Source organism: Balaenoptera musculus, chromosome 7 (genome assembly GCF_009873245.2).
Source record: "Balaenoptera musculus isolate JJ_BM4_2016_0621 chromosome 7, mBalMus1.pri.v3, whole genome shotgun sequence".
In the NCBI taxonomy this organism is placed as follows: Eukaryota; Metazoa; Chordata; class Mammalia; order Artiodactyla; family Balaenopteridae; genus Balaenoptera; species Balaenoptera musculus.
This window is the reverse complement of record NC_045791.1, coordinates 20,224,581-20,368,759: the sequence shown is the minus strand read 5'-3', so window position 1 is coordinate 20,368,759 and position 144,179 is coordinate 20,224,581. Positions and strand designations below refer to the sequence as shown.

Below are 144,179 nucleotides of genomic sequence, written 5' to 3'. Positions count from 1 at the left end.
CAGGCAAAGCCCAGCATTCCAGGTGCTGCCACATAAAGTTAGAATTTGAAAGTTTATCAGACCCTGGTCAATGGAAGCAAATTCTGAAGAGCTGGCCTTTCCTCTACCCCAAATTATTTGGGTTATCAAAAGACTAACATCAAAGCTGATTACTAAGAGGTTCCCAGCCACGTAGGCCTCTGATTTTCTTTTCCTACTTACACACTAAGATAACGTTAGTTAAAAAACAAAATTCAAAAGCTCTTTTCACTTATATTTTTGGCTCTTCCAGTAAAACAGACTATCTAAAACTAATTAACCATCAGAGGGGTACCATTACCCCTACTATATCCTATGCTGAAACACACACTCACACACACATACATAGGCAGGATAGATTCCCAGCAAGGCATTTTTTCCCTAGAATTAACACGATTCAATTTCAGGGGTTTATTAACATGTGGTTTTTAAAATGCTTGTCTTAAAAATAAATGTGTATAAGATAGCATATTTATTTTTATATCTGAAAAATATCCCAATTAATAACCTAAAGTATCCCTAGTGGCAACAGTTGAAATAGCTTATGCTTTCACTCTACTGATTATAACAGAAGGAGAGAATATGTTAAGTGCCTAGTTATTTACACTAATCGTGGTCATAATAATATCAAAAAGTTGAATTATGATATTTTAAATACCTAATCAACTCTACCATTCTTTGGGTATATAAAGCTCTTTTCAGCAGAGAACAAGATTATTTTTTAAATTGGTTTGGAATCCTCTGAAACACTGTTCCTATTTCTCTTGAGTGTTTCCACCCATGAAACTCAAGACATAAATCTACTGCAATTTTCACAAAGAACATCTAACATATAACCGTGCATCAGAAGGAGGAGAGCCTATTCGGGAGAATATGTCTCTTTCCTCTCAGGAAAGAGAGGGGTATATCAGATCTAGTCTTCAAGCCTGCCTCTTAATTATTCTGCCTCAAGTATTTGTTCCTTATGCAAGTAAAGACTGCCTTATTTAACTCAGGATGATCATATTATGAACGCAGAAAGTAATGGCTATTCTGGTTACTTGAAAAGACCAAAGACAAGCCTTGGATGCATAATCTAATAATAGAATAAAAAATATAGTAAAGGGGAGTGCTCAGGTGGAACTTTTATCAATTTTGTGAGAAGTGGTAACATGCCGAAGCTTAATAACAATGTGCTGAAAAGGACAACATCTTAGCAAAATAAAGTGGCATCCATCCTAGTAGAATTCATCTGTTTAGTCCACAGGAAGATTTGTGAGAGCTTAAGCAATTTTCTTCTTGCCAAGAAAACTGGCTTTGCTGTCCAGCTGTTTTCCCACAGAAAAGGGCTTTTATTTTTTATCAAGATAATTTATATATATTGATATTTCATATATTACAAATTTCAAAATTATTTATTTCTCTTTTGAATCTTAATTACAGAAATACACTTCTAAAATAGTTTGAGATATAATTCACATACCATACAATTCACCCATTTAAAGTGTGCAGTTCAATGGCTTTTAGCATACTGAGTCATGCATCAATCACCGCTGTCAATTTCAGAACACATTCATTACCCCCAAAAGAAACCCCCCATCCCTTAGCCATCACCTCACAATCTTCCCATTCCCTCAAGCTCTAGGCAACCACCAGTATACTTTCTGTCTCTATAGATTTGCCTATTCTGGACATTTCATATAAATGGAATCATACAATCTGTGGTCTTTTGTGACTGGCTTCTCACACTTAGTATATATTTTTAAGGATCATCCACATTGCAGCAAGTATCAGTACTTTATTTTTTTATATATATAAATTTATTTATTTATTTTATTTTTGGCTGCGTTGGGTCTTTGTTGCTGTATGCGGGCTTTCTCTAGTTGTGGCGAGCGGGGGCTACTCTTCGTTGCAGTGCGCAGGCTTCTCATTGCGGTGGCTTCTCTTGTTGTGGAGCACGGGCTCTAGGCGCACGGGCTTCAGCGGTTGTGGCACACGGGCTCAGTAGTTCTGGTTCACAGGCTCTAGAGTGCAGGCTCGGTAGTTGTGGCGCACGGGCTTAGTTGCTCTGCGGCATGTGGAATCTTCCCGGACCAGGGCTCAAACCTGTGTCCCCTGAATTGGCAAGCAGATTCTTAACCACTGTGCCACCAGGGAAGCCCAGTAATTTATTTTTATTGGAGAATAATGTTCCATTGTATGGATATACCACATTTTATTTATCCACTCATCAGTTGATGGGCATTTGAGTTCTTTTCACTTTTGGAATATAATGACTAATGCTGCTATAAACATTCATATACAAGTTTTTATGAGGACATATGTTTCATTTCTCTTGGGTTTGTCTACAGACAGAAGTGGAATTACTAGATCATATGGTAACTCTAGGTTTAGCCATTTGAGAAACCGCCAGACTGTTCACCAAAGAAGTTGCATCATTTTATATTCCCACTAGAAGTGTATGAGAGTTCCAATTTCTCTACATCTTTGTCAATACTTTTTATTATCTTTTTTAATACAGCCATCCTAGTGGGTATGAAGTGGTATCTCATGATGGTTTTGATTTGCATTTCCCTAATGACTAATTATGTCAAACATCTTTTCATGTGTTTATTGACCATTTGTATATCTTCTTTAGAGAACTATCTATTCAGATCCTTTGCCCATTTTTATTTTTATTTTATTTTATTTTATTTTATTTTATTTATTTATTTATTTTTGGTTGCACTGGGTCTTCGTTGCTGCACGCGGACTTTCTCTAGTTGCGTTGAGCAGGGGGGCTACTCTTCGTTGCAGTGCGTGGGCTTTTCATTGTGGTGGCTTCTCTTGTTGCGGAGCATGGGTACTAGGCATGCAGGCTTCAGTAGTTGTGGCAGGCGAGCTCAGTAGTTGTGGCGCACGGACTTAGCTGCTCCATGGCATGTGGGATCCTCCCGGACCAGGGCTCGAGCCCATGTCCCCTGCACTGGCAGGCGGATTCCCAACCACTGCCCCACCAGGGAAGTCCCCCTTTGCCCATTTTTAAATTGCGTTATTTGTCTTTCTGAGTTGTAATAGATATATAATTTTAAAGGAAACTCAATATGTAAAAACACAAATTAACAACTCAATACACATATCTTGATCACCTGCTATGTGCAGCTTAGGGCAATGTCACATGTGCAGAAAGCAAGGAAAAGATGCATCAAGAAGCTTACAATTATTAAGTCGGGGGAGTGAGAAAAATCCACTAGTAAAGGAAAATCATATCAAGTTAGAAAATCAGAAAGGGTTTCATGGAAAAGTTGGTGGTTATAATGGAACTTCTAAAGTGAGAATTCTGAAAGACAGAGAAATGGGGAGGGCATTTCAGGCAGAGGGAACAGCACAAGAAGGGGCATGGGGTACTGGTGTTCAAGTCATGATAGGAGAACAGCAATCAGTTGTTTGGCTAGAGAATAGAATGAGGAAAAGGCTAGATGATGAGGCTGGGAGAGGTTAGACAGGACCACATCTTAGAGGCTTAAATACCAGGTTGAGGGGTCTGTGTTCAAATCCCTAAATCAGTGGTTCTCAACTGAGAGCAATTTTGATCCCTAGGGAATATTGACAATATGCGGAGACTTTTTTTTTAAATTTATTTATTTTAATTAATTTATTTTGGGCTGTGTTGGGTCTTCGTTGCTGCGCATGGGCTTTCTCTAGTTGCAGCGAGTGGGGGCTACTCTTCGTTGCACGGCGCAGGCTTCTTGTTGCAGTGGCTTCTCTTGTTGCGGAGCATGGGGCTCTAGGCACATGGGCTTCAGTAGTTGTGGCGTGTGGGTTCAGTAGTTGTGGCTTGCGGGCTCTAGAGGGCAGGCTCAGTAGCTGTGGTTCACGGGCTTAGTTGCTCCGCGGCATGTGGGATCTTCCTGGACCAGGGCTTGAACCCGTGTCCCCTGCATTGGCAGGCAAATTCTTAACCACCGTGCCACCAGGGAAGCCCCATGGAGACATTTTTGATTGTCCCAACTAGTGGCACTATTATTAGTGGGTAGAGGCCAGGAATGGTGGTAAACATCCTCCAATGCACTCCAGCCCCCTCCAACAAATAATTACTGGCCATAAATGTCAATAGTGCTGAGGAAAGCCCTATGATTACCTCAACTTACCACTTTGAGAGAGTTTTCATGTTGCAGCACACAGAGAATGATCCCAGCAGAGCCCAGTGACTCCCCCACCCCATCAAGTTGAGAAGATGGAGCTGAAACTATGGGGGGATCAGGATAGCCAGAGTTCCTAATACAGAAGAGCGGAGAACTACACAGAGAGAGAACTCTAGAGATAGGCAGAGGGTACCCCTTGAGAATTCAGCTAAGTACTGCTAAGCACATGCATATGAGGAAGACCCGTATGTTCAAGCCAGGGGAAAGAGCCACCTGAAAGGATTAAAGGGAACAATGCCTAGTGTTCACATAGGGTAGAGAATAGTGCCTGTTATCACCACCAAAATGCAAGACCTCATGATTCACACTACTCCCACCCAACAAGGTAAAATTCACAATGTGTGGCATCCAGTCAAAAATTACCACCCATTTAAAGAAGCAGGAAAATACAACCCATGATGAGGAGAAAAAAAAACCAATCAGTTGAAACACAGATCTTAAAATTATCAGACAATGATATTAAAACAAACATTATAACTGTATTCCATATTGCAGAAAGTTAGGTAGAGTCATGGAAGATATACATAAAAAATAAATAAAACGTCTAGAAATGAAAATTACAATGTCTGAAATGAAAATATACTGGATGGGATTAAGAGCTGAGGAATGGCAGAAGAAAAGAGTAGTCAACTTGAAGACATAGTGATAGAAGCTATAGAAAATGAAATGCAGAGAGAAAAAAATTTAAAAAGAAAGAAAGGAATGAAGGAAAGGGAACCAGTGAGCTGTAGGACAATTTCAAGGGGCATAATATACATGTAATTGGAGTCCCTCAAATGGTTTAGATATAGAAAAAATTTTTGAATAATTTACAGACAAAATTTTTCCAAATTTGATGAAAAACTATAAAATCACAGATCCAAGACTCTCAACAAACCCCAAGCATAAGAAACAAAGAAAACTATACCAAGACACATGATAATCAATTGCTCAAAACCAGTGATGAAGGAACAAATCATTTTTAAAATCAGAGAAAAAAACCACATTACACACAGAGGAACAAAGATAAGGGTGGCAGCAGATTCTTCATTAGAAGCAATGCAAATGAGAAGACAGTGAAGCAACATCTTTAATGAACTGGGAAGAAAAAAACAAAAACAAAAACCTGTCAATCTAGCATTCTATACCCAGGGAAAATATCTTTCTAAACAAAGGCAAACTTTTTAAAAAGTTAAACCTAAAAAAACTGAAAGAATTAATTACCAGTTACCCATGAAGTGGTATAGCATTATTTGAAAGTGGACTTAGATAAGTTTTAAAGAAATATTGCAAACCCTAGGGCAACCACTTAAAAAGTTATTTAAGGAAGTATAATTGATATGCTTAGAGAGGAGAAGAAATGGAATCACATTAAATGCTCAATTAAAGCAGAGAAGGCAGAAAAAGAGAAAGATAAATGGGATGGAAAAAGATATACCATGCTAATGCTAATCAAAAGAAAGTTGTAGTAACTATATTAATTTCAGACAATGCAGACTTCAGAACAAGGAAAATTTTCAGGACTAAAGAGGGGCATGACCTAATGATAAATCAGTCAATTCTCCAAGAAGATATAACAATCCTTAACATGGATACCCCTAACAACAGAGCATTGTAACACATGAGGCAAAAACTGGTAGAATTGCAAGGAGAAATAGACAAATGTGATAGTTGGAGACTTCAACACCCATCTTTCAGTAATTGACACATCCAGCAGGTAGAAGATCAGTGAGAATATAGTTGAAATAAATAGTACCATCGATCAACTGGATCTAATTAACATTTATAGAATATTTCATCTAACAGTTACCAAATACATATTCTTCTCAAGTTCACATGGAATATTCACCAAGATAGACCATATTCTGGGCCATAAAACACACCTAAATAAATTTTAAAAAGTAGAAATCATGTAAAGTGTGTTCTCAGACCACAGTGGAATTAAATTAGAACTCAGTAATAGAGAGAGATAGCTGGAAAATCTGAAAATATTTGGAAATTAAACAAGACACTTCTAAAAAGACTAATCATACCAAGTGTTTGTGATGTGTACAACTAGAACTCTTATACACTGCTAATGGGAAGGTAAAATAGTACAAGCACCTTGGGAAATAGTTTCAGTTTCTTAAAACGTTAGACATAGACCTGCCACATGACCTACCCATTCCACTCCTAAATATCTACCCAATAAAAATGAAAGCATATATTTATATAAAGACTTATACGTGAATATTTATAGCAGCTTTATTTGTAATTGTCAAAAACTGGAAACAATTCAAATATCCTTCAACAGGTGTATGCATAAATAACTGTGGTATATCCATACAATAGAATGCTCCTCAGCAATAAAGAAGAATGAACTATTGATGAATGGTACAATCTGGGTAAATCTCAAAATAATTCCTGGGTAAAAGAAGCTAGACAAAACAAGACTGCATATTGTACGGTAACTTGATGTAAAATACTAGAAAAATGCAAACTAATCTATAGCGACAGAAAGCAAATCAGTAGTTATCAGGTGATGTTGGGTAGGAGGGTGCAGGCAGAAACTTTTGGGAGTAATAAATATGGAATATGTTCATTATCTTGACTGTGGCAGTGGTTACATGGGTGTATACCTAAGTCAAAATTTATTAAATTTTATATTTAAATATGTGCAGTTTATTATATGTCAATTATACCTCAAGAAAGCTGTTTTTAAAATGTATATAATGCAAAGGTTCAGGAAAAACTGAATTCATATAATGTAATTATTTCTTTTGCCCTGAACCAGATTAAGGCATTTTCTAATCTAAGTGTCTTTTTTTTGGCTGCACCGCGCAGCACGTAGGATCTTAGATCTCCCATCAGGGATCGAACCCGCAGCCCCTGCATTGGAAGCATGGAGTTTTCTAAGTGTCTTTTACTGGTTAGTTCACCTGGCTATCACAAATCACTGAAATCTAAGAGCATAAATGATAAACCAACTTCATTGCAGCCCATCTCATTCTGTTTTGTTCCATGAATTATTCTTTCAGCAAGCAAATATGTGCTTGGCTGTGAGGGTAGCAAGGTGAGAGTATGTGGAAAGAAGAGTCTCCAAATAAATGATGATAGGTCAGGAACATTATCTTCTCATACAAAAGACAGCACACTATATTTCTACAAGAAGGTATTTTATATCTACACTTTTCCTGAGTATCTTCTTGCAAATGTCAACTGCTAGATACAGAAATCACATTATTTATGAGTGTTTCATACAGCATGTGTGGCTTAAACATACTATTTGATGAGAACAAGGATGTTCCTATCAAACCTTAATTTTGCTCTAAAAATCTGTTTAGTTATTTTGCAGCTGCTTAAAACAAGTGAGGCCTTCTAGGGCTCTAAAAAAAGCAAATGAGCAAATATTACCCATTCTCTAAGACACTATCTGAATATCATGAGGTTCACTTTGTGTAACTATGTTTTAGATTCTGGGCATGTGGACCTTTACTTGCTTTCATGGCAGACCTAAGTTCCTTTGCAGGTTTTCCCTGGAGATCTGTTGATGACCTCTTTCATTATGGGATTCTCGACCAAAGGGCAGTTTACCAAGCATTTAACTTGCTTCAGCCTGTCCCCTGTACATAACATTGACTTAATCATATTTAAGTCTACACTACTACATTGAGAAGGAAGAGAGGAAGATTAATATATTTTTATAACTACTTAGTAAATAAGGTGATGATATTAAATAAAGCTATGCTTATAAAAGTTTCTGTTCTTACAGGTAACATGAACAGCATCTCTCCAAAGAACCAGCTTCTTCGTTTCTCTCTTCCATGAGTTGGCTTTTCTTTCTTGGCACCTCTGAAATGAGTGTCCACTGAGAGGTACAATTACAGCCTTGTAGATTCTGTCTATGACAGTGAACATTCTTCACTCTGAACTTGGATTTAACGTGTTGTCGGAACCTCTCACATGGACTGTATCAGAGTGTACTCAGCATCATTAGTTCTAATTTTTCGTGCATAGATCCTTTCTCCCCAACAAAAATTATGAGTTAACTGAAGAGACTGTATCTGCCTCTTTGAGTCTCGAGATTGAACGTATCTAACACTTAGTATTGTTACTTTAAAAAAATCTTCTTCAGAGGTTACATATAAAAGGGACAATAGAATTTGAGCAGATTATATCATCTTACACCAACATGTATGGAGCACTGCCCTTGATGCCTAGTACTGTGCTAGATCTGTGGGAAATACAAGGATATGTCAGGTCATCACAGAAGCTGAATGAGGTTAGATTCAAGAGGGCTTCCCGGTGCAAGGCCAAGGGGCTTGGACAGGATAAGGAACCATTAAAGGTCTTTAAGCAGGAGTAAGACAAAATGAAAGACCGTTTTCAGGAAGAATGACCTGATAGAATGATATAGGATGAATAAATTCAGGACAAACTAGAGGCAAAAAGACTAATTTGCCTCTAGTTAAGGCAAATAGTAGGTAAGGATTGAAGTTGTTCAGCTGTGGGGTTAAGATGGACCGGAATGGAAGCAGTTCAGGGAGGAAGGACAACCATGGGCAGAAGGCTTGATAATGGAAACACAACATCCATTAGTTGAGTCTTAAGTATTTTTTCTCTGTTATTTTTATTTTTTACTTATATATCTCTCTTCTTCCAAAATAGAATTTCAGGGAGTTTACAAAACTTCATGCAGGATGACATAAAATTTAAAATAAGTTGGTCACAAAATTGGAACAAAGGAATGATTATGGTTAGAAAAAAAGATAAAGCTAAGGGTAAATTTGTTATACAAAATGCATGCTGTGAGGAGGACACAGTTTGATACTTGAATCATTGCACAAATAAAGGTAAAAAATAAAGATAGAAAAAAACACAATTTCTCAGGATAAGCCCAATAGATTCTGATACCAAGAACAGAGAAAAATTTCTCTTCGAGGTCTGTAGACAGAAGATACTATTCTTGCTCTTTGGTGAGCAATAACTGTCCTCAACAATATTCTTAGAGTAAAACCATCTAGTAATATAAGCATTGGTATAACACCATTGGAAAAAAGTCAAAATTAGTGAAAATAATGGCAGTGAGAAGCTCCAAAGCAACAGGATGTGTTTTTGGCTATTCTGTTTTAATTTGGGGGTGGATTTTTTTAAATCTCTAGATGTCATGTTCCCCAAAATATGACCTATATACCATCAATATAAACTGGGGTACTTCATAAAAATGTAGACTCCTGGACCTCCCCTAAGATGTAATGAATCACAATCTTTTGGGAAGGGGCCTCAGGAATTTAATTTTTTAAAAAACTTCCCAAGTAATTCTTTTTTTTTTTTTTTTGATAGGTAAGAAGTGGATTTATTTAGAGAGACGCACATTCCATAGACAGAATGTGGTCTGTCTCAAAAGACAAGAACAGCCTTAGAAGAAACACACTCTACAGAGCTTCCCAAGTAATTCTGATGCACACTGATGTTTGAGAACCTCTGACTAGAGCCAAGCTTTTCAATCTATGGGTAGACACGTTACAGGGTATGAATTCAGCAAGCCATGATAAATGTTTTTTAAAATGAAATACAAAGTAGAACAGACCAGAATATATCAGAGTGCCCCAAGTTGTAAGTATATGGAATTAGAGTAAGTATTCTTCAGGGTAAATTTTTGAATATACACATATTATTATATGAAATAAATATAACTTAATGTAATAAATAAGATATATGTTTGTATATGTATATAAATATATGTTACATATATATAGCACAGTGACTATTATATACATCTATGGCATCATGATATATATAATTGTCTTAGGGTCACTATGTGTTTTTTCATAAAAATACTAGTTAGAGGAATTCTTCAGACAACATTCCCTCTGGATTGTTTTCTCCACTCAGTTTTCATTAAGCTCTGAGCAGCAGTGAGTCTGAACTCGTACCCGAGAGAAGGACCCTGTAGCCAGGTAGGTGTCATGTGTCCTAAACTGTTAGCCCAGCTGGGCAGAAGTGAGTTACATCCGTGAGGAGTTGAGAAGTTAGACAAGAACTAGAAACTAAATAGAAGGCCAGAGACCTCAAGCACCTCCCTGAAGGCCAGACCAAGAGTCTCCTCAAGATATAATTGGGGTCCATCTAAAACAGAGGTAGAACGAGCAGGTCTGGGCTCCTCTCTGCAGCTGAACAGTTCTTCTCGTATCTGACCTCCTTCTCTTTCTCTTCCTAAGTACAACCTCCCCTCCTACTCAGGAGAGATCTCATCTCTGTGAATCCAGGGCCTTAAAGTTGAGGCATCGATTCCCTGCCATATTTCAAGGCCAAGCTGAAGTTCCACCTTCTCGATGGAAACGTCCCAAACCACAGTCAGGGTTCCTTTCTCTGAATTTCTACACTCATTTATTCATTATCACAATTTGTCTTTTGTGAATTCATGCATTCACTCAAAACAAATGTTTATTAACCACCTATTATGTGTCGGGTTCTGTGAGGGTAGAAAATTTACATGGCTTTGAACTCTCCACAGCCTTCAGGACAATGACTTGCATATAGTAAGTACTCAACATACATTGTTGACTAAAATGCATTTTTGCTTCCTACTTACTTTTTTCTTTTTCTTTTTCTTTCTAATAGTAAGAATAGATGCACAGAAAGAACATGAAAATTTGTAGCAAATTGAGCGGCAGGTGTGCTCACTTTTTCATACCTTTACAATACAAGGCTGCTCTTGTGTGTGCAGATATGACCTTCTTAAATCATATTTAACCAAATTAAAAACATTTATCAGGAATGTATCTGAATACATTCTAAGCATCATTTATCCTAAAAAAGCAAGTCAACTGAATTCATAATGAAATCTTTCATTTGTTTCAATTTGATCTACCTGAGATGCTTAAATGAATACATAATATACTCACTTCTCCCTAGGAATATCCTAAACCAAAAGCTAAGAATGTCTTGCTCCACAGAAAGAGAAAAACAAATATCGTATATTAACGCATATATGTGGAATCTAGAAAAATGGTACAGATGAACCTGTTTGCAAGGCACAGACGTAGAGAACAAACATACGGACACCAAGTGGGGAAAGCAGGGGGTGGGGGGTGGAGGGTGGGATGAACTGGGAGATTGGGATTGACATATATACACTAACATGTATAAAATAGATAACTAATAAGAACCTGCTGTATAGCACAGGGAACTCCACTTCACTGTACAGTAGAAACTAACACAACATTGTAAAACAACTATACCCCAATTTAAAAAAATAAATAAATAAAAATTTAAAAAAAAAAAGTGGAGCTGGAAGAACTGGATAATCTCACGGAAAAAAAAAAAGAATGACTTGCTCCTTTCTTTGTTAAACAAGCTTTAGGAGTGAAAGTATTGCCTTTATGCATTTTTAAGCAATCAAAATATCTTCATGGGATGAAAAAAATTTTTACATAATTTCTATGGTTGAATAATTTGAAACAGCTAGGAAACTGGATCCATTAAACCCACTTACAATAAAGCTTTTAAAATACACAATAATATATGATAATTGTAATTTTTGAAAATGTAGCTTTTATTATTTATTAAAAAATCTAACAAATCACCTATAACCCTGTCACCTATGAATTAGTACTTGGAAAATATCCTGCTAGGTCTGTTTTAAGAAGTCTTTAGCTTATCAGTTATCTAAGAGAAATCTTTGAATTTACTAGCCTTAAGGATGGGACTTTGTCACCCAGCCTTAGATACAGTAGTAGAATCGAATAGAAGAAAACAATGTGGAACAGGCAGTCTTTCCAAAGAAAATTCACCATACATCTTTCTTAATGAACCTATTAAAATGGGGGAGAGAAACTGTTAACAAAAGGTAACTTTATCACCGACGCAAGATATGCTATTATTGCCTTAATAACCAAATTACTCTCTGATATTACTTTCACTCGAGAATGTTATATGCTTAATAAGAAGTGCCAGGATGGGATGTGCTCAGCATTTTCACACTCATTTACTACAGTACCTCAGAGCATTATAGAATGTTCACTTGAAATGTAATTTTCCAGCTAAGTTACAGCTTTGCAAAGAGTTAGGGAAACTCAAACTCTAGATTTTGTCCTAGAGATCTTGAAGTTTTATGTTTATTATGACTATCTCACATGCCAAGGTAAAGCCAACAGTGTTAACTTACACCCAAGAGAATAGTGAAACTACAATCACTGACTGACAACTGACTTAACAACAAAAAATCTCCACAGACTTAAACGGCTGCTTTAAAGGAGACATAACTAATGTCAGTATTGGAGAGATGAAAGCAACTCGATCCCTGCGTATTCATGTCAGTATGTCAATGCATATCTATCTGACTATGATGACAATATAAAAATGGAAGAAGGTCAGGATATCTAAGCATGGCATTAAAGTCTAGACCAAATTTGATCGAAGATCAAAGATATTGTAACTACCAGTCTTAACCGCATTCTGTTAAGTTTAATTACAGTTGAACTCATAATTTATTTCTAAGATCTCCAAGACATCCTGGCTAGTACTCTGGAATTTTTTATGTAACCATACAGGGATTGAGATATTTTAAGGTTCTAAGCCTATAACAGTGTATTTGTAGATAATTATATGCTGTGGGATGTATAATATGATTCCCTGTTCTTTTGATAACACAGGCACCCGTTGAATGAGAGCCTGAGTGAAAGCAGTAATTCAAAGTTTCCTTCCTTTGTGATTTTTTGGTCTAAATCTCACCATTACTTTTTCATTGTTTGGACCTTATTGTATTAAAAGGCAGGGCAAGCCTGATAAGAGCAAAGGAAAGGCTTAACACAGTTTGGAGAAGGCAGCATGGATTTCCTCCAGAACAGGGACCCACCCTAGGGGCCTGGAACCATGGGAATTTCCTACTGAAGGATGTAGCAGTCTATAGCTTAATTTTCACCCTAAGATTAATGGGACCTGGGATATGGAACATTCTCCAGCTCTGGGTAAAATCAAATACCACAAGTTAGAAGTTCAGGTGCATTTCTCTTTTTTATGGATACCAGTATATTGTCAAAGAGACTCACAGACTACATGAAGGGAGAAAAAAAAATGTTTTTCCTGCAATTCCTATGAACTGTGAAGAATTGAAATTATATGCTTGAGGACAGCAGCAGCACAAAGCCTCAGAAGAAAAAAAAAAAAAAAACTTTTAAGCTACTTCTGAAAACTGATGAATGTCACATATTATGCTCACAGGATATCCTATCCAAAAGGATTTGCTTCTTTCAACTGTCCTGCAACTCACAGCTGTGACTGTCACATTCTTGAGGTGAAGCTATGCTCCATGTCTGCTTAAGCTTGATCTGCCTATGAAAGCTGCCAACCACAAATATGCAGGCACTAGGGCATTCTGTCCTCCCATCACTACCACAAACACTTGGGATAGTGCTTGATTTATTAAAGTGATAAGTGATTCTACTACAGCAGTGGTTCTCATCCGGGGCTGGTTTTACCTCCTCGGGGACGTTAGGCGATGTCTGGAAACATTTTTAAGGGTCACAACCTGGGGGGTTGGGGGGGGTGTTGCTATTGGCAACCAGTGAGTAAAGACCAGAGATGCTGCTAAACATCCTACAAGGCACAGAACAGCCCTTCCACACCAAAGAATTATCGTGCCCAAAGCGTCAATGGTACCTAAGTCGAGATACTCTGAACTAGAGTTTTCGTTTTCTCACAACTGCTCCATGGAGATGGACATGGATGTGGGTACATAAGGATGGTAGAGGAATGTATTTGCTCCCTTATTTCTCCATCCCTCAAAACCCTCTTCTCTACCCTTGTGTAACTGGTCACCGTTCAGCTTTCACCAAAATCTATGGCTTCTAACTGAAGACACCAAGGGTCACTTTTAGCACAAAACAAATGTTTCTCTCTTCCAGGAGCCAAATGGTCTGTGCTAACTTTTCAAGTGTCTTCAACTCTTTTGATGAATTGAGGTTCTTCTCTAGCTGGTGAAGAAAAACAACATGGATAATGGTCTCTGCAGCTGTTGGGAGGTTTGTGTGTTGTGTTTTTGTTTGTTTGGTTTTTTTTGTCTAGATTAGCTGCCCCAGCTACATTAATTCATGCACTTGACCAAGCAAAATGCCTCATTCCTAAAATAGGGTAGTCAAAGAAACCAGATCAACCTGGAAGGAAGCACGAAACTGTGGGAAAGAAGATAAGGCTGACCACCCAATCACCTCATTTTCAGAAGAATCAAAGTCTTGCACTGCCAAGGCCACCTGCTAAAGTCCAGAAAAAGAAACACTGGAAGAAGAAAGAAATGCTGATGAGGATGCAATGATATAGGCCAAACTAGAAATAGAGGTTGGGGGGGCCAAGGGAGAGCACATTCTTTTCCCATAACTATTGATACTTCATAACCATGCTCCCAAATAGAGGCATTTGCATGCCTTCTGTTAAAAGCATTAAAGGATAACCCATGTCCTCCCTTGGTTACAGAGCTCATAGCCCTATTCTAATGAAAAGGAAGATAACTCTACTTCCAGGAATGTTTGAGTCTGGAAGCAGAGTGGTCTAAATGACCAGTAAGCCCCTATCTGTTATCTATCACCCTTGATGTAGAACACGTTTTCATTCTATGTGCCTGTGTTGCAGAGAATATAGTGTGAGGGGAAAAGCCAAGCCTTTACCAAAAACCATATACTCTTTTTGGAGGAATGGACTTGAACTTATATTTAGGCCGAGTGACATAAAGGTGGGTCCTGTGCTCCAATAGGTTTTCCAGTGCCTATCACAAAGCCCACCATTAGCCATCCATCCTCCTTGCTAATTACACTCCAGCTACCTAAGGAAGTGTGGTTTTTCACACTTCGGGATTCTGTTTCCTGGCCTCTTTCCTTTTATCATGCTCTTCCTCACCATCATCCCCACTTTTGTCTTCCTTTCTTTAAGATTAGGCTCAGGTCCCATTTTTAGGGAACTTCCCTATAACCCTACTCTCACCCTTTTTCTGTGCTTCTATAATAACCAGTTAATATCAGCATCATTCTATATAGGCCATTTTCCCGTCTATTCACATTTCCAGTGGATATCAAATGTTTAGTGCGCAAATTATTCACTTGAGGAATTTGCTAAAAATACAGATTCCCTTGCTCTATGCAGAGATTTTTGAATCAGTAAGTGTGGGGTAGGCCCAGGAGACTGCATCTGTAAATAAAAACCTTCCCTAGTGATCCTGATGCTGGTGTCTACCAACAACACTGGAGAACTCAGCCATGTCTGCACTCCAAGCCCCTTGACAATGAAGCTAGAAGCCATCTTTAATTCTTCTTCATATCCCCAGCACCAATCCAGGGCCAATCCATGGCACAGGGAAAATCCATGTTTCAAAAAGTTGTTGAGAGACTTCCCTGGTGGTCCAGTGGTAAAGAATCGCCTTACAATGCAGGGGACGCGGGTTCAATCCCTGGTCAGGGAACTAAGATCCCACATACCGCAGGGCAACTAAGCCCACACACTGCAACTACTGAGCTCATGCGCCTCAACTAGAGAGACTGTGTGCCACAAACTACAGAGCCCATGCACCCTGGAACGCACGGGCCACAACTACAGAGCCCACGCACCCTGGAGCCTGCAAGCCACAACTAGAGAGAAGCCTGCGCACCTCAAGGAAGAGCCCGCGCACCACAAGGAAAGATCCCACGTGCTTCAACTAAGACCCAATGCAGCCAAAAATAAATTAAATAAATAAATAAATCCTTAAAAAAAAAAAAAACAAGTTGTTGAATAGATAAGTCCTGAAACATCTCTGGTTAAGAAAAACAAACATCAAATAAATTCTTTATATGGAGTAGTTGTGAGTGTGAGGCCAGGAAAAGAAATCAGATGAAAGGAGTAATGGAAAATCCCTGAAGTCAAATTTCCAGTTGCTCCATATTTTGCCAAGAAATATTACTGCAAGTCTCTTCTTCACTTTTAGCATCAATTCCCATTACTGAGCGTCCCTCTGCCCACAATGCCTGGTGTTACACCAGTCAGCTACCTGTGGACTTTTATATCATCTTTATACTGCATCCCACACCCTTCTAGTACTGCAGTCAGGAAGAATTTGTGCTTTATGTTAAATGCCCTCCTGTACTTTCTGATCATCCAATCTTAATCAGTAGTGCCCAACCTGAGATAGAAAGTTTTAAATCTCAATTCGAAAGAAGACAAGGAAAGGGTCTCATAATATCATACCACTTTTAGACAAAGACAAAGAATAGTCTATATTCGAATAACTAGTAAAATCAGGACAGAAATACAGATCTGGTTTGTAAAGCAAAGTTTTGTGTGTGCTCTATTTGGTATAGATGTTAGTCATACTAGGAAAGAAAAAAAAAGAAGTGTGTGTGTACATACGTGGGTGTGCAGTTAAAAATGTTTGCCAAGAATTTTCTAGTTTCATATTAGAGCAAAGTGGATTTCATTCTTTGTCCTGGTGTCTCCCATCTTGGTTCAATGGGAGTCGAAAATATTCTTCACCCAACCCTCAGGGTTAGAATTCTCTGTTACTGGAATGCTATTTTGTTTTCAGGCTGTTTTATGTTAACGGCTTGATTGCCAATATGGTGGTGTAGCAAGGATTTTCATTTTAGGAAATCTTAGTACCATATGTCAATAAATACTAAGAAAAATATTCCTTTATGTCTCCTATACACACATGCACACACACACACACACACACACACACACACTACCAACTCTGGTTTACTCCCCCCCATAACAAATCCCTTTCCAAACATTCCATCTAAAAAGCTTGCCATTTAAATACATCTAAATACACTTTTTATTTTGGAATAATCTAAGATTTATAGAAAAGTTTCAAAGAAATTCCAGAGAATTCTCATATACCCTTCATCAATTTTTCCTAACGTTAACATCTTTCATAACCTTGGTCCATTTGTCTAAACCAGGGGATGACAAACTGTAGCAGCCTGCCAGCCAAATCCAGCCTGCTGCCTGTTTTTGTAGGGCCTGCAAGCAAAGAAGAGTTTTTATATTTTTAAACGGTTGAAAAAATCAAAAGAAGAATAACATTCCGTGACACATGAAATTCAAAATTTAGTGTCCATAAATAAAATTTTATTGGAACACAGCCACGCCCATTCTTGTACATATTGTTTATAGACCTTTACCACTATTATGGCAGAGTTGAGTGGTTGCAACAGGAGACCAGAGAACCCTCAAAGCTCAAAGTTTTACTTTCTGATCTTTTACAGAAAAGTTTGCTGACTCCTGGTCAAATCTAAGAAATTAACATTGTTACATTACTATTAAATAAACCACAGACTTTTAATCACTAGTTCTTCCACTAATGTTTCACAATGCAATCCAGGATACCACACTGCATTTAGCAAACACTTTTTAATAGTGAGCGTCTATTTACCCACCAGGTGCATGATCCTACTTTGGAAAATATTCCGGCCTAACAAATGGATTTCAGCTGGCCACTGTTTGTTTTTTTTGTTTGTTTGGGATTGTCTACATGCTTTACACAATAGGCAGACAATTTAATGCAACATCTGGGCTAGGAAAGCTGTGAACTCCAAGGTGGAGGAAGAGCTATATTTGTTCACGCGGTCCATGTTTTGGGCCAAGGCAGGGTACCGACTCCGGCCCCTCAAAAAGCAGGCTCCCAGTGTTCCCCCTCGTATGGTGTGAGGCCTTCTCCCACGCAATCCCTGCCCCAGCTCCCTGTCCTTTGTTTCCTCTTCCACAAGCCTGGCCTGTGAACAGCGCGTCTCTCCCTTTCACCCGGCTGCCGGGTCTTTCAATGGGCTCCGCAGGCACCGGCGGGCGGCGTCCGGTTGCCGGGCAACCGCCAGAACGGCAGCACACGTTGCCGCCAGGGCCGAGACACATCCGCACTAGCCCGTCTGCGCCGCGAGCCTGTGGCCTGATTTCTCCTCCATTGTTGTAGCGAACACAAAAGACTACAACTCCAGTATAGTCACGGGGCCTGCATTAAATTACGCGCCAGGCCATTCTTTGGACCACAGCCTTTGTGGGCTGGGATGCGCCCCCTCCCGATGCCAGAACTCCAGGCCTGTCACTCGCAGGCTGAAGCGCTTCGCGAGCGTGGGCGAGTTTTCTCCCTCCCTCCCCTCGCCATATCCGCCCACCGACCGCCTTTGTTCCTTTCAGCTGGCGGCCAGGCTCTCGTTTGCCTTTTGGCTGGCATGACATCACTCCAGCGGCGGTCTTGGGCATTCCTCACCACTCGCTTCCTTCTCTCAAGTTAAGCGTAGCATATAAAAATCCCAGGCCTATTTGGTCCTCTTTTCTTATCTCTTTCTCAACCATCTCCCCCCGCCCCCAGCCCTCTCTCTCAAGTTTTTGAGGCTGCTGTTGCCATGGCACTCAATTTAAGAGATGAAGGGAGCTTTTCTCTGCTGTCTGCCAAACTCTCCAAACTTCAGAGGCTGAGGTCAGTGCTGAGTCCTTGGGATTTGCCAACGCTCCCCTGTGCTACAGTCTGAAGAGAGTTACGTTTAGTTCACCGCCTCTATTCCCCGATCCAAAATTCGGTGGTGAATGGGGAAGAGAAATTTTAAGTCACGCTTAGGAGCAATTGCATGTAAAAGCTGGAAGGGGTCTCCTCCAAAGGAAGAACATTCCAAGATATGAATTTATTTTTCTTCAACAGTATAAGATGGACAAAGTGCATCCCATTAGCTAGTTGGTATTAAATATACCAACTCTTACTTGCTGAGGGAGAAGTGCATGAAGGTAACGCTAACCTTTCCGGCTTTTTTTTATACTACTGTGTGAAATGCCTGTTGTTCAGCTAGGGTTCCCAAGTGTGGGTCCCTCCCACAGCACCTTCCCAGGCCAGGAGTGGACGCAGGCACTTGTCCTAAATCTCAGCACACTGGTTAATGACAGTGTGGGGATCCAGATGTACCTTGCATCTGCACCCTCCTGCCATCTTTGTGTTTCTCTCATTATTCCCACTCCCTTCCCCATAATATTTTGCTAAGACCCAGGCACAATGAAATAAGGTAAGTCATGAGAGGGATTCAACCTATACAGTTACAACTTACTTTTAATACAGAATTCATATTATGGGGGTGGAAGGGAGAGAGCAAAAGCCTGTATGTCTTTAATTTATTTTAACTTTTTCAGTTGGATCATGTCAAACTTAAGCTACCATAAGTTAATCAAGCAGGGATGATGTGCAACTATTTGTCAACTGATGTGGCACAAGCACTGACCCATCAGAACAGACGCCCTAGCAATGAGCATGGACCCCGGCCAGTAGCCTGCATGGGTATGAAGCCACTGAATGCTACTGCTGACACCCACGAGGATCACAAATCCATGCCAAGCAACTGAGTGGGGGGTGAGGGGAGTTCCAAAAGGCAAAGCATTGTCTTTCCCTCCAGTTATTTATTATTTGGTTTGAAAAAAATGAAACTAGCATACATGAAATGATACCAATTGATAGAAGACAATAAAATTAACTATTCATAGCTTGGAATTTTTCTTAGTAATAATAATAGCTAAATTTTTACAACAGCCCTATGAAGTTATTGGTACTATTATTCTCCCCACTTTACATACATGGAAATATAAAGAATTATGAGGTACTTCTTTCTCCAGAAAAAGAAGAGGGAGACACTTATTAATTGCCTGCAGTGTTTCAGGTATGGTTCCAGGCAATATAGTCATTCATACAGATGACCACACTTTAGAAACCTGGATTTAGTAGCTATGTGCAGGACAAATAGGAGGAAGAAAATGAGGCAGTCAAGGTCACTGGGTAGGAGAAGTTTGGAAGAATCTAAGTCAAAGACTGTAAGAAGGAAACCAGGGTGATGGAGTAAAGTAGCTTCAGTTACCTAGCAAATTCAGGAGAACAAATATAGGGTAAGCATGTTTTGAAGAAAAAAAGAATAGGGATGTCAGGGGTATGGAGGAGCTCTGGGAGGAGGGGCCTCAGGCCCAAGCCTCAACCACAGGCTAGAGGTGGCAGTTGTGTAACAGGGCCTTCAAGACAAGTAGATGAAGAAAAGAAAGAAGTGATGTAAGAGGCACTTGGGAAAGAATCTTAGCCACTGATTTATGTGGGGGATATGAGATGAAGGAGTAAAAAGTGATGGAGGTTTCAAATTTGCTGAAGTTTGTTATAATCAACAGCTCTCGAGTGGGTTCCAAGAGTTAACTCAGCAACTCACAGTGCTGAACTCACCTCAGAGCAGTTTATTGACAGAAAATCTGAGCGAATAAAGAAATATTAAATTGCTTTACATTGTGCAAAGCAGTCCTGGGCACAGAGTAGAAGCTAACTGAATATTTATTGATTGACTGCTTAAATAAATTGAGGAACCAGGGTATGTGCAAATCCTAAACTTTTCTTCAAATCAGTGTGCCCTTGGGACTATTTTCTTCAAATCAGTGTGCCTAGGGCCTTGGGCCCTAGAGTTTCTGCCCTTGGGACTATCTGAAGACACCAAGGCAGGGAGGTGCAAAGGAAAGGACCAGGAGACTTGGGCTCTGCCTCTAGCTTGGATGTAACACCTTAGAAAGGTCATTTAGTTCCTCTGTACTTGGTGTCCTTGCCTGTTCAACACTGAGGCTGGACTAAATAATCTAAGGTATAAACATCCAAATTTCACAAATGTATATCCACCCAAAGCATCTGAAGAAAAACAAACGAAGCATTTGGCACTGAGCAGATCTTGACCGTTTTCTCCAAAGGTAACAGAAATGCATCTCACCAAATAGTAAAGGAGATAATCATGGTATTTCTAGGCTCTTTTCCTATAAGAATCCTGGCAATTTTCACAAGTTTGGAGGGACTTTCCCATTAATTTTGATTCCCATGATTTCACACCCATGGAAATTTCCTCAGAGAAGCAGTTTCTTTGGCAGTCCCATGCTCACGATCATCTTAGTATCAATGGGAATTCTGAGATGTCAGCAGGGGAATAGGCCTCTTCTGGGCAGTGGGAAAAAGGAGCTGTCTCCTTTTATTACCAAAAATAAATACAGAAGACACAAAAGATTTTTACTACACTTGTCACATACGGTGGAGTAAGTTGAAGATGGAACTAAAGTCTCCTCCATAAAATAAAAGGCTTTGTGTGTGTTTCAAAGGCATTTTATGTTGCATAACATGGAATTAGCCCCAGCTCCAGCCCTTTGAGGTTTGCATATTTATATAAATATATTGTCTAAAACGAAGAATTTTGAATTCTTTCTTATATTTAACCCCGCCCCAGGAAATCAGAAGACACTGGGGAAAAAAAAAGCTGAAAGGAAACATTGTTTGGGGAGACCTTATCTGTAAACAATGAAGTGCCTTCAACAGTAAACAGTTCCAACAAATTGTACCAGTGGTCAAGCTCACTATGTTTAGTATTTGCTGTACTTTTACAATCTAGACTTAGCTTTGATTCATGCCTGTTTAGCCCCATGCTCTTCACAGTGTGGTCCACGGATCAGCAGCAACAGCATCACCTATGAGCTGGACAGAAATGCAGAATCTCAAGTGCCACCCAGACCGACTGCACCAGAATCTGCATTTTATCAATAACCCAGGTGATTCTTATGACCAGTGGAGAAGCACTGCTCTAGTCTACAGCACCCATCCAGTAGAAGTGATGTTTAAAAGTGGTTTGCTTATTTTGAAAGGGCAGTTTTCTGGGAAAAAAGTTGTAGAAATTATTGGCTACATCTGTCAAAAATGGCACTAGACCCTCGCTAGTGTCAGAGAACAATAAAATACAGCATGCTATCGGTAGTATAAGAAAATGACGAGAGACCTACTATCGGTGAGGCTTGCGTTTGAGGCAGTTTTAGGACTCCTCTACCCACATTCTCTTGACACAGCCTTCCTGTGACCAAATACACACTTTTGAAAGATGACTAAGGTTAAGAGTGCAATCTGGCCACAGAAAGGAGAAAAGCTCACTGACCCATGCTGGCCTCTGACCTTGACCTCATTAGCTAACCAAATGAGCTAACCAGGCATGGACATCAGAGAGCATTATGTGTTGATTAAGACAAAGCATAAGAAGAACCAGCAAAAGGTCAGTTACACAGATGTCTCTACCTTGATCACCCATATTTATTAATACTATATACACATATTTTTCCATCTTCTGGTATTTTTCCCACTGTACTGCAGATCAGGGACTTGAAGACAACAAAAGGTTCTTCTCTTTCATAGCTCTCTAGTCTTTTCCTTCAAAGCACTTAAGACAAATTTATAAATTTATTTTTGTGTTTATTCTTTTATGATAGTTTCCACCACTAAACTCCCCAAGGGCAGAGACCTTCTCTCTCTGGTTCACCCAACACTTAGCAAGATCCCTGGCACCTAGTAGAAGTTCAAGAAACATTTGTTGAGTGACTAAGTGAATGAATAGTAAATATGGATCATATCTCTAAAACCAAATCTACCTAAGCTACCCTGTAACATTCAATAAACAGTGAATATTCTATTATGCTAGGGGTTGGATATACAAATTTGCTCTGCCTTTTAGGACCTTATATTCTAGTAGAAAAAAATAGATTTATAATAACATTAATGGCTAACATTTTAGTCAGTGTTCTAAAAAATGTTATACTACTAATTTATTGATTCCAACAATTCTAGAAGGTAGATATTATGACTGTCTCCATTCTGTATACGTGTAAACTGAGGCTCAGAGTGGTTAAGTAACTTGCGCAAGGTCACACATCTAGTACAGGGTAGACCTGTATGTGAACACCGGTGGTCTATCTCCAGAAGCCATACTCTTAATTAAGTACTTGGGTAACCACCTTCTAATAAGCCATGAGAAGTGATCAGAGAGGTATGCACAGGATCTAAGGAAGAAGAGGAGGGACAACTAGTTCTAAACCCAGCCTGTGCTCTTCAAACTAATAACCAAAAGCAAGCACTTGCTGCTGATGAAGAATTTCCTGGGAAGGTCTGTGTGGCAGATGCAGCCCAGTGCTCTCCAGGGGTTGGAGTCAGCCTGAAGTCAGTCTCACCTTCCCTCAGCTTGCTCTTTTCAGCCTTGGTAGCCACAGAGATCCCAATCCAATAAAAACACATATTAACCTATACTGTGAGCTTGGTACAGGAACTGAGCAGAGGCTTCAACGGTTTAATGGATTCAGAGGAAGCCTGAACAGGATATCAATGACAACCAGATTCAGAATTTAGGACACAACAGGATAATCACTTCCCCAGGCACAATGCATGTAACTGGTTTCCCTCTTGGTCATCTCTCCATCTTTATTCTCCCTTTCTCCCCCCTCCAGAGAGGGACCTATCTCCTCCAGTCTTGACATGCATTAGCGTCTTTCAAGTGGAATCACTTCCTCTAATTCCTGATAGGTTATGAGTGTGACCTCAGGTTCCGCTTCGTGTGTTTCAAGCTGAGATACCATCAGAACTCACATTTCCCTTCCAGGGCTCCACAAATTGCTCTGGTGTGTGGATTACATAAAAATATAACTCTCAGTTCCTCGAAGTAGTTTAACAGAATTTGGAATTTAGGGGAATTTATGCACTCTGGAGCAATCTTTAAATAACGTGATTACACCAGTTAAGTTCTAAAAGGGAAGATGCCCTTTACTTCAAGTCTTCTCCGAGGTAGCTATCTATAATTAGCTCCTTGGTCACTGAACTGATAAAGCAGGTATCTTTTTTAAGGGATAAGTCATAAGAAATAAAATAAACCTTCTACTACATTAAAAGTTACTCGCTACAGTCTTTACACACTTTGCCTCTTTCTACCTTCCGCCTCTGTTTTTGGATAACTGCACCTCTCAATATGTTTTTGTTTGTTTGTTTCTCTTTTCTTATTTCTTTTATACTTAGAAGGTACCTCAGTGTTTTATTCAAAGGAAAATCTCTTCTGACAGCGATTCCACTTACTCTTTGGTGTTTGGTTGTGCTTCCCTCTTCTGCTCTTTTTTACTGGCACCTCCCAAATTCTTTTCTTTCTCTACTTCTCCCTGTCTGCATGTTTTCCCACCACCACAGTTTATCTTCTTTCTCCCCCTTACATGCCTGGATGGTACAAAATCGACAGGACAAGCTGAGGGTGTTTTTCTACGTATTGTTACATCTATCCATATTCTTTCCTCTCTGTGGATATGTTATCACAGAACTTTGTCATTCCTTGGAAAACACAGCCAACGGCTTGCAACTCAGCATGAACCATCTCCATAATCCCCATTGTTTTCAAAAATATAGCCATATCCATTTACAGCCATATCAAATGGAACTGATGGCCAGCGTGAAGGCCAGAGAGTGGTGAGTGTGCTCTCCTCACTCTTCGGCACCCCTCCCTGCAGTGGCCTGGATGAAGGGGGCCTATCAAATGAGGGCACACTGAGTGGGAATGGCTGCAGGGTGGCGCAGCAGTGGTAAATGTTCGTATTAGAAACTTCTCTTTCTCTCATTTGCTCTGCATGGCCTGTCAGCAGAACCTGACAGCTTTAAACCCGGCGTGAATAAGTAACCACTTATCTGTGATTTTCCAGCCTTGTCTACTTTCTGTGTACCTGAAACATTTTTTCTCTCCCTGATTTCAAACAAGCAGTATTTTCAAGGCACAAAAATTGAATATGTAAACCCAATGAAATTTGGTAGAAATATCAGTGTAGTCATACAGTGTTTCACTATTAACCTTCTGCGGCATGACATGGTTCGAATATTTTTAATACTTGGATAAGTATTCAATTTAACTTCCTAATTTTAACATTCTTAAAATAATTTCTTCCTAAATCTAGCTTTTAGCTAATGCTTGCTAATAAGAGTAATCCTAAACTGCCTGGAGTTTTCATTACCTTCCTAACCAACAGCGCTATCACCGTGGTTTAACTCTTCAGCCCACCAAAGGCATAAACAAGAATATCCAGCAATTCTACTTTCATTGTGAAACACCAATTTCATTTACATCCAAAGAAAGTATGGATGAAATAAGTCCAGCTGAGTGGCTGGCCGGAGGTGGTGTAGTTCTGACTAATACATCAAGTTTTCTGCTAGTAATATTTCTAAATCTATTACCTTATTAATATAAAATATAATTGATAATCTCCTATGTGTGCTGTAACAATAGAATTCAAGTTGGAAGCATGTTTCTATCGTAGGTCTTCTGCACTGTCACTGTCTCTTTCAACAAAATGCCCACATCCGACGTGTGATGTTGAAATGCTAAGTGATTTGTAATTCCTAATAATAACTTTCATTTTGTTAATTCCTTTCTGCCCTTTAGCATCCTTCAAAGCTTTAATGATCCATATAATTAAATTATAACTCAGAATAAGAACTTTCTAGAAATATAATATATAATACTAGAAATACAGGTTTTGTTTAAAATCAGAGCAATGTAATTGGAAGACAAAAGGTTAGATTTGATTGAAATCAGGGGAGCCTGGGCCTGAAACAAGAAGTGCTTCTGATAAAGAAGTGAGTTGAAGATGTGTGAGAGGACAGAGAACCACACCCCAGGGGCCAAGGTCAAGATTAATTCACTTTCTAACCAAGACAGACGAGAATCATTGCACAGGAGCCCACGGAGATGAGGGCCATGCATCAAACCCTGATACCTATGGATCTCAAATGCTACAAATGGCCACTGAAAACTCATCAATTTCGTTTCAGAGGGGGCGGTCTTAATGAACAGGGAGCGGGGCTCACACAATCTCATAGTTCAGACTTGGGGGACTTTCTGTCCAGAGAGTAAATGGTGTCAGACAGACCTACAAGGGACCTACAAGGGAAAAGACCTACAAGGGAAAAGAAAAAATAAAACTGGGTTTCATCATCATAATATGTGTGGCTATTCTGTCATCTGGAAAGAAATAACAGCACAACTGCACAACTAACGCATTTGGATGAGGTTCTGCTGTCCTGGGAGGAAAGGGAATGTCTGACTGAAAAGCGTGGCGAGTTTCAATCTGGATTCACCACTTTCATATTTTAGAAAAGGTAAAAAAGGTGAACGTACGAAGTGAATGTGAGCAGGCGTGTGTGTGTGTGCACGTGCATGCACCCAACCTCACAGTTGAATATGTTGTGAGGCTTCTTATTTGCTAGACAAAGCAAATCAGCCATGCTGTTCCAGGTGGTCAGAGGACAAAGAGCTCACCACCCCCCCACCCCCCTACAGGCGAGGAGAAAATGTCTCCTAGCCATTACAGTGCAGGAGGCACTTGAGAGGATGATTAGCCTGGTCAGGTCCATTCTAGCATAGCATTTTAGTAGAGCACAGCTGTTAGAATTTCTGGACTAGTGCCTCAATGTCTTCTCCCCAGACACTTAATTTAAGAACCCTACCAGAGATCAGGATCTCTAGATATTTAGTGCTATCCACAGATCAAAGTATTTGGCCACGTAACAGCTCTAGCTCCATCTAGCAGTTTCCACAACAACTCAGCTCTGACCCATTATCTGCAATGCCAAGAACTCATCTGATCTTGGAATTGTGAAGAAGTAGTCAAAGTTCAGATTAGACAGAGACTGCCCTTTGGGTTTCTCTTTCTACCCCTTAGAGACTTTTACTGTATCTTTCTTATATCCCGTTAATCACACTCTTTTGAAATTATAACAGTTCATAGCTCTACAGCACTTTCAAAATATGAGGGAGGAGGTTCTCCTGGACAACTTTGCCAAATGTGGAGAGTCCACACAGAGGGGTAAGTAGCAATTTACAAAGTACCAGCTCGCTTTGGGTTGCTTCATGCTCCCTTTGACCAGCTGCATTTAAGCCATGTGAGGCTCCCTCTCTTAGACTCGAAGCCCAGTCTGAATCATTCTGTTCTGTTCTGATAATGGCAGTGCTGCCCACATAATTGGTCTTCCAAGATGACATATATTGGACTATCTAAGAATTACTGAAAGCCAGTTCACTGAAATTCCAGTCCTGTCTGGAACCCAACCAGGGTTGGAAGCCTCCGGCATCCCAACCTTGTTAGGGCCTTTGCCATACCTCCTAGATTTTCTCCCCTCCCCTCAGGAGGCAGACATTCAAAAACAAGTGCTGGGAAACAGCCGAGACAGAGGTATGCATGTGCCTGAAGGAGCTTGGAAAAGAAGAAAAATTTCTCTGTGAAGCAGGATGCCAGTAAAGAGCTTGCACTGTGTTTGGAATGCCAACTGAACAGGGTCCTCGGGAGAGGGATTTTTAAAATAACGTTTGTATTTATGCAACCACCATGTGATACTTAAAGTTAGTAGGGAAATGCCAAATGAAAGGCAAATATGCCATACATTCCATATACTCCAATTAAATATTCCCACTGTAACTTGTTTGTCCTATATTTTATACACAGGAATTTAGGACAATATAACCCCTTCCTTTAAAAACAAGCAGTTTTCCCTTCTGGCCACCACACCGTAATACAATTGTAACCCTGGCGTGTGGGATGGGCCCCGTGCAGCCTGCAGCCTCCCCTTCCTCACGGCTCTGGGAGCTTCCTCCGCACACCGTGCGTGCTCTAAGAGTTTGCTTCGACTTTGCCTGTTTATAGCACTGCGGGAGGAAGAAACAAAGCAATTGTGAAGCTTGTTAAGAGGCAGTTCATAGGATATTAAAGGTGACCTTGCCACTTCCAGTTCTATTTATTCCACTTCCTTCCAAACCGGGCAAATCCTTCCTTTCAGGGCAAGAGCACTGCTCTGTGGATGCAGTCTGTGGGAACTGAGAAAAGTTCAAGCCCTCAGAGGTTATTCATTACCCAAGTCTGGAAATATAGTATTTCCCATTTGCTCACATGTTAGGTCTGTAAATCACTGTTACTTGGCAGAGGCAGAGGACCTTTGTTTGGTGAAAGGTAGTTTTTGTTGTTGTTTACTGATAAAAATAATTCAGTGAGGCTTAATTTTGCCACACTAGGAAGTTAAAAAAAAAGAGTAATGGTCCCCCCCAAAACTATAAATACATACATATACACATGCATGGATTCATACATACCTATACGGTAGAATCCATACTACATGGATTCTCCATATTTATAAGAATTTTTTGGGACTTCACTGGTGGCGCAGTGGTTAAGACTCTGTGCTCCCACTGCAGGGGTCCAGGGTTTGATCCCTGGTCAGGGAGCTAGATTCCACACGCATGCCACAACTAAGAGTTCGCATGCCACAACTAAGAGTTTGCATGCCACAACTAAGAAGCCGGTGAGCCACAACTAAGTAGCCCGCCTGCTGCAACTAAGGAGCCCACCTGCCGCAACTAAGACCTGGTGCAACCAAATAAATAAATAAAATAATTTTTTTAAATAGATTTTTTTTATAAAAGAATTTCTTTTGTGACCTTGGCTGTAGCATAACCTGCTATCACCCAAATACTAATCACCCAAGTACCTAACCCTTGACACAAAGGGAACCACAGTTCACAGTTTGGTGTCAGCTGACTGCAGTGGTGTTTCGGGTTGTAGTTTGTTGCATTCTTCAGGAAGTAAAGGCATTTCCTGAAGGCCCACAAAAGCCAGCAGGTGTATTGGTAAGTATTAATACAATATAACATGTAGGTATGGGTTGTACCAGGAGGGGACAGAAAATGCCTTAGCAAGACTTAATTTTGACTATTTTGAACAGTAGTTCAGCTGCTCAGCTTATTAACTTCCTCACTGACAGTGTCAAGGCATTTTCACCATCAACATGAATGGCATTTATGCTATCTACTGAGTCTGGGAATGTATAAATAAATGTGCATCACTAAAACTCAAATTCCTTTTTCTCCCACTGAAAATATTTTATTTTTATTTTGTCCCTCAATTATCTGGATAATCCTCATCGCTTCATTTTGTTGCAAATGTGCTGTCTTTAAGACCTGCTGATTAAAACAGATGTTATTGGGGATGGTAAAGGAACTGATAACTGATCAGAAGTGCTTACTTTCCTTTGCAAAGGTCTTCATCGATTCCCCTTCCTCCACTAAATGGGGGGCAGGGGGGGTATGTGTGAGGATGGGTGGAAGATTGCAGTTTGCTTCATCATCCTTGACTACCCTCTCAGACCTCTCCTTTCAGTCCTGGTCTTTACTATTCTCATCGACGTGGCTCAGATGGAAGACATCAGCCCCCTGCCACACAAAAGGGAGGCACCAAAGAGCATCTTTTGCACTTGCCAAGTTCATCCCATGCCTGTGGAGATCATTAGAATCAGCTCCAAGTGCACTTCTGCATTCACTCACTCACTCAGTCATTCATTCAACAACCATACCCACCATGCTTTATAACTATGGGGGATATAAATCTGAAGAAGATTGGCCGCTGTCCTTAAGCTGTTCGAAATCTAATGGGGAAAATAAAATTTATATTCAGATCATTCTAATACAGGACAGAGGGTAAGAAGGGCCGCCTATAGCAAGATAACCAAATTGCCATGAGGGTACAGAGAAGGGAATAAATCCTCCGTCTGAGTGATGTAGGAGAACATCATTGTAACATCACGTAAGGCGGCTTACAAAACTGAGTCTTCAACATGTGAGACCTCAGAGATTAAGGAAAGGTCCTCAGACCTTTCAGCGTGAAAGGCATGAGTAATGGCAGGGAGGCAAGAAAGTATTCAGGGTCAGTTTGGGGCACAAAAAGCAAGTGGCCCTGTTTGGCAGGTGTACAGAATATCGGAAGACGAGGAAATGAAGGGAAAGGGATTGACCTTGGGGAGACCAACTTACACTCAGGAAGATTTTTTCCATACCATGGTTTCTAGGTTTCCAGGTGAGTGGACCACCACTATTTCCTTCCTAATATAGTGCAATATCGTTTATATATATTACCCTGTTTAGGGGCATTTCTTTCTTTACTGGTTCTTTCCAATAGTAAACAAAGCACTGAGGAATATTGTGGTACATGAGTATTCACACATATCTGTACTGTTTCCTTAGAATATATTCCTAGAAGTACTGATGAGCTGTAGCACATGGACTGTCCTCCAGCTATGATGAACCAAGAAGTACTTCACAGGCAGAAGGAAGAAGCCTGTTATTGCCATCCTCCTCAACACTTGGGAGCCATTTAAAATCTTTATCGATTTGATAAGCCAAAAACAGTTATTGTATTACTGTTCAAATTTTCATCTTTTTAATCACTAATGAGGCTAAATATTTTTACCAAATATTAGTGGCCACATAGCCAACATATAAAATCCTTTAAATTGGATTTTATTAGTAAGACGTGAACTAAAAAGAATGCATCAGATTCATTTTCATTTTGCTTCCTAAAATGAGATTGTAAAACTTATTGATCTCGAAACTACACTGCCTGGAAAATAAGGGAGGGCGCCCTGATTTTCACATTGATTGCATCTACCCTCATCTTCTGTCTTCATCTGACTGTGAACAGCTGGCCTTTGAAAATTGGCCATGAAATAATGCATTGCACCACGGCCCCAGTTGTACGCCTTATCTTAGGCTCTTTGAACCTTGACCTCCTTTGCTTCCAGCTCTTTGAAGCCTCATTCAAATTTATTCTCCTCTAAAGGCATGTATCATATTTTGCTTCAAATAGGTACTTATCTTTCCCTTCTACTAGGTTATAAGCTTCCTTGAGAGCAAGTTACTTTGTCATATTCAGGTTCTCCCACAATGCCTAAAATCTGCCTCCACTATTTTCAAATGGAAATAAATGTAACAGCTTAAAAAGTATTTCCTTTTCTTGAAAACAATTTTCTTTTGTCGTCATTGGGATCTCTTATTCTTGGAAAAACTCCTCCACACACACAAAAAATCTCAAAAAAGATATAGCCAAATTAAATAGCACAATGAATTAAACAATGCCTTTAATACGTAAGTAACACCTGAGGAGGATATTTTCTCCTTTCTAGAAACTTTCCCCTTTGTGGGTCAGCTGTAACTGAATCACTGAATTATTTTGTATTCCAGTGGATGTAAGCACATACATATTTTTAAGGTACTTATCTTTTGATTCACAAATAAATTTGGATTATTTTACATATTTAAGGAATATTGAATTAGTTTCTAAACAATGTATGTTTTATTTTTCCACTGAAAAGATTCCCCTCTGTTGAGCACAGGGTTTCTGAAAGGGAATCTTAATAGCATACTTAGCAAAGGAATAGTTGCCAGCTGACCAGCTATTGATTTAATGTTCCATCATTTCCATGGTTCAATCACGCCTACCATGGTGAATCAGATGGAGCATCCTCAATGAACCAGTAAATGAGCAATTTCCCCCACCAAAGGGGTATGTTTCCTGGGTGGCAAAGGCATACATAACTTATCACAAACAATGTGAGGCTCCACTGCAGCACTGATTTACCTTGGATCATCCAGCCTTCTGTTTTCGGTAATGGTTTATTCTTCTAATTGGCACTCGCCACACACCAGTTTTTTGTTTAAATGTTTGGGTATGTGATCTATCTCTGCTTGAGGTCAGGGACCATTTCTCTGACACTTTATCATTTTCTATGGTATATACAGGGTGGTCAATAAATATATGTCAAAAGAGAATCACATGTGAACACAGAATGGAGACAGAGTTTGCTACATGCCTGTGGTTCTCAACCCTGGATTTCCATCACGGTAACCTCGGGATCTTTTTCAAAAACACCCAGGCCCCATGCCAGAGCTGTGGATTCATTTGGTCTGAGGTAGGCTCTGATCATCCTACCCAGACCCTATGTTTTAGAGTTTTCACAGGTAATTGTAATGGACAGCTAGGGCTGAGAATCACTGCTATAAGCCACTGTGATACAAGAAGGCAGGCAGGCAGGCAGATCGGCAAGAGGTCTAATCCGTAGGACCATTTTGTTTTCTCTCAGAGCAGTGCTTCTCAAAGCCTGGTCTCAGGATGGCAGCATCAGCATCATCCTGCAACCTGTTAGAAATGCAAATTCTCAGTTCCTCCCCAGACCTAGAGAATCAGAAACTCTGTGAGTGAGGTCCAGCCCTCCAGGTGAATCTGATGCCTGTTTGGGAACCACCACAATAGAGAAATATGTTGAACTAAAAATGACAATGTTGTGAATGTCTTAGGGAAATTGACTTCAAGAATATTCAACTCAAAGCTTCAGGTTATGCTTTATGAAACAACTCTCTGGTTGATAGTTCATCTTAGTATTATTTTCGACACATGTGAAAAACACTCTGTAAGACCTGACAGTGGAAATGACTGCAGATGACATTGCTTACAGAGAAACACTTGGCCTGAAGGAGGGAAGCAACCACATCTCAACCAGCTCCTGTCCCACTGCTCTATGCTTTGTGGTGGCCCTCAATGCTTGGGCAAGAGATCTGTTACTCAACTTCAGTTTCCACTCATTGTAAAATCAAAGGCAGAAGGAAATTCAAACCACGGGCCCAACTTTCTAACCAGGTTTGCAGAGCTCCTCAAGAAGCCAGGGTCAGAAGTAGGTGTTCATTTGCTCCCAGACTTGGGATGTGAATGTAGAATGAGAACGTCCTCAACCTGTCTTCCGAAATGTGCTTCCCCATGTGCTTCCTCAAGGGCTCCACAATGGATATGACTCAGCCTCGGAGGGGGAGCGGCCCGAGGGGTAGTGGCAGTTGGTGATGGCTAAGGGAAGTGACAAAGGGAAACTTGGGGGTGAGTGGCAACAGCAGAAGTGGTGACTGGCAGCACATGATGTGGTGAGGGGTGATGCCTTGACTGTCACACCCCACCGTGGCAGGCACCATCTTTGCCACACCTTTATCTGGGATCCATTAAAGGGATAGGCAGATTTGGTTTACTGGTTTCAAAATGATTACAGGCCTGACATAAAATAAGATTGGTAATTTGGACCTGTGAGCAGATTTCTCCAAGTACAATCCTTGTGCTGCCCACACTGAAATCACTGGGAGGCACTTGCTGAAGTTGTAGCTTCCTGGACCCCACCCCGAACCTACTGAGTCAGCATTTCTGAGGGTAGGAGGTCCAGAAACCTTCACATTAAACAAGTCTCTCAGGTGGCTCTGATACAGGAGGTCCTCAAGAGCTGACTTTCACAAAGCTGCCCGAACATAATTTTGTTGACTTGAAATTTGAAGTTACTTAACATTCAATGATGACTCTATGCAAGGAACTACAGAAGATACAGAAATGTCTTAAGGTACAGTCCCTTACAAAGAGGAATTAACCACAAGAGTAGTAGTGGTAATAGTGGTAGCAGTAGCAGTGGCAGTAGTAGTGATAGATAAACAAATACACATTAAATTGTAACAGGGTAGAATGAGGTAGGGAAAGTGCCAAGGAAGACCTGTGAGCATTCAAATTAGAAAGATTAAAACTCAGAGTTCAGGAAAGGCTTTCGGAAGGAGGTGGCATTTCAGATTTGAATAACTTTTTTTCCTAAAATAGGAATACATGTCTAACGGTAGGTTGTGTTAACTTGTAGACATCTGAGATCATTCTCGGGAAAATGGGGAGGATTTCAACAGGAAGGGGAAAGATAGGGATTCCAGGAAAGGGAACAGCATAAGCAGTGCTGTGCATTGACCAATATTTTTGCCTTCTCTGAATTTGCTCCTAATAAGAATCCTCAAGGGCCTTAGAGTTAAGAAGCTGTGTTCCCTTTCAGGCTAGCTGATGCTAATTTACATTTATTGTGTCCAGTGATTTTTTTGGTAATTTTTTCTGGTTCCATAATGTGTATAAAATTGGGGTATCAAATAATTAGACAAATAATGATAAAGCATAATGCTGATTTAAGGGAAGAGTATAGCTGTCTGCAGTTCACTTTAAAATGCATCAAAAAAATAAGGTAGGATGATAGAGGGATGGATAGATGAAGAGATACATGATAAACAAGCTTAATAAAATGGTAACAGTAGAATCTAGGTAACGGGTATACGGGTATTCCCGTAAAAATTCTTCCAACTTGGCTGTGTGTTTGAAATTTTTCATAACAAAACTTGGGGCGGAGGGGTTGGGGTGGGGATGTTCTGCTTCCACAGGTCATGTGACCTTGAGCAAGTTTCTACTTCACTGTCTTGGCTTCACTTTGCTCAGCTATCAAGGGGGTCGAACTAGTTAATCTCCAAGTTCTCTTCTGGTTCCCAAATTCTCTCATTCCCTCTGCCTTTCTGGCAGGGAATAGAAGAGTTACTACCACAGAGAGGCAGTCATCTAACCTACCATAACTCAGCTCAACTGATAAAGGTAGTTAATCTTCCTCCTAGCATGGCAGGGCTGACCTAACTCAGACCCAGACAGAGTTACACCGCTGTCTGTGGTTCTAGAGCAGGTGCCGAGAGAGTCGGACCTTGAAATGTGTTTTGAAACCGACCACCTGTTACTGTGATTGTGTGGCTGTTTTCCTGGCTTATGGGATTTTACTTCAGCTGTTGTTCTCAGGCGAGAGTTTATTTCCTCTAGGAATCACCTCGTTCACTGGCCCTAAACTTAGCATTTGTGCGCAGGGATCTTCCGGAGGCTGATTCAACTCTGCAACACTGAGTATTCTGGCAAAAGTCCTGAAGTCACTCGCAGACTTGAGTAACAGATTTCTCAGCTGGAGATGGGGGCGGGGGGCGCGGAGGTGTTGAAAGAATTCTCTTTCAAGTCTTTTGTCACAGATAATCATATTTTTGAATTTTGCTTCGGGGAGAAGGACTGAAAGGATCAGATTTATAGTAGCTCCTGACTTTTTTTTTCCCTGCTAACAGACGGCATTGTGCTGAGTCAGCACTTCCCTGGCCTTCATTGCTTCGCCGAAAATTCTTATGCCTATAAAATTTTACTGCAAGTTAAAAACTTGTCAGATGAAGATTCGATTGTTCTCTGACAAACTGAAGGGAATGATACAGTTTTGGAACTAGAATGGACTTTAGTGATTAACTAGTCCAACCCTTCATTTTAGAACTGAGGCACGTGAAGCTCCGTGACATTATTATAAAGAGACTTGCTCAAGGTCATAAATCTTGTTAAGGACTGAGCTAGAAATCTACTTATATTACAGAGTATAGTCTATAAAGGAAAAATAACAATAACAACAAAAAAGCTTAAAAAGCCGTGCTTATAAATATTAAGTTATTTTCTTTAAAAAAAAAAAAAAAGGTCATGGTGTTCTAGTTTCCTATCGCTGCCTAACAAACCACCACAAAACTGAGTGGCTTCAAAGAACAATGTACTATTATCTGTCATGGTTCCGTGAGAGAGAACAACGCTTGGCTCCTCTAGGCAGTTCCCACTTGGGGTGTTCGGTGCTGTTGCCATCAGATGGTGGCCGGGGCCGGATACCTAAGAAGGTGTCTTTACTCACACGTCTGGTACCTGAACTGAGATGGCAGGGAAAGCTGGGGCTGGTCAAACATCTCTTTCTCTCCATGAGGATAGGCTGGGCTTCTCACAACCTGGTGGTTCCAGGGAGTCAGATCTCTTACATGGCAGCTGGCTTCCCTCCCTGAACAAACATTTCAGGTGGACATTGTGAGGCTTCTTATGAACCAACTTCTGCTACATGTTATTGGCTACATAGGACCAGCCTAGATACATGGGAGGTGGATTATAAAAGGGCATGAATACCAGGAGGCAGGGCTCACTGGGGACCATCTTTGGAGACTACCTACCACACATGATATCACCACTACTCTTCAGAGATAAATGTTTTAATATTTTGCAAACAAAGAGTGAGAAGTTATTCTAAAACCTATGGCTTATGCTAGGGTAACTCTAGGGACCACATGGGATAGGTAGAAGAACACAGAGTTTGGAGTTAGAAAAGCCTGAATTCAACGCCAAGCACTACCATCTACTAACTGAGACCTCAAGCAAGTTATTTAATTGCTTAGAGACTTGAGTTTCAACATGTACATAATTAGAATAACATTTACTTCAAAGTATTATCTTTAAAAACTAGATAAATAATGGGTGTTAAAAGCTCTTTACACATAATAGTTGCTCAATACATTTTAGTTCCTCTTACCCTCAGCCATGTTTGGAATCCAGAAATCTAGCCAGGTATTCATTGAATATATGTTTGTTTGTCTGACTGACCAGGTTCTGTGCCACAAGGTGGTGATTCAAATGTTAATAAGACATGTTCCCTTCCTTCAAGGAGCTCATGCTTTGATGAGGGAGAAGAAAGTATAAGCATGCACACAACCTAGTGAGAGGGGTACTACAATGAAGGCAGACTACATGCTAGTTTGGGAGCACAAAGGAGGGAACAGTCCACACCAAAGAGGAGTCCTCAGGGAAGTCTTCACAGAGAAGAGAATAATGAGCAGTATCTTTTTTTTTTTTTTTCTTAACTTTAGATTTATTTAGGGCCATTTGCACATGTTCACAGAAAAGTTAGTTTACCCTAACAAATGACAAGACAGCTCCCCCTCAGTGAGTCCCTGGCCTAAACATCCCACCCACCACCCCCACATGCAGGGGGTGGAAAGAGAAAATCAGTAGAGCAGAGTAGCATGTGCAAAGGCACAGAAGCACAAGACATGATGAAGAGTGAAAGCAGTTGGGTTACACTGAAGCAAGGAACAGTGGGAAATGAAGTAGAAGTATAGATAAGGGGGCCACCTTGGAAGCCATCATGGTGGCCTAAGCAAGAGATGATGAAGGCCCGAGGTAGAGCTGCAGTGGAGATGAAGAGGAGAAGAGGGATTACAGAGATATAAGGCTGAAATGAAAAGACTGCTTGACTATCCACAGGGAGGAAGAAAGGAATCCAGAGGCAATGCTTAGATTTTTGGCTGGGACATAGACTGTGCCCAGGAGGAAGAATGGGTGACGTGGTAATGAATTTGGTTTTGGACACTCCAAGTTTGAGGAGTCTGCAGGACATTCAGAACAGAATTATTCCACATGTAGTTGAATTTAGGAGTCTGGAGTTTGTGGAGTTGGTTGGGCAGGAGAGGAAGATTTGGGAGTTACCTGACAATTTGGAGAAGTTCATCTTTTCTAGGCTAGCCAGGTAAGTAAATGATGTCTGAGGTTGAAAAAGATAGCTTAAACAGCTGTAGCTTTGGGCTTGAAAATTTTTGTTCTTTTTCTAAAATTTTCTTCTTAATTAGAAGATGTAAGTAAAGGAAAGGAAGCAGAGCAGTTGGTAAAGGACTGCAGGAGTACACCAAATAGGTCATATATCTTACAACACCCTCAGCAGAAAAGAATTATTTTTTAATTCCTGCATCTCAAACTAAAAAACCCCACCAAACCTTAATTGATGGTCCATTTAGCTAATTCCATAATAATCACAGCTAAATCATATACCAAAAACAGCCCATTGTCATTGGATTTGATTCTCCCTAGCTTATAAGGGTAGCAAATAGAGTTAGGGTCTAATAAAAGTGACATAATTATTGAGACTTTGGTTTAACTATTTTCACTAAAGACTAACCATTTGTAATTACTCTTCTCAAGACTCTATAACAGCAGCACATTAGAAATGAGGGGCTATGTATTCTAACTCCCATTCCTCTATTCTCTAGCATAATTGGTTATCAAACTATTCGGAGTTTCAGATTCTCCTAGGAAGTTTCTTTCTTTTTTTAAATCGGGATTTCAGAGCCTCAGCCCCAGTGATTCTCATTCAGTAGGTCTGGGGTAGAGCCCAGGTATCTGCAATTTTAACAAGTTCCCCAGATGATTCTGATGAAACCATAGGCAAACGGAATCATTTCTTAGGGCTCAGTTTCCTCATCTATAAAATCTATAAAATGGCAATGACACCTGCCTTGTCTACTTCTCAGGGCTTTACTGAAGTCCAGAAATATGGTGACATATGTGAAAGGGCTTTGAACATTGCAGGTTCTCTATAAAGGTAAGATGTTGGTATTTTCTGAGGCGGTGCATCAGAATCACCTGGAGGCCTTGTTAAGCCGGATTGCTGGATTTAACAATTTAATTGTAAGTTGCTGAATCAGGGTTTCTGATTCAGTATGTCTGGGGTGGGGCCTTAGAATCTGTCCTTCTATCAAGTTCCCAGGGGGATGCTGATGCTGCTGGTCCGGGGACCAGGTTTGAGAACCAGTGATCTGGAACTCAAAAACATAGCTGTTGAGTTGGTTTGGAGGTTTCCTCGTCTTACCTTAGAATTGTCTGGGCATAGGTGCTCACTGTTCATGATCCCCAAAACTTTATTCATTAATAAATATTTAAGGGACTTCCCTGGCAGTCCAGTGGTTAGGACTCGGCACTTTCACTGCCAGGGCCCGGGTTCGATCCCTGGTCGGGAAGGTAAGATCCCGCAAGCTATGTGGCACAGCCAAAAAATACGATTTAAAAAAAATAAATTAAAATAAAATAAGTAAATATTTACTGAACACCTTTGATGTGCCAGGCGTTGTTTTGGGCACTGAAAATACAACCCTCAACAAAACAGACCCAAACATGAATTAATAAAATGATTCCAGATAACAATAAGTGCCAATAAAAATATACAACAGGGTAATGGGATAGAGAGTGGCTGGGTTGAGGATGGTTCTTCATATAGAGTAGCTGGGGAAGCTTCCTCTAAGGAAGTAACATTTAAGCTGACACGGCAATGAAATAAAGGAGCTAACCACATACTAAGAGGGGGCAAGAGCAATCCAGGCAGAGGGAACAGTGAGTGCCAAAGCTCAGAGGCCAGAACTAGTGAATGATCAGTAATGTGGGAGGAGACTGGAGAAGCAGGCGGGCTAGAGATTGTAGGATCCTGAAGGCCTTGGTGGCATGAATTATGAGTCAGGTCTGTAGTGTGATACAGACCAGCCCTTCCCAAATTTTAATTTGCATGCAAATCACTGAAGATCCCCTTAAATGCAGACTCTGACTCAGTAGTCATAGGGTAGGGCCTAAGAGTCTGCATTTCTACCAAGCTAGCTGCTGCTGCTACTGCTGCTGGAATCCAGACCACACTTTGCATAGCAAGAGCACAGAAGAAAATGTTAGGAAGTAAATAGGTTCTGTCATCCTTCATTGAGGGAGAAGTGGTATTTTCCCTGGGAGTATGGATGAAAGTTAAAGGGAATGGTAGAAGATGGGGAACTGAGGAAAAAATCATGATGTTGGGGAATTCCAGACACTAAAAATTATTCAGAAGTATCTACTGTGTACAGATAAAAAGTTTAAAAGACTGTCACCAAAATAAAGAATCTAGATAAAATACGAATTCTCTTGGTAGTTTATTTAGAAGCAGCTAGAATAGATTTCCAGGATGAGTTTGCCCAAGTTGAGTGCTGCTGCTCCATCCTAGGCCCCCAACAGCCCTGCTATCCCCCGCTTGCAAAAGCAGTGATGGTTTCCACTACCTCTGCAACGTTCTGCGGCTCCCCGTGACTACTGCCCACAGCCAGAGCTCACAGCTGCCTGCCACATTCTCTCCAACCCTGCTAACCAATGTTGCCAGCCTTTCTCCCTCCATCCACTTGGAAAGGACCCAGGACTTGGCTGGGGTGAGAGGGGAAGCAGAGGACCAAGGACAGCAGGGAGAAGAGGGTACTGAAGATGCCTGTTGCCTCTACAGGACTGCCTGCTGTGTAGCCTTGGAAATAACAGTCAGAATCTGCTTCCCCTCTTCCCCACCACTCCCGCTCTCCCGCAGGGGCGGGAACTGAGTAGTTTTATGTTATAAACCATATGGCTTTTTCTTTTAAGGAATAATCTTCCTCGAATGCATACAGAAGTACAGCACAGTGAAAAAAAAAAAATCTTAAATAAAATCGGATGCCTCTTTGCGTAAACTTCTATACCATACGATAGATCTCTTGTTATCATAAGCACGTGTTTCCCCCAAATTTCCTGTTTTTTAGATGATTTGTGAATTGAAAATTTTGTCCATGGAAGGAAAGCCACATTATTGAAGCTGTAAACAATAGAATGACTATGGCTTTAATCCTTTGAATAAGGCTTTGTTTCCCATTGACCGAAAACTTCCTAAAGGAAGGAAAGCTAGGAACATTCAGGAAGGATTTGTATTTTATTCTACAACAGCTTTGTGAAAGGGGAAAATCATGTGGAAACCTTAGATTCCCTTTCCTGGTTGATGGGCATCAGAACACACAGCCGTACTGGGCTCCGGTTGCAGACGGTAGCTCCCTGCCCACCAAAGACTTCCTGACCCCAGTGCCAGCTTTGTTTTGTTGCTGTCACACTGACACCACAGACATTCATCCTGTGCCAGAGTTTCATACATTCCCCGGACACACTAGGAACAGGTGCACCCACCATTTATCTCAACTTATTTACACAGATCAAAAAATGTTTCCCTAACATAGTCTATTGCATACTCCATAATTCATGGATTATCTGTTAATTAAAGAGATGTAATAATAACAATTGCAAAATTAGTCATCATCCATTGAACTCTTAAATTACTTTAAATCCCCTCCCCCAGGACTGTATTTTCATTTACTTTATACACCAACAATCATTTTCTTTAAAAACTAAATTAGAATCAGGGAACTATACTCAATATCTTGTAATAACCTATAATAGAAAAGAATCTGAAAGAGAATATATATATGTTCAGCCATATATATACATATACATATATATATATATAACTGAATCACTTTGCTGTACACCTGAAACTAACACAACATTGTAAGTCAACTCCAATAAATTTTTTTTTGAAAATTAGGACATATTACAAGAAACGAGCAAACATTAAACTTAATAGTAAAATGTTGACACTTTCTGTATTAAAAAAAAAGTGTTATCAATTAGCAGAATCATCCTTACAGTTTAGGGGAGAGGGTCTGCAGATAAGAGAAGCTGGCCTTAAATCCCAAAATGCTGATGTGGTCATCTCTGCTTTGTGTGGATTCTGTGCTGGAGGCATAAATTACAGAGCCCAGTGCATGGGCTGTCAGGCCCCATTGCAGAAGCCAAAAGGGCCTCTCAGACACCTGCCCCTTCTGAGATTCTGAGTGATATCGGGGATTTATTAATCCCCACTGAATGAAGAATACCACACACACCCCTTGTGGGCATCAGCCCTTAGGGCTTTGCGTCAGGTATGTGTCTGGGGATGTAATTTAGGTATTCGTCATCCTGAGAATTACGTTTCAAGGAGCAAATCCTCATTATAGGTCTGCTCCATAAGTGACTTCCCAGAGACAGAAGGTGCAGCTGAGGTTAGCCTTTGGTCTTTGTCAGCTGTAATTAGAGAAGGCAACACCTCTTCATCCACATGGTCCTCCTGTCTTTACGGCATTACCTGTGGCAGCGGGAACAGCCAGCCTCCCACTCTGTTAGGGACACACTGGGGAAAAGAGACTGGCTGAAAGACGGGATCCATTTCCAGTGCTTTCCAGAGCTGTGCCTGCTTTGTCTTAAGTCAGGGAAGTCCTCCAAGTTACTTTCAGTAGAAGAAAAGATTTAAAAGGCTGTTTCTATATTCGAGTTTTTTAGTCTTTTGTCTAAGCACGGACCCTTCTGAGAGTCTGTTGATAATTATGAATCATTTCCCCCCCAAAAGTGCACATACGTGTAGACACACAAAACATTGCATACCATTTCAAGGGGGTCACGGACTCTTGGAGACCAGGAAACCTTAGATTAAGAACATGTGATCGAGACTGAGATACTTTTTAAACTTATAGAAGTTAGTTTCATAACCATATATTTCATAACCACTTTTCTAAAATAAATTGTGGCAGTTGTCTTTTTCCTGAGTGAACACTGTATAGCAGAGCATGAAACACCAGCTCCAACCTTTGCAGCTTATACTCCATTCTAAGGCCGCATGGTAGTTCATGGTTATCTACATGTCCGTACATACGGTGTATGGAAATAATAGGTACCCTGATGGTTGCTTGGTATACATGACGCCAAGAACTTTGCCTATAGGACTTATTTATTCCTCATAACAACCACACAAGGTAAATATCACTAATCCATTCTACAGCTAAGGACACTGATGCTCAGAGAAGAAAGCAACTTTCCCAAAGCCACACAGCAGTTAAGCAGCAGAGATGAGGCTCTGGCTCCAGAAACTGTCTCCAAAGGCCTTCCTCTGAATATGGCACGAGATCACAGACCTACCCAATTTTATAATTAGCTTTTTTATTTCCCTCAGAGTTCTTGAGGCAGTTATCAGGCAGACAGGGAGGAGAAGGACTTTAAGGCTATTTGAAGCAAAACCACACCCCTTCCTCGCAGTGCCATCTCTAGAACGGCTGCCTAGGAGGAACCTGAAGGCGGTCGTCCAGTTGGAAAGTGGCACTGGGAGCTCATCCTAAGGCTGCAGTCACATAAGAAACTCAGAAGCTTCTTCCCACTTTAAGGCTGGCTGGCACGGCTTTGGCTGCCCCTGGCCTCTGTTATAAGAAGAAGTAGCTGTTCCCTCCTTCACTCTGAAGGGTGCTGCAGGACTCTGTGCTGCACTCCCATGTGGCTCTCCCCATCCGAGTGCAAAGAGCTCCGCCCCACGCCGGCACCGTCTAGGTCCTCCCCGCCAGCTCTGCTTCTCTGCCATCTCCCCAGGGTCGTTGCCTGCCTGTCACTCTGCTGCCCTCTCTGGTGGCCACATGGGGACGAGGAACCTGTGAAAACTGAGCAAATAGGCTATCCTACCCTGAATTGTGAATGTAGAAATAGTCAAGCATTTAGACTTTTCTAACATTACGCTTTTCCAAGTGTAAGTGGCAGCATGGGGCACAGCCCAGAGTCTAGTATAAGTGAGTGAGGCAATCAAAGCCTGAAAGGACTTTCTTAATTAAAGTACAAGGATCAAGTAACATAAGTGAAAGAAACTCCACTCACCTAAGTCACTTTAGGGATAACCTGATGAGCTTGAGGCACCATTTGTGGGAGGCAGTATATCAGTGGCTAAGTATGTGGCTCTGGAATCTGATGCTTGGGTTCTGCTGGTGATTCCATCACTTGCTGTTGGACTTTGTACAACTTACTTCACCTCTCTGTGTCTTGCTTTTCCCATCTGTAAAATGGAGATAGTAATAGCACCCGGATCAAAAAGTTTTCTGGAGGTCAAATATATTAATAAATATATTATACTTAAGACAGTTCCTGGCACATGATAAGTATTCAAAAAGTGTTATGACTATTATGATTATCATTTGGCCATTTTCATAATCAATGAAGGGTGAACTATTTTGTCCATAGAGCCAAAAGGAGATTGTGAAGACCCAGAAAGTAAGTTATACTTCTTGCAGAGGTCTGGAGGTGGTGAGGTAAGCAAATGAACTTGGTGCAAGGCCTCAAAACAAGGTGATTAGAGCCCCAGTGGTCCAGTTAGGTACTGCTGCATTACAAACCACCAAAAATACAGTGGTTTAAAAAAGCAACAATTTATTATTTCTCATGTTTCTATGGGCTCATCAGGCAGTTCTAGTTCAGAGCGTTGGCTAGGGTCCTGAGATGGCTGGAATGTCCAAAATGGCCTCATTCACATCCCAACTGGGAACTCAGCAAGGGTTGTTGGTAAATGTCTTTGGTTTTCCTCCAGGAAGCCTCTTCTCATGGCTTCTTGGGCTTCCTCACAGCATGGCAGCTGGTTCTAAGAAAGAACATTCCAAGACATGAAGGCAGAACCTGCAGATTTCTTAAGGCCCAGCCTTGGAGGTTGCGCAGCATCATTTCTGCTGTATCCTATTGGTCAGAATAAATCACTGGCCAGTCTAGATTCACAGGGAGTGAGAATAACCTCTACTTCTTCATAAGGGAGTAAGTAGCACAGTCACACTGCAAAAGAACATATGGGATGAGAGATACTGTCGCTGCCATCTTCAGAAACATGATCTACTACAGCTCAGGGAATAGGAACTAGATTTCCTTAACAACGTTTGGATTGAGTGACTCAATTAGGAAGACCAGTCTGAGTTTGGATCAGAGCTACCCATTGAAAGGAGAAGTAAATGGAATTAAGTGTTTTAATTTAGCGTAACTTGTTTATAAGCTACTTAAAGTTCCTTTGGGTCTAAAGTCATATTCAGAAACATTAATGAGAATAGATAAAGGACATTAGGCTAGAGCACATAATTATCAGTGAAGAACATTTTTAAAAGAAAAAATATTTTCCTTAAAGAAGAGGTAGATGATAAAACCACATGCTCCCTGAATAGTGACAACAGTGAACTTATAGTGAAAAACTGTATTATGTTAAAGTGAACAAAGCAGAAAACAACAAAAGGGCACCTGAATAATGAACAGGAACAAAGAGCAAGAGGCCCATGAGAATTCTGTAATTGCCATTACTGAGAATTTGATTGTTTCCCCACCTCCTACCTCATGTACAGTTCTTTTAAAAGTGTAATATACTTTATAATTGTTTTGTATTTTACATTTCACTTTATTGCAGGGAGGGAGTTTAAGGCCTTTATAGAATTTCTGGATATTGCTACAGTCAAACATGGAATTACAAAATAAGATTGGAGATAATCTAGCCAAATGAATTATTATTTACCCTGAACTCTCCAGTTCCCCACAATTGTACAGAGTCTGGTCTTTGAGATAATGTGATAATGGATAATGTGGAAAAGGCAACAGCAGAAAGATTTTGGTAGATTTTTCAATGTTGGGGAGAAGAGAAAGCAATAAGGAATGGCACCAAGATTTGGGGCCCAGACGATAAATGAATGGCTATGTTTCCTAGAGTGATTAAGAAGGAAAACAGAAGGGAAAGTGAATTGTGTACTGCAGGGGAAGATTACAAAAATAAGTTTGTGACTGAAAGAATATTTTAAGGCAAAGTAGCAGCTAGCCAGCATTTTCAGAACATACTGATATCCCTGGCTTACTTCTATTTGGGAAAGGGCTCCCACTCATTCTCTTTATATGGGACTATAACTTTTTATTATTCATTTTACTGTTTGTCATTTATTGAGTTGTTTCTACCCAGTGTATTTACAACTCACATAAAATACAGAAGACAATCAAATATACAGTAACAAGATGGGGAAATGCAACTCACCCAGTGAAAATATCATTAGTATCTAGTGGCAGCTGCACACCGTAAAACAATTGGAATCATCTCAGAAGACAAATGAAAAACAAGGGAAATGTGTATCTAGATGTCTCAATGGAAAACTTTTTTTTTTTTTAATAGAAGCTAGTTTTAAATGGGCCATCAGGGAAAGAGGATAAGTTGTTTAAGTGAGAAACTAGACAATCCATCAAGAACAGAATGCAAAGAAGAGAAAAAGGTAAAGTTCTCATGGGAACAGGATATAAAATTGATGACAGTGGGCCTTCATAGAGGATGAAGAGCAACATAACAATGTGTGCTATGTATTATTTGCATAAACTCCAAAGAACTTGGCACCATCTATGTTTTTCACATCATAATCATAAACCAGTAAGTAAGAAAAAAAGGGTTCAAGCAGCCCAACTAGGGGTGGGAGTATTCAACTTTACTCAAGGGAGTCCTCAGGTCCTCACTCTACAAATAATTCCAATAAGCTTGGCTACTATCTTTTTCCAAACCCAACCATTTAAAATGAGATTCAGATTCAACATCTACATGTTTTCCACTATAATAATAGTTCATACTTCTTGAGCATTAACTATGCACCAGGCACTGTTCTAAATTCTATCTGGATGGACTTATTTATCACTATAGCAACCTCAGAGATAAGGACTAGGATTATGCCCATTTTACAGATGAGGCGATTAAAACACAGACAGGTTTTTTAAAGTACCCCAAATCACACAACTAGTAAGTGGTAGAGTTGGGATATGCACCCAGGCTAGTCAGGTTCCTACATCCTGAACAACTAGGCCAGCCCCTCTCAAAGTTGAGTGCACATCAGAATCATCCAAAAGGCTTTTAAAACACAGAGTGCTGACCTCCACCCTCAAAGTTTCTGATGTTAGAAGGTCTGAGATAGGGCTGGAGACTTTACATGTCTAACAAGTTCCCAGGTATATTAGTTAGCTTGGGCTGCCAAAATAAAGTACCACAAACTAGGTGGCTTAAAAAACAAAACTTTCGAAGACGGCAGACTAGGAGGACATGGAATTCGTGTCTCTGCACAACGAGGGCACCTACCAGGCACCGGTGGGGGACCACGGACACCTAAGAGGACGGGAGGAACCCCCGGCGACCGGCTTGCTGGATCTTGGTTCCCAGGCCAGAGGTCAGGCCTGAGCTCCTGTGGTGGGAGCTCTGAGTCCCAACCACTGGACTAGCAGAGAACCTCAGACCCCAGGGAATATTAATCGGACTGAGGCCTCCCAGAGGTCCTAATCTCAGCACCAAGACCTGGCTCTATCCACTGCCTGCAAACTCCAGTGCTGGACTCCTCAGGCCAAACAACCAGTAAGACAGGAATACAGCCCCACCCATAAAAACAAACAAACAAACAAACAATGAAACGACAAAAAAATAGGTTACAGAGGAAGGAGCAAGGTAAAAACCTTCAAGACCAAATAAATGAAGATGAAATAGGCAAAATACCTGAAAAAGAATTCAGAGTAATGATAGTAAAGATGATCCAAAATCTCGGAAACAGAATGGAGAAAATACAAGAAACATTTAACAAGGATCTAAAAGAACTAAAGAGCAAACAAACAGTGATGAACAACACAATAACTGAAATTAAAAATACTCTAGAAGGAATCAATAGCAGAATAACTGAGGCAGAAGAAAGGATAAGTGAGCTGGAAGATAAAATGGTGGAAATAACTGCCAGGGAGCAGAATGAAGAAAAAAGAATGAAAAGAATTGAGGACAGTCTCAGTGACCTCTGGGACAACATTAAACGCACCAACATTCAAATTATAGGGGTCCCAGAAGAAGAAGAGAAAAAGAAAGGGCCTGAGAAAATATGCGAAGAGATTATAGTCAAAAACTCCCCTAACATGGGAACAGAAATAGTCAATCAAGACCAGGAAGCACAGAGAGTCCCATACAGGATAAACCCAAAGAGAAACATGCTGAGACACATATTAATCAAACTATCAAAAATTAAATGCAAAGAAAATATATTAAAAGCAGCAAGGGAGACAGTTACAGAAAGATAGAGAAGATGAAAAGGCAGAGGGCTATGTACCAGATGAAGGAACAAGAAAAAACCCCAGAAAAACAACTAAATGAAGTGGAGATAGGCAACCTTCCAGAAAAAGAATTCAGAATAATGATAGTGAAGATGATCCAGGACCTCGGAATAAGAATGGAGGCAAAGATTGAGAATATGCAAGAAATGATTAACAAAGACCTAGAAGAATTAAAGAACAAACAAACAGAGATGACCAATACAATAACTGAAATGAAAACTACACTAGAAGGAATCAATAGCAGAAAAACTGAGGCAGAAGAACAGATAAGTGACCTGGAAGACAGAATGGTGGAATTCACTGCTGCGGAACAGACTAAAGAAAAAAGAATGAAAAGAAATGAAGACAGCCTAAGAGACCTCTGGGACAACATTAAATGCAACAACATTCGCATTATAGGGGTCCCAGAAGGAGAAGAGAGAGAGAAAGGACCAGAGAAAATATTTGAAGAGATTATAGTCGAAAACTTCCCTAACATGGGAAAGGAAATAGCCACCCAAGTCCAGGAAGCGCAGAGAGTCCCATACAGAATAAACCCAAGGAGAAACACGCCGAGACACATAGTAATCAAAGTGGCAAAAATTAAAGACAAAGAAAAATTATTGAAAGCAGCAAGGGAAAAAAGACAAATAACATACAAGGGAACTCCCATAAGGTTAACAGCTGATTTCTCAGCAGAAACTCTGAAAGCCAGAAGGGAGTGGCATGATATACTTAAAGTGATGAAAGGGAAGAACCTACAACCAAGATTACTCTACCCAGCAAGGATCTCATTTAGATTTGATGGAGAAATCAAAAGCTTTACAGACAAGCAAAAGCTAAGAGAATTCAGCACCACCAAACCAGCTCTACAACAAATGCTAAAGGAACTTCTCTAAGTGGGAAACACAAGAGAAGAAAAGGACCTACAAAAACAAACCCAAAGCAATTAAGAAAATGGCCATAGGAACATACATATCGATAATTACCTTAAACGTGAATGGATTAAATGCCCCAACCAAAAGACACAGACTGGCTGAATGGATACAAAAACAAGACCCATATATATGCTGTCTACAAGAGACCCACTTCAGACCTACGGACACATACAGACTGAAAGTGAGGGGATGGAAAAAGATATTCCATGCAAATGGAAATCAAAAGAAAGCTGGAGTAGCTATACTCATATCAGATAAAATAGACTTTAAAATAAAGAATGTTACAAGAGACAAGGAAGGACACTACATAATGATCCAGGGATCAATCCAAGAAGAAGATATAACAACTGTAAATATATATGCACCCAACATAGGAGCACCTCAGTACATAAGGCAACTGCTAACAGCTATAAAAGAGGAAATCGACAGTAACACAATAATAGTGGGGGACTTTAACACCTCACTTACACCAATGGACAGATCATCCAAAATGAAAATAAATAAGGAAACAGAAGCTTTAAATGACACAATAGACCAGATAGATTTAATTGATATATATAGGACATTCCATCCAAAAACAGCAGATTACACGTTCTTCTCAAGTGCGCACGGAACATTCTCCAGGATTGATCACATCTTGGGTCACACATCAAGCCTCAGTAAATTTAAGAAAATTGAAATCATATCAAGCATCTTTTCTGACCACAACGCTATGAGATTAGAAATGAATTACAGGGAAAAAAACGTAAAAAAGACAAACACATGGAGGCTAAACAATACGTTACTAAATAACCAAGAGATCACTGAAGAAATCAAAGAGGAAATCAAAAAATACCTAGAGACAAATGACAATGAAAACACGACGACCCAAAACCTATGGGATGCAGCAAAAGCAGTTCTAAGAGGGAAGTTTATAGCTATACAAGCCTACCTCAAGAAACAATAAAAATCTCAAGTAAACAATCTAACCTTACACCTAAAGAAACTAGAGAAAGAAGAACAAACAAAACCCAAAGTTAGCAGAAGGAAAGACATCATAAAGATTAGAGCAGAAATAAATGAAATAGAAACAAAGAAAACAATAGCAAAGATCAATAAAACTAAAAGTTGGTTCTTTGAGAAGATAAACAAAATTGATAAGCCATTAGCCAGACTCATCAAGAAAAAAAGGGAGAGGACTCAAATCAATAAAATCAGAAATGAAAAAGGAGAAGTTACAACAGACACCGCAGAAATACAAAGCATCCTAAGAGACTACTACAAGCAACTTTATGCCAATAAAATGGACAACCTGGAAGAAATGGACAAATTCTTAGAAAGGTATAACCTTCCAAGACTGAACCAGGAAGAAACAGAAAATATGAACAGACCAATCACAAGTAATGAAATTGAAACTGTGATTAAAAATCTTCCAACAAACAAAAGTCCAGGACCAGATGGCTTCACAGGTGAATTCTATCAAACATTTAGAGAAGAGCTAACACCCATCCTTCTCAAACTCTTCCAAAAGATTGCAGAGGAAGGAACACTCCCAAACTCATTCTATGAGGCCACCATCACCCTGATACCAAAACCAGACAAAGACACTACAAAAAAAGAAAATTACAGACCAATATCACTGATGAATATAGATGCAAAAATCCTCAACAAAATACTAGCAAACAGAATCCAACAACACATTAAAAGGATCATACACCACGATCAAGTGGGATTTATCCCAGGGATGCAAGGATTCTTCAATATACGCAAATCAATCAATGTGATACACCATATTAACAAATTGAAGAATAAAAACCATATGATCCTCTCAATAGATGCAGAAAAAGCTTTTGACAAAATTCAACACCCATTTCTGATAAAAACTCTCCAGACAGTGGGCATAGAGGGAACCTACCTCAACATAATAAAGGCCATATATGACAAACCCACAGCAAACATCATTCTCAATGGTGAAAACCTGAAAGCATTTCCTCTAAGATCAGGAACGAGACAAGGATGTCCACTCTCACCACTATTATTCAACATAGTTCTGGAAGTCCTAGCCACGGCAAACAGAGAAGAAAAAGAAATAAAAGGAATACAAATTGGAAAAGAAGAAGTAAAACTGTCACTGTTTGCGGATGACATGATACTATACATAGAGAATCCTAAAACTGCCACCAGAAAACTGCTAGAGCTAATTAATGAATATGGTAACGTTGCAGGATACAAAATTAATGCACAGAAATCGCTTGCATTCCTATACACTAATGATGAAAAATCTGAAAGAGAAATTATGGAAACATTCCCATGTACCATTGCAACAAAAAGAATAAAATACCTAGGAATAAACCTACCTAGGGAGACAAAAGACCTGTATGCAGAAAACTATAAGACACTGATGAAAGAAATTAAAGATGATACCAACAGATGGAGAGATATACCATGTTCTTGGATTGGAAGAATCAACATTGTGAAAATGAGTATACTACCCAAAGCAATCTACAGATTCAATGCAATCCCTATCAAATTACCAATGGCATTTTTTACGGAGCTAGAACAAATCATCTTAAAATTTGTATGGAGACACAAAAGACCCCGAATAGCCAAAGCAGTCTTGAGGCAAAAGAAATGGAGCTGCAGGAATCAGACTCCCTGACTTCAGACTATACTACAAAGCTACAGTAATCAAGACAATATGGTACTGGCACAAAAACAGAAACATAGATCAATGGAACAAGATAGAAAGCCCAGAGATTAACCCACGCACCTATGGTCAACTAATCTATGACAAAGGAGGCAAAGATATACAATGGAGAAAAGACAGTCTCTTCAATAAGTGGTGCTGGGAAAACTGGACAGCTACATGTAAAAGAATGAAATTAGAATACTCCCTAACACCATACACAAAAATAAACTCAAAATGGATTAGAGACCTAAATATAAGACTGGACACTATAAAACTCTTAGAGGAAAACATAGGAAGAACACTCTTTGACATAAATCACAGCAAGATCTTTTTTGATCCACCTCCTAGAGTAATGGAAATAAAAACAAAAATAAACAAGTGGGACCTAATGAAACTTCAAAGCTTTTGCACAGCAAAGGAAACCATAAACAAGACGAAAAGACAACCCTCAGAATGGGAGAAAATATTTGCAAATGAATCAACGGACAAAGGATTAATCTCCAAAATATATAAACAGCTCATTCAGCTCAATATTAAAGAAACAAACACCCCAATCCAAAAACGGGCAGAAGACCTAAGTAGACATTTCTCCGAAGAAGACATACAGACGGCCACGAAGCACATGAAAAGATGCTCAACATCACTAATTATTAGAGAAATGCAAATCAAAACTACAATGAGGTATCACCTCACTCCTGTTAGAATGGGTATCATCAGAAAATCTACAAACAACAAATGCTGGAGAGGGTGTGGAGAAAAGGGAACCCTCTTGCACTGTTGGTGGGAATGTAAATTGATACAGCCACTATGGAGAACAATATGGAGGTTCCTTAAAAAACTAAAAATAGAATTACCATATGACCCAGCAATCCCACTACTGGGCATATACCCAGAGAAAACCGTAATTCAAAAAGAAACATGCACCCGAATGTTCACTGCGGCACTATTTACAATAGCCAGGTCATGGAAGCAACCTAAATGCCCATTAACAGACGAATGGATAAAGAAGTTGTGGTATATATATACAATGGAATATTACTCAGCCATAAAAAGGAACGAAATTGAGTCATTTGTTGAGACGTGGATGGATCTAGAGACTGTCATACAGAGTGAAGTAAGTCAGAAAGAGAAAAACAAATATCGTATAGTAATGCATGTATGTGGAACCTAGAAAAATCGTACAGATGAGCCAGTTTGCAGGGCAGAAGTTGAGACACAGATGTAGAGAATGGACATATGGACACCAAGGGGGGAAAACTGCGGTGGGGTGGGGATGGTGGTGTTCTGAATTGGGCGATTGGGATTGACATGTATACACTGATGTGTATAAAATTGATGCCTAATAAGAACCTGCAGTATAAAAAAACAAACAAAACAACTAATACTAAACTTTCATTGGGTTATTTGCATGGAAATATGTTAATATAAATGTTTCAGACATTACATGAAATTTCTAAAAATCTTATATTTGTATTTGTATGGAAATATGTATGGAAATATGTTAATATAAATGTTTCAGACATTACATGAAATTTCTAAAAATCTTATATGTTCTGGTATAATGTTATAAGTAATAATCCTAGTTATTACTTTAAAATGTATATCTCAGAAATAACTAATTTTCTTGTCAACTGCATTATTATGAACTTTCATCAAATCTTTAACTGTGGTCATTTTTAAGTCTTTTGTCATTTACAGACAGTTCTGGGTGTACTCTGATGATTTTGCAAATATGTTCCTATAAAAGGGTTTCATCTTCAAGAAATTCATGGAAAAGACTCTGACAAGTACAGGTTTCTGGTAACTGACTGTACTGGTGAACTGAATGAATAAGCATTTTCAGAACTCTAATGAAAAACTGATGAACTCATAAAAGTGCTAACAAAAGATCAAGATGAAAAAAAAAATTAATTACATGGAACTGAGTGAACTGATGAGGATAGTATAATTTTTGTGACTTTCTGTCTGAATTAAAAAAAAAAAATCGGGGCTTCCCTGGTGGCGCAGTGGTTGAGAATCTGCCTGATAGTGCAGGGGACGCGGGTTCGAGCCCTGGTCTGGGAGGATCCCACATGCCGCGGAGCGGCTGGGCCCGTGAGCCACAACTACTGAGCCTGAGCGTCTGGAGCCTGTGCCCCGCGGCGGGAGGAGCCGCGGTAGTGAGGGGCCCACGCACCGCGATGAAGAGCGGTCCCCGCACCGCGACGAAGAGTGGCCCCCGCTTGCCGCAACTGGAGAAAGCCCTCGCACGAACCGAAGACCCAGCACAGCCAAAAATAAATAAATAAAATTTAAAAAAATAATAAAAAATAAAAAAAATAAAAAATAAAAATTCCCACAAGGACTCAGAGGCAGAGAATATACAAATCAATTTTCACTGAAAAAAAAAAAAAAAAAAGCAGCAAGGGAAAAGCAACAAATAACATAAAGAGAATCCCCATAAGGTTAACAGCTGATCTTTCAGCAGAAACTCTGCAAGCCAGAAGGGAGTGGCAGGACATATTTAAAGTGATAAAAGGGAAAAACCTACAACCAAGGTTACTCTACCCAGCAAGGATCTCATTCAGATTTGACGGAGAAATTAAAACCTTTACAGACAAGCAAAAGTTCAGAGAATTCAGTACCACTAAACCAGCTTTACAACAAACGCTAAAGGAACTTCTCTAGGCAGGAAAAACAAGAGAAGGAAAAGACCTACAAAAACACACCCAAAACAATTAAGAAAATGGTAATAGGAACACACATATCAATAATTACCTTAATGTAAATGGATTAAATGCTCCAACCAAAAGACATAGACTGGCTGAATGGATACAAAAACAAGACCCGTATATATGCTGTCTACAAGAGACCCACTTCAGACCTAGGGACACATACAGACTGAAAGTGAGGGGATGGAATAAGATATTCCATGCAAATGGAAATCAAAAGAAAGCTAGAGTAGCAATTCTTATATCAGACAAAATAGACTTCAAAACAAAGACTATTACAAGAGACAAAGAAGAACACTACATAATGATCAAGGGATCAATCCAAGAAGAAGATATAACAACTGTAAATATTTATGCACCCAACATAGGAGCACCTCAATGCATAAGGCAAATGCTAACAGCCATAAAAGGGGAAATCGACAGCAACACAATAATAGTAGGGAACTTTAACACCCCACTTTCACCAATGGACAGATCATCCAAAATGAAAATAAATAAGGAAACACAAGCTTTAAATGATACATTAAACAAGATGGACTTAATTGATATTTATAGGACATTCCATCCAAAAACAATAGAATACACTTTCTTCTCAAGTGCTCAAGGAATATTCTCCAGGATAGACCATATCTTGGGTCACAAATCAAGGTTTGGTAAATTTAAGAAAATTGAAATCGTATTAAGTATCTTTTCCAACCACAACGCTATGAAACTAGATGTCAATTACCGGAAAAAAACTGTAAAAAATACAAACACATGGAGGCTAAATAATATGTTACTAAATAACCAAGAGATCACTTAAGAAATCAAAGAGGAAATCAAAAAATACCTAAAAACAAATGACAATGAAAACATGACGACACAAAACCAATAGGATGCAGCAAAAGCAGTTCTAAGAGGGAAGTTTATAGCAATACAATCCTACCTCACGAAACAAGAAACATCTCAAATAAACAATCTAACCTTATACCTAAAGCAATTAAAGAAAGAAGAACAAAAATATACAAAGTCAGTAAAAGGAAAGAAATCATAAAAAGCAGATCAGAATTAAATGAAAAAGAAATGAAGGAAACAATAGCAAAGATCAATAAAATTAAAAGCTGGTTCTTTGAGAAGATAAACAAAATTGATAAACCATTAGCCAGACTCATCAAGAAAAAAAGGGAGAAGACTCAAATCAATAGAATTAGAAATGAAAAAGAAGTAACAACTGACACTGCAGAAATACTAAGGATCATGAGAGATTACTACAGGCAAATATATGCCAATAAAATGGACAACCTGGAAGAAATGGACAAATTCTTAGAAAAGCACAACCTTCCAAGACTGAATTATGAAGAAACAGAAAATATAAACAGACCAATCACAAGCACTGAAATTGAAACTGTGATTAAAAATATTCCAACAAACGAAAGCCCAGGAGATGGCTTCACAGGTGAATTCTAACAAACATTTAGAGAAGAGCTAACACCTATCCTTCTCAAACTCTTCCAAAATATAGCAGGGGGAGGAACACTCCCAAACTCATTCTACAAGGCCACCATCACCCTGATACCAAAACCAGACAAAGATGTCACAAAGAAAGAAAACTACAGGCCAATATCACTGATGAACATAGAGGCAAAAATCCTCAACAAAATACTAGCAAACAGAATCCAACAGCACATTAAAAGGATCATACACCATGATCAAGTGGGGCTTACCCCAGGAGTGCAAGGATTCTTCAATATATGCAAATCAATCAATGTGATACACCATATTAACAAATTGAAGGATAAAAACCATATGATCACCTCAATAGATGCAGAAAAAGCTTTTGACAAAATTCAACACCCATTTATGATAAAAGCTCTCCAGAAAGTAGGCATAGAGGGAACCTACCTCAACATAATAAAGGCCATATAAGACAAACCCACAGGCAACATTGTTCTCAATGGTGAAAAACTGAAACCATGTCCTCTCAGATCAGGAACAAGACAACGATGTCCACTCTCACCACTATTATTCAACATAGTTTTGGAAGTCCTAGCCATGGCAATTAGAGAAGAAAAATAAATAAAAGGAATACAAATTGGAAAAGAAGAAGTAAAACCTCATGTGAGGGGAATACTATTATCCTCATTTTCTCGAGAAAACTGAGAATTAGAGATGTTAAATGACTTTCCTCAAATCACACGGCTGGTGTAGTGGACACTATTGGCTGTACTATTACTACTATGATCTGTTCCTACTCACAACACTTCTGACACCAAATGTATGGGTTTGCCATACCAAGCAACTTCCTGCAGACACCAGTTGGGTGTCCTGCAATTCAATTCAATTCTGACACTATCTGGAGTTAGCACAAGTTAAGGGCTCAGTTCCACAAGGCTGCTCCCCACTTCAGATACCAGTTGTAAGTAGTGGGTTCCCAGGTTACCCACACTTCTGTCTCATGGCTACAAATCAGTGGTTCCTATGACCCTCTCCTCAGTTTTTGTTTTTGTTTTTTAAATTACCCTTCACATTTTATATATTTTTAAATTTATTATTATTTTTTTTTTGGCTGCATTGGTCTTTGTTGCTGCATGCAGGCTTTTTTTTTACCTCTAGTTGCGGCGAGCAGGGGCTACTCTTCGTTGCGGTGCGTGGGCTTCTCTCTGCGGTGGCTTATCTTGTTGCGGAGCACGGGCTCTAGGCATGTGGGCTTCAGCAGTTGTGGCACACTGGCTCAGTAGTTGTGGCTCATGGGCTCTAGAGCACAGGCTCAGTAGTTGTGGCGCACAGGCTTAGCTGCTCCGCAGCATGTGGAATCTTCCCGGACCAGGGCTTGAACCCGTGTCTCCTGCATTGGCAGGCGGATTCCTAACCACTGTGTCACCAGGGAAGCTCCCCCCTCCTCAGTTCTGATAATTTGCTATAATGGCTCACAGAGCTCAGGGAAGCATTTTACTTACTATTACTGTTTTATTACAAAGGATATTATAAAGGATCCAATTGAACAGAACCGGATGAAGCAGTACACAGGGCAAGGTCCAGAAGGATCCTGAGCACAGGCGCTTCTGTCCCCATGGAGTTGGGTTGCACCACCCTCCTGGCACATGGATGTGTTCACCAAGCCTGAAGCTATCCAGACCCCTTCATTTAGGGTTTTTATGGAGGTTCCATTAGTAGGCATGATTGATTAAATCACCGGCCGTTGGTGATTAACTCAATCCCCAGACACTCTCCCCTCCCCAGAGGTCGGGATGGGGGTGAAAGTGAGGCTGGAAGTTCCAACCCTCTAATCACCTGGTTGGTTCCCCTGGCAACCAGCCCCCATCCTGGAACTACCTAGGGGCTTTCAGCCACCTATCACCTCATTAACATACACTCAGGTGTGGTTGAAAGGGGCTTGCTATGAATAACAAAAGACACTCCTATCACCTCTATCACTCAGGAAATTCCAAGGATATTAGTAGTTCTGTGCCAGGAACCAAAGATGAAGATCAAATATATATTTCTTACTCTGTCACAATATGACAACTGTCTACTCAGCATGCATTCTCCCCTTCCTCCTTTCTAACAGAATCTGATTTTGTTTAGTATCTATCTCTCTCCCATCTATCCATGTGCTTCCACGGAGGCAACACTCCCAATCCATCCCAGTAACTGGTTCAGGCATGTAATCTAATTTTGGTCAATTAGATGTGAAGGAAAGTTTCATGCAGGGATTTTGAGGAAAGGTTTCTGTGTTTAAGAGAGAACAAAATCCGATGCTGTCATGACTGGATGTGATGCCTGAATTAGCTGCAGCCATCCTGCCACCAGGCTAAGGATGAGACCTGCAGAACTGAGAAAAAGAAAGAACTGCTCAGTCCTTGATGACATTGCTGAATGGCTGGATCAACCAAACCTGAGCTCTCCCTTCCTCTAAACTCTGTACTATGTGAGCAATATGTTCCTTACCGTTGGAAACAGCCTGAGTCAGGTTTCTCTTCCTTGCAGCTAAAGGCATCCTATCTGATTCAGGTGGGAAAGAAGGGTGCTAAGATTTGAATTACACGTAGTCATGAGAGAAGTAATAGCAGAAAGCAGGACAGCAAGGCTAGAGCCAGAATAAATTTGCAATACAAGAACTCAAAAAGCTTGGCAATTCACAAAAGGACAAATAGTGCATGATTCCACTCATATGAAATACCTAAAATATTAATAGTTAAAATCATGAAAACAGAGACTAGCATGATGGTTTCCAGGGAATTGGGGAGGGGGAAATGGTGAGTTGTTTTTTGATGAGCATAGAGTTTCAGTTTTACAAGATGAAAAAGTTCTATAGATCCATTATGCAACAATGTGAGGTAGGGGCAAGATGGCGGAAGAGTAAGACGCGGAGATCACCTTCCTTCCCACAGATACAGTAGAAATACATCTACACGTGGAACTGCTCCTACAGAACACGCACTGAATGCTGGCAGAAGACGTCAGACCTCCCAAAAGGCAAGAAAATCCCCACGTACTTGGTTGTGTGGATGAAAGGCTCTTGGTGCTCCAGCCAGGCATCAGGGCTGTGCCTCTGAGGTGGGAGAGCCAACTTCAGGACACTGGTCCACAAGAGACCTCCCAGCTCCACGTAATACCAAACGGCGAAAATCTCTCAGAGATCTCCATCTCAACATCAAGACCCAGCTTCACTCAACGACCAGCAAGCTACAGTGCTGGACACCCTATGCCAAACAACTAGCAAGACAGGAACACAGCCCCATCCATTAGCAGAGAGGCTGCCTAAAATCATAATAAGGCCACAGACACCCCAAAACACACCACCAGACGTGGACGTGCCCACCAGAAAGACAAGATCCAACCTCATCCACCAGAACACAGGCACTAGTCCCCTCCACCAGGAAGCCTACACAACCCACTGAACCAACCTTAGCCACTGGGGACAGATACCAAAAACAACGGGAACTACGAACCTGCAGCCTGTGAAAAGGAGACCCCAAACACAGTAAGATAAGCAAAATGAGAAGACAAAAAAACACACAGCAGGTGAAGGAGCAGGGTCAAAACACACCAGACCTAACAAATGAAGAGGAAATAGGCAGTCTACCTGAAAAAGAATTCAGAATAATGATAGTAAAGATGATCCAAAATCTTGGAAATAGAATAGACAAATTGCAAGAAATATTTAACAAGGATGTAGAAGAACTAAAGAGGAACCAAGCAATGATGAAAAACACAATAAATGAAATTAAAAATACTCTAGACGGGATCAATAGCAGAATAACTGAGGCAGAAGAACGGATAAGTGACCTGGAAGATAAAATAGTGGAAATAACTACTGCAGAGCAGAATAAAGAAAAAAGAATGAAAAGAACTGAGGACAGTCTCAGAGACCTCTGGGACAACATTAAACGCACCAACATTTGAATTATAGGGGTCCCAGAAGAAGAAGAGAAAAAGAAAGGGACTGAGAAAATATTTGAAGAGATTATAGTTGAAAACTTCCATAATATGGGAAAGGAAATAGTTCATCAAGTCCAGGAAGCACAGAGAGTCCCATACAGGATAAATCCAAGGAGAAACACGCCAAGACACATATTAATCAAACTATCAAAAATTAAATATAAAGAAAAAATATTAAAAGCAGCAAGGGAAAAACAACAAATAACACACAAGGGAATCCCCATAAGGTTAACAGCTGATCTTTCAGCAGAAACTCTGCAAGCCAGAAGGGAGTGGCAGGATATACTTAAAGTCATGAAGGAGAAAAACCTACAACCAAGGTTACTCTACCCAGCAAGGATCTCATTCAGATTTGATGGAGAAATTAAAACCTTTACAGACAAGCAAAAGCTGAGAGAGTTCAGCACCACCAAACCAGCTTTACAACAAATGCTAAAGGAACTTCTCTAGGCAAGAAACACAAGAGAAGGAAAACACCTACAATAACAAACCCAAAACATTTAAGAAAATGGGAATAGGAACATACATATCAATAATTACCTTAAATGTAAATGGATTAAATGCTCCCACCAAAAGACACAGACTGGCTGAATGGATACAAAAACAAGACCCATATATATGCTGTCTACAAGAGACCCACTTCAGACCTAGAGACACATACAGACTGAAAGTGAGGGGATGGAAAAAGATATTCCATGCAAATGGAAATCAAAAGAAAGCTGGAGTAGCAATTCTCATATCAGACAAAATAGACTTTAAAATAAAGACTATTACAAGAGACAAAGAAGGACAATATATAATGATCAAGGGATCGATCCAAGAGGAAGGTATAACAATTGTAAATATTTATGCACCCAACACAGGAGCGCCTCAATACATAAGGCAAATACTAACAGCCATAAAAAGGGAAATCGACAGTAACACAATCATAGTAGGGGACTTTAACACCCCACTTTCACCAATGGACAGATCATCCAAAATGAAAATAAATAAGGAAACACAAGCTTTAAATGATACATTAAACAAGATGGACTTAATTGATATTTATAGGACATTCCACCCAAAAACAACAGAATACACATTTTTCTCAAGTGCTCATGGAACATTCTCCAGGATAGATCATATCTTGGGTCACAAATCAAGCCTTGGTAAATTTAACAAAATTGAAATCGTATCAAGTATCTTTTCCGACCACAACGCTATGAGACTAGATATCAATTACAGGAAAAGATCTGTAAAAAATACAAACACATGGAGGCTACACAATACACTACTTAATAACGAAGTGATCACTGAAGAAATCAAAGGGGAAATCAAAAACTACCTAGAAACAAATGACAATGGAGACACAACGACCCAAAACCTATGGGATGCAGCAAAAGCAGTTCTAAGAGGGAAGTTTATAGCAATACAAGCCTACATCAAGAAACAGGAAACGTCTCGAATAAACAACCTAACCTTGCACCTAAAGCAATTAGAGAAAGAAGAGCAAAAAAACCCCAAAGCTAGCAGAAGGAAAGAAATCATAAAGATCAGATCAGAAATAAATGAAAAAGAAATGAAGGAAACAATAGCAAAAATCAATGAAACTAAAAGCTGGTTCTTCGAGAAGATAAACAAAATTGATAAACCATTAGCCAGACTCATCAAGAGAAAAAGGGAGAAGACTCAAATCAATAGAATTAAAACTGAAAAAGGAGAAGTAACCACTGACACTGCAGAAATACAAACGATCATGAGAGATTACTACAAGCAACTCTATGCCAATAAAATGGACAACTTGTAAGAAATGGACAGATTCTTAGAAATGCACAACCTACCGAGACTGAACCAGGAAGAAATAGAAAATATGAACAGACCAATCACAAGCACTGAAATTGAAACTGTGATTAAAAATCTTCCAACAAACAAAAGTCCAGGACCAGATGGCTTCACTGGCGAATTCTAGCAAACATTTAGAGAAGAGCTAACACCTATCCTTCTCAAACTCTTCCAAAATATTGCAGAGGGAGGAACACTCCCCAACTCATTCTACGAGGCCATCATCACCCTGATACCAAAACCAGACAAAGATGTCACAAAGAAAGAAAACTACAGGCCAATATCACTGATGAACATAGATGCAAAAATCCTCAACAAAATACTCACAAACAGAATCCAACAGCACATTAAAAGGATTATACACCATGATCAAGTGGGGTTTATTCCAGGAATGCAAGGATTCTTCAATATATGCAAATCAATCAACGTGATACATCATATTAACAAATTGAAGGATAAAAACCATATGATCATCTCAATAGATGCAGAGAAAGCTTTTGACAAAATTCAACACCCATTTATGATAAAAGCCCTGCAGAAAGGCATAGAGGGAACTTTCCTCAACATAATAAAGGCCATATATGACAAACCCACAGCCAACATTGTCCTCAATGGTGAAAAACTGAAACCATTTCCACTAAGATCAGGAACAAGACAAGGTTGCCCACTCTCACCACTATTATTTAACATAGTTTTGGAAGTGTTAGCCACAGCAATCAGAGAAGAAAAAGAAATAAAAGGAATCCAAATCGGAAAAGAAGAAGTAAAGCTGTCACTGTTTGCAGATGACATGATACTATACATAGAGAATCCTAAAACTGCAACCAGAAAACTACTAGAGCTAATCAATGAATTTGGTAAAGTAGCAGGATACAAAATTAATGCACAGAAATCTCTTGCATTCCTATATACTAATGTTGAAAAATCTGAAAGTGAAATTAAGAAAACACTCCTGTTTACCATTGCAACAAAAAGAATAAAATATCTAGGAATAAACCTACCTAAGGATACAAAAGACCTGTATGCAGAAAATTATAGGACACTGATGAAAGAAATTAAAGATGATACAAATAGATGGAGAGATATACCATGTTCTTGGATTGGAAGAATCAACACTGTGAAAATGACTTTACTACCCAAAGCAATCTACAGATTCAATGCAATCCCTATCAAACTACCACAAGCATTTTTCACAGAACTAGAACAAAAAATTTCACAATTTGTATGGAGACACAAAAGACCCCAAATAGCCAAAGCAATCTTGAGAACGAAAAATGGAGCTGGAGGAATCAGGCTCCCTGACTTCAGACTATATTACAAAGCTACAGTAATCAAGACAGTTTGGTACTGGCATAAAAACAGAAATATAGATCAATGGAACAGGATAGAAAGCCCAGAGATAAACCCACGCACATATGGTCACCTTATCTTTGATAAAGGAGGCAAGCATATACAGTGGAGAAAAGACAGCCTCTTCAATAAGTGGTGCTGGGAAAATTGGACAGGTACATGTAAAAGTATGAAATTAGAACACTCCCTGACACCATACACAAAAATAAACTCAAAATGGATTAAAGACCTAAGTGTAAAGCCAGACACTATCAAACTCTTAGAGGAAAACATAGGCAGAACACTCTATGACATAAATCACAGCAAGATCCTTTTTGACCCAGCCCCTAGAGAAATGGAAATAAAAACACAAATAAACAAATGGGACCTAATGAAACTTAAAAGCTTTTGCACAGCAAAGGAAACCATAAACAAGACCAAAAGACAACCCTCAGAACGGGAGAAAATATTTGCAAATGAAGCAACTGACAAAGGATTAATCTCCAAGATTTACAAGCAGCTCATGCAGCTCAATAACAAAAAAACAAACAACCCAATCCAAAAATGGGCAGAAGACCTAAATAGACATTTCTCCAAAGAAGATATACAGATGGCCAACAGACACATGAAAGAATGCTCAACATCCTTAATCATTAGAGAAATGAAAATCAAAACTACAATGAGGTATCATCTCACACTGGTCAGAATGGCCATCATCAAAAAATCTATAAACAATAAATGCTGGAGAGGGTGTGGAGAAAAGGGAACCCTCCTGCACTGTTGGTGGGAATGTAAATTGATACAGCCACTATGGAGAACAGTATGGAGGTTCCTTAAAAAACTAAAAATAGAACTACCATACGACCCAGTAATCCCACTACTGGGCATATACCCTGAGAAAACCATAATTCAAAAAGCGTCATGTACCAAAATGTTCATTGCAGCTCTATTTACAATAGCCAGGACATGGAAGCAACCAAAGTGTCCATCATCGGATGAATGGATAAAGAAGATGTGGCACATATATACAATGGAATATTACTCAGCCATAAAAAGAAATGAAATGGAGGTATTTGTAATGAAGTGGATGGAGTTAGAGTCTGTCATACAGAGTGAAGTAAGTCAGAAAGAGGAAAACAAATACAGTATGCTAACACATATATATGAAATTTAAGGAAAAAAAAAAAAAAGGTCATGAAGAACCTAGTGGCAAGATGGGAATAAAGACACAGAATGGATTTGAGGATATGGGGAGGGGGAGGGGTGAGATGTGACAGGGTGAGAGAGTGTCATGGACATATATACACTACCAAATGTAAAACAGATAGCTAGTGGGAAGCAGCCGCATAGCACAGGGAGATCAGCTCGGTGCTTTGTGACCAGCTAGATGGGTGGGATAGGGAGGGTGGGAGGGAGGGAGATGCAAGAGGGAAGAGATATGGGAACATATGTATATGTATAACTGATTCACTTTGTTTTAAAGCAGAAACTAATACACCATTGTAAAGCAATTATATTTCAATAAGGTTGTTAAAAAAAAAAAACAATGTGAATACAGTTAACACTACTGAACAGTACACTTTCAAAAGGTTAAGAGGGTAAATTTTACATTATGTGGTTTTTTAATCACAATTTTTAAAAACAGCTTAGCAAACTGGAGTCACTTAGGCCACACTTCAGAAGTCCTGAAGACATTACTCTGTTGTATAGAACATTGGCATTGTTCCTCTTACCTTAAATCCCACTGGCTGTTCCCCTGCTTAGAATGCTCTTTCCCCAGATATGTTCATGGCCACATCTCTCATTGCCTTCAAATCTTCAAATGTCACTTTCTCAATGAAGCCTACCCTGACCACCATATTTAATATTGCAACCCACCCCATCCTCCCACCCCTCAGCACTCCCATTTCCCTTACCTTCTCTACTTTTTCTTTCTTTTTTTTAAAATTTATTTTTTATTTATTTATTTTTGGCTGTGTTAGGTCTTCGTTACTGCGCACAGGCTTTCTCTAGTTGTGGTGAGCTGTGGCTGCTCTTCGTTGTGGTGCGCAGGCTTCTCATTGTGGTGGCTTCTCTTGTTGCAGAGCATGGGCTCTAGGCACGTGGGCTTCAGTAGTTGTGGCACATGGGCTCAGTAGTTGTGGCTCGCGGGCTCTAGAGCACAGGCTCAGTAGTTGTGGCGCACGGGCTCAGTTGCTCCACAGCATGTGGTATCTTCCCGGGTCAGGGCTCATGTCCCCTGCATTGGCAGGCAGATTCTTAACCACTGTGCCACCAGGGAAACCCCTCTTTCTTTCTTATTATCACTTTCTAACATGTTATAGAACTTATTTTTTATAATTATTTTTTATTGTCTGCTTCTCCCCTCTAAAAGGTAAGATCTACAAGACCTGGGATCTTTATATTACTTTGTTCCCTGATGTATCCCAAATGCCTAGACTAATGCCTAGCACATAGCTGGCACTCAATAACTATTTGTTGAGAGAACGAATGAACATTATCATTGGCTAAAAGTCTTATATGCATTGAGTTTATAAAATAAAATGTGAAAAATGACTTCTGTGCTAAGATGGCAGATCCAGTTTTGTTCCTGCCCCTAGTCCTACAGAAACTAGAATCAAAAGGATGGGAAAACAGAAGGGGAAACCATGCCCCCAAAATTCAGGAAGCTGGAGAGCAGACAGAGCAGTGGTAACCAACTTTGTAGATGTGAAAAGCTGAATCCTAAGGTAGTAGTCAGGATAGCTGAGAATCAACCTAATTTATATCAAAGAAACCTCAGAAGACTCAGGACAAGCAGCACCAAGTACCTCTGCAAATGGAGATGGGGAGGAGAAGTTACAGTAAGGAAAACTACATGAGAAGTATGATTCCTATATCCCTCCCTACTCCACTCTTTTGGCAACAGTTCTCTTCCACTCTGACATGATGTATTCTCTAGAGAGGGTGAAAGAGTAGGTCCTTGGACTTTAGGAACTGGGTGCTGCACCAAAACTAGGAGGATTCAGTGACCACATGCATGTTGAATGCTGAATATTCCCAGAACATGGCAGACCTTTACTCTTCAGGCAGGAGATTAGAAGAGTTTTATCCTGAACAATCTGACCAGCGAGGGGGAAAGATCTAAAGATACTGACACCTAGGGTCTCCGATCAAATGGCCCAACCAGATCATTACACAGTAAAACCTGAAATTGGCAAACCCCAGTCAAATGCTCAGAGCTTCTAATTAGCTTTTTAGTTCCCACTTTTAACATGAGCTGACAATCAAAGATTCACCCATAAACAAATGAGTGAATGAATGGATGGATGTTAAAACATCACAATATACAGGACATATAAATTAAAATAAATAAGGATTCACCAGACAGCTAACATGGGTCTCTAACATGGAAGATAGAGACCAAAAACAAAAAGCAATTTGTAAGAAATGGGCTATGCAGAGAGAATACTTTAAAACTTACCCCCCAAAATCACCTTATTAATATGCTCAGAAAGATGAGATATTGCATTCATGTAAAAAGATCAGGATTCTATTCTTTTAAAACAATTTCAGAGAACAAAACGGTACTTTGGGAAATTATATACATAAAGGCAGAAATGAGAAAATCTCAACTGAAAGATTAGAAGATGATAAAGCTGAAGAAAGCTCCCCAAAAGCAGTTCAAAAAGGCAAGGAGATGGAAAATGGAGAGAAATGATAAGAAAATAAGATGACCAGCTCAAAAAGGTCAATATTTGAATAATAAGAAGTCAAGAAAGAGAGCAGAGAGGAAATGAAAGGGAGAGAATCATCAAAGAAAATTTTCAAGAAAACGCCCCAGAACTAAGTGACTTTTCAGATTGAAAAGCCCGCTGAGTGTCCAGCACAATGTCGAATTTAGACCCACAGGATGGTATACATTGTGAAATTACAGAGAATTAGGAACAAAGCAAAGGACCAGTGGTAATTTACATAGCAGATATCCTGCAAACTTCTTTTTCCCAGGGGAAAAAGAATCACATACAAAGGATTACGAATCACAATGGTGCTTGAAACCTTTTAACAGCAACACCTAGAATGGGTCCATGGGTCCCATAGTCATTTTCCTGGTCCCTAAGTGCATAGCTCGGAATGGACACATTTAGTAGTTGGCAGAAGCCCACACTGGTTCCTGACAACACAGGAACACACAAGACAAGCAAGGCCAAGTTCAAATCCTGACTGATTTGCTCAGTAAAGGTATGACAACCACTTTTAGATTTAAACAGTTTGCTACTTACTTACAGTAAAAAGAATAGCCAAAGGTGCCACCCCAACTTGATCCTTGTCCTACACACCAAAAAAGGACAACACTGAAACAAAAGGGACCAGATGATTGCAACGTGACTCATGGGACACCCTGTTGCTGAGGAGGCTGGACTTCAGCTATGCAGTTTTACATCGTGTAGCTCCACTGGTGAGAGGCGGGTGGCTGAAACTCCCACACTTGATCAGACAGCCTCCCAGAGGAGACAGGGAAGCCAGTGGGAGACGGCTTCTCATCCCCTTCTGTTATAGGAGGATCACAAGGTGTTTTTCCAAGACAGATTAGCTGCACTTCAAGTCAGCCCTTGCCTATGTGGCTTATTTGGATACCTGCAAGGAGGTCAGGTGACAAGGCAGAACTGTTCCCTTACACCTCCTTGGCCTGTGGGTTAAGTAAGGCTATCATATTGCAGAAAGCTAATAGGAAAACTCTTCAGTCTGCTTCCCCTGTCCCCAGCTAGGACAGTAAATCATAAAGGGTATCACATCCCCAGGGGGAATGGTGGTCTCTGAGTGCAACCCTTGAAGACCTGATAGCTGACAGTCCCCATCATATTCCTGTTTTCACCAGTCTGGCTCTGGCAAAAAGCAGACCAATCCAGGAGGTTGACAGTTGACTACTGCAAATTCAACCAAGTCGTAGCTTTAGTTGCAGTTGTATCTTCACTAGAGCAGAGTCACAAGACCTCAAGCACATGGTATGTGGCCACTAATCTGGCAAATTTTTCTCTCCCATCACTGTCAGGAAAGAGAGCCAGAAGCAAGAGTATTGCCCCAGGGCTATGTCCTAAATAAGAATAATCTATCAAGGTAAGGGGACCAAAGTAAGGAAGAAGTTCACGTAGAGGCTTCACGGGCAATGGAAAGATGGAAAGGTAAGATTCCTACCCTAGCTAAGGGACACTACATGGGATTTTTACTCAGATTTCTGACCATCAGTTCATATATTAGGACTATACCTAATTGAGGGAATAAAAGTTTTTAAAAAAATCCAAGACGGAACAGCTTCATAGACCTCCTTCTATGTTGGAATCTCATGAGTATGATAGAATGTTTCCTTGATCACAAAGATTCAGCGCTGCTCCCTGAGGAATGAGTAAATTATCCTGCTCTGTTGAACTCAAGAATGGCCATGTGACTTGCGTGGCCAATGAAATAGGAGTAGAATGTGAAATATGTCACCTTCAGGCAGCCACTTTAAGAAACAGGTTCTCTTTTACCTGCCTCTGTGATCACGGAAGCATGTGTCAAGACGGAGCATCTATCAACCTAGACCCCTAAGTGACTACAGGAGCACAGCCCCTTTGCTAATCTACTACAGCCATAACATGAGCAATAAATAGGTTTTGTTTTAAGTTGCTGAGATTTGGGCATCAGTCTGTTAGTAACTAACACAGCATGTCCAAGCAATCCTGACCAGATAAGAGGAGGCTCTCCCTTAGAGTCCGCTTATCTGCCCAAAGCCCAGATCTTCTTGGCCTTTGCAGTGGACATTTGTAGTTGCCTTTCCAGGATCCATTTCCCTGTCCCATAGCTTCTGACAGTGGTTTCCACATGATTCCAGTAAAGCTAACTCTTTCCCAAGCTCCAGGGGAAATTCTACCTAGGCTAAACCAATCAGAACATTCCATTTCCCTGACCATAAGGATTGGGTCAGTAGTGGACACGTGCCCTTAATTGACCCACTCAAAGTGGCTCTTAGGGCTCTTTCTGGGAATGCACATACTTACCAATATTACAACGATTTTCACATTTCTTTATCATTAGTTACACACTGTCTTACTAAGTGGACTATGTATTATTATTGAGAACCAGGATCCTAATTTATCTTTTTATTGCCAGAACCTGGCATAATGGTTGGCACAAAGTAGATGCTTATAAATAATCATTGATCAATTAAAAGGGGAATAAAATTTACTCCTTTTCTTTAAACTTCACTCCTCAAATTTCAGGGTCACCTATCTGTCTGCATAGCCACATTCAACTATTTGCATCTCTGTCCTTTCCTCCATCCTGATTTAAGAATAAATGATATGCCCAATGTTGGTCTTTCAAAAAACTACAGGTAAAAATTTCCTTCTCATTTGCCTGGGATATGTGTGGCATTTGTATGGCTACTCGGGGCAGATTTCTGGCTCCCTTCTGCTGAGCAGTGTCAGCACCAAAATCCCCACACTGACTGAAGTAACTGTCTGCCTCTCTGTGACTGTACCATACCAGCCACGTGCTACTGCAGAAGTCTCAGTTCCATTACCAGTTCATGGGTTCTTCCTAAATAGGTCCTTACAATGCCCAGAAATAATACCAAATACCAAACAACCTCCAGGACGATTCTAACCTTTCCCGTTCTCCTCAAATCACCAATCTCCCTTTTCTCCCTCCCCTCGAACCCCTAACCCCAACATTCATAACTTAGCCTCCTCCAGGGAAAACAGAAGTCATCACATGGGAGTTCTCTCATTTTCCTAAAAACAAGTATCTACAATAGCCTAGCCTCCTCACCTCCAGTTGTGATAGAGGAAGTGTCCCTCCTCCCCTTGTCCCACCTCCTATGTTTTGAATCCTATCTCTCCCTTATAAAAAAAAACTTACACCATCTCTCAATCCTTCTCTCTCACATATTCATCTACTTTTTCATGAATCCTTCCCATTAGTTTTTTTTTTAAGCTTTTTTTGATGTGGACCATTTTTAAAGTCTTTATTGAATTTGTTACAATATTGCTTCTGTTTTATGTTTTGTGGGGTTTTTTTGGCCCCGAGGCATGTGGGATCCTAGCTCCCTGACCAGGGATCGAACCCGCACCCCCTGCATTGGAAGGCAAGGTCTTAACCACTGGACCTCCAGGGCAGTGTCCCCATTAGTTTTTAAATGCACTCAAGTCTTCTCTTTCAAAAAGCTTCACTTGACTTATTCCCCATTAGCTACCACCTATATTTTTCCTTCCCCTCTCATCCAATCTTCTCATTATCTCCTGAAGACAGGAAAGCAGTGAGGTATAGTGGTTAAGAACATGGATCCTGGTACCACACTACTTGATTTGAAACACATCGTTTAATGGCTCTGCGACCATGGGCAAGTTACTTCACCTCTCTCTGCCTCAATTTCCCCATATGCAAAAAGATTATAATATCATCTCTCTGGTGTAAGCATTAAATGAGTTAGTATTGATATATGTGAAACACCGACAACAGTGCTTGGCACACAGTAAGCACTATATAAAGGTTTGCTATAATCCTTTTACTTTTATTTCTTCACTTTCACTCACTTTTCAGCCCATTCTGACCCCATCACTTCACCATGAAGTGTTTACTAAGAACACCAATAACCTCTATGTTGCTAATCCAACAACTATTTTTCAGTTATCATCTTACTTGAGGTCTAGGCAGCAGTTGACAATGTTAACAGTCTCTTCTTAGAACATTCTCTTTCCTAGTCCAGGGCTTCAACTACCACCTACCCGCCAGTGTCTTGCCCATCTTTATCTGGAACCCAGACCTCTCTTCTATGCTCCAGATCCCACAAAGCCAGAGGTTACCTGGACATTCTCCCCTTGAAGGTCTCAAGGGCATCTCATATGCACTACATCCAAAACCGAGCCATGGTCTTTCTCTCCCTAACTCCCTCTGGCTTAAATATTCTTTAGGCCCCTCTTCATTTGGCTGACCCCTACTCCTACTTTAGAGTTTAGATGAAGTATTACTTCCTCAGAGAAGCCTGAGGTGAATGCCCTAAAAGAAACTTTCATAGCACTTGGTACCTCTACTTCATACCTGCAGTTAGATGATAAGCTACACGAGTGCAGGGACCATGCCTGTCTTCTCACTATTGTATCCCAGGACCTGAATGCAGTAGCCTCCAGAGCCCTTTCATTTGCACTAGGGTCTGTCTGCACTCCTGAACAAGTATAAACTGTGCCACTGTGTGCCAGGCTAAGACTACTAGTATAGTTAAAACGTGACAAAGTGCAAAGAAGTATAGCAGAGGAAATAGTATTTAACCAAGCCCCCAAATTACTTTCAGTTGCAGTAAGAGGCTCATGGATGGCAATTTTTTTTTAAAGCCTAACTTGGGAAGATTCATCCATTGGACAACCAACATTTTGCATCGCCTCTAACAGTGCAACAGGTCCAGGCAATCAGAGCAATTATGTGTGGGTTTCTGCCATTGTGTTCACACCTCACTATCACTTGGGTACCAGTACCCAAACCTACCTTAGCAAGCCAACTGCCTATAACTCAGCACTCCTGTGTCCCGGTACATAGCAACTTTTTGCGACGAGGTCTGCCATGAGTCCAGGCAGCTACACTGTCACTGGAGAGTCTTGAAGGCGGAGAAGTTCAAGGGAGGAAAAGTCGAGTTCTGAGCATGGGTTTATGTTTTAGTGAACAGGCCGCTCTTAAAGCGGGGAAGAGTAAATTATAGGGTTGAAAGACAACACAGTAGACTTCGCAGGTGTGACAGAGCTGAAAAGTGAAGGCGTGCAAGGGCGCGCCTACTGGTACCCTGGGACCCGTTCCCTCAGAGTCAATCCCGCGAGACTATAATTCCCGGAGATTCCCTCTAACTCCAGGCAAACACCCGTAGGGGCGGGGAAAAAAGAGGAGACATCGGCGCGCAGCCGTCCGCTTTCCAGCACTCCGGGATCTCGAGAGAACTGCGGTTCTCGCGATCTTTCCGGAGCCGATCCTCCACGCGGTGTCCGAGTGCGTGTGCTGTAACAGGAAGGCAGGGAGGGTTCCGACTCTACGGGAGGGAGAATCCCCTTTGGCCTGCCCTACGGAAGCCTGCGAGGGAGGGCGGCGTTCGCTGCGTAGTCCAGTTGCCCAGATGCCCAGCGCCAGCGCCTGCCGCAAGAGTCAGGAGAAGCCGCGGGAGATCATGGACGCGGCGGAAGTGGGTTTCCTCCTTCCCTGGGCCTGGGAGGACAGACCCCTGGGCCGGACCGCGCTGAGGGAGGGAGTATGGTGAGCGGGGCCCTAGCCTCTGGATCCCTGTCGGCACTTTGCTTGCAGGCCGCGAGCCTGGGATCCGGGCGCCCAGAGCCCTCACCGGGCCTCCAGGGTCCTTGTCCGAGCAGCGTGGCCAGACCCACTCCGGATCGCATTTCTCACTGGGGCGCCTGGGAGACCTGGCCTACAGGAAGCGTGTCCCGGGACCGGGGGGTCGGGGGGCGCCGTGAAGTACCAACTGCCCCGGAAGTAGGAGCGGCGGGGTGACACTTAACCTCCCTGGGTTAGGCACGTCCTTCACGTAATCCATCTCTTCCCCGGAAATTTTTAATGTCCACTAGTCGATTTTTGCTCAGCCCTCGTGTTCCTAATGTTTTTCAAGTAATGACAGTACTTCGTAAAACGATCTGCCAGCATGTTTAATGACCATTTTCCATGTGACAGCTTTAAAGAACACTTGTCATTTTTATTTTCTTTCTTCCCCTAAGTAACCCAAGTGAGGTAGGTAGGGAAGTTTGCAGAGAATGCGTTTGAAGTCTTTGAGATGATGTGACCCAAAATCATCTATGTAATTCATAATACCCTGTGGTCCTTCAGTGCTTTTCGGAAATGAAAGTTTGAAACCATTCTACAAGTTATGTGTGCTCTTAGTGAAATTGGGATCCTTACCTGGCTCCTAATTTTTCTTTTGAGGAAATATGAATTTGTGATAAACGGTGTAAGGTCATTTTAAGAACATTAGATGGGATAAGGGGTGCTGAAATATGAACAGTACTAATAAGCGACCCCCTTTTTTGTGTTCACGTGCTGTAACCTATTTATGCTGCCCTCCTGGTACATTGTGTGACTGTATCTTTCTGTTAGGACTGGAGTTATCTTCGTCTTTAAGGTGTATTTTTTTTAATTCGCAAAAAAAAAGAAAAAACTGTTCATTAAACACCTTAACATGTCTGGTTTGTTTTGGTATAAACACAAAATCTAATATCCTCCAAATCTAAAGGAGAGGATTCCAACGAATAGCTGTAGTGACAGAAACTAATTGTTTCATCCACATCCTAAGTTATCTTGTAAATTTTAAGGAAACCATTTTTGTGTATTCTTGATCTGATTAGTTATATAAACCACCTTTGCAGATAGTGTAGGTCTATGTATAAGGTAGACATTGTGGCAGAGTTATGTCACTTTATAGCTAGAAGGATCTTAAGAGATCATTTTCTAGATAAAGTGAGATTAAAATAAAAGGCCACTTACCAATTTAATAAGTATAGTTTGTTAATAATAGTCTGGACTCTAGGTCTCCTCTTTCCTGTTCCTGACTTAAAATCTGTAACAAGAATTTTAGTGTCATACTGTCAGTGTTGAACCACTTACAACCTGATATCATGAAGATGGTTTTTAGAAACAGGAAGCTGGTGAATTTTTTTGATGATGTTTTACAAAAGGAAAGTTGTAGTTAGCTTATATCCAGCATCTCTGATTTCTAAAAACTGGACATCTGGTACTCAGAAAGCTTACCCCTAAATGTTGGTTCTCTTTGAACATCTCTTCCTGTAATAGGAAATTAATAAAACTGTGGTACCTCATCCGTCTCCCTTCACAGAGGAAATTTATAACTCTGCTTTGAAGTAGTTTAATCTCCTTTTTGAAGAAAGTAGTTAAGATGTGTTGTACATGTGTGTAAATTTTATTTGAGAGTGCTATTTTGTATGGTATATCATTCCAGGAGTGGTGATCTCCAAAACAAATTAACCAGAAGCTGGGTCTGTGGAGTGCATATGTAAATGATATGACAGATTTCCACACTTTAAAACTACTACTCTGAATTGATAAAATGGTCCTGAAAGTTTAAATGAATTCATCTTTTTCTGTTATTTGTATTTCTGTGTTTACGATGCTATTAGTGTTTCAATAAAAAGTCATAATGTAAAAATTTTTTTTGTAGGATTATGCAAAAGAAAGATATGGAGTATCTTCAATGATACAATCACAAGAAAAACCAGGTTAGTAGTTATGTGATTAAAAAAAGTTTTTTTTTCTTTCTAATTCCAGGAAAGTTCTTTTTGAAGTTTTAAGTAAGGTTGACGTAACTGAAGGCATAGTTCTGAAAAGCTTAAATGGCAAGCATATGCCATAACCCTGCACAGACATTGTCAATTTAGGGTCCCTAATCTCGATAAGGAAGAAAATACGTTAAATTAGTATATTTTAAATGGTAAATTATATTACAAAGATATTCCTAGGTGGTCATGTAAAAGATTTGACTCTGGCCTAGGAGATAAAAGATAGTTAATAGTAGCTGCCTTCATCATATGCAACCTTTTTTGCATGCTTTGTGAAGCTACCTCCTTTACTTTCCTCCTTGACTTTATTATATTTCTTTGAAATTGACTTGTTAATTGTTTCTCTCAGACCTGTAGGTTTTCTATTTGTAAACATGTGTCTTCCTTTTGTTTCTATTTTATATATGCAATTTCAACAAAGTTATCCTACTCAACTATTTAACAATCATTTTTCTTTTGTTAGACACCCCAAATTATGTCTTTCAAACTTTGGTACAACTACAGACCTTTAAGCTCTGGCCCATTGGAAGCACTAAGTACTTCTAATTTAGATGCCTGCCTGTGAATTTTATGCTTTGAAAATAATATACCCCAGGTCAAATTTAATTGTTATTTTTGGATTTAATTTATTGCATGATCACAAAATCACTTTTCCTTCCCAACTTTGTTGGAAAAGTGTGCAGTGAAAGGACAAAGTAGGTTGCTAAGAATAAACCATTTCGAAAGATAAAGATAGTGAAGTAAAGTAATTGAGTATAAAATGGGATACAAGCAATATAGTATAGGAGGGGACTACCCCTGCCAGAACAAGCAGGAGGGGTCATATGAGACTCTTTTTTGGCTTAACTGTCTTCCTGAACTGGACTTCCTTGATCTCTAACGCAAAAAAATCTTATTGGAATTTGTCTCTTACATAAGCCCCAGTCACCCTTTGCCATGATTACTATTCCTATTTAGCTAGCAAATCCAGACTACTTAGTGTCTTCCAGTTACAAGCTCTCCCCACCAAAAGGAGGATAAACTACCTACGTAATCTGATTACATTAAATAACAGTAAAATTCTACCCGTTGTTTTACCTCTGTTAAAATCATAATACATTGTTCAACATAAAGTTTTCTTTCCTGTCTGCTTCCATTTCTCCAAATTCTTTCATTCTAATACCAGTGACTTAACCGTGGAGGAGGTAGTAGTTTTTCAAACTGAAACCCTACTGCCACTGATCTTTGCCTCGGCCAGTCATACTGGTGGGAGTGTGACATGCGCCTCAGGTATGTGTGGATATGTTAAAGGTTGAGAACCCCTATGCTAATTAATTGGAATGCCACATGAAAGAAGGGCCATTACTCTTTCTTTTCCAAAGTACTATTAAAATTACCATAATCGTGACGCTTATTTATAAGTCTATTATTTTAGACTTATGTTACTCTGTTTTGTTTGGTTTTGAGTTTTGATTGCCTAGTAAGTCGTTTGCTTTTTCAATCTTGGCATTTTCAGATCTGTCTTTTAAAATTGCTTTGTCTGTCTTTTCTCTTTCACATTTTGTTTTGTCTGAGTTTACACAGCAGACTTGGAAGTTGGCTTAACTCATAAGGTCCATGGACAGAGTTTTGCAGAAATCCTCTTGTGATGCCTAATGCTTCAAAATTTCTCCTTCATTCTCTTTGCTTTTGGCGATGAGATCTATGGTATTCTCCTGTAAATCAGGTTCTCTCTAAGCTATATCTTTACTTCAAGAGACAAATTATAAATACATTTAGACAAAGTAGGTAAAATATATTTATAATTTGATTTCATTATAATATCCCCCACAAAGGTATTTTTAGTGTTATAGTAACTAGGATTTACTACATGTGATACTGACAAATTTGGTTACAATTAGGCAACATACCCTTGAGAATAGAGATCTTTTATCATTCATGATGTTGTAGTATCATTTCTATTAAAATATTTTAAATTAATACTTAGATCTTTTTCTTTAATATTCAAATTATTGCATATTTAGAACAATAATAGAATCATTTCTGGATCATTTCTGGATCATGATTGCCTTGTATCACTATCTTCACATCATAGTTTTTTCACACTTTTCCTGTTTGGGGGATGCTAGATAGATGTAGTACTTTGTTATTAGCATTGGGGGGCATAATTGTTGGGGTTCACCGATAGCCAGAAGGGGAATTTATTGGTTCACATACCTGTAGGAAACAAAGTGTGAGATGGCATAAGGAATGATAGGATTTAGAGGTTTGAGCATTATCTATGGGGCTTTCTGTCTCTACTTCTTGGCTTTGCATCCATTAGGCTGTTGACCTCATTCTCTCATCCTGCAAATTCAGGTAGTAGGAAAGATGGTGGCTGCAGCCCTGGGCCTACACCATCTCAGCTCAGCGACCCCAGGGAAGACAGATTCATTCCCATTATCTGTATATTAAGTACCAGAGAAAGACTTTGATTAGCTCAGTTTGAGTAACATGCCCTTCTCTGGATGAGTCAGTGTGTCCTGGGGAACGGGGTACTATGACTGTCCAGGCCTGGCAGAGAATTCCCCCATGTGGCTAGCTGACTTACACACTATGGCAGGCAAGCAAAAATACCATGTCCACTTAGGCACAGGCAGTTCAGCACAGGCTGTATTTGGCTTTATAAGTCATTGAAATGTTCAGGAGATTTGCATTTTGAAATTATCTCTTTGACTCCAATGTAGACTGAATTAGGGGGTCAGGGGATTGCCAGTTAGAAGGCTTTTGCTATAGTTTAGGCAAGATATAACAGTACTTTGCTTTGGAATGGTGGCAGTGAAGATGAAAGAGAATTGGATAGATTTTAGAGATATATTTAAGATGTACAATTCATAAAACTTGAGGCAGACTACATATGGAAGGTGAGAGAAGGTGTTAACCCTCATACAATGTGGGTAGGAATGTAAATTGGTGCAGCCACTATGGAAAATAGTATGGAGGTTCCTCAGAAAATTAAGAATTGAACTACCATATGATCCAGCAGTTCCACTTCTGGGTATTTATCTGAAGAATATGAAAACACTAATTTGAAAATACATGTGCACCCTTATGTTCACTGCAGCATTATTTACAATAACCAAAATATGAAAACAACCTAGGTGCCTGTCAACAGATTAATAGATACAGAAGATGATGTGGTCTATATATGTAATGGAATACTACTCAGCCATAAAAAAAAAAGATGAAATCTTGCCATTTGCAACAACATGGATGGACCTTAAGGGTATAATGCTAAGTGAAATAAGTCAGACAGAGAAAGACAAATACTGTATGATTTCACTCATATTTGGAATGTAAAAGTAAATAAGTAAATAAATAAATGAACAAACCAAACCAAACAACAAACACATTGATAAAGAGAGCAGAGTAGTGGTTACCAGAGGGGAAGGAGCATGGGGGGAGGGTGAAATGGGTAACAGGGTCAACTGTATTGTAATGGATGGAAAGTAAACTTTTGGTGGTGAGCATGCTGTAGTGTGTATAGATGTTGAAGTACAATGTTATAAACATGAAACTTACATGATGTTATAAACCAATGTTATAAACCAATTAAAAAGAAAAGAAAAAGAAAAAAGTGTTGCTAGATATTGAGAATCATTTAAGATAATACCAAGTACTATGCTAGCTATCAAATCAAAATAATTTTGATCTTGATCTCTTTGTAAATTCTGAATTACAAGATTGTTTCATTTATTTGCTGCAGATCGAGTTTTGGTTCGAATTAGTGACTTGACAGTACAAAAAGCTGATGAAGTTGTTTGGGTGCGTGCAAGGGTTCATACAAGCAGAGCTAAAGGTAAGATTGATTAAATGATTACAGCTTTTTTGGTAATCATTGAATTTTTTGTTTCGCAAATTTCTCACAGATCAAAGTAAATCTTTAAAAACAAAACAAAAACACCTGTTTTCCCTCTTAAATCACTATAAAGTATTAGTCCATGGTTAGTTAATTTTAGGTTCTTATAAGACATCCTTAAAAACAATTTAGCCTTAAAACTCAGATGAAATCTAAGACTCTAAGGTACTTTTCTAGCACCTCTCAAAAGTTTAATTTTTTGAAGTAAAGAGTGTTTTTGAGAAGTTTTTCATTTGTTAATATTCTTACATTTGTAATATTTAGATAGGGAGAGAGGTAGAAGAAAGATAAGGCTAAGACTGGGTTGTCTAGTACTCACTGGCTACATTCATCTATTTAAATTAAAATTAAAATTCTGTAACTCAGTCACCAGCTGTATTTTGAGTGCTAGTGGCTCCTGTATTGGACAGACAGGACAAATACAAAATATTTTTATCATTGTAGAAAGTTCTCTTGGACAGTACTAAGAATTTAGCATTAACAACAAAGAAGAAATATTAGGGGAGTTTAGACAAACCTCAGTTCCTTATGGAAAATTGTCCTAGCCTAGTGTTCCAAATTGTCTGAAAGTATTAGTGACACTTACATTGGTTTATAACTTTATACTTTTCACACAGTTTTTCACACTTGATCATCCCCACAAATTTGTGAAGTAGGCAGAATAGGCACTGTTTTTCCACTTTATAAATGAGGAGACTAAGGCTCAGAATGATAAAGCTCCTTGCCCAAATTCTCATTGTAATTGGTGGAATATGAAAAGAATTCAGAAGCTTTTTAGGACACCTTCTGTCTCCCTAACAGAGTTAATTACTTCTGTACTATTTAATACATTCTGTGGTACAGCATTTCTTACTTTGTGTTTTAAAATATTTATTATAGAATTAATACAGGCCCATTATTTTTTAAATTCCAACATTTTATACATATATATCTTAATCTTTCAGGATCACTACTGTTAAGAGTTTATTGGGAATTCCCTGGCAGTCCAGTGGTTAGGACTCTGCACTTTCCTTTTTCTTCTTTCTCTTCTTTCTTTTTTTCTTTCTTTCCTTTTTCTTTCTTTCTTTCTTTTTTCTTTCTCTTTCTTTCTTTCTTTCTTTCCTTCCTTCCTTTCTTTTTTTCTTTTCTTTCTTTCCTTTTTCTGTCTTTCTTTTTTCTTTCTCTTTCTTTCTTTCTTTCTTTCCTTCCTTCCTTTCTTTTTTTCTTTTCTTTCTTTTCTTTCTTTCTTTCTTTCTTTTTTCATGCATGCACACATGCTGTGCCAGTTCTTAGTTGCAGCACATGGGATCTTTGTTGCCGTGCGGGATCTTTTAGTTGCGGCATGTGGGATCTAGTTCCCTGACCAGGGATTGAACCTGGGCCCCCTGCATTGGGAGCACAGTCTTAACCACTGGACCACTGGGGGAGTCCCAGGACTCTGCACTTTCACTGCCAAGGGCCCAGGTTCAATCCCTGGTCAGGGAACTAAGATCCCACAAGCCACATGGTGTGGCAAAAAAAAAAAAAAGAGTTTATCTCTTCTTCCAGTATCCTCCCCCAAATAGATGAATACTGTTGGACTTTGAGAAGAATGCTAGTAGAATTTTAACTTTTTAAAAACTGTTGATTTGCCTTCCTGAAAGGTTGGACCATTTATTCAACCAATAGATAATCACATTGTACTGTAATCCTTCATTTACTTGTCTTTCTCCCATTGGATTAGGAACCTTTGTTCTCTCCAAACTGGCACCTTGTTTCCTAAACATAGTTATTTAGCAAATTAAAAGATAGAATGCATGCTACATGTAAGCCTGAACCAAAAATACTTCCCTTCACACTCATCCAAAAAATGGAACAGTTTGAACATGAGTAAGGACAACTGAAGTGAGTTGAAACACATCAGGTATGTTTAAATCCATAAGTTTATAATAATGCTAAGGCAAACAAACAGAAAACCTAGTTGGTCATCAATGGAACAAGCTCATTATTTTCAAATCTGGTAAATACTAAAGTGGCAGTATCATTTCTGTATGAATTGTATATCACTGGCTAACCAAATGGTAGATACAGGGAAGTATCTCTTTAGAGAAGTGTCCAGCTAATAAAATGAAGAATATTGGAACATCATCATTTTGCCCCCAGTGAATTATCTAGACATTGATCATCAGTGATTGCTAACGACATAATAGAGAGACAACCATAAATATTTTATGTCTATTTATGAAAGAACACAACACCACCCAATGAAGTAGTCTTGCCCAAAAAATTGTTCCTGAATCTCATTAAGCCTTTAGCAATAACCAGCAACTTACAGGACAAAGGGACATGTTAAATGACAATGGAGGTGCAGTCAGCACAAGCTAGTAGTAAACTACTGGGCAAAAATGACCTGGTCTCTTCCAGAAATAAATTGAAAGGGAAGGGGGTACCTATGGATTAAAACAGATTTAAGATGTCTCTCAACCAATCACTTATTTGGATCCTAATTTAAATCTACAGTAAAAAAAAAAAAAAAGACACTGAGACTTGGATATTTGAACATTGACTGGATATTTGGTGTTAAAAAATTGTGGTTTTTTTTCAGTTGAAATAATAGTACTGTTGTAACATTATTTTTAAAAAGATCTTCTGTCTTAGGGATCCTTACTGAATTATGTATGGATGAAATAATAGAGGGTTTGCAGGGGTTTGCTTCAAAATAGTACAGGAATTGAGGGATAAGTGGATTGGGGCAGAAGTTGAGGAGTGAGTGGATTGGAGCAAAGCTGAAACAAGAATGGCCATGAATTGATAACTGTTGAGGTACGTGAGGATTGTAGGTAGGTGTTGATATCATTTACAAATCACGATCATTTTGTCCTTTTCTTTCAAATGTTTATCTTATTTCTTGTTTCTCTGCAATAATCAGTAGATTCTCCAGTATTGCAGGGATTCTCACAATGAAGAATTTTTTAAACAGTGGAGATATAAATTCCTGCTGAGTTATTTCATGACTTTAGGTGTTCTGCATAAAATGTCATTACAAAACAATGCCAAAGTTTAAAAAGTAGGTCAAAAGAAGTTTTCTTCTAGTCCAAGTTTTCTGTTACCAGGAGTAGGTATTAAATTTTATCAGACCTTTTCCAGAAATTATTTCCCTCAAAATATCGTGCTGAATATATTTATACAGAGATTGATTATACTATTCTCTTTGCTTTTGTGTTTGTTTGAAATTTTCCACATAATAAAAAATTTAAAATACAGTTGATCTTCATTATTCACGGATTGTATATTTGCAAATTCACCTACTTGCTAACATATATTTGTAACCCCAAAATCAATACTTGCAGTGATTTCACTGTCATTCACAGACATGCCAGACATTTCGCATGAGCAGAGTGGTAAGAACTTTGAGTCTCCCAGTGCGCACATTTTCAGCTGAGGTTAAAAACAGTGAAACTCTGCCTTGTATCAGCTCTCGTAAACAAGTGTCCTTTTCACAGTCGTTTTAATGCCACGTTCTTCACAGCCTTGTGCTTTTTGTTGGTGATTTGACTTTAAAATGGCCCCCAAGCATAGTGCTGAAGTGTTTTCTAGTGTTCCTAAATGCAAGAGAGTCATAAGATGCATTATGGAGAAAATACTAGTTGTTAGCTAAGCTTTGTCCAAGCATGAGTTATAGTGCTGTTGGCCGTGAGTTCTATGTTAATGAATCAACTATATATACTTTAAATAAGATGTCTTTAAACAGAAATACATACAGAACAAATTTGTGTATTGACGGACTGATGAAAATATTGTAACCAGACATTCACAGAAACCTCACCCTATATTTCCCCTAGGAGCAATGGTTCAATATTTGCTAATTTATTGTTCTGGTGACTTTATAAAACATAACTACCACAAATAGCAAGAATCAGCTGTATGTAATTCTAGTGATTTACAATAATGGATTTCTTAACGTTGAACCATTTTTGGATTCTTGGAATAAACTGAATTTGGTAAAGGTGTGGGTAGTATTCTTTTAGCTAAGTTTCAATAATATGTTTTTTTGGAATTTTGCATTAATCTGGTTTTCATAATTTTTACTTGGAAAATCCTACTTTGTTTTTAAGTTTGTATATATGTGTATGTGTGTTTAAGTTGTAAGTTACCCAAGTAATACAAAGTATTTTCACATGAATTTTTCAAAGAGTACAGAAATTATATTCCTTTTTCTTCTCTACTGCCTATCTTTTGCCCCAGCCTTTTCTATTAATTCTTTTTTTTTTTTAATTTATTTATTAATTTTATTTTTGGCTGTGTTGGGTGACTTCGTTTCTGTGCGAGGGCTTTCTCTAGTTGCGGCAAGCGGGGGCCACTCTTCATCGCGATGCACGGGCCTCTCACTATCGCAGCCTCTCGTTGCAGAGCACAGGCTGCAGACGCGCAGGCTCAGTAGTTGTGGCTCACGGGCCCAGTTGCTCCACCGCACGTGGGATCTTCCCAGACCAGGGCTCGAACCCGTGTCCCCTGCATTGGCAGGCAGATTCTCAACCACTGTGCCACCAGGGAAGCCCTATTAATTCTTAATAATTTGTTCATTGTCTTTCCAAAAATCTTTCTTTTTAATGCACATATGTGCACACACACACGTAAATACATACAGGTTTTTTGTTTTGTGTGTGTTTTGTCTTATTTTATGTAGATGATACCATATTTTTACATGTTATTCTGCAACTTTTTTTATTTTCAATTAACAGTGCTTCTTGGAGATACTTCTATGATATTAGTTATAGATCTACATAAGGCAGTATTCCTCTAGGATAGATATCTAGAAGTGAAATTGCTGGGTTGAAGGGTGGGCATACGCATACTAAAATTTTCCAATATCAGATTACCCTCCAAAAAAGCTATACTCAGTGATACTCCCACAAGTATGTGACAGTACCACTTTCTCCACATTCTTGCCAGTAATGATTGTCAATGTTTTTTATTTCTGCCAAAGAAGATTATCTGAAAAAATGAATAAAATCTTTGAATTTGCAGAACCCTGATTGCTGCTACTCCCTTCTTCCTTACATGGAAAAAATTATACCAATAAATATGACTTATTTGGAATCATTCATGTGTTCTAACTCCAGAAGTAGTATCATATTAAAATTGGACTTGGACAGACAACCTATGCTGGCAATTTCAAGTAAAGCAAAGTTCTGAAAAAACCATGAATAAGGAAATGAAACTGTCAAAATCATAGTGTCAAAAGTATGACAACTAGAATCCTGTTAAGCAAAAAAACCAAAACCTAGTCTGTTTATATAACAAATGTCTGTATATTTCTCCTCAAATTAAGGGCAGTGTTTTACACATTTTTAAAGATTAAAAATCAGATTTCTTACAATAGGTTTATGCTTCACACCCCTAAAATCAAGAGTTTTATATAAGAGCAAGGAGAAATTTTTAACTCTTAATGATACACTTAACATTAGTTTCTTTCGATTGTGAAAGCTTATGAGCATATTGAAAAAGTAATTGAAATGTCTATGGTTCCTTTCAAATTTTATACATACTACATGGAAATCATTGACACAAGATAATTCTATTTCAATATTATTCTTCCTAAAAACTTAACATATACTTCCAAAATAGCTACTTTATTTAGGTAGTCAGATAGTTTAGGATTTTTAATACCAAAGGTCAGAACATCAACTTATAGCCATACAAGAATATTTCAGGGAAAATAACAAATGGAAACTACTTTAAAACATTTAGGTCTTTGCTGTTTATTCCGTAACTGATTAACATAAGCGATGAAGGAAAATGTTAATCTTGGTTATTAGGAAGTGAAGGTACATTATCTAAATAATAAATCCAGGAGCTTGACAAGCTAAAAGACAGTAGGAAGAGATGAAAACATAAGATTGCCTCACATCTTTGATAACTAGTTCTCCCACCAAGGCTTACTTCCTTACTGAGCCATCACCAAAATGGAGATGAGAGTAAACTTTTTTGTCCTGGCAACCTACCATGTTTGTTCTTCAGCTTAGAAATAAAGATTGCACCTGGTGCTGTAAAGGAAGGTTTCCAACTTTACAGTTTTCTAAAACAGACCTCTTGCGTAAATTTAAGAAATAAACTGCCTCTTCTAAAAACTTGACTCAAAATGCAACACAAATTTTTAACTGTTAAGGATTTAAATTTAAAATACCTAAAAGCAGTGAATTCATTCAGCTGTTTTGAACATTGAGTTTCATTTCTTTTCTATAAACTCTGTCCTGATTGGGGAGTTCCATGAAGAAAGATGAATAATATGTTGCAGTTGATTAATGTGTCTTATAAAGTTCCTTTACTAACTTAAGCAGTGAGAACTCTTTGCTAAACTGAGAAATTACATAATTGCTTCTTAGAATAAAAAATAATATATGGCTATAGTAAAAATTAACTTCCTGTAGTATAGCAAGATATAAAATGAAAAATATAGCTACAGTATGATCCAGCAGTCCCACTCCTGGGCATATATCCAGAAAAGACGAAAACTAATTCATAAAGATACATGCACCCCAATGTTCATAGCAGCACTGTTTACAGTAGCCAAGACATGGAAGCAACGTTAAGTGTCCATCAACAGATGAATGGATAAAGAAGATGTGCCATACATATATATATATCAATACATACACACAACGCACACAATGAAATAGTACTCAGCCATAAAAAAGAATAAAGTATCGCCACTTGCAGCAACATGGATGGGCCTAGAGGTTATCATACTAAGTGAAGTCAGACAGAGAAAGACAAATATATCACTTATATGTGGAATCTAAAAAATAATACAAATGAATTTATTTACATAACAGAAACAGACTCACAGACATAGAAAACAAACTTAACAGTTACCAAAGGGGAAATGAGAGGAGGGATAAATTAGGAGCATGGGATTAACAGATATACACTATTATATATAAAATAGATAAACAACAAGAATTTATAGCACGGGAAACAATAGTCAATATCTTGTACATAACCTATAATGGAAAATAATCTGAAAATATATACGTATAACTGAATCAGTTTGCTGTACACCTGAAATTAATACAGTGTTGTAAATCAACTATGCTTCAATTTTTAAAAAAAGAGGACAAATAGAAGTCTCACAAATCTAGCTCCTCTGTCAGATCACAATCTGTTTCCCCCCAAAATAGCCACTGTTGTTTCTTGTGTATTCTTTCAGGAAAAAAGTGCATTTACAAATATGAGCATATCCTTTGTTTTTTAAATTTACATAAAAGGGATCTCTCTCACACACACACACACACACACACACACATTGCCCCTTGTTATCACTCACCAATGTCTGTAAGAAAATGCCTTGCAAGACATTGAACCAAGCAGATCATGCATTGCAGTGTATCACCGACCAGAGACAAAGAACAATTTTGTTTACTAACACCTTTCAAGAACTTGGTGTCAAAAATACTTGATAGAGGTAGTCTGAGTGGACAGCTCTGTTTACCAGGGAACCAGTACTGATTTTTTAAGTCTTTTAAAAATCTTTCTGAGTGTACCATTGAGGTTCTAGTATTTACTTATTTATTTATTTTTGGCTGCGTTGGATCTTCATTGCTGCACACAGGCTTTTTCTAGTTGTGGTGAGCGGGGGCTACTCACTGCGGTGGCTTCTCTTGTTGCAGAGCACCGGCTCTAGGTGCATGGGCTCTAGAGCACAGGCTCAGTAGTTGTGGCATATGGGCTTAGTTGCTCCACGGCGTTTTCCCGGACCAGGGCTCAAACCCGTGTAACCCTGCATTGGCAGGCGGATTCTTAATCACTGTGCCACCAGGGAAATCTCAAGGTTCTAGTATTTGAAGTGCTTTGAACACGGAAAACTTGGGACCATAGCATTAGAGTCACATGTAGATCTGTTGCAGTAGTGAAGACTACATAAATAGGGAGTGATAATAGAACCTCAGTTCTTTTATTTAAATAGTGCTTTTATGAACATCTTTGTCACTAAGACTTTCCATACTTAATTTCCTTAACATATATTCTAAGAAATGTATTTCTTGAATCAGAGAACATTTTAGGCCCATTTTTAATGCCCACTGCCAAATTGATCTCTGAAAGCATTGTACAAGTTTACCTTTTTATCAACAAGTTATGAAGGAACGATTTTCACTTAATTCTCCCAAGCATTGTATGATATTGTATATTTTTAAATTTTTACTAGTATGAGTGGTATAATGTGTCATCATCATTGTTTGCTTCAACTTGCATTATTTTCATTTCCAGTAATATTTTTCTCCTTATGTTTACTTACTAGGTTTTTTTCTTTTTCTTTCAGAGTATTTGTTCTAGTCCATTACCCATTTATCTATTGGGATCTCAGTGTTCTTTACTCATACATCTTTAAGATCTTTATGTATTAAAGATATTAACTCATATAGGTTATGTGTCATTCAGCAATTATTTTTCCCAGAGTGGTATTTTTGCTATATAGACGTTCTATAATTTTGAAACTTAGAAAGTCCTCCCCTTTTCTATTGTACAGTTTGATATTCAGTTCCAGTTTTTACTCAGTTTTTTTAGTTTATCTCCTGAATTCCATCTAGAATTAGAATCTCTTTGCTCTAATAGGGTCTGTTCTCACTTCTTTCTTATGCTGCATTAATGTGGCTGTTTCTGTACATTTTTACTTACTGTAGGTTTATAATATAATATGCTGATGGTATTGGCCTCACCTCTCCACCCTTTTCCTCCCATCTATTGGCTTTTTAAAAAAATAAGGTTTAATTTTTAGAATTACATACAATAAACACATTAAACATTAAAAGAGAACAGTGAACATTCTTTACTTTACCCATAACCATTGATATCATGATTTCTTTTCCCTAGCAGGCATGTCAGATCTTAGGAGTGCATTTGCTTCTATGTTTAGCCTCTTGAACTTCCCAGGTTCTACTTACTGCTTGTGTTGAATCTGGAACATGGCCACGATTTTCTTTCAACCCTTACGTTTCTTTTGTACCTACCTCTTTGATTGTATTGTTCTCTTAAAAAATATTTTTTCTGATTAGGAAAGTAGTACATGGTTATTGTAGAATGTTCAGAAAATATGAAGAACAGAATAATTCCCTGTGATTTCCCCATCCATTAGTAGCCACATTTTGGTGTTTTTCTTCCTATACCATCAAGTTCACATTTTGATGGTTTTTTCTTACATAAAGTTATGATTGTACTCTTTGTATGGCTTTATCACTATTTTCACATAATAGTCTATCATGAGTGTCTAACAAATATTTACTTTGTGTTCCCAGCACCCACCATAGTTTTTGGACATAGTAATCCAGCTGTGAAACAGAAATGGTCATCAGTCTTCACATAAATAGGTGGCAGTGGCAGTGGCAGTGGTGCTATTAGTAATAGTAATAACGATTAATATTAATTAATAACATTAATTCATAGTTAACATTAATTGGGTATCTGTCACAACTCTAAACTTATTACTTATATAATCTTCAAGATTATAAATGAAAACTCAAGAAAACTCCATGAGTAATATACTGTTATTTTCTCCCATTTTGCAGATGAAGAACTGAGACATAATTAGTTTAATATTTTCCAATAGGCCCCTTCATAGGAAATGATAGGATATGATCCTATGTCTTTTGATTAAAAAGATTTTACTCTTTACCAAACCCTTACACTAAATGTCACCCCTTAGTGCTGACCTAAAGATATTTTCCTGTGCTCACCCTTTATAAGTACTATAGAGCCCTCCATTCTTTCTCAAGGTCTTTGTGTAGCACTGGAGTTCATCACAAGATTGCTTTGTAGTGCAGCCAGATCAGTGCTTCCTCTGTCTGCACTATTAGAGCAGCTAAAGTACTTACTAAATCATGAACATTACCTTCCATTTCATGCTAACATTCTGTTCTAAGTGGGCTAATATCTGGCTTTGGTTTCAGTAGTTCTTGGTAGTTCAAATAATGTCATTTGATTCATTTGCAGATTTCTCTATCCATACAGCATCTTAAAATCCCTTTGAACTTGTTCAGTTCATGTAACTTTCTTTTTTAAGATTTTACTTAGCGACTGGATCATACTCCAAAGGAAAGGGAAAATAAAATCTATTTAGTGGAAAAAAAAAAAATCTATTTAGTGGTAAAAATATGTCAATCATATATGACTTGGAAGTCCATAGATTGTGTCTATCTTGGCACTCTGTTTGCAACCTTTTTTTAACCTCACAATTGCTGTCAGATTTGTATTTCAAAACTGTATGTTGAAAGTATTAACTATAAGTTTGCTTGCATTTTTGCTTTTTTTTGGTGGAACCAGGGTAGGCAAAGCTAATTCTCAGTGTAAAAATAATTCTCAGTTTAAACAACAAAACCTTTTGACATTTTGAAAGACAATCTGATGAAAAAAGTGGTCTGGAAAAGATTTAACTTGTTTTATGAGGAAGTAGTTTCCTAAAACTTGATCAGAGACTTTTAAAAAGGATCTAGTTTGGAGAAAAGACCTGTCACAAAGATGGTGAGTGACTGGATCTGTTATGAATATTATTTTTCAAAAGGTTAAGAATAAGGAATGACAGTTGCTTATGAAAGGAGGAGGAGTCAGGAGGCCCAGTATTATGTAGAAATAAAACTGGTTATAGGGCATAAAGAGAATGATCTTTTATAGAAAAAGTAACCTACTTGGAGTAGGGCTTCCCTGGTGGTGCAGTGGTTAAGAATCCGCCTGCCAGTGCAGGGGACACGGGTTTGAGCCCTGGTCTGGGAAGATCCCACATGCTGCGGAGCAACTAAGCCTGTGTGCCACAACTACTGAGCCTGCGCTCTAGAGCCCACGAGCCACAACTACTGAGCCCACATGCCACAACTACCGAAGCCCACGTGCTACAACTACCGAAGCCCACGTGCCACAACTACCGAAGCCCACGTGCCTAGAGCCCGTGCTGCGCAACAAGAGAAGCCACCACAATGAGAAGCCCACACACCGCAATGAAGAGTAGCCCCTGCTTGCTGCAACTAGAGAAAGCCCGTGCGCAGCAACGAGGACCCAACACAGCCAAAAACAAAAATTTTTTTTTAATTAAAAAAAAAACTCCTTGGAGTAAAAAAAAAAAGTGGAACTATTATAAAGGATGAAGAATTAGGAAGACAATAAAGGAAAAATGAGAAAAATAGAACAGGAAATAAGCTAACCTGTTATTCTAAATGCTCTTTGAAATGTACTTTGGTAGGAAATAAAATGAACCACCCCCGTAGAATGTTTATGTTCTTGTGACTAAGCACTTTATTAGTACTTTTATGGTTGCATCATTGAGGCTCTTATGATGGTTAGCATAGTACCTTTGCCTGTAGAATATACTAGCTATTGAATGAATGTTGAAAGTGATCTGAAGTTACTTGAAATTTGTTTAATAAGTCCATACAATGACAAAATAATTTTCTTGGTTGATAATATTTTTTGAAATTGGTGCTTTGCCTACGTCCTCATAACAAGCATTTTAAAAGCGTAGGAGAAACTTGGGTTTCTTTAAAGCTTGTCAACTGAGTATGGGAATTTTGGCTGTCAAAGCCAGATACCTATGTGTATGTTCCTGTTGGGGATAGTAAATTTGGGCCCAACTATGAAGTAGAGAAGCATTTTTCTTCTTTGTAAAACCTGAAGTAGCATGTCCTTAATACACTTACGTACTTTCTGTCTTCTTCAGGGAAGCAGTGCTTCTTAGTCCTACGTCAGCAGCAGTTTAATGTCCAGGCTCTTGCAGCCGTGGGAGACCACGCAAGCAAGCAGATGGTAAAATTTGCTGCCAAGTAAGTAAGCAATTATATCCTGTTGTCAGAATAAACAGTGGTGGGAACCGGGGCTCCCAGGGCTTTGGACCATTTTCATGCATTAACATCAACGCTTCCTTTGTTTAAAAATGTAGTTATTTAAATTGTCAGTTCAGTGTTGCTGAATACATTAAACTTATAAAAGAGAAAATATGGAGCACAGACTTGAAATTCATTTGGAACTGCTGAAGCAGCACTCTCTACAGACAAGTCACATTTACTTTCAAGTAGAGTTACAAAAAGCCTGGCAGCGTCAACACTGCAAAGCAACTTTATTTTGTTGTGTTTGTTGAGCTTCATTTCCTCCCTCCCTCCCCTAGTTTGAGATTTGCATGTTAAGCAACAAGTTTTCTAACTAAATAATAGAAGTGTTTAAAATAAAAGAACGTGATTTTGCAAATGATTCCGTCCTGAAGAAGTAAAACAAATGCTCTAACATGTTACAGCTTTTAACTTTGACACCAAAAAGGTTTAAAAAAAAAAAAAGTCAAGTTTGCTTTTTTTCCCCCATAAAAGTTCTGGCTCAGGTTTCCTATAGAAGCTCATTGTTTTGTTCAATTTACAAGGGGCGGGATACAGAGATAATGTAGTCGTTGGGCCTGCTGGAGCTGTAAGGTAATAAGAGTTGGTGATGTGGCTAGTTTTGTTTGCATGTTTTTCTCAATTTAATTGAAATTTTATTTCCATGATAATGGTCAAAGAAGACTCAGAAAAATGGACAATTTTAAGTAGTAGAGTACTTCATAGGCATAAATATTTTTTAAAAGAAATTCAGTTGAGTAAATGTTACATGTTTTCTATTGATTTTTTTTAACATCTTTATTGGAGTACAATTGCTTTAGAATGGTGTGTTAGTTTCTGCTGTATCACAAAGTGAATCAGCTATATGTATACATATATCCCTATATCTCCTCCCTCTTGCATCTCCCTCCCACCCTCCCTATTTTCTATTGATTTTTATCTCTGTTCTTTAAATATATATATGCTTTCAAAGATGAGTTAATATAGATAGAATTATCAATTTTAGAACTAGAAGGAGACTAAAAACTGATCTAATTTAATATCTTAATTTATGTTTGGGCCTTCCCTGACTCCTTCAGCACAGTGGTTTACATATAATGGATGCTTAGCAACTGGTTTTGGTTAACAGATTTATTTATCCAATTTAGTTTTATTGTATCATAGCAATACTTGCTCTCTTGTTTAAAGACTCCAGTGCCATTAATTACATCAATTTACTGATGTGCTCAGAGGTCTCAGTACCACTAGCCCTACCTCTCCCTATCTCCCAGTCCTGCTGCCCAGAGACTGTCACTCTCATCTCTTCTACCTGTATCATTTGGTGATTAGGTTTGCTGTTTTAATACCTAGTCCTTAAGGGTATATGCTTGTTGGGTGTATTTGTCACCTAGCCTTTTCAGGTCAATCTGTATCCTATGAAGTGGGACATAGTAAATGTGGTCCCTAGAAATAAACTTTGTCTACACAGAGAGCCCCTGAAAACCACAGACATATATGCTAAATTATATTTAATATACTGGAGAATACTGGGGAAAAGTCAACTTCGAGTCAACAAACTTTATGGCTTCTGTCTTTTATATATTAAATTGGTTCTGAAAACTAATATATTAAGCTTATAGTTTCATATAGAATATATTTGTTTGTTAAACTGCATTATAACCTCAGTATTACATTCTTAAAGGATTATAGTCTGAAAGTCTTTTGGAAATCCCATTTACCCTTAATCACTAAGAGGCATTCTACTATCAAGAGAACAGTCAATTCATTTGATATCTCTAGAGGTAGACACGTTAAAGTAGTCCACAAATAGTCATTTCTTATTTTGGATCTTCTCAGAAACTCCTGGGACTTGACTGACAGCAGTTGACCATATCAGATGTCAACCAAAGCTTACCAGCTGGAAAAGATACTTGCACACAGAACTTAGTTCACTAATGCCCTTATAATATATGTTAAAGAAAGGCTTTCATCTAAAAGGGATAGTGTATGGGTGATCTTTTTTTTAGAATAAGGGAAGAATTTAGATAATTTAACCTGGATTTCATAATCCTGAAGTGGATGGAACTCAATCAAGATCTAGATCTGATTTTAATCTTTTTGTTTTGTTTTTGTTTTTGGCTGCGCCACTTGGCTTGCGGGATCTTAGCTCCCCAACGAGGGATTGAACCCAGGCCCCGTCAGTGAAAGAGCCGAGTCCTAACCACTGGACGGCCAGGGGATACCTGAGATCTGATTTTAATCTTAATTCAGGTTTAACAATTAAGTTGTGACTTTGATTTCTTTTTTAAAGCAAAGAACATGTAGCTATTTTTAGTCCATTTAAAAAACTGGACTTTATATAATTAGTAATGTGTGGGAAAAGGTGGTTTCATAATAGAGCTGTTGCATATTATAAAGCCTTTGGCTGGTTATATACAGGCGAATGGACCCAATTTTATACAATAGGTTTAACATGTGGAACTTAAGTTACAATTATTTAACTTTTGGCACTACTCATATGTTAAGGTATCTATCCTGAGTAATTAACAATAAATGTGTTAATAGTTTTTGCTACCTTGTGAAAAAGGAAAATTCTCATGACTCTCTATGGTGAAAAATGATGAGTTTTTAATTTTTGTGGCTGGTTGATAAGATAATTTTCTTGGGAACATGATTTATTGCTCCTGGTATGTCAGTCAACTTGTCTTTATGTGATTTTGCTATACTTCTAAGGTAGTTCAGAAATGCTGATCTTCCTTGGTAACAAGTCTAAAGCACATGTCCTTTCTGATAGAAAGGCAGTAGTATGATCTTATATTCAAAGTACCAATTTTTAAAGAAGAAAATCAAGAACAGAAAAATTTTACTTTGAAAATTACCTGCTCTATTTATAAATATAATAAATCAAGTGAAATTGTAATATAAATTCTTTAGAACTTTCAGAACTTTTAGGAAAAAGATGTGTTGGTTATTTTCTTCATCCTTCAAAATCCTTTTCTTAAAAAGTCCATACTTGCCAGAAGTTTCTTTTTAAGTGCTATTTTTATCTAAAATCTTTAATGGCTTCCTATTTCCAACCATGTTCAATATTAATTCTACCTGCTGGTTCCCCCTGTTATTTCCCACTATTTCTCAATATACATGCTTCAGATTGGGCAGTCTCTCCATGTCTACAATGACCTCTTTTCTAATTTTACTCGTTATTTTAAAGGCTTTAGTTTTATTCATTAAATCCTCATTCTTTGTCACTTAGCTTATTAAGCCCATGTTCTTCATGATCCTCACTGATTGGTTTCTCTTTTCATTTCTCTGGGGTCCACAAATGTGTTCTTGGGAGATTGGAAGTTTTCTATATTTTTTAAAATTTTAGTGTACATTTTGGTGATTATCTTAAAGTTACATAAGGATACTATGCCATATCATTTTATAGGCTAACTTACAGCAGAGAACTGCTGTATAAATTGTGTTCATGCCAACTGAAGCCGATGATATCCATGTTCTGTACAAATGAAGATTTCACTGTAGTTTGAATAGTGACATGCTGACAAGTTGGGTTACTAGGTGGTACTTGGTAGTTAAGAAGTACTATGAACTTTAAAAGCCTCTGCCACTCAAGCATATTTATTGAATCCTGTTTTCATCTGTATAGGGGCAGCATATAACTAATAGTACAATAGTTTCCATACAAGGAAAAATGTTTCTATTTCCAGTTCTAGTATTTATCAGATTAGATACCCATTTGATTCAAATTTCAATTAACAATACTACATTATTAACTTTCACTGGAATAAGATAGTTTTATAAAATTATCAACTGATATTTTATTTAAATTGTCATTCTTGGTTGCTCTTTGCAGAACTTTGGTTAATTATGAGGCCTAATTATCCTGAGTCAACTTCAAAGTTAATGTTTTATGGAATTATGAACAAGCATTCTTCATATTACTAGTATTAAAATAAAAATACAGAAAATTAAATCTAGAACTGGATATGAGGCTACAGCTTTATACAGTAAACCAAATGTCAGCAATTTAGCTTTAACAAACCTTAAATTAATATTGTTAATTTGAATTTTGTTGTTTTTAATATTTGTTTCAATTTTCTTTAAAAATTCGCTTTAAGGAGAGTTCCCTGGCTATCCATTGGTTAGGACTCCACACTTTCACTGCCATGGGCCCGGGTTCAATCCCTGGTCTGGGAACTAAGATCCCGCAAGCTGAGCAGCATGGCCCAGAAAAAAAAAAAGACTGTAAAAATTCGCTTTGATTTCAAGTTAAGGGCTATAACCATAAGGCATTTATTTCTACTAGTTTTATACTTGTAGGTATTTAAGTAACATGATAAAACTAATTTAAGTGTTTACTGAGGGTCCCTGATACTGCCAAGAGAGGCCACTGATCTATGCCATATTTAGTTGTGCTTAATTCTTACCAAGCTTATTTTGAACTTAAAATTCTTGGGGTTTTGGTGAAGAAAACTGAGTTCACAAAATAAGTCATCATAGAACTACTAGGATGATTTAAAACTTTAATTTCTACAAAGTGCCAATGGGCAATGGAGTGGGCCAGAGAGCCCAGAGACTTGGCTCCTCACTAACTAGGCACATGACTTCATAAATTGTTTACTGTATGTTAGTCTTACTTCATTCTTTACAGCTAAGACCCTTCTTTGACCATTTTTATTTCTACTTGCCTGGGAAATATTAAAGTCTGAGATTGGGTGTGGCACTAATTCACTGTAATTGAAAGAAGTTACTTGACATATAAACCAAGCTTGTGCCTGTCTTGGAATTGGGATACAGATTTTTATTGTGAAAAGGTGGTTTATTATTTCAAAAAATATTTACACAATTGATGTTTTTTGGGTGCTGTTTTGATTTAACTGGCAAATATATGGTTTCTCATGTTTGGGCATTTTGAGTTCTTTGCCTCAATGAATTGTTAGTTTATATCATCAGAGCATTTTATGTTGGTACATTACTTGAAAAACTAGTATGTAGCAACTTTATAGCTTGTCCTCTTTTCAACTAATCTTTTACTTTACCTTGCCCAGGATTTTAAAATTATTAATTTGAATATGAGTAGCTATGTAGATCTGTGGAGCACATTTCTCATTGAGTACAGTAAGATTCAACAAATTATTTCTGACAACCAGAAAGCTAAAAAATTTGTTGCCAGTTTTGCTGAAAACCTTTAATACTCAAGTTTCTGTAAGTGTTTAAATTTTAATAGTTTTTGTCGCTATTAGAATATGTAAATATGAGAAAGAAAAGCTTAGAATATGTCTTTTTCACCGTTATTCATTTTTGAGGGGGAGAGGAGAAGGGGGTAAATAAGAATCAAATGGAAATCATTTTGAAATATATGAGCTATTGACTGCCTAAAATTATAATTTTATAATTATAAAATAAATTCTTATTTTATAAGAATTTATAATTTATAATTTTGGTCATCACCTAGCTTTCACCAACTCTCAAGTTTATCTGTACTATTAACAATAACAGTCAGCATATATCAATATAGTGTAGGATTTCTTACATATTTTAGACATTTATTGTGACAATCTAGTATAAAAAAGCACTTTGAGGGGCTTAAAACTGTGGTGCCTAAAACAATGTAAAATAAAAGGTAAAAACCACTATTCATACAAAGCTAATGCTGCTAACCTTCCATCATTATCTTGTGTATATTGAGTAGATTTTATAAATTATGATGGGGTACTCTTCAGTGACCCCTGTAGAAGGTGCCTTATATTTTTTAAATGAAAGGCCATGGAAAAAAGCTCCCCCACACACACCTACACTTGGACTTTTATTGCATGTGAAATATTATTTTAATATTTAAGAAACTTAATCTACAATTAAAATTTAGTATGATGACTGCCCTTACTTTATCTTGCCAAGCTTTCCAGTATCTACCATGAATTTTTATATTTATGGGGTGCACCCCAGTAAAGGTTCAGTGCAGTGGTCACCAGTAGCTTCCCTATCTCATGTACAGGGGAAATAACAGATTTGATTGTAACAGTAGCAGCAATAATAGCTAACTATTACAGTATACTAAGTATGGAGCTGCAGAGTGCCGTACTTGCATGTTCCCCCTTGGTCCTCATAGCAGTACTGTGAGGTGTGGATACCATTTTGTCTTTTTTTTTTTTTTTTCTTGTCTATTCATTTTTTACAGATAAGAACATTGATACTTAAAATACTAAGGTCTCTGACTCTAGGCTCATGCTTCTGTGTCATCCTGCCTCTCTAAGATTATATAAGGATGTTCGTTCAAAGCCCTCCACATTATATGTAGCTCACTTAGAATACAACCTTAATGTCATTGAAATACGTTGGTTACTGGGAAAGGGAAACCCTGTTGCTTTTTGCCTCAAAAGTATCTTTTCTAGAGTGTGCAGTTTATTCTGGTATATATCCTCAAGGAGTAGATAGATATTTTTTTTCTTGAGGGTGATAATGACTTTTAAATACTGTCCCCAAGTTATTGAGAACGAAAACTGGTGAAAAATAATAATTTTGGTTTTAAAAAGTATAGCTGATTATAAAGTAATAAAAAAAGATTTTTGTGTTGTCATAAATTGATGCTAAAAATGGTTCCAAAGAAGGAATGAAATGTTTTTCTAACCATCAGTAATGCTAATGAGCTTGTCTCCTCTAGCATAAAGCAGTGTTTGCCTTCCTAAGGAATCACCCCGTTGTTAAAAAGCATGCAATAAAAACAGTGGGGTTGGGGGAAGGTAGTTAGAAAGTAGAGAGTTTCATGTTTGCAAAGACAGTTATTTTTCTTGAATAATTTTAATATAAAAATATTTGATAGCTATAATTATAAATATGAAACCTAAAACTCACTAGGCAAATTTACATCTTCTTTTGCTTAATCTGTTGCCTTTTCCTTATCATCATCAGCACTGCCACACAGGTCATCTTATACATATTCTTATCACTCTTGCTGTGAGAAGTAAAACACAGAGTCACTCAACAAAGCAGCTGTGTGGTGTATGCAAGTGATGTGGAAATAAGACCACACTCAGAATTTAAAATAAGAATTTGTCCTTTACCAAGATTCTGGACTCAGGAAGGAAATGAAAGAGTTTGGCTGGGTAACTGATGCTGTTCCTTAACATATCATGCTCTTTGTAACACACTTGTACAAACTAAACTTCTGTCTGCTAGAATTGCTCTATTGTCAGCAAAGGAGGAGATCTTAGACATTGAGGTATGGGTGTCCTTTTGGGTTAACTTTTTGTAGAGTGGTGCTAATATTCAGTCATTTCTGTTACTGTAATAAATGCATTCCTAAAAAAATACTGTGCTATGCAAAAGTATGAAATAAAAACCTGAAGGTTTATGCAAAAAATAGGTAAATAGCACAACAGTCAAAAACTTCAGGGACTTACCTGGCGGTCCAGTGGTTAAGACGCTGCGCTCCCAATTCAGGTGACGTGGGTTTGATCCCTGGTCGGGGAACTAAGATCCCGCGTGCCACACGGTGCAGCCAAAAACAAAAACAACCTTCATCAGTGACATAGTTTTATAAAAAGAACCTAATTTTATTAAAAACAGAATAGTTTTATACATATTGAATGGTTGAGAAATACATGAATACAATAAATCTTTCACTTTATCTTTTTTTTTTTTAATTTTTATTTATTATGTTTATTTTTGGCTGTGTTGGGTCTTCGTTTCTGTGTGAGGGCTTTCTCCAGTTGCGGCGAGTGGGGGCCACTCTTCATCGCGGTGCGCGGGCCTGTCACTATCGCGGCCTCTCTTGTTGCGGAGCAGAGGCTCCAGACGCTCAGGCTCAGTAGTTGTGGCTCACGGGCCCAGTTGCTCCGCGGCATGTGGGATCTTCCCAGACCAGGGCTCGAACCCGTGTCCCCTGCATCGGCAGGCAGACTCCCAACCACTGCGCCACCAGGGAAGCCCTCACTTTATCTTTACAAAGACATACTGTTTCTGAGTGGAAGTGGGTATCAGAAGAGTTGCAGCTTGGAAATTATTATCAGGTGGTACAAGGAAGGCTGTCTGAAATTGGAAGGAAAGTTGGACCACCAGATGGGGATGGGTGTGGCTTGTAACGCAGGTCCATGTCTGAGGTGTGTGTGTTTTATATATTCCTGGGTGGCTAAGTTCACTTGAGTACAGTTGTCTGCATTGACCTAGTGTTTCTCACAGGTGAAATCTGGTATAGGCAAACACAGAATTCTCATTATGCTCAGATTGATACCTGATATATCAATTGTGTTGGAATTAATTCACATTTTCAAAACAAGTGTTAAAGCAAAACTCTACTCTTAAAAGAGATAATGATGCTTGCGCAGTGAGTGGGTCCAAATATAAGAGTCTTATCTGTTTGCTGACTGCTTATGTGTGGAGGTGAGGAAAAGAAAGAAGTGGAAAATGACTTCAGAGTTTCTAGTTTGAGAAACTCTGTGGAAGAGACACCATCAATCTGGAGTAAATTCCCAGGATGGGCTGGGACTAAGCACAACTCACTCTCTGGAGCTGGATGGGCTCACCTTCCATTAGAGCACTTGGCCAGGGAAAGTGTGGATACTGAACAGGGGTGGGGTTCTGTTAGCAATGAAGAAGGGGAGAGGGATTTGGATAGACAGCTGTAGTATCTCCTAAACTTGCTTACTATGTTGAGTAAATTGGAGAGAAGTTCCAACCTTTTGAGTTCATGAAAAGCCCAAAGATTGGGGCTTCCCTGGTGGCGCAGTGGTTGAGAATCTGCCTGCTAATGCAGGGGACACGGGTTCGAGCCCTGGTCTGGGAAGATCCCACATGCCACGGAGCGGCTGGGCCCGTGAGCCACAGCTGCTGAGCCTGCGCGTCTGGAGCCTGTGCCCCACAACGGGAGGGGCCGCGATAGTGAAAGGCCCGCGCACCGCGATGAAGAGCGGTCCCCGCACCGCGACGAAGAGTGGCCCCCACTTGCCGCAACTAGAGAAAGCCCTCGCACGAACCGAAGACCCAGCACAGCCAAAAATAATAAATAAATAAATAAAAATTTAAAAAAAAAAAACAAAAAAAAAAAAAAAAAAAAAAAAAAACCCAAAGATTGAAATAGGTTGTTTTACTGAAACCATTTTATTTTTCTGGCTGATAGGATTCTGCTCCTCCTATTCCAAGTCATCCTCTCATTCTAAATGTTTTCAAGTGACTATATGGAACAAGTTGGCCTTAAAATTCCTTACTTTTCCTCCCCTATCTTCACCATTGCTTCACTTTAACAGCTCACTCCTGTGGCCACAGCTTGGATTTTGCCCCTTAGAATTTCGTTTTAAACTCCAGTAGCCATTCTCTCTAACCATAATTTCCACCTTTCTACCTCTAATGCCTCCTAATCTTCTGTTGGACCTCATCAATGCTTGTAGTTTTTTTATCAATCTCCCCATTTTCTCCTAGTTTTTTCTGTCCTCTTTTGACCTCACACAACGCCAGTTCCATTCCTACAACTACTCTCACTGCATCCTTATCCACTGTTCTCTGTCTCTTTGTTTCTTTTGCCCTGCAGATGCCCTACTAACTCCCTGCCCCATATACTTTTGATCCCATAATCTAACACCAAGCTTAAAGAGTGTATTGTGTATTTGTGGCAGAACAGTTGATTTTTATTCCTCAGCTGGGCCCAGTAGAATATATTCCACTTTTGTAATGAAAATAGAGGTTTATAGGCCGCCTCTTTTCATTGTTTCACTGAACTCTTCAGGATCTCATTCCTCTTTATCCCGTAGTTTCTGAGTATAATTATAATAAGAAAATAAAAATTTGGAAAATTCTGTGAGTTTCATTGCTTAATATATTATCAGCCTTCTATTATGATTAAAAACAGCATATGAACAGCAACATATAAATGCTAGTGGCTTCTATTACTTATTAAATAAAGCAAAAATTCTTACTTATAGATGTTTTTAGCTTACTTTAGAAATTTGAGGATCAGTGAAACATGAGATAATTCAAATGAATATTTAGTAACACATTCACTTTGGGAGGCTAGCAGTTTAGTTAGTAAGCCAACTAACCATTCTGCTAGAATCTTTGGTTTGGAAAACAGCATAGCTAGAAATACGTTCATGAGGAAAAGGCCATTTCTAATCCTCATTTAATTTTCATTCTGTCTTAGATCTTTTTTTATATTAAATGCTTGTAATTATCTTTAGTGCTAGGGGAGTGCCCAAGGACTGTTTATTTATTCTCAAGGTATTTCCGTCTTGAAGGGCAACCCAAAGAGACTGGACATTTAAAACATGTGAACTCCTACACAAAAAAGTGGGAGAAATAATGGTATTTATATGTTAATTCCATGAGGCCCTACATTTAACTCTATTCCCTCTGGCCATATACCAGGTGGAAAAAAGCAAGGACTCCACTATTAAAAATATCAAATCAGATAGTTCCAGCTGGGGTTTCCTAATCATTTAAGAGGCAAACTATGAGGTCACTTTTAATATCTTAAATAGATAACTATCTTAGCATTTACTTTAGATATTAAATCTGAGGTATTTATCTTTCCCTTACTGACCACATTGTACCACTAGCAGTTTCTAGCTTTTTAGTATTTTCCTTAAGAGTGACACTAAAGCTTAATATGGGGTCAATTTTCCCCAAATTATCTTTCCTAGGAATATCCAATTCATCAAAATACTAATCCGAAAAGTTGACTCACTAATTGGATTTAAGTGCCACAGGACTCTTCAACACATTATTTTAATCAATTTGTTGGAAAGATCAATTTTCTCATGGTTAAATGCATACAGAAATGAAACAACTAAATGAGTTACATGGGAAGGTTCCCACATCTCATTCCCTAGAGATCTTTAAGAACGGATTCTTAATTGTGTATCTGAAATGGTTTGAGGTCTTTAAATGAAATTTGTCTGGAAGCAGGAAGATGGGATACCTATCCAGGCCAGTGTTTCTGGATCCCCATCTTATGTTGACATTAATGTTCTAATGTTTAGTAGCTGGTGTTTGAGCTGAGGCAAGAAGTCATCCCTTTTTTCCTTTTAAAATTATTGTTTATTTAGTGCCATTTAAAAATAATGAGCAGAGTAGTTTGTGTTAGTTATGGTTGAGCCTTGAAAAGACAAGTTTTTTTAAAGGTGGCCCTGTAGGTCTTTTTGTATTGACTGTTATTAAGGACTGTAGTGAATGTAAACTGTATTCACTATAGTGAATGTAAACGCAGGTTTTTAAGTTTAAAATTAAAGCGTTGTAAAAGGCTACAGTTCATTTGAAGAGCAGGTGTTAAAAACTGAATTTTGCTATTCATGCTTATGTAACACCTCCCACCCCTAGCATAGTGATGTTCGGATTCTGAATAAAAGGCTTATTCAGGCTTTAATATTTGTATATGTATTTTTTTTTTCTTCATATTAGTCATTGTGGTTAGGTTATTTATTGGTAGCTTGTGAGTCACAAGTATGTTTCTCATTCTCTAATGAGTCACCTAGCTACATACAAGTTTATTTTCTTTCCTTTCTAGATCTTTCACCTGAAAATAACTATTTTACTTACTTGGTAGGTTAAATTTTCAGTTTGCACGTTAATTTTTAGAACTGTAAACATCAAAATAATACTCAGAAGAAGGTTCATTGATTTAGAAAACTTTTATTAGCACCTGCTCCAGTCTAGACACTCTGCTAGGCTCGGGTATTCAGTGACTTTGTATATCACATAAGGAACTTAATTTGGGGACAGGACAAAAAATAAACAAACAACTGCATGCAGAGGCATGTTACAGGTCCTATGATGAAGTATATGTATATATCATCCACAATTGAGGCCCAGAGGGTGGTGGGCATTTGGGTACCCCTTGAGCATCATGTGGATAAGTTGGTGAACATAGGCGAGGTTATTATAGTGTTCTGGATTGCAGCTCTTTGAACAACTGTACCTAGATAGTTTATACCTCTTTGTTGGAATGAGGTACTTATCTATTGGATCAGAAACAGAACTCCTATATTGGCCCTGTCCAGTTCAACATTTGTATTGAAAACTTTGATTAATATGTGCTTTAAAAGTAGGTCTAAAATCTGGTGTCAAAAGTTCCTAGTTTAAAAAAAAAAAAAAGTTCCTAGTTTATGGGATTAATTCTTCTAAGTTAAATATAACTTTAAGTAATAACTTTATTCTCTTTTATACAAAGATTCTGATGTATATATGTTGAGGCTGGCAACAACAGAACATCAAGATACATCAGCGTTACCAGAGAAAGCAGTATGATTCTTGGGCATTTTGAAAACTATTTGTGAAGGGCCTGTTGTTTTCAGTTTCTTTCACGTAAGCTATAAAGGAATCTGGCAGCTCATGAGCTTCTAAAAATGAGAATGCATTATTTCAAAGTGTGCTGATGTTGCATTCTGGAGTATTTAAAATTTGGTGCTAATTTGTGAGTCTGTAACAGAACTGTCGAGTGCAGTAATCAGTACATGATCTTACTAGCTGTGTGATCTTGGCCTAATTACTTGACCTTTCAGAGTCTCAGTTTTTCAACTATAAATTGTTAGTAGCACCTACCTTGTAGGCCTTTGTGAGGTTTAAGTGAGATGATATATGCATAAAGCACTTCACACAGGAACTGGAACATAAAAGGAAATTGCCAGAGTGACATGGGAGTAATAATACTTTAGGTATTTGTATGTATTAGGATCAATTTCATTTGAGCTGTAAAAATAAAACTGCTTCTTCAACCTTAAATACGGAGAACATGAACAAAACTAATGTAGAAGAATGACACAAAATTTATGATGCATTCCATATTTTTTGCAAATGAGAAAAAATGTGGAGGAGTGTAGTAAACAGTGATTATAGGGAGAGGGGGTTGGGTATATGATGGGGAACTTAAAATTCTAAATTTACACGTTATTTAACATTGGAATTGTTAACAATAAAGTATACTCTTTTACAATAAAAAAATAAGTTTTTGAAATAATGTTTAGAAAACACTGTTTAAAAAATAACTTAAAAATATAAGAGCAAACCTTGCCATTTTCCGTCCGTCACTGGTGAGGGGTAGTGTGAATTGGGGGTGATTATTCTTTGTTCTCCAAGAGGACTTGTCAGAGTCAGAACCTCACACTGGGACCCAGTGACAAAAAAATAGATGAAGTACTTCTTTCCCAGATCTATTTCTCCACCATTTATATGCAAGATGGTGACCTCTTTGACTAGAGTCCCATACTGTTAAATTCCTTTTCACCTATAGCTACCCACACCAACAGCCTTTTCTCAGTCATTGTGATTCTTATGCCCTATCCCAGTGTTCTCCAAAGTGTGATTTGCTCAAGATTACCCACTGAAGGAAAGAAAATAATCAAACTTCTATTTCTTTCCTTTCCTTCCTTTCTTTTTGATCTAAAAGTGTAAGAAAAAATTTGAGTTTTTCTAATAGTTAATTTATAGATAAACACTGGGCCTATCACTTGGATTGCATCTCAGAAGGTCACACATGTCACCTATAGCATGTGAGGCCTCTGAAGGAAGACTGCAGGATTCCAGTAACACAAAGGAGCTAACATTGGTACCCCAACCCTCTGGTTCACTTTCAGCATATTGTAGCCAATTGAAGTTTACTGTGCCTGGCTAACTGGTTTGGGGGGATTATATTTATTTATATTTATTAAAATAACAGACTGACCCTCAGAAAATGGACAAAGGATTTCTATCAAGAGACTACAGAATGAAGATAAAACTTAAAACATACACGCAACAAGAAAATGTTAACACTGACACTTACAGTGTGGGATCTTTGTATCAGCCATGTTATGAAGTGGTGGTGGGGGTGGTGTTGTTTCAATGATAATCCAATTAGATCTGACAAGATTTCAGTACTCCCCTAGCTAGATAGAAATTATCAGGAAAACTGTGTGAAGTATGGATTTGCTATTGCTAATCATGGATCATTATTGCTCATTATGAATCTCTCCCCAGGTTTATATTTGCCTAAAGGTAATATTTACGTTTAGTATTACATGTATATCATTTTAAAATAAATAAAATATATACATATTGAGGTGCATACTCCCCATTTTTTTTACTGGTAAAGTAAATCAAATTATCAAAAATGTTTGTAGATAGCTGGTCAGCCCTATAGTTGATATATTAACTATCTATAGCTATCATTATTAAGCCTATATATGAGGTTAATGTCTATCTATTAACCCTATAGTTTATATATTTAAATATTCTCTCCTTTTGAAACATGTTACTTCCTTGGACCTCTAATGCCATTCATTTAGTTTTTTGGGTTTTTTTTTTTTGTCTCTTCTCTCCCACCTAGAGTTCTGTCATGATCTTCAGCATTTCTGAAGGATAGTAAACAATAGGTATAAGTGAGATTTGCCCCCCAAAAACTGATTTGTGTGACAAAACCAAGAAGTAATTCCAGATAAGTTGTTTTAAGATTGTTTTAGGAAGTGCTGATTTTGAAATGTGTTTATAACCCCTTCGTCCTTACCTTGAGTAGTCAATTTGAAGAGGCCAGTATTGGATAAATTCTGCTGTATTTGATAAGAAACAGATAAATTCTGCTGTATTTGATAAGAAATCAACCCTAATGTTTCATAGTCAAATTTTGTGTATCTGTTTTTTTTAAATCTCTTTACAGTGCATAATACTCGCTGTAGGTTTGCAGTGTGTATGTGATGATATACGACATTAAAGAATAAGGCAGTACTCAGTAGTGCATTATTTTAGACTATGAAGTCTTCAAGTACTGAAACTATTTTGACAACTTTAAAAGAATCTTTGAAGCCTGTTTTTTTACATTCTTCCTTTTTCTTAATGACACAAGGCCACTATTGTGAACGTCTATTACTGTGCTAGATTATAATGGGTTGTTTGCCACTTTCATGTTTTTGTTTGTTTTGCTTTGTTTTTTAATATATATCCTTCAGCAGTCAACTGTTACTTAATATAACAGTTGTGCCTACTTCTAACAGTTCCAACAAACTATTTTTTAGTTTGTTGCCTCTTATGTAATATAGACATGAAAACTTACAATCAAGATTGATAGAACTACAGATAACAGAAGTATCCCTGTGGTTATTAGGGAGGCCCTAAATAGTAAACCGTATGGCACTCGTGTTGGAAAGATGGTATTTTATTCCTTCAGATAACTGAGTACTGTTTGTTTTTTTCCCCAAGTTGCGTGTTTTATAATTGCTTCAGTAATTCATACATTATATCATTTCTTTAAAAATTGAAAAAGCCCACAAACTTGATAGCCCACTCAAAATATTTTTATAATATACTTTATATAAAGAATGGTGATTTTTACAATTTTTTTTTCCCTAAAGGCAGTTTACGTTCAAAGTAAACAAATGAAATTGAACGGTTGACAGTTCCTAATAGATGACATAAAATCTTTTGTGCTTATTAAGGCATTTTTAATATCAAGGCTCTACTAATTTTATTTGTAGAGTGATTCCTTATATGCAGGGGGTAAAAGGGTGGTTGGAGAATGAAAGAGGTGTAAAAAAACGCTGTGACAGTGTGTTTTGGGAGGTGTTGGTAGTAATAAAAATAGCTGACTCAGCTCTTGAAAAGATATGTTTAATTTACTTCATGCATTTCTCCTACTATAAAGTAGTTCCCAGGAAGCTCCCAGGAGCTTCCACCATGGATTTTTTTTTTTCCCTGCCATATCGTCTGTAAAAACTGAAGGCTTTTAGTTGCCTGTTAGACATAACAAGACATAGTGACATATTAGTTTCAAAATGTAAAGCAGACTTTAATAGGATCTTTTTATGGCAGCAGTCAAGCTGTAGTCTATACACAATATAGTATTAAGCCATCTTAACACACAGAGTCAGTTAAAATCATGTTAGACTTTTTCTACAAAGTGGAATTTTATCCTTCTATTGGTAGTTAGCTTATTCAAGTATTCCAATACCTCTTGTATTGAGTCTAATTATACACACACATATACACATAAAGCCCGCATAATCTTTTACTAGTTTTAACTAACAAGTTCTAGTCTGACCCTTTTTCATAAATTTGACTCTTTTTAATTTTGTTTTAATTTTTTTTTTTCGAATTCATTCACATCAACAATAGGGATAGATAGATATAGATGAGGATATAGAGAGAGAGATATTAGAACTAAATTATTTTACCAAGATCTAAGTCTGCTATTCTATTAATAGTATATAGCTGCTAGAAATAATACGGAGAAATACTGAGATTGGAAGGGCAAAAAAATTAATTATAGGAATCTTCTATATCTAGTTAATCCTACCTTCTTTCTGATTTATCCAGTAGAGCAATTTGTGATAGCAGAAGTTTAGCTTTGGCCCTAGCTTAGAAATATGTCAGGTTTTCAGAAGTTCTTTTGTGAGTTGTTTAGTACGGGAAACAATGTTTAAACTAGTGGTAGTTTTTTAGTCTAGCTGATCAAGTATTTTGGCACATAATATTGAATTAATGAACTAAAGGTAGTCTTAGCTTCAAGTTTCAGGTTCTGGATTACTTTTGAGAGAGGAAGAAAAGAAAATTTTTTCTTTGATTGGACTGTTAGCTAGCCTTGGGCAGTGTATTTGACCACATTCCAGCTTTTTGGAAGGACACTTGCTTAGTGCTCAATCCTTAAGAGTAGATGTGTTTAACGTGAAGTTGGCTTGAAGAAAACTTCCTGATAATGGAAGGCCTCTTAATAGGGAGTCCAAGGGGGTGAGGTAAGAGAACCAAGTGGGTCAGGGACATAGCCAGACTGTCTCAGGGTGGGGCTCTAGTAGGGGCAGGTCAGGTTACTCCATGAAGCAATACACTGATCAGTAAGGAAGAGAAAACCTTCCTCATAGAAACATGTGAGATAAGCAACAGAATTCTCACAAGGTCTGAATTATATACTCAGGTATCAAGCTTACCCATGCAAACAGATGAAGCAATGGTAGGTGGCAGTCATATTGAAGAAAGATTCAACGACCCCAGATTCCCAGTATTAGAAGGCCCTTTTATCAATAAACTGAAGCCTCTTGATCCCCTCATGTCTCAGAGGAGTCTTATTTTAGTTCACCAACCACCTCTTTTACCATAATAAATTTTGAGTAAGATATTTAGCTAGATATTAGGTGATAGGTCTAGTGCAGAAGATTTATGAGAGTGCAAGAGATATGTGTACTGTTGATTTTTATTTTTTAAGGTAGTTGGTAACAGACATAGAACTCCAGGCAGTGTAGCAAAGTGAAAATTTTTCTGTCTTAATTCACCATTTTTCACCTATTATCTTCATTATGATCCTTTAACAACCCAAATGTTTGTTGAAATGGATTGTAGTGTTCTCCTGTGTAAAGTAAGTATTGTTAGATTTCTGGAATCTTGTCAAATCGCACCACAACTACTAAGGACCCAGTTCCTTATCAGAATGAATAGACTTTTTCTTAGGAAAGTTATATCTTGTTGCTTTGCTTTGTTTAGATTCTGGTCATCCATCTTGCAGGATTTTAGTAGGGACTTGAGCCATGAGACCATAACACAAAAGTTAACTGGGGCTTATGACAGCAGATAAACAGGGCGTCCAGGACAGATTTTCCTAATCCATTTTTGCCCTTTCTGTTATGCCAGCTGCCACAGGAAATCCACTCTCTCCCAGTTGTCACTTCGGCATTTTTCTTCCTTCCTTGTCTTTTCAACTCACTTCTACAGCTCCAGTTACCACCTGAGAGTTTTTTTTTTTAAATAAATTTATTTATTTGTTTGTTTGTTTATTTATGGCTGCATTGGGTCTTCGTTGCAGTGCGCAGGCTTCTCATTGCGGTGGCTTCTCTTGTTGCAGAGCCCAGGCTCTAGGTGCATGAGCTTCATTAGTCATGGCACACAGGCTCAGTATTTGTGGCACACGGGCTTAGTTGCTCCGTGGCATGTGGGATCTTCCCTGACCAGGGCTCGAACCCGTGTCCCCTGCATTGGCAGGCGGATTCTTAACCACTGTGCCACCAGGGAAGTCCCTGCGAGTTTTAATTAATAGTTTTACATGGGGTTAGGCCAATTGAGCTGCCATCATACCGACATCACTCTCCAAGATCTGAAAGTTAAATCTTATCCTTTTCCACAAATGTACTATGACACAAGTAATGAATTATCTCAGAATTTGAGTGTCTGATGTTCAAAATTCAAGTTTGTTGTAGAAAAACTGGTCAGGAGATGCATTTATTTTATTCTTAGTATATATTAAGCTTCATATAGATATTCTTAAATAGAATTACACAATCCAATAGGCTATCTGTCACAAATCCAATGACAGTGTGTACTCAGAAACTATAGGCAATGAGGATTTAATTGCAGCACCCTAATGTCCTCTTATTACCTTGAAATCTTTTCAGTTGACCTTCTTCTATTATTTAATTCCATTACATACCAGTAATTGCATTTACTGAAGCCAGTGTTTCTCCTTATAGGAAATGCTGATCTTAGTAAATTTCAACTATAGGCAGGGAAATGTTCTTTAATAAATAATTGAGGACTTCCCTGGTGGTCCAGCAGTTAAGACTCCAAGCTCCCAATGCAGGGGGCCTGGGTTCGCTCCCCGGTCAGGGAACTAGATCCCACATGCATGCCGCAACTAAGAGTCTGCATGCCGCAACTAAGAGTCTACGTGCCGCAACTAAGATCCCACACATGGCAACGAAGATCCTGCGTGCTGCAACTAAGACCTGGCGCAGCCAAATAAAATAAATAAATATTAAAATAAAAATAAAATAAAAAAATAATTGAAAGACCTTTTTCACAGTTCAGTGTTGGTCCTGTTACCTCTGACGTCTAGAGTATTTTATACATGGTAACTAAATTATGGAATCTGGAAAATCATCTCAGGAAATCTCACAAGGTGTGCTACGTAGTAGCTTATTGTAAATAGGTTAAAGAGACTGGCTTTATCTCAAGTGGCTTACTATGTTAAAGAAGAGTTTAATATATTCAGCTTTACTGTTGCAACACCAAATGAATTCTGACACCTCTGATGAGATGATTAAAGTTGGACATTTTTTTCTTTCCACAGCATTAACAAAGAGAGCATCATAGATGTGGAAGGTGTTGTGAGAAAAGTGAATCAGAAAATTGGAAGCTGTACGCAGCAAGATGTAGAGTTACATGTTCAAAAGGTAATTTTTTTCAAAATATAAAATTGTATACAGACATAGATGAACTAGTTCTTATCACTAGTCACATCAAGTCTATATGTTCTTTTTTTTTTTAATTAATTTTTGGCTGCATTGGGTCTTCGTTGCTGTGCGCAGGCTTTCTCTAGTTGTGGTGAGCGGGGGCTATTCTTCGTTGCGGTACACGGGCTTCTCATTGCGGGGGCTTCTCTTGTTATGGAGCATGGGCTCTAGTCTAGGCGTGCAGGCTTCAGTAGTTGTGGCACGCGGGCTCAGTGGTTGTGGCTTGCGGGCTCTAGAGCGCAGGCTCAGTAGTTGTGGCACACGGGCTTAGTTGCTCCGCGGCATGTGGGATCTTCCCGGACCAGGACTTGAACCCGTGTCCCCTGCATTGGCAGGAGGATTCTTAATCACTGCACCACCAGGGAAATCCCTATATGTTCTTAATAATTAGAGTTGATATAAAATATTGAGATTTATAAATTGATTACTGACTCAATTAGCTTTTGTTATATAAAAAACCACCTCAATACTTAGTGACTTAAAACAATAAAAACATTTATTTGCTCATGATTCTGTGCAGTTTGGGAATGAGGGTCAGCCTATCTGGGATGGCTCATCTGCGCCACATGACATTGCCTGGGGTCACTGATATTTCTGGGACATCTCCCCGTGGCCTCTCCTCATCCAGCAGGCTTGCCCAGGCTTGTTGACATGGTACATCTACCATAGTCACATACGGAAAAGTATAAAACACATCTAAAAAGCTTTATTCACTATTATGAACCTATTTTGCTGTGAACTTTCTTTTAATGATGTACTTCTGAAGGTTGGTTAGTTATACTAACTCTTAATCATTATACTCCCTTATAATCATTGTATTTCTAATATTTTACAGTATAAAGAAGTCAAGAGACAATACTATATTGGACTTACATTCCAGCAATAACTTTTTCATACAAGATTTATCCCACATAATTTTCTTAGACATAAAAACTAAAAATGCTCACCATCATTGACTTTTAAAATCTTATAAGTGAACTCACATGTATTTAATACTATTGAAATAATCCTGCAATTTTGAACCTGCAGTCTCAGATCCAGGTCTAGTTTCTATCTACAATATTCATCATTGAATTTCTCTTACGCAGTAGTCCTTTCCCATCCTTACCCCTGTGTGTGTGTGTGTGTGTAGGCACGTGCGTGAGCGCGCACACATATATGGGATAGAACAGACAGACAGATGCAGAAAGACAGATTCATCCATACACAGTAATTTGGGAGTAAGGTTGTATTTAATTGAAATTGACTGTCATGGAACTCTTCAAGACTTAGAAAATCTTGTATTTTTTACTGACCTAACTTGCCAAATTACTTTGTTCTCTTTGTGTAAGTCTTATTTCAAACTAACCCCACCAGGAAGTCTGCAACCTAGTAAAGGCAAACTGACCTAAAGGTGTGCTGACCAAAAAAAAAAAAAAAAAAAAAAGACCCTATCTTCGAATAACATGTTTTTCAACACTTGAATAAATAAGATTTTAGTGAGTAGAGCAAGTAAATGTATTTTTTAAATATTCTAATTATCTAGTATTTGGTTCAACCTTAATAAATGTTAAATATAAAGCCTAAAGAGCTTACCCACAAATTTTGCCTGAATGAAAATAAAGTATCTCACAAAGCATAAAATATTGTATACTAAATAGAATTTTATAATAAGCAGTGACTCTTTTTTATCATTTATTTATTCAGCCAGTAGTTACTGAGTGTATACTTTGTGCCAAGCACTATGTGAAGTTCTGGGGATGAAAGCGTTCACGACCTAATGAAGGAGATGATGAATTTCTAGTAGTTAGAAAAATGAAAGAGGTAGCTGTCCAGTTCTCCAACTTTGCATTGGAGATCAAGTTTCTGTTAACTCCTCAAAGGGAAGCATGACAACTTGGGTATAGGGGGGTGGTGACAAATAATTCTATTTTAATGCTATGAAGAGGACTGGAGTATCATTCTGATACTTTTTCTTGAAGTGTCTGAGCTGAATGCTAAATGTGATTTACCAACTGGAAGAATAATTTCCTTTCTGGAATTAACTAAATAAGGTCTGTTTCCCTCTTGCGCTTTAGCAGGTTTTCCAGGCATAGTTGGGAATAGCTAATAGGGTAACATGTTTTTTTAAGAGTGGCTAAAAAAACCCAAGCTCATTCTTTATGACCTAACTGCTTTTTAGCACTAAAATGTGCAGTTAGTGTGAGTGAATATTGAGAGATTTTAACACCATAAAGGAACACCTTCTACAGCAGCTCCCAACCAGGAGAGCAGCAGGAAATGAGCTATAACATACTTGATGAAAGAAAGCAGTGAGGGATATTTAGAAAACGAATGAGGAAAGGAAAGAGAGGTACAGCAGAATTGAGCTGACTTTGGTCCTAGTGGTAGAAATGGCCAGATGCTGTTAACAATTATAATAACTTATTTGTTAATGGCTCCTCAGACGTGCAAAGTGTTTTCTTATTCATTATTCCATTTGATTCTTACCGCAGACCTTATTTTACAGAAGACTGTTGAAGCGCTAGGTAAAGTGATTTGCCTAACAACAGCTTTTATGTGACAAAGAGAGGCCTTAAGCCAGACCCCTCGACTCCAGTTATTACTTATTTAAGACATTGGTATGCACCTTAGAGTTTACAAAGTATTTGTACCTATGTTATCTCATTTGACTATTCCAGCAACCCAGGGATGTACACAAGAAATATTATTATCCCCATTTTATAGATGAGAAAACATGTACCATCTTTGATTTTAGCAAGTAGTTTCAGTTAAAGATGTATGCAAACATTGTTTCTCATGTTAAGTCAACTGTAGATTTTTTTTAAACAAAAGATAACAGGTTTTGTGTGTTTCTTGATATTTTTGGTAATCTCTCACTTTCAGATTTATGTGATCAGTTCAGCTGAACCCCGCCTGCCCCTGCAGCTGGACGATGCCGTTCGTCCTGAGGTGGAAGGAGAAGAGGTGAAAATTACACTTTTGAAATAATGTGTTTCCTCTGTATGTTTAGTTTGCAAAACGTTGAAAACTTGACGTGCTACTTTGTAGGAAGGGTACCTATGAATTGATTTGAGCTTCATTTTTATTTAAACGTACTCTTACATTAACAATTCTCAAACTTTTTGGTCTCAGGATTCCTTTACATTCTTAAAAATAATTGACCCCACAAGCTTTTGTTTTTGTAGGTATACCTATCAATATTTACAGTATTAGAAGTTAAAACAAAATGTTTAATATTTATGACATTATTAAAAATAATATAATTAGATTATGTGTCTGTGTATTCCTATATAAATAATAAAAACAGTAACATTTTATGAAAAGTTTTTCAAAAACAAAAAATAATTTAGTGTCAAGAGTGACATTGAGTCACATGTCTACATTGTTGGTAATATCTGGTTCAATACACCACAATTAGATTTTCATATCTGCCTCTACATTCATTCTGTTGTGATAGCACACATCATGAAGCCTTTGGAAAATTTCTCAATATAGTCAGGAAAAAATGAGAGTGAAAAGGTATTATTATGAAAAATAGGTTTGACTTAACAGACTCCCTGAAAGTGTATCGGGTACCTTCACTGGTGCCCTGAACATACTTTGAGAACCACTGTTCTATGTCAGCTTTTATCTGTTCTTTCACTCTTCAACCAGCAGGTAAAATCCAGGGATCAGTGAAGGTGCCGGTTGTTAATTATTCTGATATCCCAGTAATGAGTCAAGGGGTTTTGGGGCAGGAGGTGGAAAAAAAGCATTAACCTCACTTCATTCTCATTTCTCTTCTTTCCAGCTCTTTCTTTTAACAATAACTTCTCTCTGGCTCCACTTCTTGTATCTTGGATCTTTGATTTGGGGGTATAACATGAACACACCTATTCTTCCTTAAAAATTAACATGGCTTCTGCAAGTGTTGTTTGTGTCCTTAAAAAAATTAGTAAAATCTATTTTTTCATCTTTTTTTTAGGAAGGAAGAGCTACTGTTAACCAAGATACAAGATTAGACAACAGAGTCATTGATCTTAGGGTATGCCTCATTTGTTTATTTAGTGACATGATTGTGCTAAAATCAAGGTGGGCAAGGATACCATACCTGACTCAGGTTTATAGAAAAAATCGTCATTTGCCTGTATGCAATATGATAATGCAAGAAGTAATTTACCTTTCTGACTGACCCTTCCCCTAAAAAGAATTGTAGGCAACAAGGACAGTTGAGTAATAGTTCACAATATACTGACTTGCTTCATGTTAAAATGACAAAGGAACATGAAACTAATAAATGGTCTTGCTTCCAGGTAGTACCTGTTTCAAACAAGGTAGTCAGCAAGTGAAAACATAACCATTAATATCACTACAAAATTGTGAAAGAAGTTATGTGTACATTTTAGAACGACCAGGTGGAGATTAGTAGTTAATTCCTCAACCCTTTGAATTTGATCTGAGCACAGAGTTAATAATAATAACAAAGAAGTAGTTGTCCCTGGTGGTTTATATAGTAATCTCATAGGTCTTCTGTTTCCCTTTCTGGTTTGGTTGCAAGTGAAAGAGTTCAGTGGTTTCATCATTGTAGTAAAACCAATGTCATCTCGCTTTCTTTTATTTTTTTTTTTTAAACATCTTTATTGGAGTATAATTGCTTTACAATGGTGTGTTAGTTTCTGCTTTAAAACAAAGTGAATCAGTTATACATATACATATGTTCCCATATCTCTTCCCTCTTGCGTCTCCCTCCCTCCCACCCTCCCTATCCCACCCCTCTAGGTGGTCACAAAGCACCGAGCTGATCTCCCTGTGCTATGCGGCTGCTTCCCACTAGCTATCTATTTTACATTTGGTAGTGTATATATGTCCATGCCACTCTCTCACCCTGTCACATCTTACCCCTCCCCCTCCCCATATCCTCAAGTCCATTCTCTAGTAAGTCTGTGTCTTTATTCCCATCTTGCCACTAGGTTCTTCATGACCTTTTTTTTTTTTTTTCCCCTTAGATTCCGTATATATGTGTTAGCATACTGTATTTGTTTTTCTCTTTCTGACTTACTTCACTCTGTATGACAGACTCTAGGTCCATCCACCTCACTACAAATACCTCCATTTCATTTCTTTTTATGGCTGAGTAATATTCCATTGTATATATGTGCCACATCTTCTTTATCCATTCATCCGATGATGGACACTTAGGTTGCTTCCATGTCCTGGCTATTGTAAATAGAGCTGCAATGAACATTTTGGTACATGGCTCTTTTTGAATTATGGTTTTCTCAGGGTATATGCCCAGTAGTGGGATTACTGGGTCATATGGTAGTTCGATTTTTAGTTTTTTAAGGAACCTCCATACTGTTCTCCATAGTGGCTGTATCAATTTACATTCCCACCAACAGTGCAAGAGTGTTCCCTTTTCTCCACACCCTCTCCAGCATTTATTGTTTCTAGATTTTTTGATGATGGCCATTCTGACCGGTGTGAGATGATACCTCATTGTAGTTTTGATTTTCATTTCTCTAATGATTAAGGATGTTGAGCATTCTTTCATGTGTCTGTTGGCCATCTGTATATCTTCTTTGGAGAAATGTCTGTTTAGGTCTTCTGCCTATTTTTGGATTGGGTTGTTTGTTTTTTTGTTATTGAGCTGCATGAGCTGCTTGTAAATCTTGGAGATTAATCCTTTGTCAGTTGCTTCATTTGCAAATATTTTCTCCCATTCTGAGGATTGTCTTTTCGTCTTGTTTATGGTTTCCTTTGCTGTGCAAAAGCTTTTAAGTTTCATTAGGTCCCAGTTGTTTATTTGTGTTTTTATTTCCATTTCTCTAGGAACTGGGTCAAAAAGGATCTTGCTGTGATTTATGTCATAGAGTGTTCTGCCTATGTTTTCCTCTGTCATCTCTCTTTCTTAATGTTTGACCATATCATCCTCCTTTACTTAAATAATCTACCTAAAACTTAAATGCTTTGTCACGTTAAGAGTTCTTTCCCACCTTTTTGCCCTTATTGTACACTCATGTTTCCCCTGATTATTTGCTTTTTGTCTGCTTTTACCTTTTCCATTTTAATTTATAGTATATAGAAAAGGCTAGCAATAATCAAGTCCTTTTGGTACTGCCTAGAAACCTCAGGTTTTTCATAATTTTGGCCACAGTACTTAGACATCCTACTGTATTTGCTGTTTGCTCACACAAGTTATTGGTTGTGCCTCTAGAATTTGGCCTGAAGAGTATTTTTCTTTGACCCACATTTTTTTTTTTAATTTAAATTCATTGCCATCATTGAAAAACAGAGGGTTTTCGCATTAAATCTAGATGGCTTTTCTTAAAAAGTTGGAGGTGAACCCATCAATACTGAGCCCATGTAGCAAAATTAGCTAGTACTCTATACTGAGCATTCTGTTCTCTACCGTGCCCTGCACCACCCAGGAAGTACCATTCATTCATTCCATTTGTTATTTGTCTGGCCCTTGTAAGCATTCACCTTTTTAACCCCTACTTTGACTTTACATTTTGGGAAGCATTCTATATATAAGTAACTTGAAAGCTTTTACACACCTTAGATTATGTCTAAACTACTATCTAATTTAACCCCAAACCAGTTTTTTTAATAGACTCTCAGTTTAGCAAAGTCAAGAGTTGGAGAGGTTGGAAATAAAGGGCAAAATTTGCATTCTCCTTCTATAATATGAAAAATTCCAAGATATATCCTTATATTGATTGTCATGTAACCTAACTTTTCTCTCATATAATGAATTGTTTTCTCTATGAACTTTCCAGGCAGGTGGCCTGATTAGAAAATACTCCATCTCAGTTAATGTGTCAAATTGATTTAATTAGGTTTTATTATTGTCTTATAGACATCAACTAGTCAGGCAGTCTTCCGTTTCCAGTCTGGCATCTGCCATCTTTTCCGAGAAACTTTAATTAACAAGGGTTTTGTGGAGATCCAAACTCCTAAAATCATCTCAGGTATGCTTTAAGATATTTCTCTTAGTTTTTTAAAATAAATTGCTTTCCCCCAAGTTGATTCATATTAGGTTTTCGTTTTGGTTTTGGTTTTTTAATTTGAGAATCCCAAGTGTCCCTTGAGGTTTATTGCCATGAGACTATTTTGAAGACTATGCTATATAGTATCACACATCACTAACACCAATAATACCAAATCCCCTTATTTCAGGAGTCATTATGTGATAATGATTATAAAATGAGGCAATAACACATGAAGCAGTATTTTTATTAATGTAAGGTACACCAGAAACTACTTTCCTTATGTAGGTTTCTTTCTAATTGGTATTGCAGTCGTTTTTTGTATAAACTACATTGTAAAATTACTAAATACTACAGATGGGAAAATCTCATTAATTCTCATTCTTACATGAGAAACTTATATTAATCATTCTTAACCATTTAACCTTTTTAGAGTTACTTAAATAACAAGAAAAAGTATGTTATAATTTAATTATAAATTAAAAATTGAACATTGCATTATTGATAATTAGAAAATTATTAAGAATCTCATATCTTTTTTCCTTTAAAAAAATTTTTTTACAACTCCAAAGTAGCTGTAATAGATTTGAAATTGATGCAGAAAGAGAGCCTATATATCCAAAGAAGTAAAATGGAGATATAGCCAAAGAAGTAAGTCTGTCCTAAATATAAACTGTTTAGAATCAAGTATAAGACATATATAGATTATGGTTTCTCTGCAATTCTTGATTTTCCAGTTTTTTTTGTTTTGTTTTAGTGAAATACTTGAATCAGAAGTATAAACGTTTTACTGGAAGTTTGCATTGATAAGCTTACAGTTAATTATAACGTGTTTGCATTTCAGCTGCCAGTGAAGGAGGAGCCAATGTATTTACTGTGTCATATTTTAAAAATAATGCATACCTGGCTCAGTCTCCACAGCTGTACAAGCAAATGTGTATTTGTGCTGATTTTGAGAAGGTTTTCTGTATTGGACCAGGTAAGGTTTTTGGCAGTTACGGTTTTCTGAAAATTCATTAATTGTACCATAGTAATGGTTTTAGAAACACGTTTTACATAAAAACATTTTGAAAGCTTAAATCCTTTTATATGCTGACTACATAAACACCAGACTTTGAGGTAAAAATGACAAGGTACTTAGGTAGACATTGTAAATAATATATTTTGTTGTCCTTGATAGCTCCTTTACTACTGTTGTAAGTTTACAAATGTGCCACTGTTTACTTCACTACCAATTTTATTGCAAAGCTGTTCTGTTTTACTATTACTGTTTATACTGTTCTTAGTATTGATAATATGCTAAAGTCCATTAGAAATTACTACAAATGTCTGATATTTAATAGATTATATTAACATGTTTTTTAAGATATAGTTGTTACAAGTCAAACATGGACACATAATCATGTGGCAAATTCTTTTTTTTTAATTAATTTATTTATTTATTTATTTATTTATTTTTTATTAGCTGCATTGGGTCTTTGTTGCTACGCGCGGCTTTCTCTAGTTGCGGCAAACGGGGGCTACTCTTCATTGCAGTGCATGGGCTTCTCATTGCGGTGGCTTCTTTTGTTGTAGAGCACAGGCTGTAGGTGCATGGGCTTCAGTAGTTGTGGCTTACGGGCTCTAGAGCGCAGGCTCAGTAGTTGTGGTGCACGGGCTTAGTCGCTCTGCGGCATGTGGGATCTTCCCAGACTAGGGCTTGAACCCGTGTCCCCTGTATTGGCAGGCGGATTCTTAACCACTGCGCCACCAGGGAAGTCCGGCAAACTCTTTTATGAAGCTAATTATAAGCAAAAACTAGCTTTACTTCATTCTTTAAAACTTACCAAATTACTTTATATATGTAAGTTTTTTGATAGCTTAATAAAAATTAAATACCTGCTAATAGAGCAACTGAGAAGATCATTAAATTTCTTAATTTTCTGAATTCATTAAACAATTATATGTTGAACACCTGCTGCATATACAGCCTTGCTCTAGGTTCCATGTACATAAAAGAAGAATCAACCAGCACTTCTCAAATGTTAATGTGCACATGAATCACCTGGGGACCTTGTTAAAATGCAGATTCTGACCAGTAGGTCTGGGGTGAGGCTTGAGATTCTGCAGTTCTCACAAGCTTCCAGGTACTGCTGATGCTGCTGATTTGCAGACAGACCATGCTTTGAGTGACAAGGGAATAAACATTGTCCCTGCTTCCAAGACAGAATAAGACATGCATACATATAGCAGTCACAGGGAGTAATCAAGTGATTTTCACAGCAAAAAATCAGATTGTGCTGTACAATCAGCAGATTGGCGTTAATTATATAGTGTAAATAGTGTAAAAAAAGGGAGAAGATGGAATTTGCTAGAGTCACCATAAAAGAGAATTCAGCAAGAGGGAAGAGATATGGGAACATATGTATATGTATAACTGATTCACTTTGATATAAAGCAGAAACTAACACACCATTGTAAAGCAATTATACTTCAATAAAGATGTTTTAAAAAAAAAAGAGAATTCATACTGAAGTAGGTTCTAAGGAGAAGAGTGGGAGATAGACAATGGAGATGACATTCTAGTCAGAGGAAGCAGGATGAGTAAAGTGCATGGGAGAAAATAAAAATAAGACTAGTTAATATTAAGAAATGGGAAATACAGGGTAGGACTAAATTATGAAAGCATAAAGGTTTTAGATATTTTGTCATTTTATGTCTCGTTACAGTAGTCATTTGGGAACCATTGTAAGTTACTGAGCAAGGATGTGTTATAGGAATATCAGTCTTGCAGTGATATGAAAAATGGAGCAGAGCTAGAGTCAGGAAGACTGGAAAGGAGGAAAGTCCAGTGAGGATAATAAGAACTGGACTGAGGTAATGGCTGGAGTGTGTATAATGTTACTTCATTTGCACAGATTTCATTTAGCTTGAGTCCAGTTTTAATAAAATTGAGAACTCACTATATTGAATCTATTTTAATTATTGAGAAGGCACTTCAGGATCTTGCATTCCCTTGGGATTTTCACGAGCCTCATTTATTACTTTACATTTGTTACAGCTTTTATGTGACTGTAGGAATTTGTAATGATCTTGCTGTCCATGAGAATGCTGAAACAGATGTCTTATCTTAGATTTTTCCAACCCTATAATGATAATGAAAATAGTGCCATTGGAGTACTAGTAAATAGGATTTGATATTTGAATCCCAATTTCTCCAAAATTTAAAACATGTACTATGCATTTCTTTTATTAATGTTACAGTATTCAGAGCTGAAGACTCTAATACCCACAGACATCTAACTGAATTTGTTGGTTTGGATATTGAAATGGCTTTTAATTACCATTACCATGAAGTTGTGGAAGAAATTGCTGACACTTTAGTACAAATATTCAAAGGACTTCAAGAAAGGTAAAAAATATATATTTTATAGCCTTAGATGGATATAATTTTCAAATCAGTTTAAGTTCTTCTAAGTAAAGCAATTCTGAAATATGTAAACTAAGTTTTTATTGGGAAGAGGTAAAAAAAGACTTGCCAGTTAGTTGATCAGTTAATTAGTGGAAAAAATCCACACTCGAAATAGTAACTTCTGAATCCTAGTCAGTTGGGACTACAGCTAGTTAACCTAATCTTCGTGGAGGAGTTTACCAGATCGTGAATTCCCTAACTATATTTGTTTTTTCCTCTATATTGACATCCTGAATTTCTCAGAAATAGAGCATACGTTACTTCTATAGCATTTTATTATTTGGGGGGTAGTATGGGGTTCAGAGCTTGGATTCAGCTAGATCCAGGCTGTGGGATCAAATCCCAACTCTGCTATTGTCTGTGTGGGCGTTGTGCAAGTTAACTCTGTGCCTCAGTTTCCTCTGCTGTTTTAAGTGACGATAATATTACTACTTAACTCAGAGGTCAAGAGTCCCTTTAGTCTTTTAGTTTCTAATCTTTACTGAATCTGTGTAAATTAAGCCTGTGTCAGGAATGTTAATTCTTAGATCAATTTATAATTACAATGAGTGCTCAGTAGAGATTAGAAACTAGTATACTGAAGGGACTTTCAGCTTATTTGGGCCTGGTGAATTGACACATTTATAGAAAATTATTAGGCATGTTCTGGGTGTTCAGAAAATTGAATTGTGTAAAATGTTCACTTCAGGTACACCCTCTAAACTGGCAGATAGTTTCTCACTCAAAAGGACATTGAAAGTTGTTTACTTGTGATAATGTTTACAATAGAGAAAATAAGAAAAGATGGAAAGCAAGTTAACTAGGATCAAGACAGTCTTTTCTTTTTTTTTTCTTTTTGCCATACTTGTGACAGTACTGCAAGTATTAAGTTGGATATAACAGATTTATCTAGCACTTTGATAGCTGACAAAGGACTATTTGAAATTTCTATTTGAAGACCACTGATTTAACTGTTAGTTGATGTATTTGGATATGCTTCATTAATACTTAAAGAGTTCAAAAATATTTTGAAACTTTTTACGCCATTGCAAGTCTAATAATGAATAATTTCAAGAACATAGAAATTAATCATTGATCTTATAAAAATACTGTAGCATAGCACCAGTATTTTCCAATTTTAATTGTAGACAGCCTTTTTTTCCCCTAATGACATTTATTGTTTTCTTTCTGATTTTATTAATACAAGCAATACGTATTTATTGCAGACAGCTAGGAAGAAAAGCATAAAGTAAAGATTAACAGTCACCCATAATCCCACCCCCCAGAGATAACCATCATTAACATTTTGATGCATTTTTTAAAATTGAGGTGTAATTGACCTACATCACTATGTTAGTTCCAGTGCACAACACAGTGATTCCATATTTCTGTACATTACAAAATGATCGCCATGATATGTCTAGTTACCATCTGTCACCATACAAAGCTTTTACAATATAATTGACTATATTCCTCATGCTGTAGATTTTATCCCCATGACTTTTTTTTTTAGAACTGGAAATTTATTCTTCTTAATCCCCCTTACTTATTTCAGTCATCCCCCAAACCCCCTTCTTCCACTGTGGTCTGCTAGTTCTCTGTGGCGTCTGTTTCTGTTTTGTTATGTTTCTTAATTTCTTTTGTTTTTTAGATTCCCCATATAAGTGAAATCATATGGTATTTGTCTTTCTCTGTCTGACTTACTTCGCTTAGCATAATACCCTCTAGATTCATCCATGTTGTCGCAGATGACAAGGTTTCATTCCTTTTATGGCTAAGTAATATTCCACTGTGTATATATACACTACATCTTCTTTATTCATCTGTCAATGGACACTTAGGTTGCTTCCATATCTTGTCTATTGTAATCATAATGCTGGAGTAAACATAGGGGTGTATATATATTTTTGAATTGGTGTTTTTATTTCGTCAGAAAAATATCCAGAAGTGGAACTGCTGGATCGTATCTATTTCTAATTTTTTGAGGAACCTCTGTACTGTTCTCTATAGTGGCTGTATCAATTTACATTCTTACCAACAGTACACAAGGGTTCCCTTTCCTCCACATTCTCACCAAAACTTATTATTTGTTGTCTTTTTGATAATAGTCATTCTGACAGGTGTGAGGTGATAATATCTCATTGCGGTTTTAATTTGTATTTCCCTGATGTTTAGCAACATTGAGCATCTTTCCATGTGTCTGTTGCCCATCTGTGTGTCTTCTTTGGAAAAATGTCTACTCAGATGCTCTGCCCATGTTTAAATTGGGTTTTTTGGTTTTTTGATGTTGAGTTGTATGAGTAATTTGTATATTTTGGATATCAACCCCTTATCAGATATATCATTTGCAAATATTTTCTCCCATTCAGTAGGCAGCATTTCCATTTTGTTAATAGTTTCCTTCACTGTGCAAAAGCTTTTTAGTTTAATGTAGTCCCATTTGTTTATTTTTGCTTTTGTTTCCCTTGCCTGAGGAGACAGATCCAAAAAAATATTGCTAAGGCCAATGTCATTGAACATACTGCCTATGTTTTCTTCTAGGACTTTTATGGCTTCAGGTCTTACATTTAGGTCTTCAATGCATTTTGAGTTTATTTTTGTATATGGTGTGAGAAAGTCCAGTTTGATTCTTTGACAAGTAGCTATCCAGTTTTCCCACCACCATCTATTGAAGATGCTGTCTTTTCCCCATTGTATATGCTTGCCTCCTTTGTTGTAGATTAATTGACCATATAAGTGTGGGTTAATTTCTGAGCTCTCTGTTGTCTTCCATTGATCTGTGTGTCTGTACCAGTACCATACTGTTTTGATGATGGTAGCTTTGTAGTATAGTTTGAGTCAGGAAGCATGATACCTCCAGCTTTGTTCTTCTTTCAAGGTTGTTTTGGCTGTTCAGGTCTTTTCTGTTTCCATGCAACTTTTAGAATTATTTGTTCTAGTTCTGTGGAAAAAAATGCCACTTTTATTTTGCTAGGGATTGCATTGAATCTGTAGATTGCCTAGAGTAGTATGGTCATTTTAACAATATTAATTCCTCCAATCCATGAACATGGTATATCTTTCCATTTGTTTGTATCATCTTCACTTTCTCTCATCAGTGTCTTATGGTGTTCTGACTACAGGTCTTTTACCTCCTTGGTTAGATTTATTCCTAGATATTTTAATCTTTGTAATGCAATTGTAAATGGGATTGTTTTCTTAATTCCTCTTTCTGATAGTTAAATATTATTGTATAGAAACACAACAGATTTCTGTATATTAATTTTGTACCCTGCAACTTTACTGAATTCATTGGTGAGTTCTAATAGTTTTCTGGAGGCATCTTTAGGATTTTATATGTATAGTATCATGTCATCTGAACCGGTGACAGTTTTACTTCTGTCTTTCCAATTTGGATTCCTTTTATATCTTTTTCTTGTCTGATTGCTGTGGCTAGGACTTGCAATTCTGTGTTGAATTAAAGTGGCAAGAGTGGGCACCTTTATCTTGTTCCTGATCTTGGAGAAAATACTTTTAGCTTTTCACCATTAAATATAATATTAGCTTTGGGCTTGTCATTATGGCCTTATGTTGAGGTATGTTCCCTCTGTATGCACTTTGTTGAGAGTTTTTATCATAAATGGATATTGAATTTTGTCAGAAGGTTTTCTGTATCTATTGAGATGATAATATGATTTTTATTGCTCAATTTGTTGATGTGGTGTATCACATTGATTGATTTGTGGATGTTGAACCATCTTTGCATTCCTGGGATAAATCCCACTTGATCGTGATGTATGATCCTTTTCATGTATTGTTGGCTTCAGTTTGCTAGTTTTTAAGGATTTTTGCATCTATGTTTATCAAGGATATGGGCATATGATTTTCTTTTTTTGTCTGGTTTTGGTGTCAGTGTGATGCCGGCCTTATACAATGAGTTCGGAAGTGTTTCTTCCTCTGGAATTTTTTTTGAATAGGTTGAGAAATATATGTGTTAATTCTTCTTTAAATGTTTGATAGAATTCACCTGTGAAGCCATCTGGTCTTGGACTTTTGTTTGTTGGGAGTTTTTTTTTATTACGGATTCAATATCATCATAGTTAGTTGGTCCATTCATGTTTTCTGTTTCTTCCTGATTCAGTCTTGGGAGATTTTATATCTCTAGGAGTTTGTCCATTTCTTCTAGGTTGATCATTTTATTGGCATATAGCTATTCATAGTAATCTCTTAACGATCCTTTGTATTTCTGTGGTGTTGATTGTAACTTCTTTTTCATTTCTGATGATATTGATTTGGGTTCTCTTTTTTTCTGGATGAGTCTGGCTAAAGTTTTATCAATTTTATCTTTTCAAAGAACCATCTCTTAATTTCATTGATCTTTCCTTTTTTTTTTTTTAAGTCTCTAATTCATTTATTTTTCACGCTGATCATTATTACTTTTTTCCATATAGTAACCTTGGGTTTTGCTTGTTTCTAATTTCTTCATGTGTAAGTTTAGCTTGTTTGAGATTTTTCTTATTTCCTGAGGTAGGCTTGCATCGCTATAAACTTCCCTCTTAGAACTACTTTGGCTGCATTCTGTAGATTTTGGATTGATGTGTTTTCATTTTCATTTGTCTCCAGGTATTTTTTTATTTCCTCTTTCATATCTTCGTTAACCCATTGGTTGTTGAGAACCATATTGTTTAGCCTCTATGTATTAGTGGTTTTTGCAGGGTTTTTTCTTGAAGTTGATTTCTAGTCTCATTGCATGTGGTCGGGAAAAATGCTTGATAGGAATTTAATCTTCTTAAATTTACTGAGACTTGTTTTGTGGCCCACCATGTGATCTATCCTGGAGAATGTTCCATGTGTACTTGAAAATAATGTGCATTCTGCTACTTTTGGATGGAATGTTCTATATATATATACATCTATTATTAAGTCCATTTGGTCTAATGTGTCATTTAAGGCCAGTGTTTCCTTACTGATTTTCTGTCTGGGTGATCTGTCTAGTGATGCAAGTGGGGTATTAAAGTCCTCTACTGTTTTGTGTTATTGTCAATTTCTCCCTTATGTTTGTTAATACTTGCTTTATGTATTTAGGTGCTCCTATGTTGGATGCATATATATTTATAATTGTTAGATCTTCTTGTTGGATTGATCCCTTTATCATTATGTAATGTCCTTCTCATTTCCATTTGCATAGAATACTTTTTTCCATCCCCTCACTTTCAATCTGAGTGTGTCTTTAGATGTGAAGTGAGTCTTGGAAGCAGCATATTTGTGGGTCTTGTTTTTTTATCCATTCAGCCACTCTGTGTCTTTTGACTGGAGCATTTAGTCCATTTACATTCAAAGTAATTATTGATAGGTATGTTCTTACTGCCATTTTGTGACTTCCTTTCGGGTTGTTTTTGTATTTCTATTTTGTTCTTTCTTCTTTTTGCTTTCTTCTTCCCTGTGATTTGATGACTATCTTTAGTGTTAATATGAATTCCTTTCTCTTTTGTGTGTGTGTGTATCTGTTATAGATTTTTGGCTTATGGTTACCATGAGGTTTATATACAGCAACCTATGTACATACGTTATTATTTTAAGTTGATGATCTCTCAAGTTCAAATGCATTTCAACAGCCCTGCGTTTTTACTCTCCTCCCCCACATTTAATGTTTTTGACATCATATTTTATATCTTTTTATTTTGTGTATTTCTTAACTACTTATTATGGATATAGATGATTTTACTACTTTTGTCTTTTAACCTTGCTGCTAGCCTTATAAGTGGTTGAGCTACTACCTTTACCATATATTTGCCTTTACCAATGAGATTTTTTCTTTGTAATTTTCCTGTTTCTAGTTGTGGCCTTTTGACTGTTTGTTTTTGGCCGCTCTGCACAGCTTGCGGGACCTTACTTCCCTGACCAGGGATTGAACCCAGGCCCCCACAGTGGAAGTGTGGAGTCTTAACCACTGGACCGCCAGAGAATTCCCTAGTTATGGCCTTTCTTTCCCCACTTAGAGAAGTCCCTTTAACATTTCTTACAAAGCCAGTTTAGTGGTGCTGAACTCTTAGCTTTTGCTTGTCTGTAAAACACTTTATCATTCCTTTAAATTTGAATGATAGCCTCCCTTGCCAGATAAGAGTATTCTTGATTGTAGGTTTATTAACTTCAATTACTTTAAATATATGGTTCCATTCCCTTCTGGCCTACAAAGTTTCTGCTGAAAAGTCAGCTGACAGTTTTATAGGAGTTCCTTTGTATGTATCTAGTTACTTTTCCCTTGCTGCTTTTAATATTCTCTATCTTTAATTTTTGCCTAATTACACTGTGACTTGGTGTAGACCTCTTTGGGTTGATCTTATTTGGGACTCTCTGTACTTCGTGGACCTGGATATCTGTTTCCTTTCCAAGGTTAGGGAAGTTTTCTGCTATTGTGTCTTCAAATGCATTCTCTGCCACTTTTTTCTCCTTCTGGGACCCCTATAATGTGAATGTTAGTGTGCTTGATTTTGTCCCAGAGGTCACTTAAACTGTCCTTATTTTTTTTAATTCTTCTTTCTTTTTTTCTGTTCAACTTGAGTGGTTTAGACTACTTTGTCTTCCAGTTCACTAATTTGTTCCTCTGTATCATCTAATCTACTGTTGATTCCTTCTAGTGTATTTATTTGTTACTATATTCCTCATCTCTGTTTGGTTCTTCTTTATATTTAATAACTCTGTTAAACTTCTCATTGTGTTTATCCATTCTTCTCTCAAGTGAATTGAGCATCTTTATGACCATTACCTTGATTTTTTTTTTTTTTTTTGTCACACTGCATGGCTTATGAGATCTTAACTCCCCAACCAGGGATTGAACCCAGGCCCCCATAGTCAAAGCACCAAGTCCTAACCATTGGACCACCACCAGGGAATTCCCTACCTTGAACTCTTTATTGGGTAAATTGCTTATCTCCACTTCACTTAGCTCTTCTTCTGGGGTTTTATCTTTTTCCTTTGTTTTGAAAATATTCCACTGTCACCTTATTTTGCCTGATTCTCTGTTTTTATTTCTATGTATTAGGTAGGTCGATTATGTTTCCTGATCTTGGAGAAGTGGCCCTATGTAGGAGACATCGTATAGGGCCCAGCAGCACACTCACCTCTGTTCACCAGAGTGATATGCTCTAGGGGGTGCCTGCTTTATGAGCTGTGTAGGCCCTTCTGTTATGGCAGGGCTGACTTCTGTGGGCATGCTGGTAGGCTTGGTTGGCCCCCAGCCCAGGGTTGCCAAGCGCTGCCTAGTGCAGAGCCTGCTGGTTACTGGTGGGCAGGACAGGCCCCAGGACTGGTGCTGGCCCACTATTTGGCAGGGCCCAACCCTGGGCCCTCTTGTGGGCAGGGCCAGATCCTAGGGTGGCTGGGGGCTTGGGAGGAAAGGGGTCTACAGCTACTACTGGCCTGCTGGTAGATGGGGCTTTATCCTTGTGTGGTTGGCTGCTTGGCCTGGGGCTTCCCAGGACTAGTGCTGACTGGCTGGTGGGCCGGGCCTGGTCCCTGCGCTAACAGGCTAGAGGGAGGATTCCAAAATGGCGCTTGCCAGCACCAGTGTCCTCACGATAGAATGAGCTCCCAAAAAAGGCTGCTGTTAACACCTGTGTCCCCAGGGTGAGTCCCAGTTGCCTTCTGCTTGTTTAGGAGGCTCTCCAAGATCAGCAAGTGGGTCTGACCCTGTCTCCTTTCAGGTTACCACTTCTGCCCCAGGTCTCAGAGCATGTGAGATTTTACATGCACCCTTTAAGTGGATTTTCTGTTTCCTATGGGGCTTCAGTTCTCCCAGATGCAAGCCCCACTGGCCTTCAAAGCCAGACATTCTAGCAGGCTTGTCTTCCTGGTGCAGGATCCCCAGCCTGGGGAACCCAATATACGACTCAGACTTCTCACTCCTTGGGGGGAATTTCTGCAGTTGTGATTATCCTCCCATTTGTTGGTTGCCTACGTTGGGAGTGTGGTTGTTGACTATGCCACATCTCTGTCCTTCCTACCCGTCTCTTTGTGGTTCCTTCTTTATATCGTTGGTTGTAGAAGATCTCTTCTGCTAGTCTTCTGGTTGTTCTCATCGATAGTTGCTCTGTAAATAGTTATTTTGGTGTGCCCATGGGTGGAGGTGAATTCAGGGTCTTCCTACTCTACGATCTTGGCCACTCCTCCCAGCCTTTTCTTTTAACCTTTGTTCTCTGAAACATTTCAGTGGAGTTTATTTTAAGCAACTTTCATTCAGATAGTCAACAGAATGACAGATGTTTCCCTATAAAACAAAATATCTTTTGAAACTATAATGAAGGAATAGAGCTTTTCTCATTTTCTTTTTACATTTATAATTCAAGGAGGTTTGTGAAACTCATTTATTTTAGGTATTGACATCTTCGCTACTTAATATTGGAATATGAAATTTCCACTTTGGTTTTTGTAACAACAGACCAAGCATGAATTGGGCCCTTGGGATTAAAATCAAATCTCTACTTAGAAATTATAGATTCAGACACCATTATCACTGGGCTTTATCAGTAGACTTAACATGGCAACTTGGAAATAAAAGCCTTCTTTCTATCTTCTGTATAGCATTTAGGAATTTTAAGTTTCTATGTCAGTTGTAAACTGGGTTATCTGGCTTTTGTCCTATCCCTCCCCTGTTTATCATTAGTACTTATCTCTCACAGAAGAATATACAAATGTATTTTAACACATTATTGACTCGGGGACTTTTGCAGAAACGAACGCCTGTGGCCAGCGATTTGTTATGTAAGTGAATATTGAAACACCCACGTTTGAGTAAATATCAACTTTTCTTGCACTTAATGTATTTTTTTAAATAAATTTATTTATTTGTTTATTTTTGGCTGAGTTGGGTCTTTGTTGCTGCGCGTGGGCTTCCTCTAGTTGCAGCAAGTGGGGGCTACTCTTCGTTGTGGTGCACGGGCTTCTTACTGCGGTGGCTTCTCTTGTTGCGGAGCATGGGCTCTAGGCGTGCAGGCTTCAGTAGCTGTGGCTCGCAGGCTCAGAGTGCAGGCTCAGTAGTTGTGGCGCACGGGCTTAGTTGCTCCACAGCATGTGGGATCTTCCCGGACCAGGGCTCAAACCCGTGTCCCCTGCATTGGCAGGCAGATTCTTAACCACTCTGCCACCAGGGAAGCCCTGCACTTAATGTATTTATTTGAAACTTTGTACATGTCTTACTAAAGCATTCTAATATTTCATTAGAGTGTGATAGGCAGTATAGCAGTGAACTCTGTGCAGGGGAACAGAACATCTATTACAAATATACTGTGTTTCACTGCACTTTCCCCTAGAAGAGCAGACTCTACACTTTCTGGCGGCATTTTTTTTTTAGTCCTGTGGGTATTATTTCCTCTAGAATATGTGCTTTTACCTGATAGTCAACAAGGTGGATCTTTGTGGGGAGCTCTTTTAGAAATGCCACAAGAAAGACCAGGTGCAGGACTACCACTACATTCACCAGAATGGTCATTTACCCATTCTCTAGCTACTGCTAACAAAAATTGCTTGTAAGTCATTTTATTCTGTGCATTAATGCTACAATTAATTTTAAATGCATTGAGTAAACCACAATTACTCAAATAGAAACCCACTTTCTTATACCATTTTTGAGTTTTTCAGAGGTTATTGAAGTTTGCCAGATACTGACTGGATTGATCAACTCCTTTAATATATTTATTATACTCTAATATTCAGGTGGGCTTAGTTATCTGATGGCCAGTCCTCCTGTCTTCCTTTCCTGTAGATGCTGTGGAGGCATCATGAATAGTTGTCACCGTGTGGACTAGCCTCTTGTCTTTCCATAAGAAGAATCACTTCTCCCGTCCATAAGAATGTCATTTCTCCCCCTGTAGATTTTTAGATTTCTCCTTTAATTGGTTTGGTAGACCACGATTCTCTCTTATAATCCCACAAACTCTGGTTTTATTTTTCAACAATATTTTAGATGGGCCACACTGTTTTAATAATTGTCTTGGTAAATATGGTGCCACGAACCAAGGTGATTGTAGGACCGATAATAGTTTCTTGCACTTTCTTTCCTTCACCCATGTAAATCGCAAGGTTGCATATATATCCAGTTTCACTTTTGCTAACCATCCTGACCAAGGTTCCATATTTTGTAAGTTTTCCATGATTATAGGTTTTGAATCTGAGTCATTCTATCCATTTTATCATTGCCTCCTCAAGTGATAGCTCTTGTTTGGGTATATAGATCAATTGAAATTTTGGTAGAAAATAATCCAAAAAAGTTTTAACTTTTGAAATTCTGTCTGCAGGAAGTAGAGTTTCCGAGTTATCGTTAAAGTGAAGAAATACCATTTTTTGTTCGAACCTTCTTCTTGTCATAATCTTTGGAAAGATAGGTGTTTCAAGTAAGGGATCAGTCGACCAATATTCTTTCCAGTGTGACTTTCTTATTTGTCCCATCAAAATTATTAATCCAAGAAACTTCATCATGTCACTATTGGTTACATCTGTCCATTTTAAAGCCTTATACTTTTTATAGGATTTTTCATTCTGTGTAGGATACAAGTTTGTTTGAGAAGCGACCAGCTTCAAAAAGTTGTTACCAAAAGTTAATTCTGTTATTTCACTAACACTTTGTGGGTTGTTACATTAATAGTTACATCTAACACATCTGTAAAACTTTCTAATTTTCGTGCAATGTTGTCTTCAGTCCACTCTTCTGTAGAAGCAAAGGAGCATTCTCTAGCACCTTGAGTTTCATTTTCACTTTCCTTATCAGAATCAGTCACTAAGGTTTTTTGTCTTTTTGTTGGTCTGATATTCACATCATCTAAATCAGAACTACATTCTGAAGAACTGTCGTCTTCTGAGACACTAGTATATATGTTGCTCGGACAATCAGAAAAAGTATCTGCATAAAATTCACTGAAAAATTCTTCTTCACTCAAAATTTCACGATGCATCATTTTTGAAAATTTTATGGTAATAAACTTGCATTTATAATATACACAAGGTTGGAACAAAAACCTAATGGAGCAAAATGTGAATGATAATGATAATCGTAAGCTGTCCTTGATCAATTTTAAGCTCTAACAACTTCGCATGGTGATGTTAATTGTATCACTCTCTAAAAACGTATTGATAACGTCTCTGGTCAATGACATTCGGGTAACAAAAGACGTATTAATACATATCCAGTCAATAATCTGTTAAAATATTGATATTCATATTTTTGTATTACCATTGATTAACATGAATAGGGGTTAATATCCAAAGCAAAGCAATTTAAAAATTAATTATTGGGGTCATCTTAACCCTACTTATATCAAGATTTGAATGAATCAATGACTAAAGTTTATTACTTCCATTGAAACTTCAAGACTAATCAGGAAGTAGTAGTGTTTTTATTTCTGCTGTTTTCATAGAATGTAAACATACATTTTTCAATTCTGTTAATCATGGAAAATTCTAAATCTCTTACAAAAGTAGATAGACTAGCCTAATGAAACCCCATATACTCATCACCCAATTTCAACCATTGTCAACCCATGGCCAATTTTGTTTTAGCCATTTCCCCCCTGCCCTCTTATTTTGAAGCAAACCTCAGCTATCATTTCATCCATAAATACTTTAGTAAAATATACCTTTTTAATCTTACCATCTTCCACAGCAGCAGTTTAGTGCAGTAAACATTTGTCTTGTGCCTCTTGTTTAGAAGGTAGACAATAAACATACTATAGTGATTATTAAAATGAGAAAGAAATAGGCACTCTCCTAAACAAACTTATGGTATAATGGGAATGGGGGAAGATAAGTGTTCATTAATTTGGTCTTCCTTGATGATAACAAGTGTTATTAAAGTATTAAAAAGTCAGATTTTTTTAATGCCCATAAAATGGGTATTTTGTGTTTCTAATAATGTGAGCTGACATGAATTATAAAGAAAGTTTTTTATCCTTTAATGCCACTGTGATGACAAATGAGATTGAGAAATGGTGTTAAATATTTTTTAAGTATTTAAATTTCCTTATTTAACTTAATTTCTTGATAACAGTTTTTTTCTGGTGCATACACTGTTTCAAAGAATGATTTTATGTGACATAAACAGATATTCAATACCTACCAGATATTTTTTCTTAGCTGCTGTTTCTACTACTGAAGAGCCTAAAAGTCCCTGAGGCAATTTCTATACTGAGGCTGATTTTACATGAAAGAGCTTTGCTCTAAAAGCATTTCCTTTTGAGTTATCTCTGAATTCACAATTGTTATCAGTGGAACCATGGAACTAATAGTATATAGGCTCTTGGGTCCATGTCAACTGGCCGCTTGAGTACAGGCTACCCGGACAGCTAGGAGATCTGTGGCAATGAGCAGGTTCAGCTGGAAAGGGCATGTTTCTACCCCAGAACCTGTTCAAGTTGCCCTTTCCTCATCACTGCACATATAATAACTCCAATGAAATGTTAAAAATGTTGCTGCTTTGTTTAAGAAAAAAATGTGTATGGAGTGTGTGGAAGAAAAAAAGCTGTATGTTCCTTATTTCACCAGTATTGGTTAAAAATTTTTTTTATATTTATGTATTGCCACAGTGACCTCATGTGGGGAAAACATTTATTTCATACATTTTTATTAACTCTTAATCATTGTACAAATAGGTTTCAAACTGAAATTCAGACGGTGAATAAACAGTTCCCATGTGAGCCATTCAAATTTTTGGAGCCAACTTTAAGACTAGAGTATTGTGAAGCATTAGCTATGCTTAGGGAAGCCGGAATTGAAATGGGAGATGAAGAAGATCTAAGGTTTGTTTCTCTTTGTGATTTTTAAAACTTTAGTAATTAGATTTAAGATACAAAAGAATAAATGTATTGATGAATGAGGTTTTTTTCACCCAGTTGATAAACTTCAATTTTATTAATTTTGGTATATAGTATGATGTTTGTTTTGTTCAATGTGTGATCTGAAATAAAATGTTACGTTTAATGTGGTTTGCCTAAGCTTCAGTATTTTTGTTTATAAACACCATTTTTGTGCATTTTCCCCCCGGCTTCATATTTGTAATGCTTTAAAGAAAATATAGGGCCTTTTGCCTGTGATTTTATCATCTAATATGTGAACTCTCTTTCTAAATCAGTGGTGTTAGAGGGGATAGACAACAGCCTAAATCTGTCCCCATACAGGATTAGGGTATGAAACTTTTAAAGATCTCTAAAAGTTATACATATTTCACCCAAAACCCTTCATTTACTTTTATTTGTTTAACAAATATATGTGTGTGTGTGTACACATATGTATATATATTATTTTAATCATCCTGTACATTGCTAGACGACATTTTAAGGAAAACCATAAATTCTATAATTAATTGAAGTTGGATAATATTTTTGTAAGTATTTTGGAAATTTTTCTTAAATAGGATAGAACTTAAAAGTAGCAAAGTCCTGGCTATAGAAATGTAATTGGTTTCTATATACACTGTTACATTTTACTTGGAAATACTGATTTATGTTTTATAAATCTTTGATAAAGAGTAAAAAAGGAGAGACCATTTTGAAGTAGAACCATTTAATGGCAAGAGAAGCCTATGTTGGTATAGTAAACTTACATTATCTGTAATTGCAGGACACTACTTCATCCATGCTATTTATGAATCAGTGAATTGCTAAATTCTATTTATACTTTTATTTAAATATTATTGAGCAGCACCTACTAACTGTACCAGGTGCACTCATAAGTGGTTTCCAGTAGTAGTTGCCTTTTTAAAAAGGAGCAGAATAGACAACTATGTATTTTGGCTAAATTTTTTATCCTTTGAGAACTTCAAATAGAAGAGGTTCCTTATTAACTTAAAACTCTTTTAAGTTGCTGTTTGATCTTCAAACATCTGATTTCCTGTTTCTTTTTCAGTACACCAAATGAAAAACTGTTGGGTCGTTTGGTAAAGGAAAAGGTAAGGACTCTTGTACATGCTGGATTTCTTTTTATAAATTTGAAACATACCCTGGAACTAGAGAACAGTTGCAAGGGGGGCTAATCTTCCTAGAATGGTAATACTCCAGAATAAATAAAAACCAAGGGGGATAATATATTTTTTTTAATTCTTAGAAAAATAAAAAGTATTCAGACAGGCTTTGCCCAAATGGTATGATTAGCTCAGTATTTGATTTTTGTATGAGTTGTACTGAGGTACCTCTAAAAGTGATGTCTAGGTCTGATTGTCAGATTAGTTAGAGAGGACCTCAAGATGATTTTAAATTATTTAGAAATGGTCTTCCCTGACTACCCTTGCTAATTCATGGGACTAGAGGGTGAATGAATTTCCTTTATGCCTCTTACATGAAAGCTACTTTCCTATCTCATTTTCTAAAATTCCAAAGAAGAGAAAAGCTAAACTTAGTGTGATCTTTAAAGAAATTAAGAAAATTGTGTAATTGAATAAAAACAGTCCTTGAGCTCCTCCTGCTGGTTGCACTCAAAACTGTTCAACTGACTGGGGAACTAGCCTGTTTGTGAAACTGCATAGTACTGAGTTTATACCTTTAAAATGATGTTTCAGTGGGGCCATTTCTAATTTGTCAGTTCTGTTGACATTCTCTCTATGCTCCAGTTTTAGGAAAAATGTTTAACATCAAAAGAGTTGAAACGTGAATGGTTTAACTAAATGTAGGTCACATATTCTTTCTAACAAAAGTGTCATAACTTCATGTTAATGTTATTTCAATTGTAGTTTTCATCTGAGAAAAACTACCAAATTAGTATCTAAAATATTAGATATCTAAGTGAAAATTTAAATTATTGGGGGGAATAATCAAGGTTTTTTTAGATGAATATAGTAAAAGACGTCAGTTTTCCCAAAATAATTTATAGATTTAATGTAGTTTTTGTAAAACCCAATGAGATTTGGGATAATTTAACAAAAATAGTTATAAAATGCATCTGAAAAACTAAATGAGCTAGAATTGCAATGCAAAAAAATGAAAATCAAAGAAGTTTATCACAGCATAATTTTCAATGGAGGAGAAATTGGAAAGAGATTACATGTCCAAAAAAAGAAAATGAAAAATGCATATTTGAACTATGATCGAATAGTCAACAGCTCCTAAAAATTAAGTATATTGGAAGAATTTATAACATCATGGCAAAATACTGTAGGATACAGGTATTACTTGAAAGAAGCAGAATAGTTATTGTATATAGAGTGTAATTACAGTAATTTTGAAGAACAAAACTTATGTATAAAAAAAGACAGTTAATTGAAATGGTAGCCTTCTTTTTACTTTCATTAAACTTCTTAAAAATCTGTTTTAATCATATTTATTCTTTTTATAGTATGATACAGATTTTTATATTCTTGATAAATATCCATTGGCTGTAAGACCTTTCTATACCATGCCTGACCCAAGAAATCCTGTAAGTAATTTGATTTTAAATAACCTGTTTGGGGGAAGAGGGAAAACTTTATTGTCACTGTGTCAAGTTGTACAATGGGAATAATGGTTTTCATTAGTAACTTGCAGTTTTGATGGACACATTTTTATATGTATTGCTACTAGTTTCTGTCAGGTCAAAATGATACTGTGAAATTTGAATATTCTAGCAAATTAGTCCCCAGAACTTGTATTAAAAATAATTTTCATGTGTTTTTTTAAAAACTTTATTATTATTATTATTTTTGTGGGGGGCTGTGCTGGGTCTTCTTTTCTGTGTGCGGGCTTTTCTCTAGTTGCAGCGAGTGGGGGCTACTCTTTGTTGCAGTGCATGGGCTTCTCAATGTGGTGGCTTCTCTTGTTGCGGAACACGGGCTCTAGGCACGCGGGCTTCAGTAGTTGTGGCACAGGTGCTCAGTAGTTGTGGCACACAGGCTTAGTTGCTCCGCAGCATGTGGGATCTTCCCAGACCAGGGCTCGAACCCATGTCCCCTGCATTGGCAGGCGGATTCTTAACCACTGCGCCACCAGGGAAGTTCCTCGTGTCATTTTTAAAGATATATGAGGAAATAACACTATATAAACAACAAATAGTATTAATAGATTTGAAGACTTTACCAAATCATTTTATTATTGACCTTGAACTAAGAATTCACATTCTATCCTGGTAGTTAATCTAAATAATGTCTTGTGGCTTTTCATTGTTTTTCCTCTGCACTGGTTCCCCAACTTCAGTGGGCATCAGAATCACTTGGAGGGCTTTTAAACCACAGATTGGTGGGCCCCATCACCAGACTTTCTGATTAGTTGGTCTGGGGTGGGGCTTGATAATTGGTATTTCTGATAAGGTAATACTGAAGCTACCAGTCCAGCAATCACACTTTGAGAACCATTGGTTTATTGAAAGACAAGGAAAGTAAGTTAAAACCTGATAAGGAATAGTTTGAGCTATGGTAAATTGATGTTCAATTTACTTTCCTTAAAATAATGGCGTTTTAAAAGTTAAAAAGACTAACACTTGTTGATAATTTGAAGTTCCAAAAGTGATCTCAAAATCATATCACACTTAAAAAATTCAGATGATAAAGTGAAATAAGAATCAGCACTACTTCTTAAAAGAAGATATAATGTTCTGATTTGTTGTTGGAAGGTGTGGGAGAAGGGGAGCATAAAATCTGATAGAGGCAAGGAAGAACTTATTTTTCATCCCTCACTAGTTTAATCCTGTTTTAGAGAAACAAATGTTTATTGGAGCAGGTTCCATCATTAATTGTAGGAAAAAATGGACTTGCTCTTCATGCAACAAAGGGTGTTTTTCCACATATGTGTGATAGGGTGATAGCCACTTGAGTGGTATTTTTTTGTTTGTTTTTCCTGCAGAAACAGTCCAACTCTTACGATATGTTCATGAGAGGAGAAGAAATACTGTCAGGAGCTCAAAGAATACATGATCCTCAGCTGCTAACAGAGAGAGCCTTACATCATGGAATTGGTAAACAACTTAAATATATTGAGGAGGGCCATGTATATTCTGAAAACAATAAATTTTAAAACCCTTTAAAGACTTTTCAGAAACAGTCATTTGTTTTAATCTTCATTGTACAGTAATTGCTTCTGCAATTTTTTTAAGCTAAATAAGATGATAAATTATGTGGGGGTTTTTTATGTTTGTTTTGTAGATTTGGAGAAAATTAAGGCATACATTGATTCCTTCCGCTTTGGAGCCCCTCCTCATGCTGGTGGAGGCATTGGTAATATTTCTTTATATTATGACAGTATTTCCAACCCAGATTTCATTTGTCAAAGTGTTCATTCAGTTCTAACAAAATTTCTTCAGCATTAGACTCCAAAAAGTAAATTCTGTATATTGTTATTGCTTACAAATAAGTTCATAAGTGCTAAGTGTAATACAAATATGTATTATAAGAATTTTTTAAGTGAGTTACGACTAAATGAAAATTTGATTTTGAGTATCCTCTTTTCTTTCTGTATTCGTGAGTTCATTCAGATTAGCCCAGATTAAAGCTCTCCCTCCGGTTAGTTCAGATTGCTGCTAAATGTTTTTGTTGAAATGTTAACATTTCATTGGCTTTTAGAACCACTTCTAGAGTATATGTAAGATGCTGCTCTGTGATTGAAAATGAGTAAATATTTAACTTACTCAACTTTTGGATGTCCGTATCAAAAACTCTTAAGTTTTCTGTTGTTTGTTTTGGGGTTTTTGGTAAACAGGTAATATACTTACAAAAATTTCAAATTCAAAGCATATAGAAGAGTGTACATTCACCTCCCTACAGAAAACTATTGTTTCTAGTTTCTTCTTTGCCTTTGCAAAGATAATCTTTGCATATGCAAAGCTACATGCACTTTTTAAAATACATTTTTTTATACTATATAAACCATTCAATACCTTGCATTTTTCACTTACTATATTTTGTAAGTTGTTCCTTATCAATACTTAAGGAGCTTTTTCATTCATTTTTAATCACTACACAGAATCCATTGAAAGGGTGCATGGTAATCTTGTTAACCAGCTTCCTATTGATAGACACGTAGGGTATTACCAGCCTTTTGTTATTACAAACAATGCTACATTGAATATATACATAGTTTAAATTTCAATGGGAAATTTATGACTATTTTCTCTTAGAATATTGAATGATGTGCATTTTGCATGATATTTTACAAACTTTTGTAACTGACACTGTAAATTTTCATCGTGCTTGTGAAGAAAGACACTTGAATGGTTATCAAAATACCTATTTTTGTTAATTAATATTTGAGTGGAAGATGGGATATGGTGATTTTTTTTTTTTGATTAGTGTTAGGTTACTATAATACAAGGTTCAAATTTACGTCTGCAGATGTTTTTTAGTAAGGAATAGAAATAAAAATATTAATTCTTTTATTTATATTACTTTTAGATGTTAAATGTATTAAACTTAAAAGTTGTTGATATATAAAAGTATTCTTTGACCTTGCCTTCTTTGTGGGATGTATTAGCCTGCTACAATTCAGTGAACGAGATACATCATATTGCACACAAAAAGTTTCATTTGCTAGTTTTGCTGTGTTTCTTAGGTGATACTTGTTCTTAATTCTTGTCAGTAATATAGTATTTAAGTCACATGTCAAAATCAGACTCTTCTACATTCAAAACATTTAGTACAATAATGTATTATAGAGTCTTTTATGCTAGGAACCACCATGTTTCATGTGTATTGAATTATAATAAATTTCTGGTAACTTCCGTTAAATCAAATTTCCGTGAACAAGTTTATGACTTTCATCTTACACTGATGGCCTGGACTACATAAGTAAAATCTGGTCTCATTTGAAAACATAATAATAGGCTTATAAAATATTTTTTGTTTGTTTAGATCATAAATTTTGGATATTTACATAATTTTTGTAGTTCACATTTCACAGAATCCATACAGCTTAAGAATATCTCATTTAGTCCTTCCCACATACAGCATCGTCTGTTTTCTGAATCAGACCCAAAATATTCCATTTTAAACTCAAAATAATAGAAGTCATTTTTTTCCTAACAAGGAAAAGCATTTTGTTGATCAGTGATATTATTTTGGTAGTTTTCAATAGGTAAGACCCTGGGAGATTTTCAGAAAATGAATTAATGATTATTTTGTTTTCTCCAGGGTTGGAACGAGTGACTATGCTCTTTTTGGGCTTGCACAATGTTCGTCAGACCTCAATGTTTCCCCGTGATCCCAAACGACTTACTCCTTAAGGAAACTGTTGCTTTTTATTCTTTCCAGTACCTGCTATTAATCAGGCTGTACCTTAGGTACTTAAAATATGCAATAAAATAAATGTCTTATCCAAAGTGCCACAATTACTTTCGGACTAATTCAGTATAGGTTACTTTAAAAGAGAAGATTTTTATAACTTCGGACATGCTTCAGTAGGAAATGGTTGAACATTTTAATGAAAAATTCATATTGTTATGTTAAACGTTCATATATTGCATTACTACAATAAATGTTAACAGCAATTTTAAACAGATAATATTGTGTAAATTTTCTTTTCTATATTGCAGTGGCTACAATATTAATGTCTTACATTTTCAATATTTGGTCTTATTTTTTTAAATTCTGACGTTGAGGTAAGAACAATTTTAGGGGAGTATCTGAGATTTTAATGAATGTATAATTGGCATATCATGGAAAATTAGGCAGAAAATATCAATTCTTAAAAATTGTGCTCAGAAATCATGTAAAGCAGGTGAGAATACTGGTTAGAAAATATACAATATAATATTATATTAAATTGTTGAATAATCTAAACCTGAATTTCAATAAAATTTTAAAGCTAATTATAGTTGTTTCTGTGTAACTTCATGGCAATGTGATTTTATAACTGGTTCTTGGCATTTATAATTTGGGAGAAGAAAAAAAATAGACATCCAGTTTATGTAAATGCTTGAAAGCAAATGAAAACTGATATATGCATAACATGTATTAATCAAGAGGTAAATTCAGATGGGTGTAAGGATACAGTTCTTAAAGCTGAAAGCTTGGGTTGCTTTAATAGTTTATTTCACATAGATTAAAAAATATTGCAGAATTTTCTGTTTTTGTTTTTAACTGGTACTGGCATTTAGTGAATATCACTAAAATGCACTCCCACTTCCCTCCCAAAATGAAATTTCTGTTTAAGAATTAGTTAGAAACACTTTTCCTCTAGATTTTTAAATATGTTGATGCTAATGTTAATTTTATGGTGAACCACACATAATGGTGAGGAACAAAATAATGTAATGCAGATATTTCCTACAGGAAAAGGAAAAATAATACAGAAAAAAGTAAGGGGGTCAGAAAGGTAGAACATTACCCTTGGATCATATATATCTGCCCATTATTTTTTAAAGTTAATTTATTTCACCATCTAGATTATGAGCTCTTTGAGGGTAGAGACTCAATTTTTATATCTTTCTTTCATAACCTACCAAAGTATCTTGAGTTTGGTAGGCACCCCAGAAGTGTTAAATACATTTAAGCTACACCAAGAATAAAATGAACTATATCTGTTTTTTCTGTATTGCATAATCCCCAAGCCCCAAAATAGTATAATAATAACAGCCCTAGATCTATTCTTCTCAAGTTCATAGAATTATAGCTTCTTTCAAAATAAATGGTTTATAACATCTTAGAATGATGTAATCTTTGTATGTAATTTTTTTTTATAAAGTATTTCAAACATGTCAACCAGATTAGAGCATGATAAAAAGGACACCCCTATACTTGCCACCAGGCTTTATCAAATCTTAACATTGTCATATTTGCTTCAGATATTTTATTTTCTTTTTTAGAGAAAAAGTAGTGGATACAGTTAAGTTTTCCCATTTACCCACCCTGATCCTGTTCCTTCCTACCTAGTGATAACTACTATATCAATTCAGTGGGTTTTTTAAAATTCTTTTCCATGTTTTTATATTTTAACTAAATATTTGTTTCTATAAACATTGTCTAGTATTATTTTGCAGATTTATTTGATATGTGTATTCTGGGATTTTGATGGAGTTATCTTGAATTTATAAATAATTTGAAAAGACTTGGAATTTTCATCTATTCAGTCTACCAATGAGTGAACATGGTATATCCCTTCCTTTTTTGGTATTTTTTCTTTAATTGTGATGTTCTTTAATATCTTTCAAAATTACTTTTTAATTGGGAATTCCCTGGCGGTCCAGTGGTTAGGACTCCATGCTCTCACTGCCCAGGGCCCAGATTCGATCCCTGGTCAGGGAACTAAAATCCCACAAGCTGCACGGCACAGCCAAAAATAAATTACTTAATTAAATTAAATAAATTACTTTTTAATTTTTCGTTTATGCTAGGAAACCTTACCATTTTTTTTCTATTGGAAATGGGACCTTTTTTTTCTCTTTCATTTTTAAATTGTTAGGCATAAGAACACTATCGGTTATCAGTTTTTATTTGTTACTTTTTTTATGCAGCAACATTCCTGAACTCTTATTAGTTCTATAGTTTCTATTGAGTGTCTTGTATGTTCAAAGGAGACAACCAGATGCAAGGAAGGATAGCATAGTAGTACAAAGTGTGGATTCTGTGGCTGTACTACTTGGATTAGGGTTAGGGTTAAGATCCTGGTTTTGCTGTTTACTAGCTATGTAACCTTGGGTAACTTGCTTATCCTCAACTTTCCTTATTTTCATAATCCTATCTCATGGGACTACTGTGGGAATTAAAAAGCATGAAACTCTTAGAACAACACCTGGCGCATAGAATAGTGTCTGGCAAATAAAGAGAGTTTTAACCCTTCCTGTCTAATTCTTGTGTCGTATTTACTTATTGTATTAGTTAAGCCCTTCAGTAGAATGTTGAATAAAAGCAGTGATGTGGGTGTGCTTTTCTTGTTTCTGAATTAATTTTTTTTTTTTAAGTTGAAGCTGGGATCCATGTTCTTTTATTTATTTATTTTTTTCTTTGGCTGTGTTGGGTCTTGCTGCACGTGGGCTTTCTCTAGTTGCAGCGAGCGGGGGCTACTCTTCATTGCAGTGCATGGTGCCCTTTATCAGGTTAATGAGTTTCTGTTAAGAATGAGTCTTGAATTTGTCAAATACTTTTTCTGTATTTGCTGCAATTTTTTTTCCTTTAGTTTTGAATATGACAGATGATAGTAATACAAATTCCTGATATTTTTCTGGAATAAATACTACTTGATTATGATGTCTTATTTTGTGTATGTACTACTGAATTCGACTTGCTAATATATACAACAAAATTCATTCATCTTAAGTGTGTAGTTTGATGTATTTTGGTAATTTTATATAGTCAGGTAACCTCCACCTTAATCAAACTACAGAATATTTCCATTGCCCTAGAAAGCTCCACAGTGCATCTTTATAGTTGCCACCTCTGGCAACAAAGATCTTTTCTAGAGTTTCATATAAATGGAACAATATATAGTCTTGTGTTTGACTTCATTCTTTAAGCATGATGTTTTTGAGATTCATCCATGTTGTTGCATATATTAATAGTGTACTTCTCTTTATTGATCAGTAGTATTCCATAGGATGGATATGCCATAATTTGCTTATCTGTTTACCAGTTGATATACATATAAGTAGCATCCAGTTTTTAATCTGTAGTGAATAATGGTGCTATGAACATTTGCTTGCAAGTCTTTGTGCAGGCCTGTTTTCATTTCTATTAAGTACATACCTAGGAGTGAAATTTCTGCGAACTATAAGAAGGTATATTTAGCTTTATAAGATACTGCCATACATTTTCCAAAGTAGCTGTAGCATCTTGCATTTCTGCCAGCAGTGAATGAGAGTTTAAGTCCACCAGCCTTGTTTCTCTTTTTCAGGATTATTTTAACTATTCTAAGTCCTGTGCCTTTCCATTTAAATTTTTAAAGGAAGTCTTTTTTTTTTTTTTAAACTTTGGGTTTATTTAATTTATTTATTTATGGCTGTGTTGGGTCTTCGTTTCTGTGCAAGGGCTTTCTCTAGTTGTGGCAAGTGGGGGCCACTCTTCATCGCGGTGCGCGGGCCTCTCATTATCGCGGCCTCTCTTGTTGCGGAGCACAGGCTCCAGACGCGCAGGCTCAGTAATTGTGGCTCACGGGCCTAGTTGATCCGCGGCATGTGGGATCTTCCCAGACCAGGGCACGAACCCGTGTCCCCTGCATTGGCAGGCAGATTCTCAACCACTGTGCCACCAAGGAAGCCCTACATTTTTATATCATCAGTTTCTTCAGAAAAGCCTGCTGAGGTTTTGATTTGGATGGCACTGACTCTATAGATCAGTTTGGGGAAAATTGCCATCTTAACAGTATTGACTCTTCCAATCCATGAATATAAAACATCCCATTTTTTTTTAGGTCTTCTTTAATTTCCTTTTGTAATATTTTTAGTTTCCAGTGTACTAGTTCTGTGTACTAGTTCATCATACCTCTTTGTAAATCTAACCATGTGCTTTAGGAAAGAATGTGTATTCTGTCCTTGTTGAGTGTAGTGATAGAGTGTTTATAAAAAGTATTACTGGGTTTTTTGTCTAGTTCTTTGAATTGCTGAAATCAGACATGATTTTGGAATTGTCTTATTTCTCCCTGTAACTCTGTAAATGTTTGATTCATGTATTTTGAAGCTTTGTTATTAGGAATATACACTTATATGATTGTTGTGTCTTCCTGATTAAGTGGCCCTTTTATCTAATGAAATGCCACTTTATAACTCCAGTAATGCTCTCTCCTGAAATCTGTGTTATCTGATATTAATATAGCCATTCTCATCTTCCTGTGGTTATTGTTTACATGGTACATCTTTTTCCATAATTTACCTTCAGCCCACCTCTGTCTTTAATGAGTTTCTTATAGACAGCATATAGTTGGGTCTTGTTTATCCATTCTAACAATCTACATTTTAATTGGAGAGTTTATCCCAAAAGTTTTAATGTAGTTATTTATATGATTAGATTTGTATCTACCATTTTTTGTTTCCTCCTTGCCTCTTCTGTTTTTTTTAATCTATTTTTCCTTTCCTGTCTTTTTTTTAATGACTATTTCAATAGTTTTTAGAATTTCACTTTAGTTTTCCTGTTGGCATTTTAAGTAAACATTTCTTTTTTTTTTTAGTGACTGCTCTAATAATTATAATATACATTCTTAACATTTACAGTCCACTTAATAGTTGCTAATTTTATATTTAAAGATTTTATATCTATGTTTATATCTGTGTTCTTTTTCATGTTGTTCTCTTTCAGTTTGGATATCTATGGCGTATCAGTCTCTGATTTTTGAAATAGTTTGTTTAAGAGAGAGTTGTTTTTGTTTTGTTTTGTTTTTTGGCCAGGCCACACGGCTTGTGGGATCTTAGTTCCCCCAACCAGGAATCGAACCCGGGCCCCCTGCAGTGGAAGCACGGAGCCCTAACCACTTGACTGCCAGGGAATTCCCAAGAGAGAGTTTTATATTTAATGGGATAATGTTCATAGTATTCTCAAGGTTTTTAAAAAAATTAATCTCATCTTTTTGTGCCTTTTCTAACTTTTTAAAATTATTATTAGACATTTATCTATTTTTAAAATCTCTTCAGCTGACATTTTGAACTTTTGATTCTATTGATCCTCTCTATTTTTTGTATTTTAGTTCATTAATTTCTGCTCTTGTATCATTTTTCTTCTTTCTGCTTTAAGTTTTTTTTTTTTACACCATTAAATCCTCTTGTTGCCTGCAAACAGTTTGCTGTCAGTACCGTATAGTTGTTTTTCCTTTGTAGATAATCTGGCCTCTTTCCTTGGTAGCATCTAAGTTGCCTCTTTATCTTTGATATTCTACTAATTCCTTATGATCTGTTTGACAGTTATTCATCTTGTTCAGTATTCAGTGTGCCTTTTGTCTAGGACCCATATCTGTTTTCAATTATGGAAAATTCTCAGCAAGTCTCTCTTCAAATACTGCTTCTTTACCATTTTCTCCATTTTTTTTTTTTTGAAACTCTAAATAGCTAAATTTGGGCCTCTAACCATTCTATTGTCTCATATTTTTCATCTTTGTCTCTAATCTGTGTATGGATGAATTCCTTGGTCCTGTCTTCTGATGTATTTAATTATTCTTCAAATATGCCTTGTCTAAAATTAACCTCATTTGTTGTATTTTTTTATTTCAGTGACTATATTTTTCACGTCTAAAGTTTCTAATTAGTTATTATCTCATTTACGTCTATTTTTGTTCATACATTCTTTGGTGACAATTATGCCACCATTTGTGTCTTTCAGTTTTTTATTACATTGTACTACAAAATATTTTTGCCTATGTCTAATTTTGTTTTTGTCTCTTCTTGACATGTGTTCACATAGAAGGGGTTATCACATGTAAACTCATTGGACCATCTTGAGGAAGATGACTATAATATGAAAGAAGAAAATAATGCTTAAACAATGAGTAGATGCTATCTCCTAGCACAGTAGTTTTTGTACTAAGTTGTTACCAGTTGATATTTGCAGTGGCTGAGTGTAGCAGGCTCCACAGGAAGTTCTGTCTAGCTGTTGCATGGAGCACAAAGGGTTCTGCTAGAGTAGAGTCAACTTTGTAATGAGGCTTTGTCATAGACCCATCTCTTGTATTGCATGACTTCCTGCATTTCAGATTTTTTTCTTTTTCTCTTTAACTTATTTATAGTAACAGTACTTTCTGAAGTCAAACTTTGTTAACTCAAGCTGAAACATGTTTAAGACTTTTAAAAAATATTTTTCCTTTAAGTGACTGTTATATACAGTACGTTACTGTATAGATGGATCAGATAGGAATATATTTTTCAGCACAGAAGCTCCTGTAAGCTCTGGAAGGTTTGGGGTTTTTTGTTTGTTTTCATTTTTTACCAGCTTTATTGAGATATAATTGACAT

At 37.7% G+C, this 144,179-nt stretch overlaps 1 protein-coding gene across 1 annotated transcript; it reads left to right on the top strand.

Annotated features, from left to right (window-relative positions):
- The first annotated feature begins 70,767 nt into the window (after positions 1-70,767).
- Positions 70,768-138,119, top strand: DARS1 (aspartyl-tRNA synthetase 1). The gene is made up of 16 exons (XM_036858103.1): positions 70,768-71,066; positions 73,065-73,122; positions 76,907-76,999; positions 88,719-88,821; positions 107,852-107,954; positions 110,880-110,960; positions 111,961-112,020; positions 114,835-114,946; positions 115,809-115,943; positions 118,208-118,355; positions 131,012-131,158; positions 132,264-132,306; positions 133,686-133,766; positions 135,164-135,275; positions 135,463-135,534; positions 137,443-138,119. The coding sequence occupies exons 1-16, from the start codon at positions 71,001-71,003 to the stop codon at positions 137,532-137,534; spliced, it is 1,506 nt and encodes a 501-aa protein (XP_036713998.1). The 5' UTR covers positions 70,768-71,000; the 3' UTR covers positions 137,535-138,119.
- The last annotated feature ends 6,060 nt before the right edge of the window (positions 138,120-144,179 follow it).

Excerpts from the sequence above, each read along its gene's own strand:
- DARS1 (XM_036858103.1), top strand. The coding sequence starts at position 71,001 with ATGCCCAGCGCCAGCGCCTGCCGCAAGAGTCAGGAGAAGCCGCGGGAG. Across the intron at positions 107,955-110,879 it reads TAGAGTTACATGTTCAAAAG|ATTTATGTGATCAGTTCAGC; the intron begins GTAATTTTTTTC and ends TCTCACTTTCAG. Across the intron at positions 135,535-137,442 it reads TCATGCTGGTGGAGGCATTG|GGTTGGAACGAGTGACTATG; the intron begins GTAATATTTCTT and ends TGTTTTCTCCAG.